The following is a 144,179-nucleotide window of genomic DNA, read 5'->3' as shown; positions in this document are numbered from 1 at the left end:
CTCTATCCTTGGTAGACAACAGATTTCAGAAGCTATTCACAACAACCTGTGTCCTCAAACTTCAAAACATAATAAGCAGCTTAAATGTTGCCAAATAGCAATCAACACATTTCATTTTATAACACGTCTAACTAGCTGCAAGTACGACACAACATAATAATCAGCAAAAGCCCAGTAACTTGATACTAAAGTTACATAAAACAATTATCTATATAATGCAGCACAGTCTCGCCTTCTCCACATGTTTTATTGCAGAACGTAATCTGAGAATTACAACAGCTAATGTCACAAATTGACGACGAGTGTGCTTAAGTGCCTCACGAATGAAGCAGCTGCATCATCATTAATTTATAAACATTCTTTTGAAAAGAAAAACTGACAGATATGGCAACTAAATTACGCTTATCCCTTCTGAAAATATTGATAACGGCCTTGCCGCAGTGGATACACCGGTTCCCGACAGATCACCGAAGTTACGCACTGTCGAGCGTGGCTGGCACTTGAAGGGCTTGTTCCGGACCACCATGCACTGTTGCCATTTTTCGGGGTGCACTCAGCCTCGTGATGCCAATTGAGGATCTACTCGACAGAACAGTAACAGCTGTGATCAAAGAAAGCCATCTTCACGACCGGGAGAGCGGTGTACTGACCACACGCCTCTCGTATCCGCAACCTTAGCTGAGGATGACACGGTGGTCGGATGATCACGATGGGCCACCTGTGGCCTGAAGACGGAGAATTTCTAAGGATATTAACAGTATTTAATCATAATATTGTTTTAGTGAAAATAATTGTACTTCAATGCCATCCCAGTACCTGTTCCTTCCAGAATCTTCTTTTATAATTATGTTTTGTTACACTTTCTTTAATATCATGGTAAATTACTGCATTTGTTCATAAATTTATGGAGAACAACTTTATTTCCCATCAAAGACACAATATAACTGTATGTACCTCGGTGTACTGAAGAAGTTCTATATTCGTGACTAAGCATATAAAAACGCTTCTGCTACACGATTAATAATTATTATAATGCTTCAAAGTATTTTCTTGAGAGATAACTGCAATTACCGAATAAATAATTTTCAATTCAAAATACTGTTTTCCATAGTTGCGCAATACGCACCTCTAGAACTTACGACGAAAATGCACTCGTACTATGTCAACTTGTGCTTCCAGTAATGATAATCCTGAAGCATGGTCTTGCTGTCTTCATTACTCATTCAGAGTGCCTTCCCACTCGGAAAGCCACACCTTCCAAACTTGTTAATACTTGTCATGTGAACAACTTCGTGTGACATGTCGCCGCCTTATCATTTCATAAAAACCAAATTACTTCAAAAGTTATCTGTTTCATAAGTCTCGTTCTTACAACTGTTATCTCATTAACATCAGTATTTACAAAGCTATAAATATTCCAAAATTCATTAATTGAACATAAAAATGTTGACGTATTTTAACATATCAGAAGTCCTCACACTGTTAAATTGATAATGTTTATAACGACTAGAGCTGCCTGGTAATAGCCAGTGATTTGAGTGTACTAGTTGCGCTGTATAAATCAAAGATGACACACGTGTGTACCTACTGTTGGTCGCGAATCTGACAACAGCACACGCATTCATTATAGATTGCCTCGGTCACAAATGGCTTGGGCGTCTATACACTATTTACGCAGTGATGTGCTTTTTAATATGTTGCAACTCCTAATGAAATGCATCTGCTTAGTGACCTAAGCTATTTTCTTACTTAATTGAAGTTTTCTTCGTTCTCATATGTGCAATATGATCTATTCTTTTACAAAATTTAATAGATTGTCCTTTTTCACTTCTACATATCTCGCAAGGCTACACTTCATCTAAACGGTGACATCAGCTGCTACTCCAAATAGCAGGGCATCATGTGGTATATTTATTATTGTTAGTAAATCACACTGAATCTTAAAAGAATAACAAAGCACAATTTATGTCTTTCGAAGTTTTAATTACGTCAACGCATCTCTTGAAATGTAGAGATGTTGTCCTATCTACCAGCCCAGTGCGTTCGTTTCACTGGCTTTAGCGTAGGCTTGGAAGAACTCAAGGAGGAAAATTTTAAATACTACAAGCATAATATCTGTGATAAGACGCTGCGACTAAAAATCTTCGAGTCCTAATCCTGATTAACCTTTGATCTGGGTAAATGTTTATATGTCTTTAGCCCAGTATGATTTCCAAAACAAGATCTGATCATTATTTTAACATATTGAGATACTTCTCTCGGTTGTTCGAGTCTACGAATATCACAGTTGCATTTCCTGTTGGAGTAAACAACAAAAATCACAACGTAATTCCGCTCACGTCACTGCTTAGCATCAGTTTGAGACAAGTCGAATGCAATGCAACATGAATGGTTCCGTCATCATTCATCAAAATATTAAGAATTAGTAAGAGCACGGAGCAGCGATAGCAGCCAGTAAGCTAGGAATCAACAAACATTTCCGTTCTGACAATCCGTGACACTCGAAATACAAACATCAAATCGATTACACTTTTCTGGTTACACATAACGTAATACACACAGAAGGATATGTTTAATGAAGATGGAGAGTTTTGGTACAGCAGATATACTCACAGTAATTTCATTTTCTAAACAAGTCATTCATAAGTTTGGACGGTAGGAGACGGGATACTGCCGAAGTAAAGCTTTGGGGACGGGGCGTGAGTCGTGCTTGGGTAGCTCAGATGGTAGAACACTTGACCGCGAAAGGCAAAGGTCCCGAGTTCGAGTCTCGGTCCGGCACACAGTTTTAATCTGCCAGGAAATTTCAAGTCATTCATACTGTATATCGTGATTTGTGTGAGGCAGTTTGTATTAAAGAAGACTGAATTTTGTAAATGTTGTAATTACAAAAAACGAGAATACAACAAATGATACAGTCTCCCACGAAGTTTCTGTGTCAAGTACAGTCGGCATAACCTCTTATTGATAATGCTCAACACGTCAAGTTTATCTCAATAATGCCCTGAAGTTGGTTTTCTGTCTACCAATGACAACGAATAATCCACTTTATAAGAATTTCTAACGATTTATAGATGTATTTCATGGCTTAAGTTACATTTTGGTCAGAAAACTAAATTTACATTTTTATTCATAGGCATATTATAACGGAATGAAATGTGATTTAAATATTTTCTTTTTGTTACATACACAGCGTGAGCCAAGAGTCACGAAGGGCTAATAACTATAAATAATTTTTTTATTTATAATTTGTTTCCATTTTGGATCATTGAATGATTTTGAGTTTTTACATGCTTCATCTCCCACACATCTTTTCATAATCTGAACAAACTGAAGGAGAAACGAATGCATGAAAAAGTTACTCATAGTGGTAAAATCTTCTCATTTTGGCCTGCCCTATGGTACATAATATGGACCAGTCTATGCAGCTTATGTCGTCAATACCCACATTTCCTTTGTTCTTTGACCTCCTAGTACTGACACGGTATATTTCAGTGGAATTTGAGCTGCTGATACTTGAGTTCGCTCTTTACCAACTTTGTCGATCAAATGATAGGCCTGAGACTATCACTGGCATATGTAATGTTGTTTCATTTTGATGATGAATAACTTATAGCAATACATATTATTTGCTCATGACCTCCATGAACCCCCGGATACGACAAAACAAGTAGACCCGTCAGTGACAAATTCATTAAGTGCCTCGCATATGAGCAATGTATCACTGCAAATATCGGGAGCAATATCGCTTACAATCGGTCACTATCTTCAATCCAGAGACACGCCAAAGATTTTTCAATTTACGAAACTATTTCAACTAATATTTCGAACGCCACTGAATTTATAAAGTGAACATATATTCCGACACCTCAGATATCACACTATGTTTATATCTATGGTGACTAAGGTTCTTTATAAGTAAATGAGTATCTAAATTCACCAAGATTTAATGCACCTTTGCTTGTTTTTCTGGCTGGTTTGATGCGGCCCGTCACGAATTCCTCTCCTCCGACAACCTTTTCATCTCAGAATACCATTTGACACCTATGTCCTCAACTACTTGCTGGATGTAACCAAATATCTGTTTTCCTCTACAGTTTTTGCCTCTATAACTCCCTCTAGTAGCATGGAAGTCATACGCTGATGTTCTAACACATGTCCTATCATCCTGTCCCTTCTCCTTGTCAGTGTTTTCCACATTCTCCTTTTCTCTCTGATTCTGTGCAGAGCCTCCTCATTCCTTATATTGTCAGTTCGCCTAATTTTCAATATTCGTCTGTAGCACATTAGCAGCAAATATTAAATACTTAGATTCTCTTTCCTTCCGGTTGTCCCACAGTCCATGTTTCACTACCACATAATTCTGTGCTCCAAATGTACATTCTAAGAAATTTCTTCCTCCAATTAAGCCCTGTGTGTAATACCAGTAGACTTCTCTTGGCCAGGAAAGCCTTTTTCGCCAGTGCTAGTCTGCTTTTGGTGTCCTCCTTCCTCCGTATGCCATTGGTTATTTTGCAGCCCAGGAGCAGAATTACTTAACTTCATCTACCTTATGACCATCCATCCTGATGTTAAGCTTCTCGCTGTTCTCATTTCTGATACTGCTCATTACTTTCGTCTTTCTTAGATTTGCTCTCAGTCCATTTTCTGTACTCATTAGACTGTCCATTCCATTCAGAAGACCATGTAATTCTTCTTCACTTTCACTCAGGATGGCAAAGTCATCAGCGAATCATATCATTGATATTCTTTCGGCTTTAACTTCAATCCAACTTCTGAAACTTCCTTTTGTTTATATCATTGCTTCTTCTACGTTAAGACTGAACAGTGAGGGTGAAAGGCTACATTTCTGTCGTACACCCCTTCACTCCGTTCTTCGCCTTTCACTCTTATCATTCCCACTGGGCTCTTGTACATATTGTACTAGGGTTGAAACTTAAATAGCGGTAACTATTTATTCACAACCGACACAAAAGAGTTACATGTTTGCACCTCTTACTGTCCTTCAAAGTAATCACCAGCGTTGCGTAGAAGCCGTTGCCAGCGATGTGGAAGGCGTGGTATACCTTTAGCAGAGCCTGTTATGTTGATGGTGCGAAACAAGCGGTCTACTGCCTGTCGAATTTCTGAAACAGTTCTGAAGCGAATGCCACGAAGTGGTTCCTTCATCTTCAGAGTCAAATCAGGGGAGTATGGTAGATGGTACATTACTTCCCAGTCCCATAGACCGAACAGAGCAGCCACAGGTTGCGCTGTATGCGCCCGCGCATTGTCGTGCAAAATGATGGGTGGGTTGCGCCGAAAGCGTCGCCGCTTCTTTCACAAAGCTGGTCACAAGTGATGGTGACTTTGATTTGACTCCGAAGATGAAGGAACCATTTCGTGGCATTCGCTTCAAAGCAGGCAGTAGAACGATCCATTCACTAACGATATACTACGCCTTCCACATCGCTGACAACGGGTTCTACACAACGCTGGTGACTACTCTGAAAAACAGTAACGCGTGCAAACATGTAAGTAACTCTTTTTTATCGGTTATGAATAAATAGTTGCCACTATGTAAGTTCCAACCCTCGTATATTACTCGTCTCTACCTATAGCTTAGTCCTATTTTTCTACGCCACGTCGAACATATTGCACCTTTTACGTTGTCGAACGCATTTTCTAGGTCGACAAATCCTATGAACGTGTCTGGATTTTTCTTCAGTCTTGCTTCCACTATCAACGCCAAAATTGCCTCTCTTGTGCCTTTACTTTTCCTAAAGCCAAACTGATCGTCATAAAACACATCCTCAGCATTCTTTTCCATTTATTTGTATATTATTCTTGTCACCAACTTGGATGCATGATCTGTTAAACCGACTGTTAGAATTCTCGCAGGTCTTCCTTCCGTCGATCAACTGAATTTTTTCTTGTGTTACCAATGGTTTATTCGCAGATACCTTCTTTGTACTTATGTTTTTCTTTTCAATTTCTGTGATTGCCGTTTTTAGAGGCGTCCATTCCTATTCAACTGTGCTGCCTATTGAACTATTCCTTTTTTGCCTTAGAGAGCTTCTAGCGTAAACCTATAATTTTTAGTTACTTCAATGTATATTGATTCTTCCTGACTAATCTCTTAAACTACAGCCTATTCTTCATCACTATTACATTGTGATCTGAGTCAATATCTGCTCCTGGATACGCCTTACAATCCAGTATCTGTTTTCAGAATCTCTGTCTGACCATGATGCAAATCTAATTGAAATCTTCTTGTATCACCTGGCCATTTCCGGGTATGCCAACTTTTATTGTGGTTCTTGAATAGAGTGTTTGCTATTACTACTTGAAATTTATTACAGAACTCAATCAGTCTTTCTCCTGTCTCATTTCTTGTCCCAAGCCAGTATTCTCCTGTAATCTTTGCTTCTGCTCCTTCTCCGTACAGCTGCATTCCAGTCTCCTACAACAATTAGAGTTTCATTTCCGTTTACGTACTGTATAGCTCTTTCAGTATCCTCACATACTTCCTCTCTCTTCATCTTCATCTAGCGACGTTATCATGTGTACCTGAAATATCGTTGTCAATATTGGTTTGCTGTCGATTCTGATAAGAACAACCTTACCATCGAACTGTTCACAGTAATACATTCTCTGCCCTGCCTTCGCGCTCACAACGAATTCTACACCTCTTATACCATTTTATGCTGCTGTTGATATTACCCTACACTCATATTTCATTTCACACGCCCCAACCGTATCTAAATTGAGTCTTTGTATCTCCCTATCTAGATTGTCTATCTTCCCTACCAAGTTCAGACTTCTGACATCCCACCCTCCGACTCGTAGAACATTATCCTTTCGGTTTTCCAATCTTTTCCTCATGGTCACCTCCCCTTTGGCAGTCCCTTTCCGGAGTTCCGAATGGGAGAATATTGCGGAATATTTTGCCAATGGAGAGGTCATCGTGACACTTTTTCAATTACAGACCACATGTCTTGTGGATACACTTTCTGCGTCTTTAATGCAGTCGTTTCGATTGCCTTCTTCGTCCTCACGCTGTTGATCACTGCTGATTCTTCCGCCTCTGGGGGCAATTTCCCACCCCATGAACCATGGACCTTGCCGTTGGTGGGGAGGCTTGCGTGCCTCAGCGATACAGATGGCCGTACCGTAGGTGAAACCACAACGGAGGGGTATCTGTTGAGAGGCCAGACAAACATGTGGTTCCTGAAGGGGCAGCAGCCTTTTCAGTAGTTGCGGGGGCAACAGTCTGGATGATTGACTGATCTGGCCTCATTAACCAAAACGGCCTTGCTGTGCTGGTACTGCGAACGGCTGAAAGCAAGGGGAAACTACAGCCGTAATTTTTCCCGAGGACATGCACCTTTACTGTATGATGAAATGATGATGACGTCCTCTTGGGTAAAATATTCCGGAGGTAAAATAGTCCCCCATTCGGATCTCCGGGCGGGGACTACTCAGGAGGACGTCGTTATCAGGAGAAAGAAAACTGGCGTTCTACGGATCGGAGCGTGGAATGTCAGATCCCTTAATCGGGCAGGTACGTTAGAAAATTTAAAAACTGAAATGGATAGGTTAAAGTTAGATATAGTGGGAATTAGTGAAGTTCGGTGGTAGGAGGAACAAGACTTTTGGTCAGGTGAATACAGGGTTATAAATACAAAATCAAATAGGAGTAATGCAGGAGGAGGTTTAATAATGAATAAAAAATAGGAGTGCGGGTAAGCTACTATAAACAGCATAGTGAACGCATTATTGTGGCACAGATAGATACGAAGCCCACACCTGCTACAGTAGTACAAGTTTATATGCCAACTAGCTCTGCAGATGATGAAGAAATTGATGAAATGTATGATGAGATAAAAGAAATTATTCAGGTAGTGAAGGGAGACGAAAATTTAATAGTCATGGGTGACTGGAATTTGTCAGTAGGAAAAGGGGGAGAAGGAAACATAGTAGGTGATTATGGATTGGGGCTAAGAAATGAAAGAGGAAGCCGTCTGGTAGAATTTTGCACAGAGCATAACTTAATCAAAGCTAACACTTGGTTCAAGAATCATAAAAAAAGGTTGTATACATGGAAGAATCCTGGAGGTACTAAAAGTTATCAGATAGATTATATAATGATATAGTGGTAAGACAGAGATTTAGGAATCAGGTTTTAAATTGTAGGACATTTCCAGGGGCAGATGTGGACTCTGACCACAATATATTGGTTATGACCTGTAGGTTAAAACTGAAGAAACTGCAAAAAGGTGGGAATTTAAGGACATGGGATCTGGATATACTGAAAAGAACCAGAGGTTGTACAGAGTTTCAAGGAGAGCATAAGGGAACAATTGACAGCAATGGGGGAAAGAAACACAGTAGAAGAATAATGGGTAGCTCTGAGGGATGAAGTAGTGAAGGCAGCAGAGGATAAAGTAGGTAAAAAGACGAGGGCTGCTAGAAATCCTTGGGTAACAGAAGAAATATTGAATTTAATTGATGAAAGGAGAAAATATAAAAATGCAGTAAATGAAGCAGGCAAAAAGGAATACAAACGTCTCAACAATGAGATCGACAGGAAGTGCAAAATGGCTAAGCAGGCATGGCTAGAGGACAAATGTAAGGATGTAGAAGCTTATCTCACTAGGGGTAAGATAGATACTGCCTACAGGAAAATTAAAGAGACCTTTGGAGATAAGAGAACCACTTGTATGAACATCAAGAGCTCAGATGGAAACCCAGTTCTAAGCAAAGAAGGGAAGGCAGAAAGGTGGAAGGAGTATATAGAAAGTTTATACAAGGGCGATGTACTTGAGGTCAATATTATGGAAATGGAAGAGGATGTAGATGAAGACGAAATGGGAGGTAAGATACTGTGTGAAGAGTTTGACAGAGCACTGAATGACCTGAGTCGAAACAAGGCGCCCGGAGTAGACAACATTCCATTAGAACTACTGACGGCCTTGGGAGAGTCAGTCCTGACAAAACTCTACCAGCTGGTGAGCAAGATGTATGAGACTGGTGAAACACCCTCAGACTTCAAGAAGAATATAATAATTCCAATCCCAAAGAAAGCAGGTGCTGACAGATGTGATAATTACCGAATTATCAGTTTAATAAGTCACAGCTGCAATATACTAACACGAATTCTTTAGAGACGAATGGAAAACTGGTAGATGCGGACCTCGTGGAGGATCAGTTTGGATTCCGTAGAAATGTTGGAACACGTGAGGCAATACTGACATTACGACTTATCTTAGAAGAAAGATTAAGAAAAGGCAAACCTACGTTTCTAGAATTTGTAGACTTAGAGAAAGGTTTTGATAATGTTGACTGGAATACTCTCTTTCAAATTCTGAAGGTGGCAGGGGTAAAATACAGGGAGCGAAGGGCTATTTACAATTTGTACAGAAACCAGGTGGCAGTTATTAGAGTCGAGGGGCATGAAAGGGAAGCAGTGGTTGGGAAATGAGTGAGACAGGGTTGTAGCCTCTCCCCGATGTTATTCAATCTGTATATTGAGCAAGCAGTAAAGGAAACAAAAGAAAAATTTGGAGGAGGTATTAAAATTCATGGAGAAGAAGTAAAAACTTTGAGGTTCGCGGATGACATTGTAATTCTGTCAGAGACGGCAAAGGACTTGGAAGAGCAGTTGAACGGAATGGACAGTGTCTTGAAAAGAGAATATAAGATGAACATCAACAAAAGCAAAACGAGGATAATGGAATGTATTCAAATTAAATCGGGTGATGCTGACTGAATTAGATTAGGAAATGAGACACTTAAAGTAGTAAAGGAGTTTTGCTATTTAGGGAGTAAAATAACTGATGATGGTCGCAGTAGAGAGGATATAAAATGTAGACTGGCAATGGCAAGGAAAGCGTTTCTGAAGAAGAGAAATTTGTTAACATCGAATATAGATTTATGTATCAGAAAGTCGTTTCTGAAAGTATTTGTTTGGAGCGTAGCCATATATGGAAGTGAAACATGGACGATAACTAGTTTGGACGAGAAGAGAATAGAAGCTTTCGAAATTTGGTGCTACAGAAGAATGCTGAAGATTAGATGGGTAGATCACGTAACTAATGAGGAGGTATTGAATAGGATTGGGGAGAAGAGAAGTCTGTGGCGCAACTTGACTAGAAGAAGGGATCGTTTGGTAGGACATGTTTTGAGATATCAGGGGATCACAAATTTAGCATTGGAGGGCAGCGTGGAGGGCAAAAATCGTAGAGGGAGACCAAGAGATGAATACACTAAGCAGATTCAGAAGGATGTAGGTTGCAATAGTTACTGGGAGTTGAAGGACCTTGCACAGGATACAGTAGCATGGAGAGCTGCATCAAACCAGTCTCAGGACTGAAGAGCACAACAACAACAACATGAACAAGAGGGTGTCCTGAATCTTTGTCCGCACGTCAGCCCCCTTTGCCATGACGGAGAGTCACTTCTTATGCCGGAAGTCTTCGACCGCGAATTCTGATTATTAATCAAAATTTAAGCGATGGGGGGTTTCGAACGCGGGACAGTTTTGATAAGCAAACAGGCTATCACTAGGCCACGGGCGTCTCTAGATCACGGGTCCTCCTTTGATACACCTAAATAAATACAAAATGACGTTAAAAGAAAAGAATTGTCCAGAAGCCTACTGTGTTTCTCTGACGATCAGGTAAAAGGCGAATGTTTTGTTGCTGTCAACCTCAGCATGCTGTTCACGTGATCACAGTGTACGTCGCAAGTAGATGCCAAGTGAGAGTTCTACAGTAATAGTTAAAGGAGCGACAATGGATGACGTGAGTGTGTACAAAATTTTACAAAATTTAGACTTGGTATTGGATATTGGCAGTGCAATAAAAATGTGTTACTTGTAAAATATGGAAACAATTACAGCCATCATTTCGGTTCTAGACTAAGAGTCAAAGATGACTGATCAAGGTTTCAGAATCGATGATAGTTTTGTGTATTTAGATTTGCGCCTGACAAGCACAAGTAGTAGTAATTTACAACTCTTCTTTAATTTTACCATATGTCCACAATACTATACCATGAAAGGAGAGGTACTGTCGGCCAGGGCTCACCCCCATGATGCAGGTAAAACAATGCATGTTATTGGCATGCTCCAGAAAACACCCATTCAAGCATAAAATATGGTTTACAACACACTTTTAACATGAAGACTATGGGATTCAATGTTGAAGAAGAAATACTGCACGTCGCAGATTGTTTGACTAAACTTTCCTTTTATATTCAGATCAGATCTGCAGGCAAAATGTAAAAATTCACATTTACAGGGTCATTAACATTGATAGACACTTCCTACATGCCAAAATAAATAATCAAAGAGATGCTGTTAGTGGAATACACATGAATCGCAGTAAGAATTTCACATCGATAATTAAAAGTCGTAGTGTATGTGGCTCCCCATGCCAGGATAAGCTACAGTTGAAAGTTTCTGATTAAATTGCACATATAATATTAACAGAATCTTCCGTCGGTTCTTGGTAGAACAACATTATAATAAATGAAAAGCACCAGTTTGCTTTTGTTCTACGATATTACTTTTATTGTTAACCGGTTTTCGGCATACAAGATCATCTTCAGACATTTACTGAGTACTATCACCAAAGAAGTTAAATGTTAGCAAATAACATCGGAAGAGAAGTAACACATATAGACTGAAGTAGAATCATAAAGTAAGTAACATCTTTGCAATGAAAAAGTAAAAACTGAACAGTACTTAAATAACAATGGAGAAGACAGGAAAACCTTTAGTACAAAATAGGAATAGCATGCCTACATAACAGTCTATTAATAAACAAAACTAATAAAATAAAATAAAATTAGTACGAGATAAGGCTGCATCAGGAGGTATGAAATATTCTAGACTGAAGTAGAAAAATACAGTAAGCAACATCTTTGCAATGAAAAAGTAAAAACTGAATAGTACCTCCTGATGCAGCCTTGTCTAGCACTAATTTTAATTTTTTTATTAGTTTTGTTTATTAATTTCATTTCAAAGATGTTACTTACTGTATGTTTCTACTTCAGTCTAGATGTGTTACTTCTCTTCCAATGTTGTTTGCTAACATTTAACTTCTTTGGTGATAATACTCAGTAAATGTCTGAATATGGTCTTGTAAGCCGAAAACCAGTTAAGAATAAAAGTAATATTGTAGAACAAAAGCAAACTGGTGCTTTCCATTTATTGCACATATAAGCTTATGAACAGTGCTAAGACTAGCGTCTGAAATATGATGGCATTGAGTAATAACACTGACAGTATTTCTGAACTGCTGATACATGAAAACTAGACCTGTTTTAGCCATGTTATCAGCATTGTAGTTTTACATGGTGTAATGGCATTGAAAGTTAAATGCATTATTCTTTTCATAATTTTTCAAACACCTTTTATTCGAAACCACAGTTAGGTGCATTATAAGCAAGCGTTACGTAAAAACTTGGTTTCTATCAGTTTTGACAGAACACGCACGACCACGCAGAAAGCTGAGTCCAAGAAACGACATTTTTGTAATCACACGTATCAGCTTTGAACATATCGAAGCTAAACTTGGAGACGTTATGGGTCGAGTTACGAGCCCTAATCGATCACACAGTTGAGAGGACTTGGAACCTATCTAATCTCAAGTTGAAGAAAGATGGATTAACGGACAAAGACAGTGTCGACTGCAGTCATGAACAACCTCAGAAGATGTCAATTCTTAAGGTATACCGACGCAAACAAAACTTAACACGGCCAAAATATGTGCCAATCTGGTAGTGGGCAGAAAGACATGGTAGTCACGAGGACGTTAGCAAGCTCTGACGCAAGTGACACGATATCGCAGGCCACCTGCAGACCCCACACTGCCGAGAATATTAATTTACGATCCCTCTCTAAAGGTTTATCTGGCGCTACCGCACATCAAAGCAGTCCCGCCCAATCAGCGGAAGCTACACGAGCACTCATGTCATCAGACGAGAAATGTGATGTGTCATGTGGAAGATATGTGCCCAAACAATTCTAATTATCATTACAACTAATACAAAGTACATGGCGACAAGCAATGCCAAGGTGAAGAAAAACAAGACAAAGCAACTGAAAATCAAGGCGAAATTTCATCTCATGTAAAATAGGCGGTGGAAAACAAACGTCATGAACAAAATGCAATGATGACAAAGATTTAAAAGTAATCGGAAGGTATGAATTCAATTTGCGAGAACGTGGAAAATGAGTGAACAGTCATCACTTAAACATTATTGGTTTCCAAATTACAACTGAGCATACCATTACAGAAATACTCATTAAAGCCAAAGACTGAGTCCAGTACAAAGTCATTCAGGATGTGGTACTACCATCCATCAAACACTCATTAAAGCCAGAGAGTGAATCAAGTACAAACTATTCAGAATATGGTATTACCATGCATCAAAAATGAGCAAAGTACCTCTTTGTCAGAAAAACGTCTTGAGATCACAGACGGTAGTTTAAAGCAGCGGTTTACTGATGTCAACAAATTCTTACAGAATCTGAGCGAAATGGAGGATTAAGTAATTGTCGAAAAGCGGTGTGAATACCGTTTACCACGTGTACATACGGAACTTATAATGTTTGCAGTTAGTTCTGAGTATCAAAAAGCCAGTAACGCGTTAAGAACGTAGAAAAAACCTACAACAATTAGAATCTAAGTTAGAAAATTCAAGTCCCATTCTGTAGTAGGTAGTTTCCAGAAATTTCAGACGTGACGTAGAGTCAAAGTACTGACATTGAAGCCATTCGTGGTGGAAGTAATTTTATCAATACTCCCGCCAGACAGAATACACAGTCCATAATCGATGCAATGATCTAGAACAAGAATGGTACAAGTACTGAAAACATAAACGATTGCTCACGTACAGCGACAATGGAAGAGTTCATCAAGTCATGTGGGTGCCTCAGTTCGCTAGTGTACTTGTATCAAAGCCGGTAGAACTTGGGAATTGTTTAGATTCGTAGACAACTCTGAAAACGATGCCAATGACTCAAAATTGCTATACTGTAGAGGAATTTCAACCGATGTTTCTAGAAAGATTGTGGCCACAACGTCGACGTTCTAAAGAGAAGACTGAGATAGTCAGTGCTCGTAATTACATACACTGAAGCACCAAAGGAACTGCTAGAGCCATGCGTATTCAAATACAGAGATATGTAAACAGACAGAATACGGTGCTGCTATAGTCAACGTCTATATAAGACAACAAGTGTCTGGCATAGTGGTTAGATCGCATACTGCTGCTACGATCGGAGTTATCAAGATTCAAGTGAGTTTGAATGTGGTGTTATACTCGTATAGGTGCAGCACCAGAGATGGGACACAGAATCTCCGAGGTAGTGAAGAAGTGGGGATTTTCCCGTACGACCATTTCACGAGTGTACCGTATCAGGAATCCAGTAAAACATCAAATCTCCGACACCGCTGTGGCCGGAAAAAGATCCTGCAGGAACGGGATCAACGACGACTGAAGAGAATTATTCAACGTGACAGAAGTGCAACCGTGCCGCAAACTGCTACAGATTTTAATGCTGGGACTTCAACAAATGTCAGCGAGAGAGCCACTCAACGAAACATCATCGATATGTGCTTTCGGAGCCGAAGACCCACTCATGTACCCTTGACACGACGAAAAGCTTTACGCCTTACCTGGGGCCGTCAACGCCGATATGGAACTGTTGATGACTGGAAAAAGTGTCTCGTTTCAGATTGTATCGAGAGGATGGACGGGTACGGGTATGGAGCCTACCTCACGAATCCATGGACCCTGCATGTCAGCAGGAAACTGTTCAAGCTGTTGGAGGCTCTGTAATGGTGTGGGGCGTTTGCAAGTTGGAGTGAATGGGATCTCTAATACGAAACCGACAGGTGACAACTACTAAGCATCCTGCCTTATCAGCTGCATCAATTTATGTCCATTACGAGGTCTGCTGGACATGGGCAATTCCAGCAGTACAATGCGACCCTCCACAAGTCCAGAATTTTTACACAATGGCTGCTGGAACACTTTTCTGAGTTTAATCACTTCCACTGGCCATCGAAGAACCAGACATGAATACTATTGAGCGTATCTGGGGTGCCTCGCAACGTGCTGTCCAGACGAGATCTCCACCCCATCGTACTCTTACGGATTTATGGACAGCCCTGCACCTGCAGGATTCAGTTCCCTCCAGCACTTCTTCAGACATTAGTCGAGTCCCTTCCACATCGTGTTGCGACACTTCAGCAAGCTAGCGCGGTCCCTACACGATATTAGGCAGAATTACCAGTTTGTTCGGCTCTTCAGAGCGAAATCATGGCTGAATTTGTTCATCTATTATTACCAAAATACCTGCTTTTGTCCCAAACTCTGCAACTCAATGGTTTAATTCGTGTTATTTAATTCCAAAGTTGCTATAGCACATACTATCACGAAAGAAGGTATGGAATAATTTATTTCCTTCTTCATTGGACACTAAGGGTAATTACAGTTGAAGAGAAATGTTTATCACAGGAAACCTGCTCGGATAGCCGTTCGTGTTGAAACACTGCTTTTTGGAAATTTGAAAATTTGTGGTAACGTCTTATGGAACCAAACTGCTAAGCCTACACACTACTTTATCTAACATATAAACTTACGCTATGAACAACACACATACCCATGCCTGAGGGAGGACTCGAACCTCCAACGGTGACAAGGCGCCCTAAACCGCGCGGCTACACCACGCGGCTGCTTTTTGGGATGGGGAGATGCCATTGCCCAAGATCGAATCCACCCAGGGGCTTAATGACGAGGGTCGGTGTGCCAGCCATCCGGGTTGTTGTTTTTAGGTGTTTTCCCATATCCCACTACGCGAATACTGGGCTCGTAACCTAGTACCACCTCGTTTTCACTATTCGCGAACGTTTAGAAACTTTCACTCACTGACACATGAATAACAGTGCACGCAGACAGTTAGATGCATATATTCCGCTCTGGTGTGCGTGTGGGTGTGTGTGTGTGGCTGGAGGGGGGGGGGGGGGGCGGTTAACTCTATGGGCGCAGGAAGAGCATCTGGCCACTGCTTAAGAGAACCATATGAAATCCATTCATAGCAATGGCGACCATGTTGGAGACAAGTGCATATTAAAAATCAGAAGAATGTTTATCATTACAAGAGGCCACAACGGTGGATACATAATCAAGCTCACAACCGTAATTTGGAAACGCGACCTCCTGCCCCAGCCGCAGATGAAACGCAAGGACCACGTTTCAAAAATCAGTAGAAGCAACGGAACAGGATATCAATCAATCACCTTCGAGCCAGACTTGTAATATAATAAAGGTTTACAGAGACACGTACGTAAGAGTATAACACAGCGTTTTAGTTATTTCATGCTGACTCTGAGCCGTCGGCGCTGATGTCTTGAGTCATTAGCGTGTATATAAAGATGTTAAACATCAAGAAGGTGTTGGACCGAACGAAAGACGTTTACTTAGCATCCATGGGGTCCCAATAATACTTCTAGAAGAGAGGAACATTTGCTTATAAACACACTGGATAGCAAGACGTTGCAAAAGATTTATTGGAAGAGAATCAAACTGAAGAAATCTGTTCTCCGTCGTGATATTTGTGTAACGCTTGGTGATATTTAACTGCTAATCGATTTACCCCCCATTAACCACAGATCTTTCCAAGATGTGGTGGCTTGTGTGCCTCAACGACACAGACAGACGCAGTGTATGTGAAAACACAAGGAGGTGTATCATTGGAGAGACCAGAATAGCCCATGGTTCCTGAGAAGCGGAGCAGCCTTTCCAGTAGTTACTGGATTAACTGTCTGAATAATTGTCCGATTTGGCCCTGTAACATTAGCCAACGTGGCTTTGCTGTACTGGTACTCCAAACAGCTCAAACCAAGGGTAAGCTACAGCCATTATTTTTCCTGAGGACATGCAACCCTACCATACGGTTAAATGATGATGGCATCATTTTAGATAAAATAGTCCGAAACTAAAGTAGTACTCTATCTGGCTCTCTGGGCAGGGACAAATCAGGAGGATGTCATCGTCAGAAGAAATAAAATTGTCATTTTACAGGTTATAGCATGGAATATTAATTTCGAGACTCTGAAAAAGGAAGTGGTTGAGTTGAAATTAGATTTTGTGGAAATTATCGGCTGCGGTGCTAGGAATAACAGAAATTCCGGTCAGGTCTTTAAAGGGTTATCAACGCAGATTTAAATAGGAATAAAGTAGGAGTAGACCTATAAGGAGTGAAAATATGAATTTTAGTAAGCGGCTATGAACAGCATAGTGGATGCATTATCTAACCAAGACAGACATGAAGTCAACATCCACGACAGCAGTACAAGTCTATTTGCCAAATAGCTCTGCAGATGATAAAGATATTAAAAGAATTTGTGATGAGGTAAAGGAAATCATTCAGATAGTTAAGGAAGAGAAAAATTTTGATTGTGATTGGTGATTGGATTTGATAGTAGTAAAATGAAGAGAAGGAAAAACGGTTGGTGGGCGTGGATTGGGGCAAAGATATGAAAGAGCACTCCGAATCGTATTTTGCACAAAGAATAATGTAACCATCCCTAGAACTTATTTTAAGAATCGCGAAAGAAGATTGTAAAAGTTTAAGAGACCTGGGGGCACTAGAAGGTGTGACATTCCTTATATAATAGTAAGAAAGAGATTTCGCAATCAGATTTCAAATTGTAAGACATCTCACTGGTTAGATGTTGACCCTGAACATAGTTTTTTGGTTGTGTACTGCAGGTTAAAACCGAAGAAGTTACAAAAAAGGAGGAAAATTAAGGAGATGGGACAACGATAAATCGAAGGAACCATTGTTGTTTAGTCTGAGAGGGAGCATTAGACAACGTTTCCTTGTATAGGTAGCCAGTCATTGTGTCTGATTTTCTTCTGTTCACCCAGTACTGACTGCTGATCCAATAGCCTGTTGAACAGCTAACCACACTTTGGTGCTCATTTAATTGCAGTCTTATTAAGTGATTAAGTGAGCTTCCACTATCTGCATCGGATGCTGTCATTTCAAAAATGGCTCTGAGCACTATGGGACTTAACTTCTGAGGTCATCAGTCCCCTAGAAATAAGAACTACTTAAACCTAACTAACCTAAGGGCATCACCAACATCCATGCCCGAGGCAGGATTCGAACCTGAGACCGTAGCGGTCACGCGGTTCCAGACTGTAGCGCCTAGAAGCGCTGCTACCATTTAATATATATGTTTCTTTGAGTCTGTCTATGACTCTTATTTATATAGCTTTGTAATCTCCCTCACCTGTCCTTAATTTGTGTTAGTAGCTTGATCATAATGACAGTGATTAAGAGGCAGGCGAAGGTTAATCCAGCCTGCAAGTATCATAGGAAGCTGACCACCGCCTGGACATGAAGCTATGGGGAAAGTGACCCATCCAGCAAGACCAGGCGGCACCAGCGGAGAACTCTGCCACGTAATCGTATAGAGCCCTTCTTTATGCCTCGTGGTGCCAAATGATGTGGCATATAATTCTACTACCTACCATGGCAAAAGAAGAATCGACTACTACGACGACACTCCTTTCTACACAGCGGTAACTCATTTACACAGTAGATTCCGAAAATTGACTAATAATCCTAGCTGATCTCACTTATCATTAGTTGACATTCAAGGCGATAATTATCGAAACGAAGGACTGCTTACAAGGGGCCACTTATGGAACGTGTGTATTACTCACACAGACGAACTGCAACTACGAAATTTAGTTCGCGCAGACTCGCCAATACGCTGTATCGTTTCGTCATTATTGAAGAATCTCTACTTTATGAATAAGTGTCTGCTATCTATGTGCTTATTTAGTAAGGACGTAAATTCTGTAACTACTCCCAACGAAAGAAACGTGACTCGCTACGATTTTTCATTGATCCTCCAACGATTATTCATGCTTAATTAATGGCACTTTTGATATTAGAAGGCGATTTGAAAATGTGCTTCAGAGCGGTATTAGATATGTATGTAGAAGATATAATCTGGCATGGGGGTAAAACTGGTAACCCTCGTATTTCTCTTTACGAATTGGTAACATTGTTTCTTGGGCCGTTAGAGCATGAAGACAAGCTGGCCGCGTTGCCTGTTTAGAGACTAAATTTATTTAGCTAGTTTCGTAACGCCAGTTTAAACTGCGTTTCTTCAGCTACTACATGCAACTTCCCTTGAGAATATGTATGCCTCAACAGGTAGATCTACTGTAAAACGCTAATCAAACTCGTAAAGCACAGATGTTTGATATTTCAGAAGCTAGAGCAAGGCACTCTGAAATAGTGTAGTGGAATTACAAGTGAAGAAGCTCTACACTCAAAAATACAAAAAATAATGTGTGAATAAACCTGAATTTAAAGAATGACTGAATCAGTTCCTAGAAATAATATTAAAGGCTTGTAACGGTGATGTCAAACTGAATTTTGTACTAAGCTGAGCGATATAAAGAAACAAGGTGAAACCAAGATACATAAAATAAGACTCGACATAAAATCGGCACAAATGATCTAGCCAATACAAAAAAGAAAAAAAAAATGGACAGTATTAGACGTAGGAAAGCAGAGGCATCGCTTGCATTGTTCATTGCTCAACATGTTGTTCGTTTTTGACTGTGGAACATCTGAGAGAATTGCGTAAAAATATATTTGTTGACTCTTCGTCCACCACAGACTTACAATTACATCAAACGAAGTGTTCAAACATAGTAAGTGAAGTGTTGGGTACACGTTTCACGGAAGTCCTGAAACCAGATGTCGGTACGAAAATTTTGTCTGATGGTAGACGAATTCACTGACATAAGCGTTTTAAAACATCTAGGAACTGCAGTAAGACATTATAGCGGAGCACAAAAGAATTCTGTCTACGTTTTTGTCGCTTACTCTCGTCGAATAAGCCGATGCTAAAAGTCTGGCCGATGTAGTCATAGTACTTTTAAGAGACCAGAACCTGGAAATTGAGAATTCGACTGGAATACGTACAGACAACGCGTCAGTTATCGCAGGAGTGAAATCTCGTACTGCGTAGTGCGTTGGATATGTCAATCTTTACAACTAGCAGTGAGTCATGCTTGAGAAAACATTGTACCCCGAAACACAGAATATATCTTAAGAGGAACCTGCAAGTGGTTTTTTCTATCTTCAAGTTATCAAGATAAACACAGAAAAATATTTTAAACAAAGAATCGCGGCAAAGCACCAATGGAAGAAGAATATTTTTCCTCTTATTACAAACGCATTTGGCGAGGAGGAATTTGCACCATCAGATACAACAGAAAGAATAATGCCAGATTTCCATAACACAACAGTGTCAGTTACTGCTTCTACTCCACGTCCTGGTACGTCGACTCATGTGCAAATGCAGTCTTCATTCACTGTACCACCGGAGAGTATGAAGGCAGTTCTTCTCTCCGCGAGACCGTCATCAGCCAGGTGAGGAGAATAATGCAAATCGTTTGTTGGCTCTGGGTGTAAACCATAAAAAAAATGTCAGTGGGGTCTGAAGACGTGTCAGGCAAACAGCTCACCTGAAGATGAGAATGAAACGCCGTGTCTTCTTTCCAAGGAGACCTATTCCCCAACAAGGAAATCAGATGATGGGGTAAAGTATTTTCAGTGTGAAAAGTGGGCCCATGAGAATTGTGCAAGGTGGACTGAAGGTGGCTTGCATGAGGATCACAGTGTCGGATGTCTCTGACGGAAAATGTATCATCGGCCGTTTGTGCTTCATACACTGCCTGCTTCTAGCCAGGGTATGGGGTATAGCCGTATATTGCACAGTACTGAGTCACAATGATAGAAAAAGAATCGCAACACCAAAAAATAATTACTGTAAGGTAACCAAATTTAGAGCACACGTTTGTGTAGGTAATATGTTTAAGTGATTAACATTGCAAGGTCACTGGCTAGTAAGCGCGATGTAAGCCACTGCGCATTAAAAACCGGCGAAACAGCGATAATGTTGAATGTAAGCATGCAATCGTGCGTTCAGAGTGTTGTCCACATGCCTGGTGTCAGTTTTTGGGATGGAGTTTGCACGGTGCCAGGCAAATCCAATATCTTCCATGAAAACCCTGACATGATAGCAAATCCGGCAGTATGTCACATAGCTCCGAATAAATCCTGACATTAAATTAACCAAAGTAATACGATTAACAAGTGAACAAATGGAATACCACAGACTAACACAAGAATGCCTAAATGCATGTCATATCTTACCACCGTGAAACAGACGCAGTTCCGAGGGGAGAAACGAGAACAGAAGCCGAGAGCAGAACCGTGTTAAGCTAGAAGGCCCTACGATAAGCGACGGACTCCCACATTGTCGGCCGACCGCCAAGACCACCCCCAGCCCATGTTAAAAGATAGAGCCCTCTGGAAGAACAGTATAGATCTTACGATAACACTAAAAGGGCCACACCAGCTGCAAGTTTTAGCGTGAGACTATACGCGTCTCTGTTACGTTGCAAACGTTAAAAACATTGCCCCACCACGAAAAGTAAACGTTTCTCATTGGATAGACAGAATTTTTTTTAGGCGGAGCGTAAGGATAACATTGAGACCCTGATTGATCAGTTGAAAACACAGCGAGATAGCTTTTCTTAAACCAACTTAGGTAAGTTTTAGTAAAGCGAAGTTAGAAAGAGTTGCTTCCGATACGGCGAGGTGTGTGGAGCTGCTCCGCCCGCCGCCCCCTGATGCTGCCTAACCAATGACAAGGTAATAAACGCACGCGATGCCGCTTGAGAGCACATAAGCCTTCACTCAGAACTGTAGAAGTCTGATCTGTAACACACCCTTTTCACGTAGTACTAGTATCGATCGTCAATTAAACTTCGTGGTTTTCACATCTACTATTAGAAGTTAAAAATCTGAAACGCGATGATTTTTCTGTTATATAATTATTGAGAATCCACATCAGCTACTGTAATTTACGACAAGTTAAATAAGTAATTAAAGATAATTGAGGCTCACTGTAGACCATTTTGGCAGTTATCTCTTTTATGAAACTTAAACCTAGATTATAGATGTGATATGGCATAGGTCATCCTTCGATCCATTATAGAACTTGGAAACCCATTCAGGGAATATTCGTTCACATTTTTGTTGAATGCAGTTGGTTTTTATCAAACTGTATTAAAATATTTCCTTTTATCAATAGTGCAATTTATAAACAATGTTTTGCGAATAGAATAAAAATTCCAATGATGAACTTAACTACTTTCTCAACGTTATTTTACCAGCTAACTACAAATAGGAAAACCTTGAACCCCTGCCACTAAATTTAATTAGTATTAAGATTCTTTCACAGGGAGTGCAGTGGAGCTGACGCTGAAATCATTAAGTACTTGATTATATCATCGCTAGTCTCATTGAACTCTTCTGAACAATACATGTCATGTGTGGTGTGGTGTCTCCTTACCAGCTACAGGTCCTAGGTTCAAACTAGTCAATTCCCTAAAAAAGACGCTCAGAGCGTCGTTGCGCTAAAGTGGTACGGAGAGACGACTTAGAACAAACAGACACCACCCAGAATGTTAGAAGTTCCATGCCTGTTGCACTTTGTTAGTAGAGGGCCACTTAATGTTATTTGTTGCTGACGCTGAAGTTGCCGCCTTAGGGTCCTATATGTGCTCGATTGGTAACAGATCTTGTGATTTGTCGGCACAGAGCATGTTTGGTTACAACAGCGGTGTGTGAGCGAGCGTTATCCTTTTGGAAAACACTCCTTGGAATGCTGCTCATGAATGGCAGCACAACAGGTCGCATCACCAGACTGACTTGCGGTTTGCAGTCAGCTTGCGTGTGATAACCACGATAGTGCTCCTGCTGTCATAAGAACTCGAATCACAGACGATAACTCCTGGCGTAAGTGTAGAGCGTCAAGCACGAAGACTGGTTGCTTGCAGGCACTCAGCTGACCTCCTCCTAACCAACACACGGCCATCACTGGCACCGAGATAGAACCAGTTTTCATCAGAAAACACAACAGACCTCCACCCTGGCCACCAATGAGCTCTCGCTTGACATCAGTGAGTCGGCCGCGGTGGCCGAGCCGTTCTAGGCGCTTCAGTTCGGAAACGGGCGACTGCTACGGTCGCAGGTTCGAAATCTGTTCTTAGGTTAGTTAGGTTTACGTAATTCTACGTTCTAGGGCACTGATGACCTCAGGTGTTAAGCCCCATAGTGCTCAGAGCTATTTGAGCCATTTGACATCACTGAAGTCACAATGGCAGTAGTTTGGGGTCGGTGAAATGCACGATGCAGGGCGCATGGCTCGGAGTTGTCCTTGAAGTAACAGATTTGTAACAGTTCGTTGCTTCACACTGGTGCCAACTGCTGCTCAGGTTGCACAGCCACACAGAGGACAGTATGGCCTTCCTTCTCGGTAGTGTCACGTAGTCATCCGGAGCCCGTTCTTCTTGCGACCGTACATTCTCGTGATCACCGCTGCCAGTTTTCATGTAGAGCGGTTTCATTCCAACATAGTTTTTCCGCTGTGTCGCAGAAGGAACATACAGCTTCACGTATCCGTATTACACGACCTCGTTCTCTGGGTAATGTGATAATGACGCCTTTGTCGCCTTAAAGGCGCTCTTGATTAACTTCAACTCACCACGTCCAATATCAAAGATGCGCCGCTGAAGACCGTTACAGCGAGTTCTTAAAGCAAACCTGATTTGCATCCGCATAATGCCCTACTAGCGCCACTCGTAAGCGACTGGTGCGAAGTGTGAAAAGGCATCATATTTCTGAAGTAGAATCATGCCCACCAACTTTCGTTTATGTCGTACAACTTCGTCTTGGTGTTGTGATTTTTCCGTCAATGTATATTGTAGATAATTTAAATAATCAAAACTAATTCGTCATAGTTAATGTATGTTGTTCATGCGTTGATGATCGTTCACTGTAATAGATTTGAAATGGCAACAATCAAAACTGTCATTGCTATCTAGCTTTCCGCTTAGCTACGCCACTATACGCCAACTTCCCCTGAAAGAAGATTGGTGCTTAAATTTACAACGACAACGAGATCGTTGGAGCAGAAGTTTTGGTCGGAGAAGGAAATCGACTGCATAATTTGCCAAATAAGAGAGATCACAAATAACTCAAGTCTAGATTACTAAACGGGGATTTGAACCCCGTTCTTGCAGAATCCAGTGTCTTCATCTCTGCACCACACCGCATGGTGAACAGTTAGTGCTCTTCTAATTGAACTGTCCGAGATTGTCTCAAGGACCTGCAGACAATCTAAAATTGTAACTACTTGTCACCCTGCCCTCCAACGTCTAGAGGTCCTGAAGAAGTGATCTTACTAAGCTTTCCGGAAACGTGCTCTCCAGATGATGCACGTAGATGACGTTATCGCTTTATCCCAACATCACGTGCCTTACAGACTGATAAGCAGCAGCCCGTGTTTCGACGGTACCAAGAGATCAAAAAAGTATCACGCAGCTGTTTGTCGGAGATTAACACTCTCTATTTTTTAATCTGTGGCTGAATCACAAGAATTTATGAACGTACGACAATGCACAATCATTCAGACTTGATTTGGTATGCTTACGATATGGTTTCGTTCGATGGGCTGTGTAATCTATTTTTGAGAATGAATGTTGTACATTTCAGCGGAGTGTGCCCCGTTTAGAAACTGCCTGACGGTTTAAAAGTATGTGACGGGTCAGGACTTGGGTACGGCTTGAATACCTCAGTTGATACGAGCATCGCCCGCTACAGTCACGGTAACGGGTTCGAATATCGGTCCGGCAGGGATTTTCATCTATTTTTCCCCCTCTACAATTCTGCTCTTCCCCACCTGCACAGACCAGACATACTGTCTTAGGGAATCACAATGAGTGCATCTCTTAAGATTTTTCATTATATTCTTCAGCCTCAGGTCGCTCAAATGGTATATTTAACGATTGCTGTACAATAAGAAGTCATCGTCAAATGATATGTTTAAAGGGAAAGAAAAATAGTAAAGTATTAGGGAAAATAGCTTCAATGTACAGCTTTACGTACTTCAATAAGTTACATAGTAACTTTTGAATAAGGACTAAGCGTTACCTTCCAAACTCAACTATGTCTCGGGTGTGCTACACCACAGTCCAGCAAAATCGACAGAAAAAATAAAATAGAAGCAAGATAAATATTGCCAGCGTTCTGTTATATTTCCGTCATTATTATTACTAGGTCTAAAAAAATTTTGAGACGTAAATGTTAAGCATTTCCTTAGCTATGGTTACAACGCATGAACATCCCATTGACTTAGCAGACAAATGGTCATGAATGAACTTATGAACAAGTCTAATCCGTAACATCCGGCAATACGTGCCATATAAAATAGATGGTCATTATTCAATATTAGTATATTTAACGTGAAATGGTCTAGAATCAAGTCAAATAAACTAATGAACGTGCCTGATTGAGCTTCATAACGAAATTATGGTTATGAGCTACAGAAAGCACCGAAGTAGGTGATAATGCGGTGACAATGGGGTACTCAATTTCTCTTAATGGAGGTGATCCACACATATACTGTAAAAACTGTGTGTGGAACACTGCCATCTTAATTCGGACCTGGTGACCACTGCCATTGAACTTAGGGAATGACAGCGGAATTATGTTAAAAGCTAAAGCGTGACTTGGCGAACATCGCTCAAGTCAACACACTTAAAACTATTGACCGACAGAGGTCAATTATGCTCAAAGCTAAAGTGTGACTTGGCGAACATCGCTCCGGTCAACACACTTAAAGTAATTGACCGACAAAGATCATTACGTACTTAAAGAACTAGTCTAAACTATGGGAGGATGACGGAAAAATGGTTAAATTGTGATGCGATTTGGCGAACAACGCTCCAAAGGATACCTTTAAACGTCATTGAGTAAGGTCAACTCAAACTGATCCGGTTAGTCTGAACCAGGCTGTTGGTTGTTTAAAATTAAAATTAATGATTATGCGGTTGGTGCCAGGACCGCGAAATTCCAAACCTGCGTTGACGTGGACTATGGAAGTAGCACAGCTTTACAGGCGCTGGAGGACGTCGATTAAGGGAGATGGGATACCCAAGCAGGCTCCTACGAAAAGGAGGAAAATGGTAGTACAATGTACACTCCTGGAAATTGAAATAAGAACACCGTGAATTCATTGTCCCAGGAAGGGGAGACTTTATTGACACATTCCTGGGGTCAGATACATCACATGATCACACTGACAGAACCACAGGCACATAGACACAGGCAACAGAGCATGCACAATGTCGGCACTAGTACAGTGTATATCCACCTTTCGCAGCAATGCAGGCTGCTATTCTCCCATGGATACGATCGTAGAGATGCTGGATGTAGTCCTGTGGAATGGCTTGCCATGCCATTTCCACCTGGCGCCTCAGTTGGACCAGCGTTCGTGCTGGACGTGCAGACCGCGTGAGACGACGCTTCATCCAGTCCCAAACATGCTCAATGGGGGACAGATCCGGAGATCTTGCTGGCCAGGGTAGTTGACTTACACCTTCTAGAGCACGTTGGGTGGCACGGGATACATGCGGACGTGCATTGTCCTGTTGGAACAGCAAGTTCCCTTGCCGGTCTAGGAATGGTATAACGATGGGTTCGATGACGGTTTGGATGTACCGTGCACTATTCAGTGTCCCCTCGACGATCACCAGAGGTGTACGGCCAGTGTAGGACATCGCTCCCCACACCATGATGCCGGGTGTTGGCCCTGTGTGCCTCGGTCGTATGCAGTCCTGATTGTGGCGCTCACATGCACGGCGCCAAACACGCATACGACCATCATTGTCACCAAGGCAGAAGCGACTCTCATCGCTGTCGCGACACCACTGAAGGCGGGCTGCACGATGTTGGGGCGTGAGCGGAAGACGGCCTAACGGTGTGCGGGACCGTAGCCCAGCTTCATGGAGACGGTTGCGAATGGTCCTCGCCGATACCCCAGCAGCAACAGTGTCCCTAATTTGCTGGGAAGTGGCGGTGCGGTCCCCTACGGCACTGCGTAGGATCCTACGGTCTTGGCGTGCATCCGTGCGTCGCTGCGGTCCGGTCCCAGGTCGACGGGCACGTGCACCTTCTGCCGACCACTGGCGACAACATCGATGTACTGTGGACACCTCACGCCCCACGTGTTGAGCAATTCGGCGGTACGTCCACCCGGCCTCCCGCATGCCCACTATACGCCCTCGCTTAAAGTCCGTCAACTGCACATACGGTTCACGTCCACGCTGTCGCGGCATGCTACCAGTGTTGAAGACTGCGATGGAGCTCCGTATGCCACGGCAAACTGGCTGACACTGACGGCGGCGGTGCACAAATGCTCCGCAGCTAGCGCCATTCGACGGCCAACACCGCGGTTCCTGGTGTGTCCGTTGTGCCGTGCATGTGATCATTGCTTGTACAGTCCTCTCGCAGTGTCCGGAGCAAGTATGGTGGTTCTGACACACCGGTGTCAATGTGTTCTTTTTTCCATTTCCAGGAGCGTATATCGACGACTGGTGTGTGGAGTGTGCAGGTCGGCGCGATCACAATTAAGTAGCAGTATTCGCCATTTGTAGTTTGTATATTAAACTGTCCCCCAGACATCATTTGCTCTGGGGAAAGGATGTGACCGGAGTACTGTTCAGAGGCACATTGCCACCAAGTTGGCAAAGATCTTGTAATCAGCTTTCCGTAGGGTGAGTGTAAATAGTTCCTCACTATTGAACTGTAGGATGGTTTGTGGACCTGAATGAAGATGCCCTTAATAAATGCTTGCAGGACTGCCTAGTGAGATGTCCTCTGTTCTTCCATCATAGTCACCCTTCGTCATGCCATAACGCCTGAAAGGCTTCGTAAAATTCAATCGGTAAGCCGTCAACGCTGGTCGATCTATTGACTGCATCCGTTTCGATTGTGCCGACGACTTTGTCTCGTGTGATTCCAATTGTTGAAGTATACGCCTCCATAGTGCAAGGTGGAATCGTCTGTGCTGGTTTCAGAATCTTCTTTCCTCTAAGTACTGAAATGCCTGGGCTAGCAGGACAGCGCAGAGTAGGTTGTGTAAGGGGGACAAAAGTCAGTTGCACTCAACATACAAACTTTATTTAAGAAACACACAATATTACAACAAGGATTCAATACACTCAGAACTCTAATTGACCTCGTTTGGTTAACTTTAGGTCTGCTGAAGGCCACACTCAAAATCCAAGACACGAGGCCTAAGCAAGAAATTGAAATACAATGTTCTTCTGGAGATTTCACCCAAGAATACTTTCTAAATCTTCAATCTAAACAGGTTGAAGGCCTTAGCAATTTAATTTTAATCGAACTAGGCTGGAGGCTTCATATTAAGCAATAAGAAGAGTTTCAATCAAAAAGGAGAAGGCCTTAACTTAAAACATGTCATTCAAAATTCGGCTGAAGGCCCCATGCAAAAGCATAACAATCTTATGCCTTCAGGGCAAGACAAGACATTAATCTAAGAAATATTAATACTCAACTGAAGGCCACATATCAACAAAATATGTTAAACGGCTTAAGGCCGAGAAAAAGAGTTTCAATTTAAAAGGCAGAAGGCCTTATCTTAAATCATCTCATGTAAAATTCGTCTGCAGGCTCCATATAAAAGAATAACAATCTCATGCCTTAAGTGCAGGACAAGAACATTAATTTAAGAAATATTTAAACTCGGATGAAGGCCACACATTAACCAAATAACTAAAACCCAGACAGGGAAATTACCATTTAACACACAAGGAAGTTTCCGTTTAGGTGAGACAGGTAGCCTGTCCAACGACTTCTTAATCTAAAGGCAACCCAATAGACAGACAGCCGACCGACCAATCAACAAAATCAGTTCCACCCCACGCAACCACCAAAGCGAACAGAAGATTTCAGTACAACGACACACAGAATATTGGCGCCCACAACGACCAACAACACCTGAGCAGTCGAACTACACGCCACACTGGACAGCAACAACACGACGAGGAAAATACACTGCCTTAAGAAAATGTGGAAGAGAATTTGTTCCTTCAGTAATAATCAGATCCAGATTACTATTAAAGAATGGAGCTGCCCCTTCCCATTTCTGATTTCCAGAAGTGATAGTTATTACGTCAACGACTAGGCCAGGTAACCGGAACGTCAACGGCCACAACGCAGAAAATACCGCTGGTCAACTTCAATAACAGGTAATAAATTAAGTTAAGCTCCACAGGAAGACGCCTGGAATCTTAGCCGACTTGAATACACACACGTTGTTGCTCGCGGGAATGTCCCAAAAGACACAACCAGGACCAAACGAAGAACTGTAAACAGCTGAGGTTCGATAGTAGGTTAATTGAGGAATCAACTTTCATGTCCAAGATCGGTGGGCAACGAACTTCGTAGCACTAGCAAGCGGCACCTCACATTCCAACCGCGCGTGCACACCACCCGTGGCCGGCCAAAGTACGCGTCGCTCTGGAAAGAAAGCAGACGTAGGGCCGACGAGCGAGTCGATCTCCATATTGTTACCAAGGACTGGGCCAGCGGTCGGCGGCGTCGGCACCGTCGGTGCAGGGTCGGCGGCTGGTCGAGGTGGCGAGCCGTCCGTGGCGCTCACCGTAGGGATATGATCTGGTACAATTATGGCCTCTGGACGTCGTTTTGATGTGGCAGAAGACCGAGAAAAACACCATTGTTTGCTACGCAGTTGGCACGTCGGCTGCTGGAAGCTGCGTAATGAGCCGGTGGTGGCCGGCACCCTTCTCTCGCCTTAGAGAGATCGGGTGGGCATTATGATCGCGGGTGGCCTTCTTTGCCGCACCTAGAATACATCCAAAGCTGGCTGTCGTACATGATTATTGGCACGGCGTCCACCAATCTGTGCGTAGGATGAGACGTGGCCTAGGAGATCAGTCGTGATCGGATGGGTGCCATTTAGCTCTCCATAGTATATCTAGATCACGTAACTAATGAGGTGGTATTGAATAGGATTGGGGAGAAGAGAAGTTTGTGGCACAACTTGACTAGAAGAAGGGATCGGTTGGTAGGACATGTTTTGATGCATCAAGGGATCACAAATTTAGCGTTGGAGGGCAGCGTGGAGGGTAAAAATCGTAGAGGGAGACCGAGAGATGAGTACACTAAGCAGATTCAGAAGGATGTAGGTTGCAGTAGTTACTGGGAGATGAAGCAGCTTGCACAGGATAGAGTAGCATGGAGAGCAGCATCAAACCAGTCTCAGGACTGAAGACAACAACAACAACAAACAGTATATCTGTGGACTGTGGCATATGTTCGGAGTGCCATGACAACTTCTTCTGCTAGAAGCATGGTAAGCACGCCTATGCAGACGTGGTCGAGGGTCGCCATCCCGACACTGCTGTCACCTTGACAGTAGTGGAGCCCCTGCTTGGTCTCGCAGGGATGCATTCACACATCACGTCGTTGATGACTTTAAAGTACACAGTGCTGTTCACAATCGACAAGTGTATTCCTATGCTGTCAGTTGCCAGAATCTTGGCTTCATCTCTCAGAAAACGCTCCACCCCTTGCATCTTGTCTAGGCGCGCAGTCCGGAACCGTGCGACTGCTACGGTCGCAGGTTCGAATCCTGCCTCGGGCATGGATGTGTGTGATGTCCTTAGGTTAGTTAGGTTTAAGTAGTTCTAAGTTCTAGGGGACTAATGACCACAGCAGTTGAGTCCCATAGTGCTCAGAGCCATTTGAACCTTGCATCTTGACCAGGCATAGTTTTAGTAAAAGTGAACTAGGTGAGTAGATCTACAGTATCGGTTAGTCATGTATCGTAGGTGTTAAGCCAGCACCTATCTGCCGTCAGAAGTGAACAAGGCGAGGTCTCGAACCAAACAGACACACAACAGCGCAGCCGCACAATTTCCCAGCCAACTATTAGGTTATCTGAGCACACTTCACGTCCAGATAGAAACTTACACGTATCGTCGTACACGTGTCGTGCCTGTCCGAAGGAGCACTGCATCGTATTTATTAACAACACAAGCACTGCAGAATAGTAAACTTAAATATTTAGTGTGTTCCAACCTACCACATATCATCGGAATAATGAAGTGACGGTGTATCGACATATTCGTGTTCCATTGTAAAATGATTATACATCCCCAATTCGTTACACACATTGAGGATTTAAAGGTTAGTTATTTATGGCCACTTCTTGCCATGGAAAGGGCCTTTTCGAACGATCAAGGTGCCTGGACAACATCTAAAATGGTGTCATGAGAACTAAAGAAAAATTGACCGGCACGTTCGATTTTCCTAGTTTCTGGAGAGCCGCCCTGAGTCTCACGACCCTAACCCTCCAGCTGGTGCGTACTGCTTACGCAATCAGCGACGTCTCTGGCTCCTCACGGGCCGACTTCGCCCCTTCGGGCAAGTTGTCGGGGTCTCTTGCACCACTGATTGCACACAAGTGGTACGGTACGACATCCCAATTTCGAGCTCTTAACCGGTGATGCTGAAGCGGCAGCAAAGGTGGTGATAGTGGTAGTGATTGTAACAGTAGTGGGATTTTTCCTGTACTCATGTGTTTTGTAACGGTAGGCGTTGTTGTTATATGTGGTATCGCTAATGTGCTCTTTTTGGATTAAAAAAAAGACGCTGATAATTCCATAAAATCTTTTGAGATTATTGGGCCTAGAATATTTAGGGGGCCCAGCAAAGGAATCCCTGATTTGAAAGTTAAAGTATTTCGAAAATTAAGAAAGACGAGTTCAACAAACATTACGTTTATTGTGAAAGCGGTAAGAATTCTATACAGAAGCTACACGGAAGTTTTGAAAGCTGCCAACAGATGGCGGTGTAATCGCAAGACTCAGAGTCCCTAAATAATGCGAGCAATGCAGGGTGATCAGTTCCGCCGTGAAAAGTGAAAGGGCTTAGCGTGCCAAAGGAAGAGGCTGAATCGATTTGTTCCACTGAACGTGATTTTCTGGTGTCGCTATATAACAGTGAGAACGAAGTCCTACAGCAACACGCTATAGTTTTCAAAAAGGATCCATTTGTCCAAAAGGGTACATGGCGAAAATCACTGGCAAGCTCCTTCCTAAATTCCAACGGACAGGCAGCGTGGGTGGTCATCTGGTGAGGAGCGTTGGCTCCAGGCAAAATGATTAGTTACTCCTGAAAATCGGGCCACAATTTCCGGAATTACTCAGCAAAATATAATGAAATCCGCCCGAAGAATTGCGGCAGAGAATGTTTGAAGAGTTTCAGCGCGCGGAAGATACTGAGACAGAGCCAGCATATGTTTTCATTCATTATACAAAGTCACCGGTCAATACCCGTGACTTGTGTAACAGCGGATCGACTTCACGAACTTGATTCTCGCAATGATTGACAATGAAGTATTTGATGGTACCTCTTTCTGGTTCAGAGACGATGCACACTTCTTCCTCGCAGCGCGTTTAGAGGCGCCATCTCACGAATTGCGAGGCCACTCCTGCCGGAGGTTCGAGTCCTCCCTCGGGCATGGGTGTACGTGTCTCGTTCTTAGTATAAGTTAGTTTGAGTAGTGTGTAAGTCTAGGGACGGATGACCTCAGCAGTTTGATCTCTTAGGAATTCACACACATTTGAACACTTCCACCTCACTGGATTCGCGAAGAAACAAAACTGGTGGTTTTTGGGTTCCGAAAGTTCAGTTGATGTGAACCGAAACCACTGTATTCTTACAAAGTTACGGTTTGTAAATCGGTACGCATCAGAGGCATTTGACCATTTTTTTATTCGAGAAATAATCACTAGTGAACGTTACGTTGCAATTTTGGAACTGTTTGTCACCACAAAACTAGCTTTGGCGGATCGACCAGCCACCGAAAAGTCCACGCAAGTTGGTGCCACACTATAGGTGTTTCACTGTCTTGCTGAACACTTCTGGGAATAGAGTCATTGCGTTGGATTATTGCAAATTTACTGCCGCTTGGATGGATTGGCCTCCATATTCAGCCGATCTGGTTCCTTCTGACTGTTTTTGTGGAACACACTGAAAGACACTGTCCACTGGAACCATTCCACAAGGCTGGTCGAGCTTGAATCAGCAATCTGTGTAGCATCTGAATCCATTACCTTTGAGGCAATACAGCATGTCATGTGAGATTTCATTGTTCGTTTTCGCCACCCCCATACTGCGTTAGTGGACATTTATCAAAGATTATGATATGGTTGCAAAGACTGCTTACAGAGGATAAGTTCAGTTATGCACGCTGACATTGTACAACCTGCACAGCGTACAGTGCCAACTGTTAGCACCTTATGTACAACTGATCAATTGCCAGTTGATGGTTGGAGTGCTGACATGACAATTACATACTGTCCGCGTAAACAGGTTATGTTGGCCACTGATGCAACTTATATATGTATCGTGATAAACCCTTCAGCATCAACGAAGGCCTGAAGAAGGCGCGTTGAAGCGCTGAAACTCGTAGCTACACAACAGATAAGGTCATAAGGACGGCTGTAGGTGTTTCATTTTCTTACAGTAAGGTTAAATATCTGTGAGAAAGCAATGTTATGTTTCTTCAACAGGTGGCAGCAGATAAGGTCATAAGGACGGCTGTAGGTGTTTCATTTTCTTACAGTAAGGTTAAATATCTGTGAGAAAGCAATGTTATGTTTCTTCAACAGGTGGCAGCAGTGGCAAGGAAGTAACTGCAACATGGCGGACGTGCGTTTGAGCTTTGAAGCGCGGAAGCAGATAATGAAGTGGCACTGGAAGTTTGAGAATGTAAATGCGGTTAGACGACAGGGGAGAAGTGAGTATGGTACAGCACCACCTTCAAGGTTAACAATTACACGTCTACGAGACAAATTCGAAATTCATGGAACAGTGTGTGATGTGCATAAAGGTCGATCAGGGCGACCTCGTACAGCTACAGGTGATGATTCCACAACTGCGGTCTTGGGACTGTTTCAGCGTTCGCCTCAAAAACCTTCAACGCAAGCGGCACGTGAGAGTAATATAAGTGCTAGTAGTGTGCTACAATTTCTGAAGAAAGGCCTGGTGTAAATGTGTGGTGTGGTTTGTCTGCAAAGGGACCCATTGGGCCTTGCCGCTTTGAAAGTACTGTTACTGGAGAAACGTACCTAACAATGCTTGCTGACTCAATATTCACTGCCATTCGTGCATTATACGGTAATGATGAGTTTTAATTCCAACAAGATGGCTGCGTCAAAAAATGTATACACACTTTGAAGCGTCATAGAAAATTAATTTCCCGTTTTACAATGTTAAATTTCTGGAATTGGAAAGCTTAAAGTCTAATTGGAAACGTAAATGTATTTCGCAAATGTGATTAATGTTCAAACCGGTGGCCTTTAGCATGAATACATTTCTGAGTACGAGTCACCACTGATTCCGTACATCGTACCAAATTGTCCAATGAGATTTCTGCGTACACCACCTGAATCACATTCCAAAGTGTGTCCAGGTTACGTGGTTTACGTCTGTACACCTCATCTTTTACTGTGCCCCATAAGAAGAAATGTAGCTTACACTAAAATCCAGGTTTCAAGTTTCCCTTGTATTTGTCGGGAAGCTATGAAAATCTGTCTGCTCTTCACCCGAGTATGTCAATCAAATAACACTACAATCGTATTAATTTTCATTCATGGATGACAGTTTTGTACAAAAATTTGAATATTTTCGGTGCATTGTCGCTGAAGTTGCATCAGTGATGTACGCAGCTTAAATTAAAAGAAAGAAGTAGTAGGCTCTTAAAACGCTCCTATTTTACAGTTTCGATTAGATGGCCGATCTGGACGCTCATAATCGCGATCAGTCCTTCCTGCTCTGCAGAATACTTTTGTTTTTAAACCTTAAGCGCACAGAAGAATATTTTAAAAGAATAGATTCTACATCCGTTTCAAAATACACACATGCTTTACTCCAGGCTTATCGGGGAAAGACGTGAATCAGGTGATGCGGAAATAAAACTTTGATAAATGTAGCAATTGAAAACATCTTCCCTAAGTACGTAAATAATGTGTTGTCATTGATATTTATTAGTGATGCAATAGAACATTATCTAATTCCGTAGCGTGACAAGTGACACGTTTGTTGACTTCTAGTTTCTCAGAAGCCTACTCAAAAGATCCACTCAAGTTGAAATGCGTCATGTTGATACCAGATTCTCGTGTATCTTTGATGATTGTTAATTATTCATCCATCACCTGACGGACTTTTTTCTTTGTAATTCCGAGAGCCTACTCATAAGATCCACTCAAGTTAAACTGCGTGGCCGAGCGGTTCGAGGCGCTTCAGTCCGGAACCGCGCTGCTGCTACGGTCGCAGGTTCGAAACCTGTCTCGGGCGTGGATGGGTGATGTTCTTAGGTTAGTTAGGTTTAAGTAGTTCTAAGTCTAGGGGACCGATGACCTCAGATGTTAAGTCCCATAGTGGTTAGATCCATTTGAACCATTTTGAAATGCGTCATTTTGATGCCAGATTGTCGTGACTCTTTGATTATTGTTAATTATTCGTCCATCACCTGATGGACATTTTCTTCCTAATTCCGGACTATGATATCACAGTGGGTGATTCAGAACTGCAGGAATCAAGCTAACCTTCAATTAAGTATATCTGACTATCGGTGAATATTTAGTTTTCATGTAGTACTGGACTGGGGGCTTGGCGGAGTCTTGGGAAGCCAGTCCATGCGGCTAGTAGGCCACTTGCTAGCCAGAGGACGATAAAGTGTTAGCAGGGGGCGGCTTAACTCGAGATTCAGGACTCCTAGCTGTTTCGAATGGCCGGCCGCGACTGTAGGAGGTCACTCCCGAACGCCATTATGTGTCTTTGCCACCATGTCGCAGTAACCTGCCTTTTCGAGGAGACTGCAGAGGCATTAGCAGGCACGTCGCCGAATACCAAAAATTTTGGTTGTTCTGATGACATTATAAATTCATACATGTGGGGGAATTTGAAATTTCGCTATTCAAAAATTTTTTAATTAATATCTGAGCATTGAAAGTAGTGGTAAGATTTTTAATAACAGTTTTGAATAAATCTGTAAAATGGGATAAATATTTAAAGTTTCTAGCGCTTTTTACGTAATCCATGTGCTTTCCTTTTCAGCATTTTATTATTGTTTTGATATTTGTGTGTGTCTGGTACCACTCTTTTTTTTATCATCTTTGACACAGCCTTGCAATTTAGGAAGGGTTTCCTTTAATGTCTATTATGTATGATTAGAGATTTAGTTAGGAGGTGTGCTGAATTAGTCACGCTGTTCTGGACTAAAGCGCCTAGAATCGCTCGGCCACCGCGGCCGGCATCTCTTTAATATAGCTAAGTTTAATTTCGAGAATCACTTCTAAAACTGTGTAAACAAGTGTAAACACTGGATGCTTTAGATAACATACAGTACATTGTACCTTGACAAATAAAACATCATGTTATTGTACTGTTACGGCCACATGTAGTAGGCATTGCTTCACCGCATCGCGGTCTCGGTCACAGACGCCACCGGGGACTGACTCCCGGACTTCACGGCAACCCGGCCACGCCGCGTGGTCCGTCCATGACGGGACCTCGCAGACATTGCGACTGACGGCTTCCCAGCCGCCGGTGCAGCAGGCGTCGGCAGATGACCTCACGGCGACGCGGCTGCCGAGCAGCGACGACTTTATCTCAACCACAGGGCATCTTGACTTCAGCGAAGCACTGGTGGCCTGAGGCTCCGAGTGCGATCGGCGGCGCGCGTTGCACGCATTGTCGGAGAATCTACGCAGCAGCAGCCAGGCAGAGGGAGAAATTGTAAAGAAAGTTCAATAAGTAATTGTAAAACTCCACGCCGTCTCAGTCTTTGGCGCAGCCACTGTGTCTGCTGCTAAGAAGTAGCAAACGGCCGTAACAAGAGGTGCAGAAGTCGTAACAAGTGGCCATCTGTCATAACAGTACTCTAACTGAACTTTAAGCATTTAACAAGCAACAAGATTGTATGTATTTTACAGCACTTTTCAGTGTGTATTCAACAGAGTACTATAACTGTGTACACATTGACAAACTAAAATCCTGAATCTACAGATGGTTAAATAGAGGAGACCTTAATTATTACTATTATTTGATCAGTGTAGATAAATATATACTGATGCTTTTGCTTTAGCATAGCAGTTTACATTGGCTTTAAAATGGTGAGATTTTTTTGCTGTTTACTGTCAAAAACTATTTTTATTAAATTTCACTGCTACTCTTACAACAGTAAAAAACGTAACAATTAATGCAATTTCCGCTTAGTTTTAAATCGCAACATATTTTCACTCCCAAAAGTTAATTTTGATTGTGATTAATTACTCTTACTGTGTAAACTTGAAATTAGCAAGAAAACTTTTTTAACAAATACTGCAATTACAGTTTTTCTTACTTTGTCGGGTAGGTAAATGTTTACATAATGGAACAAAAGATCTTATTTTCACTTAATTGATGCTATAAACAAATTATTATATTGTATGGGTGAAGGCATTTGATTTTTGAAAGCTTTGCACTCAACTGAAAGATATCCAGTTACCAAGTACAGTGAAACTATACTAATTTTTCTTTTCTGAGAAAATAAATAAAGTTATTTACAGGGAAGCACTGAGTTACCAGAATAAATAGATTGTTTTTCAGGAACAAACAAACATTAACTATCTTTGCTTCACTTTTTATTACAAACGAACAAAATTATATTTGAAAAGGGGACTGTTCTATTTGTTACATACATTTTGAAGAAGGTTTGGCCATTATTGCGAATGTAGTTGTTAATCTGACAAATTTACTCAGCATCTGTAGTATCGATGTAATCATATTCGTTGTAAGTCTGTGTTTTGGTATCAAAGATATTAAATCAGAGAGTAGCAGTGTGTAGTGTGTGTTGGACAGTCTCGCTATGTACAAGATTTGAAAGCTGCCCAGCTGTGTAGTGGAGGCAGTATTAAGAAGTATTTTGTACTAATATGTTTTGATGAAAGAAAACAAGATTTAAATAGAATAATGTTAAAAGGTTAAATTTTAAGGTAACTCAGTTTTTGATATGTATTTTGAAATTGTTGGAACATTGTGTATGGTTGAAATTTACTGTAGAAATATTATAATGCCACATATAGTTTTGTCTTATAGTTGAAACAAGTATCAAGGAAAGTAACTATACACTGGAAAATTATTAATAAATATTTTGCTAACTTGTCTAGTTGTGAGAACATTATGAAACTGTGTACTGTTGTTATGGTTTAATGAAGCATACTTGGAGTTTTTGATCTCATTTATAAGTAGTTTAGTTCCTCATTTTTCATTCTTTGCTTTTATGAATGTGCTTGTGTACTCACATTGCACATAGGGAGTTATCTGCTGCAGAAGTATTTTATGAAAATTGCATTGCAAATGTAATAATTTAGTTTTGGACAGTCAGATCAATATTTCTAACAGTAACAGGTTTCAGAACAGACAAGAGTTTCATACGCACAGGTAGGCCAACAAATTAAAATATCATCAAAATTCATGTCCGCTATTAAGCACTGTGATTGTCGGGACGTAGCTGTGAAAATACCACATCAGTTCAGAGGTTTCATATCAGCAAAAAATTTCAGAAGAAGTGGTATCTTGTAAGTTTCCAAGAAACTTATCAGAAAGTCAGATGTGTTAATTTATATATTAAATTGCTCTGTAATTACAGTAACAGTTCTGAGACAGCGATTGTTTGCAAAGTTAAAGATAATGATTAGCAATATTCAGGGTCAACATCTTAATTTCAGTCTTTTTTTTTTTAATTCAGGTGGCTTATGTAAATTTTATTGAAATTCTTGTTTATTAAGTATTGAAGTGTTATATGGTTAGAGATTGATTTTTAGTGATATATGATACTTTGTGTCCTTTGCTGTAATTTAGATATTTCATTCTACAATGACATTATCAGTAACTTGGGCGTACATTTATTCAGTGAATTCTGTCAGTGGTAACTTAAACATTTTTCTGTTTTCATTCACAGTTGGAGGAATTTATTGTAGTAGATATCTATGCAGAGTTTATCTTCTGTTTGTGAGATATTTCCCTTGCGTTTGCTGTGTTACTGTAATTGCATTGAAATGTCAAAAATGTCAAAAGCAAGCAACGTTAGGCCAAATGCTGGAGCTGCAATTTATGTAACTTCTGATAATTATGTAGACTGAAAATGGACAATTTAACTGGGATCTTCTCACAATATTAATTTAATTGAGAGGAATAGGACAATGCGTAACAGGATTGAGCAGGATAATTTTTCGGTATCAAACATGGGACAAGAAAGCGCAGTTTGGGGTTCCACTTTGGAAACGGAGTCTGTAGATGTAATTTGTCACAACAGTCAGGTCCTGTAGTTAAAGATTAGGTGTTCATCCACAACTGTTGACCAAACTGAGCCAGTCGCTACCACCTCCTGTAGCAGTGCCAAAGATGGGAACAATGATTTCTTGCAAATTATTCTGAAGGCATTGTCAAAGCACAAGAAGGGGGAGGATAGAAAATTTGAAGAACGCGACAAAATATTCGAAGTACGAGCCACAAATGTGAGCAATGTGACAGAAGAGAATAGAGAAAGTGTTAGGGAAGAGATTAAGTGCTTCAAGGATGACATGAAATAGATTATGCGAGACGTGCTGGAGGTGTTCAACCCTTTAATACATTAAAGTCGATAGTTGAACACTCTGAAATGGCCAAAATTTCACAGTTGGCAGGGTAGTCAGTTTGAAATCCAGGTACGAAGTCTTAAAGAGCAGTGTGCGTCGTTCAAAGTAAAAGACACAGATACCCAACAAAAGTTAAATACCGTTACCAAATAGATAGACAAGCTTCCTGCAACCGTGACCCAACTGTCTAGCAAAGCGGACAAAATTTCTAATGTTACACAGCCTATTCCCTTTGCCGATTCTGAAAAATATCTTTCGCTTCAACGTTTTAAACAGCAACAAATGACCCTCAAGCAACAGCTCTATGTTTTGGGTAGGTAAGTATTACGAAGTTTTGATTCATTTTTACGAAGTAAGAAAGTGTGGTACCATTCTGTGGTCGAGAAATATTCTGTATCGTAAAGCAGTGTTCGTTGGACGGTTGTGCACTCTTGCCTTCCTCTCGATTTGCTTTCTCCTGTTGATTCTTTTGGAAGTGTAGATATTGGTGTAGGTATCGCAAATTAAGTAAATCGTACAATGAATTACGTGTTGGTTTCTGTCTCGGGTCGTTCGGTCGACAATTGTTTGATGATTTTTCTGACATTTCGCCAGAACGAGTGGCATTGTCAAAGATTCAGCCTCCATTGCTGGTGGTGGATTGGTATCGAGCTCACGGCCGCAGATTATATGTACCTGGTGTGCCAACGTAAAAGGGCTTTTTATTGATCATTATCGCCACCTTTCTCGCCTTGCTACCTGCAACGGTCGTTCGCTGCAGAATGCTAATCTAGGAGCCATCCGCCTTGAGGCTTTCTTCTTTCTTGTTGAAGCTGTTGTCATGATTATGTATTTCTATAGCTTCCCTGAATTAACGGGTAAAATATCTCTTCTCTGCAGAAATAACATGTGTCGGAGAATTTTACTGTGTTGTATATATCACACAGCGCATGCTCCGTCACAGCCGATTTCTCTACCTGCCCCGATCTGCAACGCCGCTTATAGCCGGTGCTGACTGTTGGTTCAGTCCTCTTAACATAGGCTTTTCCACACGTGCATGGCAAGCAGTATATACCCGAAAATTCAAATGGATTGATCTGAGATACTCTCTGAGCTTCTCTGTAGGCTTCTTTGTAGGTTTATAAATAGTCTTTATTCCGTGTTTGCATAATGCACGACCGATTATGCCCGTCACTCTCGAAATGTATTGCGGATGGGCCGTACCCGACATTTATTTCTCTGATGTGTTTGATTCTGTGGCACTTATGTAACTGGTTCAGTGCCCATTGCTCCTCAGAACGTTTTCTGGATGTTGCATCTCGCGACTGAGGTGCTGGGGCTCACATATTCGACCTGCCGGCGTAGCAAGCGTATTAATCATGCCTTTTTTTCTCACTCGTATGGTGATCTGACGGTTTGTGCAGGTATCAGTCCGTGTGTGTCGGTTTTCGATACACGCTGTGTCCCAGGTTTTCACCATCTCTCATAACGAACGCATCTAGGAACTGTAGGTATTAGCTCTTTTCTAAGTCATGCTAAATTTTATGCTTTTTTATTCCAGTCTATGATCACAAATGAATTCTTTAGACGATGACCGGTTTCCGTTTGTAATGACCGTCCTCAGATCTTTTTTACACCATGTCCTAAAGCGATACGGCCATTATGGCACTGCCGCCGATTACAGATGACTAAACTTCACAGGTCGTGCTATAAAAATCAGGGAAAACTTCCACAATTTTGCTTCAGGAACTATCCATTACCACAGAATACCCTCATTATTTCCAATCCGTCATCGTTGGAATAAAGAAAAGCGTGCCTATATTTGGCATATTTGCTCCATAAGTATACCATGTCCGCAAGTAAATATACCATGAAAGTAAATAAACCACGTCTTAAGGTATGCCAGTTGTTCCATAATGTCAACGTCAGTTTCTGTATCATAACTAAATCATTTACTAGATTGCAAATGTTTCGATTGCAGACAGATGATTATACAGTATATCCATTCAGCCATATACACCAAAGTAAGCAAGTGATGCATAGCGATGCAATTCGATTATATACATATTACCAGTGCATCGAGCATAGTGCAGAACTTATGATTACGACTGGCCATCTTTCCATGTATGGATGGGCTTCACAGACTGTTCTCGTATTCATAAGATAAAGTCGAAAATTGACAAATCGATCCCACATTTCCTTGACCAAGCCTCACTCCAACACCAATCCTACCCTTGACACACATCCAAATGTGCAGGATCTCTCCAGATGCGTGAGTGTCCAGGAGGTCAGCAACTCTTGTCAGAGCATAGTAGACATGAGAGTGTTGCAGTGTTGTAACAGATGGTTAAGAAGAATGATATGAAACTTCTTGGCAGATTAAAACTGTGTGCCGGACCGAGACTTGAACTCGGGACCTTTGCCTTTCGCGGGCAAGTGCTCTCCATCTGAGCTACCCAAGCACGACTCACGCCCCGTCCTCACAGCTTTACTTCTGTCAGTACCTCGTCTCCTACTTTCCAAACTTGGTAGAGCACTTGCCAGCGAAAGGCAAAGGTCCCGAGTTCGAGTCTCTGTCCGGCACACAGTTTTAATCTGCCAGGAAGTTTCATATCAGCGCACACTCCGCTGCAGAGTGAAAATCTCATTCAGAATGATATGGTTTACACATGATAGGGTTCCAGACTGATGGAGTTTGAAACATGTTACATAAGCCAACGATGTTATCAATTCTGAAGCATTGTTCCACTGTCTGGAATTAGCACGCGGGTGGTACCGGCATGAGAGAAGTGATCATAGAGCATAAAAACACTCTTATGATTATACAGTTCTGCATCTAAAAATGCTACGTTGTTAAAGCCATATGGCTTCCGAAGTAGTAGTTGTGTGGAATGCAACACCCTTAATAGTCTAATTCACTATATATTTGTCCAACATCAGACATACAACCACACCGCATGTTTCCTACCCTAATCACTACAGTGACAAACTTTAAAATGATAAAACTACTTCCTTCTGCACTATTCTGATGTCCTAAGAAGGCATTGTCAGTGTATATCCGCAACTGAAGCTGCTTATAAAACAACTATAATGAATTCAGGGGCTGCTGTTCTGTCTCTTTGGAAATTAATGGATTTCATACTTCTTTTTAAGTCTGAAACGTATGTCCCCTCTATCACTGGCATGAATATGCCTGATAGCTGACACATTGAGGTACCACCGATGACCTACAGCTCGAAAACGCTCACAAAGAGGTACAACTTCCTATGAGGGAGTAAGCGCCAAGATCAGTAGCCAGAAGAGATGTTGTAACATCATTGATTAAGGGTCGACCTGCGACAGCAATCGCACCACTTGCGTGCGGGCCGCTAGACGCCGCCGCGAGCGCTAAGAGAGCTTTGCGATCGAAGACGCGCGTGTTGCATACGGGGCACGAGGTGCCGCCACGAGCACAACCGTATTATATAAGTGCCGACGGAGTTCGGCCAGTTCTCATTTCTGTTGGCATCTCATTTTTGCCTATTCTCTTATTTGCTTAGTCGCTTAGCTCTTATTCGCTTATGGCTCAAGTTATTGTGCTGTCTTTCAGCCATTCTGATTGTTTTGATTTACTGCCAATTGAGAAGTGCTCATTATGGCATTTCACTTTTGCATATTGCTTATTTTGCTAATAATATGCTTCTTAGATTTTTACAGTTGAACTAATTGACATAGTCTCATGTACTGTTTGTTCATTTCAGTCTGTTCATATTTTGATGTTCTTTAAATACTGCAATAATTGGCGGAAGCATTTCTTCCCTTAAACTTGTGTAAAGTACTCTCGATGTAGGATTTGTTCTGTGACACAGGTGTAAGGTTTTGAATATAAATTATATACGAAACTGTGCTTTAAAAGGAATCTATTTTTTCAGTTTGTACTACATCAAACGACAATTTTGTGGTATGAGGGAGAAATTTTAGGGGCGAACCCATGGAAATAGTCTTAAGTGATCCCCTTTAAAAATAAAAATTTGTGACACTGAAAGACGTGACACTGTAGGCACCGAAAAATTATATATATAAAATTATACGTCACACCGTCCACTAGTATGCTGTTGATTACCACATAATGATTGACACCACTTCGTTGAGATGGAGAGAGTTTTGGCGGAACATTGGGATATACGCTACTTGTCACTGAAGCATGGGATTAAATGTAGAGGTCATCACTTTCAGACAGTTGCTCGGAAGTGTTCGTCAATGCTGCAGACTCGTCCCATTTCCATATGATGTAATGCACCCACATGTTTTGTTTTTCTTTTCATCAATAAGATAACAACACCTCTTTTTATTTCTACTGCCTTGCACGAGTTGTAAACAGCAGCTTCCGATGACGGTCAATACAGGAACAGTAATCATGTACATGACTGCAAGATGAGGAAACAATTATCTCCGAAACGGAACACTGAGACATCCACTAACCTGTTGCTGTGGAAGATGAGATTATCTATATAGGTCATCTCTTTCGGATAACTGTTGAAAATGCTGTACAACGCCACAAACCCTCCAGTTTCCATATGTTGCGATGTCTTCTACATTTCTGTCGACGAGACACACCGGCTCGATTTTTGATTTCAACTAACCTGTATGTTGTGGGAGCTGCACAGTTTAAAACACGCGATGTTCCGCTTCCTGTGAGAGAAAATGGATCGAAACATGCTAATGTTGTTTTAGTGCCTGCCACAGACAAACGAATTTAATATTAACTTTACCGACCACCGTACAAATTGAGACGGTCTGGATAGTACCATATGTAAATTCAGCACAACAGCAGAGCACAGACTGAAGGGTTTCAAAAGTAAACACATGACCCATACTTGACTCACATGCTTGCATTATTTTAGTATGATAGTACTGTATACTGACAGAATTGGGTACTGGCACAACTGAAGCTGTGAGGTCGGGCCGTGAGTCGTGCTTTGGTAGCAGAGTTGGCAGAGCAGTTGCCCATGGAAGGCGAAGGTCCAGAGTTCGAATCTCGGTCCGGTACACAGTTTTAATCTGCCAGGAAGTTTCATATCAACAAACCTCCGCTGCAGAGTGAAAATCTCATTCTTAGTAACTTGTTTCTGTGTTATTGGAAATACAGCACCTGAAAAGTGAAATAGTGTATGAAAATTTTTATGTGAATGTATTGTTGTATTAAAAGGCTTTTAAAACTAAATCAATGAAAGTTGTGATTCGACTTCTCAATCACAAATAAATAAATGTGAGTTGTGGGATTAAAGTATCTCTGGAAATACCACCGCAAGAACTCAAAAGGCAGAACTGACAAGCTCCGACTCCAGTTACCAGAATCGCTTCTTGGTCACAAGAACATTCAGAAAAGTCCATGCTCCTGTGGCCTTAAATAGCGTGAAAATTTTAGAAGGTGTTGCAATTTGTGAACAGAATCAAAGGAAGGTATTAGATAGTTACTATGACAAACTGTCTTTGCCAGAATTACGTAGAAAAAGAAACGGACCTTTAATACATTAACTTTTTAGTAGGCCTTTCATAGCTTCATTAGATTATTTTTGTTGTAATTAGTATACCGACTAATCTTTACTGATGAAAATGTAGATGTCATATTTAAACGTGGTTTCATGTACAAGAATATCCGACTGTGACGAGAGAATTCTATGCTGCGTGTAAGACCCCTGACATTAATAACTATCAATTGTAATACCTATGTGCAGATTATTTTACCTAAACTATATACTGTTTGCACAGTATGTAGATTTACAGATAACCAATGGGTGTCTGCAAAGTGTCAGAGATTTCATCAGCTTGACCCGGCTGTATGAGTGTCTTAGTAGTAAAGACTAAATGTATTAAAGCTTCATGTATGATGCGGTAATTTTTCAGATATCTCATTGTTCATAACCTCCTGTCACCTGAACTACATTAGGTACATGATATTTAACCACACAGTGCTTGTTGCCTGACAGTAATGGTTGAAATCGCTTCAGTGGCTTGGCTTACTTAGGAGACGTGGAACACACACAAACACACACACACACACACACACACACACACACACACACACACACACACACACACACATACACAGACATACATACCTTTTTGTAATATGTTTGGATACCATACAATAAAAAAGTTACTAGAGATATAACAACTTACCAAAAATACACTATGTGGAGACGGGTAAGAAAAGTTTGAAAAGCTACCTTCAAATAACTTGAATGACGAATGTCCCAGTAGGGAAAACTAAAAAATCAGTCTGCAGTTTAAAATAAAACAAATGAATTGTCCTTTTTAGGGCAGGTCCCTATTATTTACTGGATATGATAATATGCTACTAAAATTCGTGGTTCCTTCCGTTCATCGAAAGTAAACACTGGTTAAAAGATAAGTTTCTCTTTTACTTCCACCTGTACCCATATAAGAATGAAGTTTAATTTAAGTTGTTATCAATTAACAGACGAGAAGCTCAGCTTTAAAATCTCTCGTCAAATTTTTGTCTTGCTATCGTCGGTAGCTGATTGGTTATCTCCCTAAGACGCTAACAGATTACATATCTCTCGAGCAAACTGATAAAAACATGGCGTTTGTCTGACTCCTGGTTATTCTTTCTAAACGCTCGTGGGCTCTGTAGAACTGGGAAATCAGCAGTGGCATCTCCAGAGTATCCACTCTGGCTTCCTCCTGAAGTTACTCCGGAGAACCATAAGAATGGTTCAAAGCGCTCTGAGGATCATGGGACTTAACTTCTGAGGTCATCAGTCCCCTAGAACTTAGAACTACTTGAACCTAACTAACCTAAGGACATCACACACATCCGTGTCCGAGGCAGGATTCAAACCTGCGACCGTAGCTGTCGCGCGGTTCCAGAGTGTAGCGCCTAGAACCATAAGAGACCCATGTAAGTAGGAGTGAAGATGTTCAGTTTGGGTCTGCTTTTCCGTGGCCCAATAGCTGTTGTACTTTGGTCTGTACTTAATCTCCGATACGAGTTAAGACGTTCAGTACCTTTCGACTGCGTAGCACATCATTCGATAAACCCATTAAAATATGTTTGACTGATATAAATAATATCTCTTTGTGACCTGATAATCTGAAGTATAATTACAGGTATATATTACCCTGCTTACGTCTGAAATCACTTAGTCCACGATGAGTCTGCAGGCAGCTGTGAGGCTTATTTTCTCGGTAAGTGAGGATGATTAGTTTTCCATTTCAAAAACCTTCCTCTCCGCTGAACCTATACAAACGCTTCACCTGGCGTGAGGGCTTTGCTTAGAATGTTAAGAGGCGTGAATACTGTAACATTCTGCTACACTGATATATTTGTGCCAAAATATACGAACATTTGTTTACTCGTTGTGGTTTCATACGAAGTAGCGATTGAGGCACCGTTCCCAGTTAAATCGCAAGAGGGCAAGTGATCCCCATTAGCAGTCCAGCGCTCAGAAAGAAGACTCACAAAATTGTACACCAAACAAAATACTGCGACTAAAACAGTTATGACCTTCTTTGCGATACTGAACTAAAACATTATACCGCTGTTGATATACAGGGTGTTACAAAAAGGTACGGCCAAACTTTCAGGAAACATTCCCCACACACAAAGAAAGAAAATATGTTATGTGGACATGTGTCCGCAAACGCTTACTTTCCATGTTAGAGCTAATTTCAGTTTCGTCGGTATGTACTGTACTTCCTCGATTTACCGCCAGTTGGTCCAATTGAAGGAAGGTAATGTTGACTTCGGTGCTTGTGTTGACATGCGACTCATTTCTCTACAGTAATAGCATCAAGCATATCAGTGCGTAGCATCAACAGGTTAGTGTTCACCACGAACGTGGTTTTGCAGTCAGTGCAATGTTTACAAATGCAGAGTTGGCAGATGCCCATTTGATGTATGGATTAGCACGGGGCAATAGCCGTGCCGCTGGACGTTTGTATCGGGACAGATTTCCAGAACGGAGGCGTCCCGACAGGAAGACGTTCGAAGCAATTGATCGGCGTCTTAGGGAGCACGGAACGTTCCAGCCTATGACTCGCGACTGAGGAAGACCTAGAACGTTTTTGCGACCAGCTTTGAGGAAGAAGCGGCGAAACTTTCTGCCCAATCCACCCATCATTTTGCACGACAATGCGCGGGCGCATACAGCGCAAGCTGTGGCTGCTCTGTTCGGTCGAGTACTGTACCATCCACCATAGTCCCCGGACTTAGGTCCTTGTGACTGTGATTTGATTCCGAAGATGAAGGAAACACTTCGTGGCATTCGCTTCAAAACTGTTCCAGAGATTCGACAGGTAATAGACCGCTCCATTCGCACCATCAACAAAACAGGCTCTACTACCGGTATACTACGCCTTCCACATCGCTGGCAAACGGCTTCTAAGCAACGCTGGTGACTACTTTGAAGGACAGGAAGAGGTGCAAACATGTAACTCTTGTATCGGTTGTGAATAAATAGTTGCCACTATTTGAGTTCCACCCCTCGCATAGTCTATCTGAAAGCTTCCCGTGTCTTCAGGCCTCTTCCACGTATGCAACCTTCTTTCATGATTCTTAAACGAAGTGTTAGTTATGATTAAGTTAAGGTATGCAAAAAATTCTACCAGGAGGCTTCCTCTTTCATTCCTTACCCACATTCCATATTCACCTACTACTTTTACCTTCGCTTCCTTTTCCTACTGTCGCATTCCAGTCCCCCATGACCATTAAATTTTAAGCTCCCTTAACTACTTGAATAATTTCTTTTATCTAATCATACGTTTCCCCAATCTCATCCTCATCTGCGGAGCTAGTTGGCATACAAACTTGTACTACTGTGGTGGGTGTAGGCTTCGTGTCAAAGTTGGTTACAATAACGATTTCACTATGCTGTTCGTTGCAGTTTATCAGCGCACCTATTTTTTATTCGTATTAAACCTAATCCCGCGATACACTTATTTGACTTTGTTTTTATAACCCAGTATTCACCTGACCCGAAGTGTTGTTCCTCCTGCCACCGGACTTCACTAATTCCCACTATATCTAAATTCATTCCATTACTCAGTTTCCTTTTTTAAATTTTTCCGATTAAGCGATCATACATCCCACGCTCCATTCCGTAGAACGCCAGTTTTGTTTCTCCTGATAACGACGTCCTCCTGAATAGTCCTTACCCGGAGATCCGACTATTTTACCTCCATATAGTTAGGCTGTACGTACACACACCTACAATAACAGCAGTTACACAATAAGCTAATTTTAAAAGCGAACAAGGGAAGAAATACACTGCTGAATGACTCTAAAAGTGCTTTGGAGCAATTATAACATCGAAAGTAGAAAAGTGATAACATGCACCTCTGTCATGTAGTACCATTTTTAACGAAGACAAACAAAGAAAATAAATCCGTTTACCTAATGTGGGTAAGGGACACTCAAGTATACGGCACAATGAAGTTGTGGATAGCCTTGCTAAAGAAAGTATCAAAGAAGGGGACCCGCTATTTACGCAGCTTCCATATTGGGAATTTCATAAAAAGAAAAAGGCTTACTATCAATGGGAACCTCAGTGGCAAATATCTCAGCAGAAGAAGGACTTTTAGTTCGCTTTAGTTCAGCGTACTATATCATAAAAATCTATGTGTACGAGTAATATCATTTATGAGGATCAGGTTGGGACACACATGTTTCCCAGCACATCTATACACAAGAGACAGATTGTCCCTCGACTGACGAACATGTAGAAGACGACAGAGATACTGATCATATCATGTTGGGCTGTGCCAGATACATTCCACATCAAAATTAACTGTTGGAAAATCTCGTAGAACCGAAAAATGGTTCAAATGGCTCTGAGCACTATGGGACTTAACATCTGAGGTCATCAGTCCCCTAGAACTTAGAACTACTTAAACCTAACTAACCTAAGGACGTCACACACATCCATGCCCGAGGCAGGATTCCAACATGCGACCGTAGCTGTCATGTGGTTCCAGACTGAAGCGCCTAGAACCGCACGGCCACACCGGACGGCTAGTAGAAATGAAAGTTCTCGCGCCTCAAATATTAGAAAATTAAGGGGCGAGAACAATCAAAAAATCAACGGTTTAGTAGAACGTTACCTACAAGACGCAGATATAAGTATAAATATCTGAGCTATAAAACCCTGAATTCGTAATTTTATATATGTAGAAAGTAGCTACGTTTTTAAAATTTAATTGCAGTCACTACCATACGTAACTGTAGTGGCTGTATTGTTTGCCGCAAGAAGCCAATAAGTGTGATAAGAAAATAAAAATAACAGAGCCACGTGACTGTGGTCCTATATCACATTGAACTGGGAAAATGCGGGTTTTGGTAGAATACAGTACATATTGGAAGAGCGAAACTCGTGCTACCTAGTGGGTGAAAAGAAGAAGATGCACTTCTGAAAGGAACCATCTTGCCAGACGTGGCTGTCGAAAAGCTGCGACAGAGACCAATCTGTTCCAGAAAGACTTTAATGGACTGTGGCAAATTCACAAAGATGGGGTAGGGCGCCGTCACGCCCCATCGTTAGCAGCACTGGTGTCCCAACCGACTCAGTAGCTAAGTAGCTGAAGGGTCTGCATAACCTTTACGTCGGTAAGGGTTCACAACACGTTTGCAACTCCGGAGATCTTCAGGGACCTCTTAAGACTTTAAATCTTAAGGATACCGGCACCATTCAGAGTTTCGATGCTTTCTTTCTTAGCAGAGTGTCGTCATAAGAATCTTTATAACTTATAGGCCAGAAATTTGACATAGAGACGACCAATCTTTTTAGACACGTCTTGATGTCGACATGCTTTCTTTTTGACGATGGTTGCTACTAAGAGGCGGAGGGGGTATTCAGGGGGAGTCCACTTTATGCTTTTGTGGCCAATGTGTATAAGCAGTGTAATAAGGAACCAGTCCGGTGAAAATCTACCTATTTCGATATGACACGGCCGCCATGGGGCCATATGGAAAAGACAGGCCGAATGCCACATTTTAGTTCGGTACACCATACTGTGGTAGGAGAAGTGAGAGTGGTCCCCTTTCTGGGTGTCCTCGTAAAAGGAAGATCAGGCAGCACGTTGTGCTGAACCATGTACTGAAAGAAGCCGCCGACCGACCTGTACTTATATGTGAACAGTTGTCACCACCCAGTGCAAAACTATGGCGTGCTCAAAGCAATGTTACACAAGTGGACATTGAAAGTCCGAACGAAGAACTTAAACTCTGTGGATGTTGTTTCCGAAGTGTGGCTATAAAGAGTAGTCAAATTCGGAGTTCCCTACGTCTTACCCCACTGTACAACTGGCGGAAATAGAAGAATAATCTCATTAGGACGAGGCAATTGTTTTTATTCCTTTCTCTGGCGTATAATCCGGAAAGTCAGAATGAATTCTCCGGAAAGACCAAGTGAAGATGGTCTTCTCCCAACTAGCTACAACATAGGCAGAGCTTGGTGGCGTCAAGCGCGGCCTCGGATTACGGACATCCGGAGTCTAACAGATATCCTACCAACGTGGCAAGACGTATATAGGTCAGACGGTGGATACTGTCGAAGGTCGTTGGTAAGAACGCCAATGGCACACAAGATCGCAGCAGAGTAATAAGTTGGCAGACGCGGAACATTGCCTGTCCTAATTATGTCGCATGGATTACAACCGTAAATACAATATCAAGATTCCTGCAAGGGATCTGCTGACCAGTCGCGATAGTGCAAAATTACCCTCTTATTGGTCGTAGTTGAATTTCCAGTTTTTAAAAAGTCATACCTTTTATTTAATGTGTGTACTGCTCAACAGTCTTCTGCTTCTTTCTTCTTGATCATTGGTTATCTCTTACTGATGGCTATGGTTAATGACGAGATGGTATATCTTGTTATTTACGGTCCAATAAATGAAAGAATATAATTGATTCGGTTGTTATTATTCCAATCAAGTTAATTATTGTACCCGATGACGCACCCTGACCTTGTGAACCACCACGACAATCCACAGATGGAGGATAAAGATTTGCACTTTGCCCAATGTGTTTGCTGGTAGGTTTATACAATATTCTAATTTAATCTTATTTTCTTTTCAATTAAATGATTTGAATGAAATAGCATCAGTTGCTAGGAATTTACCTTGTCAAGGAATATAGGGACTTAATTCTGTAACAAGATCAATTATTAGGTAATCTGGTGTACAGGGTCCCAAAGACAAACCGCACAGTCTCAATCACTCTTATGCTCAACACTCAATCTCAGTTACTTTTCGTCAAGCACACCTCGCAATTTCAATTACTATAATTGTCCCCAGCTGAGATTTACTTGATGACATATAACGGAATTCAGTGTGCCACACTACTAGGTACTGGCTGAATGTATACGACTGAATAAATCTGATAGAACACACACGATTGATTGACATGCAGAACGCTCTATATCTAGCTATGATAAAATAAACAAACATAAAATGATAAGGCTTAGCAAATGAAATCGGCAAAACACCGATTGTCTGATCGAAAAATAACGTAGCTCATAGTCAACCAGAGAGGGCCGCTCTGGCTCTTATTATCACGAATAAGTGAAAATTTAGCTTAGTGGCCTCGTTACGTAGAGCATGCAAAATATGGCCTAGGTATAGGCCCTCTCCCTTGGAATTCCGTAAACCGAAGTTAAACTGAAATTTAGAATGGACACACGCATAACAGAAAACTACCACACATGGAAAACAAATCAGATTCAAAGACTTCAAAGGCAAAAAAAAAACTGGTATCTTATTGGCCAGTATTCAACCATGACTTGGGTAGACATAAGCCCCACTAAACAATATGGACTAGCGTTCTAAGGGAATTGCCAATACATTTCTACCGCTAAAGGTGGGGGAAACATTGATATTGAACCCTTTGTGGCCCTTGATTGATTTGGGCACGAAGTGCACCCATCATGAACACACAAAGAAAATATCAGAAAAATTTACACAAATTAATTAGCCCGTCCATGAAAATGAAGCACTTTTCTTGCTTTGTGAAATAAGAACATTTAGTTAATGATGGACGACCAGAAAAGGCACTATGATGGTCAGTACCACATGTTAACGGTCAAAACTTTGTATGTTCAGTCATCTATTAAGACAAAATTGCTACAATTACCACGTCTCTCAATGTTTCCCTGTCAATACTGACTTTGATTATATACAATCATATAACAAATTCATTAACCAAATTATCTCACCATACTCCATCATCAACGTCGGCACGTCTGCTCTCTCAGACGTTCTTCTACACACTGCGTAAGATGGACTTCCCAGTGACCAACTATCTCCCCGCTTGAGCCACTGCGACGGCGAGCTCTGGACGCCTTCTAAACCTATGGACGCAATGTGAAACGTCTGATATTCTCTTTGTACAGCCGTATCCACTGACTATTCTATCTAAAAACACCACCCACTACTCACCTTTAGGTAGATCTACAGCTTTAACAGCCAGAAAACATTCACTTATTTGCATGCGAAGGTAAAGATAAGACACAGGAAGTGTGACTAGTAAAATGAAACAGTAAATTTTCATTCCCAGATCCAAATGAGCATGGCGTGATAAAATCATTGTACCTATCCACTTCTTGTACCATTTGAAGCTGCAGTTTTCATTATCATTATTCTTTATGGAATTTGCCTGAAGGGCTTAAATGGAACGTATTGACACTACCGTTTCAGTAGCAGATACATCCTTTGTAAGACCTGGCGTCCTGCACTAGGGAAGATATACCCGACAATAAACAGACTTCAGTGGCGGGCAGAAGAATAGCAGCGGTTCCACCAGAACCTAAATCTGAGCGCGAATCCGGGATTGAGTAATATGTCAGCGGGAGCAGTGTATGTCGTGGACGGCGGCTATAACAACAAATCGGAAAGATGGAGAAGAAATAAAAACGCTGCGTCGGCCCGCACCTTATCATAGCAACGTGAGTACTTGTCGATGTACTGTGTCCGTTGGACACTGACATGTTGTCGCTCACTTGTAATCAATTTTGTCATAACGTATACCAGAAGCAGTTGACGAATTAAACCATATTATCACGTAATACCAGTATGATCAATAATTCGACAAGTCAATGGACACTTGCTAGAGAAAAACATAAGAAAATCAGCGCGTAAATAACTGAGGCGGACGCTTCTAACGAACGTTGCTCACAGCTCAGCAGGCAACAGTGAACTAAAGCGCTAATCTTTCTGACGTAAGAGGAGGAGTCGTCCAGTGCTGAGAACGAGAATTTTGTTCAAGTTGGACAGACTACTCTTGGAGTGACGCTTCGACGCGTGTTGACAGACTGAAGGGGACGACAAGAGACACTCTACTATTCACAATGGTGACAAAGCCTACTATGCTGAAATGCAGGTAAATGTAGCTGGGGTATTCTGTGTGAATATCTATATCATACGTGGGGCGTCACGAGGAAACTGTATGATTTGAGGGCTGATATTATTAGCGATGTTCAATGTGCGCTGTAATTATCATATGGAAGCGAAACTTGGTAGATATTCTAATGCGCCAGTATGGAACCTATCGCTGCTGCAAAAAAAAAATAGTTCCAATTTTTGCCATTAAGTGCAAATATAGCGCTGTGAATGCTAATAAGACGTATAGAAATGTTTCCATATGCAATACATGAGGAACAGGACGTGGGTAGGAAACGTCAAACAAGTGAGAAAGACATAATTCTAATTTTATTATTAACCGCGACTTACACAATTTGTTCAGTATGAGGACTGGAGACGTCGATGTGATGCTGTACAGCGCCAGATTTGAACCTGCTGGCCAAAACTGGAAATAATTTGTTTTCCAGTGTAATTTATTTACGCATTAACGCATTAGAATACCTACCAAATGTCGCTGCCATACGATAATTACAGCTCACGCTGGACCTCCGTGAGTAACTGCACATTAATTATAGTCATCCCGGTATATTCTTTTTTACTTTCTGTGTTATTCAATCATTGTCTTTGTTTACAACGTACAACAGTGGTGCAGAGGAAGTTGAAAGGAACAATTTGATGTGTGACTCTATTGGTCTCTCGAGTCATGAAATTTCTGTATCTCGTATTGGGGCCTATAAAAACTACTTAAGTTACAGCGCAAGCGCTTCGCTCGAGATTTCAGTATTCCCGCACTCTCTTCGCGTAAAGTATTTGCCCTAGAGAAAAAGTGAATAGGGCCTTTCTTTACAGAACATTTAATGTAATTAACAATAACAGCACTCAACAATCAATAACTATTCAAATTATTGTAAGAATTATAACAAACAAAAAGTCAAGAATGACGAGGTGTTCCCAAAAGCCGCATAGCTATATGAAGGTGCCTCATTCGCAACCACCAGTTTCACATCAGTATAGACGCATCTTCAAGTTTTTAATGGTTATATTTCCATGATGTAGGTGGACATTTACGGAGTCTCATCTTTTAGTAAGTTATACAAATTAAAGAGTCAAACCACAACGGTGAGTTGTCATAATAAAATTTAGTACATCAAAAAGATCAGTGTCTAAATGTACAAATCATGACTGCTCAATGAGCCAGGCCAGAAAACACCCCGTAGGATGTATTGTAAGATTGGCAGACACCAGCTGTACAGATACAATGATATAAAATTTAAAATTTCGTATATGTGCGTTCTTCCACCGTATTGCCAACACCCCGTGAATGTTTACATCACATCGGCGTGTTATCAATACGAGGAAATTACGCACATCAAGCGGGATTTTAAGTTTCACTTCACTGGTTTTATACAGCTGGTGTCTACAGGATCCTATATCCCACTGGCTATTATTCGGGCTTGTTCATTCAAGTGTCATGTTATGTATATTTTGACAAGCAACTTTTGTGTGTGCTTAATTTTATTATGACAACTCACCATTGTGGTTTGACTCTTGATGAGTATAGTTTCCCGAAAGCTGGGACTCTGTAACTGTCCACCTACATCATGGAAACCTGAAGCTGAGTCTATACTGACGTGAAACAAGTAGTTGCTAACAAAGCACCTTTATATAGCTACGCGGCTTTTGAAAACACCTGAAATTGTTGACTTTTCATTGTTATAATCTTTTTGACAATGTGAATGCTTATTGAGTGTCGAATGCTATAATTGTTATTCACAATGTCTCTGAGCTGTGGTTGCCCTCAGAAAATTGTTTACACTGTAGTTTAATTTTTTACTGCGGCACATTTTCTCCGGACGATGAAAATTCCAATTATTCAAGAAAAATGCACAAAACTGATATTAAACGTATTATATCTGGGAAACCATTCGGAATATGGCATATGACCATCTAAAATTTGTTTTTCGGATTCACTCATATTATCACCCCCCAAAGTAGATACCTTTTTTCCTGATTCACCATGTACACATAAAATAATAAACTAGCCCTGTCCTCATTCTAATCCCCTCATCCCTCTCTGTCCGCTTTCTTTCCCTCTAATACCTCCGCTTCTTTGTCCCTCTCCTGTTTCTGTTGTACACAGTCCATTGTTCGCAATAACATATTGTGATGAAAGTTGGTAACTCAAATCATGTAAGTAGTTGCTCACAAAATTTTAGTGATAATTCTGTTAAAAATATATTTAACTTTTCTTGTTCGTTTATACTATGCACACTTGTAGCACTGACAACTTCGCCGCCACTGATCTATTTTTTTTTTTTTTTTTTTTTTTTGTCATCAGTCTTCTGACTGGTTTGATGCGGCCCGCCACGAATTCCTCTCCTGTGCTGAGCTCTTCATCTCAAAGTAGCACTTGCAATTATTTGCTGGATGTATTCCAGTCTCAGCCATCCTCTAGTTTTTGCCCTCTACAGCTCCCTCTAGTACCATGTAAGTCATTCCCTCATGTCTTAACAGATGTCCTATCATCCTGTCCCTTCTCCTTATCAGTGTTTTCCACATATTGCTTTCCTCTCCGATTCTGCGTAGAACCACCTCATTCTTATCAGTCCACCTAATTTTCAACATTCGTCTATAGCAACACATCTCAAATGCTTCGATTCTCTTCTGTTCCGGTTTTCCCACAGTCCTTGTTTCACTACTATACAATGCTGTACTCCAGACGCACATTCGCAAAAATTTCTTCCTCACATTAAGGCTGATATTTGAAATTAGTATACTTCTGTTGGCCAGGAAAGCCCTTTTTGCCAGTGCTAGTGTCTGCTTTTGATGTCCTCCTTGCTCCACCCGTCGTTGCTTATTTTGCCGACTAGGTAGCAGAATTCCTTAACCTCGTCTACTTCGTGACCATCAATCCTGACATTAAGTTTCTCGCTGTTCTCATTCCTACTACTTCTCATTAGCTTCGTCTTCCTTCGATTTACTCTCAACCCATATTGTGTACTCATTAGGATGTTCCTTCCATTCAGCAGATCATGTAATTGTTCTTCACTTTTACTCAGGATAGAAATGTTATCAGCGAATCGTATCATTGCCACGCGGGATTAGACGGGCGGTCTAGGCCCCTGCAGTCATGGACTGTGCGGCTGGTCCCGGAGGTGGTTGGAGTCCTCCCTCGGGCATGGGTGTGTGTGTTTGTTCTTAGGATAATTTAGGTTAAGAAGTGTGTAAGCTTAGGAACTGATGACCTTAGCAGTTAAGTCCCATAAGATTTCACACACACTTGAGCATTTGAGTCGTATCATTGATATCATTTCACCGTGAATTTTAATTACACTCCTGTACCTTTCATTTATTTCCACCATTGCTTCCTCGATGTACAGATTGAACAGCAGGCTACATCCTTGTCGTACACCGTTTTTAATACGAGCACTTCGTTTTTGGTCTTCCACTCTTATAATTCCGTCTTGGTTGTTGTACATATTGTATATGACCGGTCTCTCTCTATAGCTTATCCCTACTTTTTCCAGAATTTCGAACATCTTGCGCCATGTTACATTGTCGAACGCTTTTTCCAGGTCAACAGATCCCATGAACGTGTCTTGATTTTTCTTTAGTCTTGCTTCCATTATTAAACGCAAATTCAGAATTGCCTCTCTCGCGCCTGTACCTTTCCTAAATCCAAACTGATCGTCATCTAGAGCATCCTCAGTTTTCTTTTCTACCCTTCTGTATGTTATTCTTGTAAGCAACTCGGATGCATGAGCTGTTAAGCTGATTGTGCGATAATTCTCGCACTTGTCAGCTCTTGTCGTCTTCGGAATTGTGTAGATGATGCTTTTCCGAAAGTCAGAGGGTTGTCGCCAGGCTCATACATTCTACACACCAATGTGAATAGTCGTTTTGTTGCCATTTCCCCAATTATTTTAGAAATTGTAATGGAATATTATCCATCCCTTCTGCCTTACTTGATCTCAAGTCCTCCAAAGCTCTTTCAATTTTGATTCTAATACTGGATCCCCTATCTCTTCTAAATCGACTTTTGTTTCCTCTTCTATCACATCAGACAAATCTTCCCCGTTATAGAGGCTGTCAATGTATTCTTTCCACCTATTCGCTCTTTCCTCTACATTTAGCAGTGGAATTCCCGTTGCACTGTTAATGTTATCGCCCTTGCTTTTAATGTCACCGAAGGTTGTTTTGACCTTCCTGTAAGCTGAGTCTGTCCTTCCGAGGATCATTTCTTTTTTGATTTCTTCACATTTTTCCTGCAGCCATTTCGACTTAGCTTCCCTGCACTTCCTGTTTATTTCATTCCCCAGCGACTTGTATTTCCGTATTCCTCAATTTCCCGGAACATTTTTTTTTACTTCTTTTTTTGATCGATCAATTGAAGTATTTCTTCTGTTACCCATGGTTTCTCGCAGTTACCGTCTTTCTACCCTCTTTCCCAAATTCTGTTCTAGCCCTTTTTAGAGACGGTCATTCCTCTTCAACTGTACTGCCTACTGAGCTACTCCTCATTGCTATGTCTATAGCCTTAGAGAACTTCAACCGTATCCCGTCATTCCTTAGTTCTTTCGTATCACACTTCTCTGCGTATTGATTATTCCTGGCTAATGTCTTAAACTGCAGCCTACTCGTCATCACTACTATATTGTACCGAGCGAGGTGGCGCAGTGGTTAGACATTGGACTCGCATTCGGGAGGGCGACGATTCAATCCCGCGTCCGGCCATCCTGATTTAGGTTTTCTGTGATTTGCCTAAATCGCTCCAGGCAAATGCCGCGATGGTTCCTTTGAAAGGGCACGGCCGACTTCCTACTCCGTCCTTCCCTAATCCGATGAGACCGATGACCTCGCCGTCTGGTCTCCTTCCCCAAGCAACCTCTCCCCCCCCCCCCCCCCCCCCTCAACTACTATATTGTGATCTGAGTCTATATCTGCTCCTGGGTACGCCTTAAAACCCATTATCTAATTTCGGAATCTCTGTCTGACCGTGATGTAATCCTATTGACGTTTTTCCGTATCACCCGGCCTTTCCCAAGTATAACTCCTCCTCTTGTGATTCTTGAACAGAGTATTAGTTGTTACTAGCTGAAACTTGTTACAGAACTCAGTTAGTCTTTCTCCTCTCTCATTCCTTGTCCCAAGCCCATATTCTCCGGTAACCTTTTCTTCTACTTCTTCCCCTACAACTCCATTCCAGTCCCCCGTGACTATTAGATTTTCATCCCCTTCACATACTGTATTACCCTATCAATATCCTCATACACTTTCTCTATCTCTTCATCTTTAGCTTGATAGCGACCACTAAACCTTACATGTGAGTACATTTTTGAGATTAGACTGAGTTTAACCTTGCATAAGCTTTACTGCCTCTCTGTAACTGTCCTGACTCTGTTGAAATGACTCCTGAGAGCCCCACTGTGTTTCCAGGTGGCGTGCATCGCCTCTGCAGCCTCCGCTTGCATCAGCTGCGATCCACGAATCATCTGCTCGGAACACGACCAGATCGTCTGCAGCAATGATTGCTCCAAGGTACGGCACTCAGCCTGCACTATTTACGGTGAAACGCTGTTACTCATTTGTATCTAACTGTATATGGACTCTGCAAACCGCTTCGAAATGAATAGTAGAGGAAACTTTCCATTTCACCACGTATTAAAGTTTGTTCCCGTTTCATTCTCGTAGGACTGTACCAACGCCTCTGCGTGCTCTGCACTTAGTGTAGCCCTATTTTCGCAATCCCTACGGGAGCGATACGTAGGGGGTTATGGTGTAATAGTACATACCTAGAATGCTCTCTGAAACATTGAAAGTAGGCTTTAGTGGTGCAGTTTGCGCGTCCCTTAAAGCGTCATCAGGTTCAAATTTTCAAGTGACCCTCTCCCGTGACTCAGACCAACCAGTGACATTCGCATTGCATTTCTTTGTATACGTTCAACATTCCCTGTTGGCCCTTTTTGATATGAATCCCACAGAGGTGGCAGCAATTTAATGTGATTAGCACTATGTTCTATATGTAATATCCTTTGTCACAATTCAGCATCATTTTTTTTTTTTCGCATTAGTATTTTGGACGCATGTCCTTTGTACACTCTGATCCTGTAACGAAACATAAGGCATTCCATTACGTACACTATGGTGACAACAGTAATTGCATACCTTCTAATATCGCGTCGGGCCTCCTTTTGCGCGGTCTGGTGCAGAAACACGGTGTGACATCGACTCAACAGTCGCTGGAAACAACTGCTTAATTATTTAGCCATGCTGTCTCCTTCGCCGCCCATAACTGCAGAAGTGTTGCTGGTGCGGGATTTAGTGCACGAACTGACCTCTCGGTTGTTTCTCATAATGTTTGATGAGGTTGCGTCGGGAGACACGGGTGGCATTATCATTCGCTCGAACTGTCCAGAATGTTCTTCAGACCAGTCGCGAACAATTGTGTCCCGGTGGCACGGCGAACTGCCGTGTACAAAAATTCCGTCGTTGTTTCGGAACGTGAAGTCCACGGATAGCTCCAGGTCTCCAGGTGGCCTAGCATAACCATTTACAGTCCATGGCCGGTTCAGCTGGACTAGAGGATACAGTCCCTTCCATGTCAACACAGTCCACATCATTATGGCGTTGCCACCAGCTTCCACAGGGTCTTATTGACAACTTGGATCCATGGCTTCGTGGGGTCTGTGCCACACTCGAAGCCTACCATGAACTCTTAGCAACCGAAATTAGGACTCTTCTGATCCGTCCACGGTTTTCCAGCCGTCCAGGTTTCAAAGAATTTTGTCGCGAGCTTAGAAGATACGCTGCAGGCGATGTCGTGCGTTTAGAAAAGGCACTCGCGTCGGCCGTCATCTGCCATAACCCATTAACGCCAAATTTCGCCGCACGTTTACTGTAGTCTGACATTGATTCCTGCGGCCATTTCACGCAGTGTTGCTTGTCTGTTAGCAGTGACAACTCTACGCAAACGCTGCTGCTCTTTGCCGTTAAGTGAAGACCGTCGGCCGCTGTGCTGTCCTTGGTGAGGTGTCATGTAACGTGTAATGCCGGAGCCCGCCCGGTTGGCCGTGCGGTCTAGGGCGGGAAGGAGCGCCTTGGTCCCCAGCAAGAATCCGTCCGGCGGACTTGTGTCGAGGTCCGGTGAGCCGGCCAGTCTGTGGAGGGTTTGTAGGCGGTTTTCCATCTGCCTCGGCGAATACGGGCTGGTTCCCCTTATTCCGCCTCAGTTACACTATGTCGGCGATTGCTGCGCAAACAAGTTCTCCACGTAAGCGTACACCACCGTTATTCTACCACGCAAACATAGGGGTTACACTCGTCTGGTGTGAGACGTTCCCTGAGGCGGGGACGGAGCCTCTCCGTCGTTTCTAGGTCCCCAGCTAACATAACATAAGGTGTAATGCCTGAAATTTGATATTCTCGGCACACTCTTGACATTGTGAATATTCAATTCCTTAACGATTTCCGAAGTAGAATATCTCATGTTTCTACCTCCAACTACCATTCCGGGTTCAAATTTTGCTAATTCCTTTTCACACGAATCAAGTGAGTACAAATGACAGCTGTCCCACGACTCTTGTCACCTCAGCGTATTGTATTTCGATGAGTGATTAAAGTCCACCTTTCTGATCTCTGCCTGGATCTAAGCAGACGGGTGGTATCGGCAAATTTATCATTTTTAGGATTGACGCTAGCTGGCGTCCATTTAAGTCGAATTAAGCCTATTTAAGGAAATGTCCCTCAAGACAATGTTAATACTAATTTCTCTGTTGCACAGGTGATGAAATGTGGAGGCGATGATCAGGAGGGCTATTTTCCAGTAGTCATAACGAAATGCGCTGTGGATGACAATATGAAATGTAGCGCAACGAAACAGGCTTGCGTGCCGGCTGAAGAGTCGAGATGTGTTCCCCGCAGCGAAGATGAGCGCTTGTTCATATGTCGCGGCGAGGGGAACTTCCCCGACCCGTACAACTGCCAGAAGTACCACATGTGTCCCGGAGAGGGCGAGATTTCTCAACCTGCGTCTTGCAGGGGAAACTCTGCTTACAATTCTCTCAAAAACGATTGCAGGTGAGACACCAGTTTTCTGCTACATTTATTTCCTGTCTAACTTTCTTTCATTGCCAACACTACTCTACTAATTCATACGTAACGTTATCACTAGAAATCATCTTTTTTACTGCTTTTCATACTATGATCCGTGATAAAAGCCATTGGATTCAACGATTCGTATACAATTATCATTCTAGTGTAGATAGGTTGAAGTGATGCAGTTTCGTCTGACACCTTAATAATGGTTGTTATCAGATATGTGGTCAAATATTCTCTGCGGACGATTAAATTTTGGAGCACTCTTTTTTGCCTCACAGTAGACCCTGTCGGTGTTCTTGTACAACTGACCACAGAACACAGTATTTTAGTATGGAAATTATTATTTAGAAACTTCCCTCTCTTGTTTCATCACAAACATCACACGCTAAAAACACGTTATGCTTAGACCTCTCACTCTGTGAATTTCAAGTATTTACAGAACTGTAGGTTATGAACATAAACTTAATTCTACATCACCCACACCCTCTCCCGCCCCTACTTGATCTTTTGGAGAACATCACAATACGACCAAATAGGTGTTAACTTTCTTTGATGAGACTTCTGGAGGTGTGGGTAACACTTTCACAGGTGTAGGCGGAATCAGTCTGTCAAGTGAGATATTAATTGGCACGCCCTTAATATTTACAGTGAAATATTGTTTGTCGTTCCAGGACTTCATAGGGTTCTTCGTAGTGCACTAACTCTGCTTTCACTTTATCCTTACTCACAAATACGTGAGTCACATTACATCTACATCTACATCGATACTTTGCGAATCACATGTAAGTATCTGGCAGAGGGTTCAGAGAATCACCTTCACAATAACTCTCTGTTATTCCTCTCTTGAACAGCGTGCAGAAGAAACGAACGCCTATATATTTCCGAGCGGGCTCTGATTCCCCTTATATTATTATCATGATGGTTCCTCCCTTTGTAGGTCGGCGCGAACGAAATATTTTCGATTTCAGGAGAGAATGTTGGTGATTGTAGTTTCGTGAGAAAATCCAGCCGCAACGAGAAACGCCTTTGTTTTAGTAATGGTTATCCCGTATCCTGCAACACATCCGTGACACTCTGTCCCTTATTTCTCGATATTACAAAACGTTTAGCCCTTCTTTGAATTTTCTTCATGTACTCCGGTAATTCTAACTCACATCGCGCAGCAGTGCTCCAAAACAGAACGGACAAGCGTAGTGTAGGCAGTCTCTTTAGTAGATCTGTTACGTTTTCGAAGTGGCAATAAAGCGGAGTCTTTGGTTTGCTTCCCTACAATGTTTTCTACATGTAATTTCCAATTTAATTTGTTCGTAATTGTAATACCTAGGTATTTAATCGTATTTACTGTCTTAAGATTAGACTGACTTATCGTGTAACCGACGTTTAACAGATTCCTTTTAGCACTCGTGAGGATGACCAGACACATTTCATAATTTCGACACAATTGCTATTTTTTGCATCACATAGATATCTTATCTAAATCGTTTTACAATTGGTTTCGAGCTTCTGGTGGCTTTGCCAGACGATAAATAACAGCACACTCTACAACTCCGAATGTCTCCTAAAACAGAAGGACTGTACCACTGCCTTAGAGAACGCCAGAAATCATTTCCATTTTACTCGATGACTTTCCGTTAATTACTAGGAACTGCGACCTCTCTGACTGGAATTCACGAATCCAGTCGCATAACTGAGACGATATTCCATAAAAACGACATTTGATTGCAAGACGCTTGTGATGTACGGCCTCAAACGTCTTCTGGAAGTCTAGAAATACGAAATCAATTTGAAATCCCTTATCTACAGCACTGAACACTTCGATTTTCAGACCTTTAGTAACAAATATTGTTTTCCTGTTGCTTGTGGGAACATACTGAAGTTTACCCATAAGTTGGTGTAACTGAGAAGTGACCACTGATAAATTTACTAGTAGTTCAAAATCTTAAACATAGCAGCGAATCAGCAACTGCATCAATTTCAAAATCTTGAAAAAATCAGACAATCAGTTGCAAAACAAAGGTTTATTAGCCCTTGGCCTACGTTTCGATATTTCTAAGAATATGTTCTTCAAAAGAAGTGGGCCCTAAAAGTGTATACAATCGGTTACAAAAATTATTTTTATAAACATAGCAAAATATTAATAATAGAAAACAATATGTAAAGTAAGCGCATTCACTTGTTATAGCACACGGTGCTAAATTACATTAGCTGAAGCCGAGAGCCTCTTCTCACACATAAAATAATACAAAAACCGGATACATCACATGCCATTGCTCAAGTCGGCAGTTAGGTTACATCCAGCGTACCTCATGACAAATGCCTAAATGTATTCACACCCTGTTAAAGGCTGTTGTCTACATAAAATTATAATAGGAGTCAAAGGATAAAATATCTGCATAATTTAAGTATACACAAGTCAACTGTTCCAGTGTACAGGCTCAAGCGACCAGGAAAAATTGGCTTGCAGAGGGCACTGAATACATGCTCGTAAGAACTACGCCTTGCTTGTGTTAAATAGTAGCATATAACATTAAAATAAGAACGAAATTTCCTCTACAAGACTATTAAAAATGCAATAAATTTACTGGTATACATTACGTATAAAATTTCCCAACACATTTGCTGACAGAGTAATGCTGTACATAAATTCAGCGTCCAGAAGCTAGAGTTCTATTTACATAAGACCACCATTACAAATACATGGGAAAAGAACAGCAAATATGTGATAAAAGAGCGTCACTAAAAACGAAAAGTTCCGCTTAACACTACAGAAGCTTAAGCGATAAGGAAAATTCGAAACCGGCCGAAGTGGCCGAGCGGTTCTAGGCGGTACAGTCTGGAACCGCGCAACCACTACGGTTGCAGGTTCGAATCCTGCCTTGGGCGTGGATGTGTGTAATGTCCTTAGGTTAGTTAGGTTTAAGTAATTCTAAGATCTAGGGAACTGATGACCTCAGAAATTAAGTCCCATAGTGCTCAGAGCCATTTGAACCAGTTTTTTAATTTTTTTTTAATTCAAAAGCTGTGGGCGCTATGTAGATGCACGTAAGACTGCGTCTGCTGGTGTTAAGTAACAGAATTTTAAACTAGAGCAATATGTTAATCACTTATAGAAGGCCAAAAATAAATGCAATAGTTTTAGAGGAGGTACGTTGAATATGAAATTATCTCTAAAACATTTATGTAGGAAAGTGGTACTACACGTAAATTTAGTGTGCAGGAAATAACAAATCTATTACAAAAAATAAATTCTCTTACAAAAACGGTGGAGGAAAACATAAAAGGATAAAGCTAAATCACAACAACAAAATGAGAACCTTCTGCTTATCTGAACCAATACCATTTTGGAATATCAACTGTAGGAGCATGTGTTCATAAGGCCAAGAAAAATTAAACTCAGAGAAATGTAATGTCAGTAGCTCAACAGTATAGGAAAAACACTTTTAGGAAGGCGTCGAATTCTTTGATATTTGCGGAGAGCGGTAAACACAGATTATGTGACGGTGAGCAGCGGTTTAACTCCATCAAGGAAGTGTTTACTTGCGAGTTGCAATTGATTGTTCACAATGTTCTTAGCAAGATGTTTATAAATTTCTTGTTCTTCTAATAAATCCAATTTGCAGTCTTTTACTTCCTTACCTAAAACTACGGTTTCTTGTAATTCCCTCGAAGAGTCGTCAGAAATAAATGAATGTTCAGCAAATGGAAAGTTATGCACATTCCCTCCTTTCTTATCCAACAGATGGTCCGTATATCTGGCTTTAATAGCTTTAACAGTCTGCAATATATAACAGCTAAGCAACCTTTACATACGATTTTATAGACGCCTGACTTTCGGAAAGGATACTAAATTTTTGTTCAATTGTTCGTACATAAGATTACTTTACAACCGTGTTTTCCAGGCAGAAGACTGCCAATCTTGTTGGAAGAATTACCTAAAAATGGAATCGGAATGAACTTGCTATTTACCTCTTCGTTACTGTTCAGTTTGTTGTCATCTAGTGTTGAAAATTTTTATATTTGTCCTTTTATTGCTAAGTATTTGGTCGACTACGTTTTGTCTACAATCATTATTGCTATCAACAGTCTTAATCAGATCAATTTCTTTCTGAAAATCGGATGGGGGAAGTTGCGCTGTTCACGATTTATTGCTTAACGAAAATACGGAGCTTTATGAGACTGTGGGTGGGAAGAATGTGGTGGAATAATATTATCACAATAGGTTGTCTTACGATGAATAGCAAAAGTAACACTGCCGTTCTGTATGCATAATTTCAGATTAAGGAAATTTAGGTCGCCGTTCTCCTTTTGAATTTCTTTTGTAAATTTAACTTTCTCGTTGGGTTCCGTTGAATGTGTTAAATAATAATTCTAGGTCAGTTTCATTGAATTCAAAAATTAAGTCATTCACTCATAAAACCGTATTTTACTCACTCATTCTCACTTAGTTTTGAAGAAGCCACCTTCAACGAAGTTAATGAAAATGTCAGCCAGATAAGGGACTGCCCATGCTTGCGCACTACTTTCAACAACCTCATCAGCTCTGTAATTTGCATCTCAGTTAACTTTTTATGCAGTAACAGATTCTTTGCAAATGATTTCAAGTGCCACGTCGATTGGAACGTTCGTATACAGGCTTGTAATATCAAAGGACAACAACCCAGTATGAGGAGGGCATTTGAGCATTTTCATTTTACGAATCAGATCTTGCCTATTTGTAACGGAAAAAATACTGTCTAAAGTAAAATATTCCTTGAGTTTACCTTGTAAACGCCTAGCTAACTTGTGGTGAGCAATCCCTATACTGTTTACGGTCGAGCAGATCGGATGGTGGTTATTGTGAATCTTGAACTGGCTTCTTAAAACGGGAGGTTTTGGATACATGTTCACTAATCATTTTTCCCCGGAATTTTCCTACAGGTTTACAATATTATTTAAACGTTCCCAATTTCTTTTTTCAGGTTAGCAGTGGGATCTATACTAATTTTAGGATTCCATTTTCCTCAAAAAACTGTAAGGTTTTGTCTACATATTCATTTTTGTAGGGAACGACAATTGTATTGCCTTTTCGACTTTAGTTATTAAAGCTTTATTATTTTTCAATTTACGATTAATATTATTGATCACTTTCGTTTCTTTAGTGCAACTGCTACTCATAGCTGTCATTTCTTTTTCTATAATGTTTCATTCATGAGCTATCCTAATTTGTTGAACCTTATCTACTTTAGCACGGTCTATACCAACTTGAAGGTCAACCACAAAATCAACTGTTACTGTAGAGTTACAAAGACTAGGGGCTACTTTATACACTGAATCTTTTTGTAAATTTAGCCCTTCTTCCTCCGAAATGTTAATTTGAGTTTTCTTCAATACTCTTTAAAAATTGCTGCTGTGCTCTGTTATTTAATGTAACTTTATTACTATTAATTGGTATACTGTTCTTTAGTTTTGACAATTTATTTTTGTGTCTAAATTCAATTTCATATTCACGATTAGACAACCAATCGTTGATACCGTTCCCGATAACACCATTCAGATTTGGTTAAAACGAGATATAAATCGTAAGTTTCTATATTCAACATATCGTTTTCAATGGCCAAACCTGTTTTTAAAATTTTGAAACTAATGTCCATATACTTGGTGACAACCTTTGCTATCTGACCAGGCACTTACTTCAAAATCTTAAACATGGATGTGAATCAGCAACTTTACAAACCTGAAAAGGTTGAAAAAATCAACCAACCAGTTGCAAAGTAAAGGTATATTAGTTCATGACCTGAGCTTAGACATTTCTAAAAATATCTTGTTCACAGGGAGTGGACCCTAAAAATCCAATATAACTGGTTACAAAAATTGTTTTACGAACATAGGAAGGTATTAACAACAAAAAGATATTTGTGAGGTAAGCGTACTCACATGTTACATTACAGTATTTTCATTTCACTAATCATACCTTGCCTATTTTCAACGGAAAAAATACTATCGAAAGAAAAAAATTCCTTGAGCTTGCCTTGTAAATGCCTATCTAACTTGCGAGCACTCCCTGTACTATTTACAATCGGACGGGTCGGATGTTGGTTCTTGAGAAGCATGAAAGGGGGAAATGTGCATAATTCCTCATTTGTGAACATTTCAGACCATTCTCCGAGGGAATTACAAGAAACCGTAATTTTGCGTAAGGAAATAAAAGGCTGGAATTTGGATTTATTAGAAGAACATGAAAGTTATAAACATTTTGCTAAGAGAGACGGTAAGATTTTGAACGGGCAGTTGCAACTCGCTAGTAAGCATTTCCTTGTTGGATACAAACCGCTGCTCACCGTCACATAATCCGTGTTTAACGATCTCCGCTAACATCAGTGAAAGTGCCGCCCTCCTTGAAGTGTTTCTGCTCTACTGTTGAGCTACTGACATTACATATCACTGGGTTTCATTTTTCGTGGCCTTATGGACATATGCTCCTACAGCTAATATTCGAAAAATTGTATTGGTTAAATTAAATAGAAAGTTCTCATTTTTATGTTGTAATGTAACTTTATCCATTTCAGTCTTTCCTCCACACTTTTTGTAATAGAAGTAATTTCTTGTAGTAGAATTGTTATTTCCTGCACACTAAACCTAAGTGCAGTGTCACACCGAGGCATAAATAATTTACAGATAATTTTATATTTAATGTACCTCTAAAATTATGACATTTATTGTTGGTCTTCTATAAGAGATTCGAATGTAAAATTGGAATTTAAAATTATGTTACTTACACCAGCAGACGCAGTGCTTACCCGCATATATATAGCGCCCACAGTTTTCGAATTTTCCTTATCGCTTAAGCTTCCATAGTATTAAGCGGAATTATTTCTTTCCAGTTTATTTGCTCTTCTTTCCCCATGCATTTGTTATAGTGGTCTTTTGCAGACAGAACTCTAGCATCCGCACGCTGAATTTACGTACAGCATTACTCTGTTAACAAATGTAATTGGAACTTGTATAGTAATATACACCAGTAAATTTATTGCATTTTTAGCAGCCTTGTAGAGTAAATTTCTTTCTTACTTTAATGTGAAATGCTATTATTTAATACAAGCAAGGTGTAGTTCTTGCGCGCATGTATTTAGCGCCTTCTGCAGCGCAATTTTTCCTGGTCGCTTGAGCCTGTAAATTCGATCAGTCTTTGTCTATGGCGTAGTGTATACTTAAGCAAATATTTTATCCTTTGACCCCTGTTATAATTTGATGTTGACCAAAGTCTTTACCAGTGGGCGGATCATTTAGGCATTTATTCTGACGTAAGCTGAATGTAAATTGACTGCCGTCGTAAGACATGACATGCACTGTTTCTGGTTTTTATATCAATTTTATGTATGACAAGAGCCTCTCGGCTTCAGCTACTGTTATCTACCACCATGTGATGTAACAAATGATTACGTTTACCTCACAAATATTTTTCTATTATTAAAATTTACTTACGTTAGTAAAAATAATTTCCAGGGCTCACTCTTTCTGAAGAAAATATTTTTATAAATATCGAAAGCTGGGCCAAGGGCTAATAAACTCTTGTTTTGATGCGCCGTGTAGCATCTCAGCAGCTGTTAAGTTAGTTTCTTCGCTTGAAGAGCAACCCAATTCCAGCGTATTGTAGGAATAATGTCAATCCATTTATTTTTACCATGTGCCCTGATGGCTCCTTTCAGTATTGAGTAGAATCTCTCTATTTGATGGTGGATGATATGCCGTTGTTTGAGTTAATTTATGGTGACAGATCTTAACAGATGTACAGAATAGATTTGACTGGAACAGTGCTCGTTGGTCTGTCACTATTTGGTTTGGTGCTCCAATTCTAGTGATCCAGGAGGTTATAAAACGCTCGTGCCACAGTTTCTGCTCCAACATCACGTAGTGTAATGACTTCCGTCTAGTTATTGAACCTATCGATGCATGTTAACCTCTTCATGTGTTCACCTGAAACAGGCAATGGACCAATGAGATCTGTGTGTACCACCTTAAATCGTTCATCTGTTCTTGTAAACTGGCCAATAGCGGATTCAATATCTCTAGTCACTTTGTTCTTTTGGCGTTCTATGCATGATGTTTGCCCAGTTTGAATGTCTTATTTGATGTTTGACCAAATAGATCTGCGTTCGACTAATTTCTCAGAAGGCTTAATACTAGCGTGTGTCATATTCTGATAATGCTGAGAATCGGAGTATGTAAATTTCTGAGGAGTGTAAGGATAATTGTAACTTGTTGATACATCGCACCATAAAAATCTTCCATTAGGAGTTTCATGCGGTTTAAACTTCAGTGAGGTATGAGGTATAGAGCGAAATTCCTCGAACTCTTCACCACTTGAGAATCTGCTATCTTCTAATAATCAGTTGGAACCACTTCTTCCAATATGAATACGCTGTCAGCCACACTATTTTCTTTTCGATAAATGTGTCTCATATCTGTCGTAAATTGATATGAACTGTAGATGACGCAGTTACATAGAGGCTGCCTTATCGTTTTGTTGTTTAACCTCCTTCAAGGAGGTACTCAGAATACTTTATTTCCATGTACGTGCTGAGAAGTTCCCTGTCATCTGTTGAAAATCTCTTCAGGGGCGGCGAGAACTTCTTGGAACAGAAACCAGTTGCTTTCCATACGCTTTTTCCTGCCTGTTGTAGCACTGCACCGGCTGCAGAATTTTTTGCGTCTTCAAGTAATGCAAGATCATTGTTTGCATTCGGGAATATTAAAGGAGCTATGTTTGCAACATCCACTTTGCACTTCTCAAACTGCTTTATTGCATCTTCTGTCCGCTGTATGCTTCTTTTGTCGTTTTTCTTGGTATTCCTCATGTAATCATTTAGAACAGCTTCACGTTCTACTTCGGTCAAATTACACTATGCATCGGAAACAGTATTTTAGATTCGCAAATATTATTTGGAAACATCCCTTTCGGCAAAAGAAAAATATCGTATACTTAAAACAAAAACAAATTGATTAGTCTGCTCCCTCCAACCCCAGCTCACCGATCACAAAAAAATACCAAATTGATACGTAGACACCATATTTCGCGCATTTCAAAGCGTTATTTGTTTTCTCTTTGGGAACTGTAGGTTCTGAACATGAACATAACCGTACAGGCCCCCTAACGTGTAATGAGATTATGTTTCGTGAAAAGAATATCAGAACAGTTTGCTTTGCAAGGTAAAGTATGAAAGCCGTTCATTAGAAAACGTCTTTCAAATCATTTACCTTAATCGCTGACGATATGTAAAGACACATTATTGTTTGGGTATCATGGCAGAGTTTGAGTAGCGTCCCAGAGTAGACGAGCCGGCAGAGCACACTCGGGTGCATTGGGGCTAGATGGACCACAAAGACGCAGCATGTACATTTCGATGGCCGTCTGATGCTTAATTTCTATTGCAAACCTACAGAAGTACATGGTTAGATTTTGGTTTGCAAGCATGGATTAGCGTAATATTTCTTTCGCAGAGTTTTCAGCTTTGTAGATGTACCGTATTTGTGATCAAATATAAATCACCTGTTCAAAGCGATAGGCGTAGTTCTATGTTCAAGGATCAATACCAGTATTTTATTTGTTCCGTGGATGTCACCCAAGACAAGCTGCCCTGGTACTTATTGATTGTTACTGCAAGAACTTAAATGATTAGTGGAACCGCTCTCCACGTGGTCCGCAAGAGGAAAAATGTAGTCTTGCGTACTGCCCTTTGTAACTTCTTTATTGAATGACAAAAAGAAAATACTTTTAATTAATTTCAGTTGTTTGATTTCATAATCATTTATGAAAATTAACGTTTTGCTGGAAAGTTCCCTTGTATTTATGTTTTCTTGCTTAGACTGGTAAATGATTTGGACACAATAAACTAGACACGTTCTGCCGTCAGTAAAATTGTTTTTCAGATAAGCCTTCATCAGCAGAAATATTTTTAAATTTTTTACATGCACTTTACAGCAAGCGTAATGTAGGTCTGTGTTGCTGAGAGACCTTCGAGAAATCCTACTGATCCTGGATGTTCGGAGTGATTACTGTACTTGTTTATTGTTCATTGAGAGTAGGCGTTAGACCATACAGAATGGGGTGATACATTCTCATTTGACAATACCTCTCTACAAAAAAGGTACTTGTTGTAGATCTTATCAGGAAAAGAGTGTTTGTTGATTCTAATGTTATAATCATTTGAATACTCGTTGCGATACTAAGTTCTTTCTTGCTTCTGACTCTAGCAATGAAACATCTACATCTACATGATTACCCTGCAATTCACATTTAAGTGCTTGGCAGAGGGCCCATCGAACCACAATCATACTCTCTCTCTACCATTCCACTCCCGAACAGCGTGAGGGAAAAACGAACACCTAAACCTTTCTGTTCGAGCTCTGATATTTTATTTTGATGATAATTCCTACCTACGTAGGTGAGGCTTAACAAAATATTTTCGCATTCGGTAGATAAAGTTGGTGACTGAAATTTCGTAAATAAATCGCCACGACGAAGAACGTCTTTGCTTTAATGACTTCCATCCCAACTCGCGTACCATATCTGACACACTCTCTCTCCTATTAAGTGATAATACAAAACGAGCTTCCCTTTTTTTTTACACCCTTTCGATGTCCTCCGTCAATCCCACCTGGTAAAGATCCCACACCGCGCAGCAATATTCTAACAGAGGTTGAACGCTGTAGTGTAAGCTGTCTCTTTAGTGGACTTGTTGCATCCTCTAAGTGTCCTGCCAATGAAACGCAACCTTCGGCTCGCCTTCCCCACAATATTATCTATGTGATCTATCCAACTGAAGTTCGTGATTTTAACACCCAGGTACTTAGTTGAATTTACAGCCTTGAGAATTGTACTATTTATCGAGTAATCGAATTCCAACGGATTTCTTTTGGAGCTCATGTGGATCACCTCACACTTTTCGTTATTTAGCGTCAACTGCCACCTGCCACGCCATACAGCACTCTTTTCTAAATCGCTTTGCAACTGATACTGGTCTTCGGATGACCTTACTAGACGGTAAATTCTTGTTAAACCTTATATTTGGTCTTTCACCATTTTGTATTTCCCGCCACTCTCATTTTTAAGCGTTTTCATTCCCTTTCACCTGCTTCATTTGCTACATTTTTATATTTTCTCGTTTCATCATTTAAATTCAATATCTCTTGCGTCATCCTATGATTTCTATAAGGTCTTAAATAAATATGGTGTTAATTATGGGAAGAAACTGATTAAAGGTATGTCGCAAACATACATCAAGTTATGTGGCAAAAATCGGACTCAGGAAATATGATACGTTCTATGTACCTTCACATTTCAGGCAAGTGTAGTGGACATGCAGGCCGGAGTGGCCGGGCGGTTCTAGGCGCTACAGTCTGGCACCGCGCGACTGTAACGATCGGAGGTTCGAATCCTGCCTCGGGCGTGGATGTGTGTGATGTTCTTAGGTTAGTTAGGTTTAAGTAGTTCTAAGTTGTAGGGGACTGATGACTACAGAAGTTAAGTTCCATAGTGCTCAGAGCCATTTGAACCATTTTGTAGTGGACATACACGAATCCATAGTTGCTCCAAAAATGTCACGGTTTATACATACTATAATCTCGTAACTGACCAGTCATTTCATAAATAAGATAAAAAAATAGTGTGACCCTCTCATGTATCCGTTAATTTAAGAAATTATATTGATCAGTTACGAATATGTACTTGCCGCAGCCATCTACACCCACATTAGGATGGCAAACGCTACGGTGCTGTGCACCCATAATCTAAACAACAGCACTCATTCCTGTTAACAGTACTGCTGTTACATTTTAGCATACAGAGACAGAGAAAAAACTCGCAACACCAAGAAGGAGTTTAGCGCCATAAGCAAAAGTTGTTAGGCATCTTTCTATGTCTGAAATATATGTATTCAAGTTTCGCGTCAGTCGCACGAGAGTGGCGACATTATCGCCACTGTGGACTTGCACATCAAGTTTGCTTCAAATACACGCTGCAATGACGGTGAGCGTTAGCTTCCTTTGAGATTGGACGTGGTGAGGTGATGTTAGTCAAGAATTCTTTTAATGTGCCGAGGACTCCAGTAATAAAAACTCGCTGAGTTTGAACCAGGTCGTGTAATGAGGCTATGAGAAGCGGATGTTCCATCAGTGGTATTGGTGAAAGACTTGACAGAAATGTGGCCACCGTACATGATTGCTGGCGGCGGCGGTCACTAGAATGTACGGTTGTAAGAAGACCGGGATCTGGACGGCCAAAGAGAGAGAAGACATGGTCGGCGTATGGCTCTGGATCATCATATTGCATCTGCGGCGGCAATTGGAGCATTAGTCGGCACCACAGAGACACAACAAACTGTTTACAAAAGTAAATCAGTTGCTTCAAGGACAGCTCCCAGCCGGACGCCCTGTAGCGTGCATTCCATTGACCCCAAACCACCGCAATTAACGTTTTCAGTAATGTTAATCGAAAGTTCACTGGAGGTCAGGGTGGAAGTCTGTTGTGTTTTCTGATGAAAGCTGGTTCTGCCTCGATACCAGTGACGGCCGCGTGTTGGTTATCTGGAGGCAAGTTGTCTGTGTGCCTGACAACTGGACCTACACCTGGAGCAATGGTGTCTGGAGCAATTTCGTATGACAGACAGCAGGAGCACTCTCGTGGATATCCCATCCAACCTCACTGCTAATTTGTACGTCAGTATGGTGGTTAGACATGTTATGCTTCCTTTCATGAACAACATACCAGGTGGTGTTTTTCAACAGGATAACGCTGTCTCATTTACCGCAGTTGTAACCCAACATGCTCGACCACCAGATCGGTCTCTAATCTAGCACATATATTCTGTCATCGGAAGATAACTCCAACGTCATCCACAAACAACATTAACTGCCCTTGTATTGACTGACCAAGTGCAACAGACATGGAACTCTAGCCTACAAACTTTTATCAGACATCTGTACAACATAATTCATGCCCGTTAGTATATCTGTATTCAATATTTTGGTGGTTCTCCAGTTATTATTACACCAGCATTCCAAATTTGCAGCGGCTTATCTTCTATTACAGTAACCTGCAATCTTTCTATGTTAATCACTGCAGAATGGTACCTGGAGAAATACATTGCCGAAATTTCATTACTCTACGATAATTTTTATTTTGTTATTTCTTCTTTGTGTTACAGATTTTTCCTTCAGTGTATATGAACTTGCACCTTTAAAAAGAATTTATAGATCTGTTCATTCTGTCCAAGGCAAAAGGCCGCCTAATTTCAAAAATAAATCGAAAGTGTTAATATAAAATTTTTCTCTTTTCATTTAATCAGCCTCAAAATATCGGATCGCTTCTGTACTGAAGGACCCATCAAAGCTTGTGGTCAATCAGGCCAAATGGGCATCGTCGAAGAGAATCCAGCCATGTACTACGCGTGCAAGATGCACGGAGGCGAACTCGTCCCCGAAGTGTATGGATGCCCCGAGGACACCACCTTCGACCTCAGTCTTAAAAGGTGGGTTTTCTTTTGTCATACTCTAATGGCGATTTCATCAGATCCAGTTGTGTATGGGGAAGAGATGCTGACCATCATGACGAGCTACAGACTAGTTATTTAAACTGTAAATTTTCACTGTTCCCTTGCCCTCCCACGATAATGACTCACCTTTGCAAGTCAACCTTTACAACGGAAGGCCGTAAACTGCGATCAGCCACACTATTTTTGAATGGACACTTTATTTTTTCTTATCTAATTTGAGTCCTATATCCAATGCCAACCGCCAACGAGGATTTCTTGTAAAAATTTCAAGAATTTCATATATTCGCCCTGATGTTGTCAAGCCATCATAAATAAAATAACCTATAAGGTTACTTACTACTGTAACTGTATAACCCCGGGTTTCATTTCATAAAATTGCCATTGGCATTAAATTAATATTCTTTTGCGATCTGGACAACTGTGAGCATTAAAGCTGGTCAATAGTTCTCCTCTCTCTCCAACTATGACTCAATCCTCGCAGTCTAGTTTTAGTTTTTAGATTATTTGATCTTCTAGCATTCGTCTTAAACATTTTCTCATCATCGTAACTCTGGAAACGTGAATCATTTCGCACAAATGCCAGTCACTAAACAACGTAAAAAAGATGTTTGTTTCATTACCTTACAATTATTTTGGTAGACATCCCCTTTAATCTGTCAACGGTTGAGCACAAATTCTGCAATCACGCAATCTGTGAAATTATCTTCATCGAATTCCAGAGCTTGTGCATAAATTCGTAATCATTGTTGGTCGAACATTCCAACCGAGTACCTTGAAGGTAATTGGTTTCTTACGATATGAACCAACTGTAGTTAGTGAAAACGAGCACCGATTCTGTGAATGACATACACTTTGCGTGAAATCGATTTCTTTTGAAGAGCAAATGAAGACTTTCCTAAGTTTACAATCCATTTTTATTCCGCATGGTCCTAGGGCACTGGCTCTTGACGCCTCGAATGGAAAAAAAATTCAGTCTCCATCAATATACCATCTAGATTTCATTGTTCTGCTACTTTATTTTTGACGGATGAGCTATGTTCCGTGCGCAATTGCTCCACGGATACTTAAAATGAGATTGCCTGTAGCTAATACACCCTTCTCCACAGTGATGTGAAGTGCAGACTGCACATGGCTGCCACGATATGTTTAAGAGTTTCCTTTCGGATTTGTCATGCCGTATTGCTATCTGAAAGACTTCGTAGGTATTCATATTCGTTATTGCAAGTAGCAACATGATGTAGTAATTCAGGTGGATTATACACGAAGCTACTTTTAAAGCTCATCTTTTCATTCCAACTATTTGTAGTGTGTTAACCACTATTAGGAATTAAATAGGTAGTAACAATGATTGTCCAGTACAATTTATTATAATCATTACAAAAAAGATCTAGTGAAATTTGCAAAACACATAACGCCAAAATCCTTTCACATCTAGATACTTTCACATCTCTTCTGTGTCATTATTTTTCCCTGACTAAAAATTCTCATTTTCCAGATGTGTTGAGACTGGAGAGGACTAAGTTATCTTCGAGGACGCCTAAGTACCGCGGTGCCAACTACATCTACAGTAAAATTCTATTTTTAAGCGAGTTCGGCTTATTTGATTCTGGTTAAATTCAGCATTCAATTCGATTCTGTTCTCTGCTCTTAAATTTTTCTGAATTCGTGATATATGTTTTGCATTAATTATTCATGTATAGTAGTTGTTCACTTAATAATTTGTTGAAGAAATGAGTTTCTAAAATTATATAATCTAGGAAGAGATAACAGAGTAAAAAGTATTTTAGTTGTGCAATTTTAAAACTATTTACTCTCCGCCTGTGTTTCTGATTTTGTACGAGGTCTGCTTGGAAGAGAACACCGCCACATCCTTGGTAGCACCACTCGGCGTTTCCCTCGCCCAGATTTCCATTTCTCCATCTAAAAGCAACTCACCTCTCTGACTAACACAGTAAAGTAATATTTAGAACTATCTCTCAACAGAAAACGAGTAAAGAACCTACATCTCCTGAATACACAACACAAAGCTTGAAACCGACTGAAACTGCGAAAAGTACTGACAGGCCGCACCTGTTGTCAGCATTCTTATACGATTATCCTCTCCTGTAAATCTCTCGTCCACCCCATCCAAACTTACACCACCGGTGCCTGGATTTATGCCTCACCTAAATTCTATAAGTCACTTAAAATCCTGGAAAGACATGCACTCTACCTCATCTTCTATATATGCCTACGTTCCCCAACTGGCATCCTACCAACCCATTCACCTCACACATCTTCTTGTCTTTCTAGAGCACCCTTGGATCCTATACATTAATCGCAAAACCACTTACCAGCACCCAATTTTCCACGCACTAATAACCAATCCAGGTACCCTGCTGCTCCATTACATCCATATTTCCATCACCTCCAAGCCTTACTCATCCTCTTTCATTGAAATTTCAATCAACTCCCGCTCCCCAACTATGAACTCCGTCCCGAGATATATCCCTCTTTTCAACCCTAATCACAAGGATCCACCTCACACCACCTTCCCTTTTCTCCTTCCCCCTTCTTCCACCTTGCTGCCTCCTAGTGGCTTCTACAGGATCCCATAGTCATATTCATCATTCCACCTTCATCGCCAATTTTTCCCATGTGTCACACAGCATTATCAATACAAGAAAATTCAAATGGCTCTGAGCACTATGGGACTGAAGAGCTGAGGTCATCAGTCCCCTAGAACTTAGAACTACTTAAACCTAACTAACCTAAGGACATCACACACATTTATGCCCGAGGCAGGATTCGAACCTGCGACCGTAGCGGTCGCGCGGTTCCAGACTTAAGCACCTAGACTTGCTCGGCCACTCCGGCCGGCTTGTCATTACAGCATGGCATCATTAACACTCATCAGTGACTGTATTTTAACTATAAAATAAAAGCGTCAAACTAGTCGTAAAACTCATCAGTGTTTTCCATCGATGCGTGTTTTACAAAATACTCGTTTATTGTCACTTATTTTTATGTAAACATTGTCTATATCGTCCACCAATGTACAGGTTTACAAAATCGTGTGTTATTGTCATCTTTTGTATATTTTATCCATCTTTAAATACAGTTTTTGTAAGCTTTAGCTGAAGAGCGGTTTTTGTCCGCTGCCAGCTGTTCAAGTTGTCGGAAATGAAATATTAATAAAAAAAGAAGAAAAAGATCAGTGGCTATAGTTATGGACGTACAATTGCGCAAGGGAATGTGGGGTTTACCAATGAGCGGACTGAAGTGCTTTGGCGAAGCTGAGTTTGTGGTAGGTATGAGCTAGTGTAATGCTGAAGTATACTTTAAAACTTGTAGTCAACAGCTGCGTCTTCAAGTGTTATCAAGACGTCGTGTACTGGGTTATATGGAGAGACGGCGCTTGGCCTGATGGAAGTTCCTCGTTGGCACGGGTTCAGTTGGCCTTTGTTCCCGTATTAGACGGCGACATTTATGTGGCTCGCAAAATTAGAATGTTTAGCGCCTTAGTAGCTGTTACATTGAGAAGGCGTTGTCCGCTGATGGAAAGTTTAATTATGTGGTTGAACAGAACTGAGCTTTGCTTCGGCATAATGTGGGTGAGCAGGTGCAAGTCTGTAAAACTTTGAAATGATTGTGCTATTAGCCTATCACAGCAACGGTTCACTATCAGTTTGTTAATGGACGGCTACTGGTAAAGCGTATTGCGTTTTTGAACTAAAGTAACTACGGAGTAATTTTGCAGCGCCATTAACTGATGCTGTGAATGTTTTATTTATAGATGGGTTTTCCATTTATGGAAATATTTTATTAATTATAGAAATAGCTATTGTGTTGTACAACCCCGAGCTCGAAGTGGGTTGTGGGCTTGTGTAATCATTTTGTTTGTGTTCATGTATGTTCGTTTCTTGTTTTCCGCACCAGACTGTAATCAGAATGTTCATGATACGGCAGGCAGTCAGTGTTGGCATAATGTGGGGCTTGGAGGCGTGTTGTCACCCATTTGTGACAGCCTTTGTAATTAAAAGTGTTTTTCGGTTGCAGACATTATTTGATGTAAAAGATTGTAATAAAAAGTTGTGAATTTAAAACTGTACGATCTGACTGTGTTCCTATGCACTCCCGTGTTTGAATATAATTTTATCCTTTCTCTTGTGTATTTAGTTTGAACGAAATCAATCCTAAACACACTGACCAGCTGATGATGCTAGTCAGAGACACGAGCGGTGCATGTAGTAGCAGTGACCGTGTGTGGAATGAGGAAGGCGCGCGAGCTATCTCAGTCTGACGACGGCAGATTCCCAGAGGCTCGGAACGAGCCTTTCGGAGTCTGCACAACTTTTTGGGTGTTCAAGGAGTCCTGTGGTGAGTGTTTTCAACGCATGGCGAAACCAATGTGAAACCACGTCCTGACGTCATGGAATTGGGTTGGTTGGTTGTTTTGAGGAAGGAGACCAGACAGCGAGGTCATCGGTCTCATCGGATTAGGGAAGGAAGTCGGCCGTGCCCTTTGAAAGGAACCATCCCGGCATTTGCCAGGAGCGATTTAGGGAAATCACGTAAAACCTAAATCAGGATGGCCGGACGCGGGACTGAACCGTCGTCCTCCCGAATGCGAGTCCAGTGTCGAACTACTGCGCCACCTCGCTCGGTCACGGGATTGGGGGAGGGGGGGGGGTCACCCCTCATTATAGATGTCGGACGTCGTGGGCTGGGTAGATTGGGTAAACAGGACAGACGATGAACTGTGGTGGAACTAACATCAGACTTTAATGCTGGTCTGAGTACAAGTGTGACTGAACACACGGTACACCTAACACTCTTAGAAGTGGGACCCTTGGATGTGCCACGATATCCGCAATTACTACTGAAATGGGCACGAGACCATCGGCACTGGACGTTGGCGCTGTGGCAGAGCGTTGCATGGTATGATGAATCCCGATATGCTCTTCATCACACCGACATGTGTGCCCGAATCCAGGGGAACAGCTCCTTGACTTCTACACTGTGCCCTGAAACAAGCTGGCTGTGGGCATCCATGGGGACAGTGCAGCTCGTGCAAGGCACCATGCAGGCCCAGGAGAATAGTCCACTGGTTGCAGACCACGTACACCCCTTCAGGACAATCATATTTCCTGACGGCAGTGACATTTTTCAACATGAGAGTACACTATGTCACAAGGCCAGAAGTGTGACGGAGTGTTTCGAGGAACACAGTGGTGAATATTAGCTGATGTGGTGGCTCCCAGCTCGCCAGATCTGAACCAGATCGATCACACCTGGGATGTGATTGGACGTGGCATCAAAACTGATCGCCCCCGCCCCGTAATTCACGGGGATTAAATGGCTAGTGTGTGCACATGTGGTGCCAACTTCGACTAGCGACCTACCAAGGCCTCATTGCTTCCGTACCACAACGCATCGCCGCTGTTATCCGTGCCAAAGGTGGACATACTGGCTGTTAGGTGGTCATAACGTTTAGCCTGATGAGCGTACATATTAGGCAATGTCCTGACTTATTCATTAATATCCCAGCCAAAATCACTTAGGAGGTGGTGGTGGTAAGTACCTGTGGGACCAAACTGCTGAGGTCATCGGTCCCAAGGCTTACACACTACTTAATCTAACTTAAATTAACACACACACATCCGCGAGGGAAGACTCGAACCTCCGATGGGAGGGAGCCGCGAGAAGCGTGGAAAGGCGCCTCAGACAACGCGGCTACCACGCGAGGTGAAATCATTTAGGACAGAAACCTGAAATTTGGAGATGATGTTGATATACTGTAGGCATCGTTTAAAAAGGGCTTTTTCGAATTCCCCCCTAAGGGGATGAAATGCAGGATGAAGTTTTTTGAAAATATGTCACTATTAATACAATTTTGAAGCTAGATTTACGGAAATTGGTATTTGGTTTCTCGGGCAGAAATACAGAAGTACATGTTTCGGCATTTTTAGAAATTTAATCCATATGGGGGGTGCAATGTGAAACAGTGGTGTTTTCCTTTTTTGTTTTTTAATAAATCGTTATTAAAAAACAACTAAAGAATTTTTATAGATATATCTATGAAAATTGTTATTCTACGTCTCAGTTACAAACAAAAACAATTGTTTTTTTTTTTTTTTTTTTTTTTTTTTTTTTTTTTTTTTTTTTTTTTTTTTTTTGAGGCGTTGAGCCCCCTCCACATGAATCAAGGACCTTACCGCTGGTGGGGAGGCTTGCGTGCCTCAGCGATACAGATAGCCGTACCGTAGGTGCAACCACAGACAAACGTGTGGTTCCTGAAGAGGGGCAGGAGCCTTTTCAGTAGTTGCAGGGGCAACAGTCTGGATGATCGACTGATCTGGCCTTGTAACACAAACCAAAACGGCCTTGCTGTGCTCGTACTGCGAATGGCTGAAAGCAAGGGGAATCTACAGCCGTAATTTTTCCCGAGGACATGCAGCTTTACTATATGGTTAAATGATGACTGCGTCCTCTTGGGTAAAATATTCTTGAGGTAAAATAGTCTCCCATTCGGGTCTCCGGGCGAGGACTACTCAAGAGGACGTCGTTATCAGGAGAAAGAAAACTGGCGTTCTACGGATCGGAGCATGGAATGTCAGATCCCTTAATCGGGCAGGTAGGTTAGAAAATTTAAAAAGGGAAATGGATAGGCTACAGTTAGATATAGTGGGAATTAGTGAAATTCGGTGACAGGAGGAACAAGACTTTTTGTCAGGTGAATGCACTGCTATAAATACAAAATCAAATAGGGGTAATGCAGGAGTAGGTTTAATAATGAATAAAAAATAAGAGTGCGGGTAAGATACTACAAACAGCATAGTGAACGCATTATTGTGGCCACGGTAGACCTGACGTCCACGCTTACTATAGTAGTACACGTTTATATGCCAACTAGCTCTGCAGATGACGAAGAAATTGATGAAATGTATGATGAGATAAAAGTAATTATTCAGATAGTGAAGGGAGACGAGGATTTAATAGTAATGGTTGGCTGTAATTCGATAGTAGGAAAAGGGAGAGAAGGAAACGTTGTAGGTGAACATTGATTGGGGATAAGAAATGAAAGAGGAAGCCACCTGGGAGAATTTTGCACAGAGCATAGCTTAATCATAGGTAACACTTGGTTTAAGAATCATGAAAGAAGGTTGTATACATGGAAGAACCCTGGAGATACTAAAAGGTATCAGATAGATATGTAATGGTAAAACAGAGATTTAGGAACCAGATTTGAAATTGTAAGACATTTCCAGGGGCAGATGTGGACTCCTACCACAATTTATTGGCAATGAACTGTAGATTACAACTGAAGAAACCGCAAAAAGGTGAGAATTTAAAAAATATGGGACCTGGATAAACTGACTAAACCAGATGTTGTACAGAGTTTCAGGGAGAGCATAAGGGAACAATTGACAGCAATGGGGGAAAGAAATACAGTAGAAGAAGAATGGTTAGCTCTGAGGGAAGAAGTAGTGAAGGCAGCAGAGGATGAAGTAGGTAAAAAGACGAGGGCTAGTAGAAATCCTTGGGTAACAGAAGAAATATTGAACTTAATTGATGATAGGGGAAAATACAAAAAATCGGTAAATGAAGCACCCAAAAAGGAATATAAACGTCTCAAAAACGAATTCGACAGGAAGCGCAAAATGGCTAAACAGGGATGCTTAGAGGACTAATGTAAGGATATAGAGGCTTATCTCACTAGAGGTAAGATAGATACTGCCTACAGGAAAATTAAAGAGACCTTTGGAGAAAAGAGAAGCACTTGTATGAATATCAAGAGCTCAGATGGAAACCCAGTTCTAAGCAAAGAAGGGAAAGCAGAAATGTGCATGGAGTGTATAGGGGTTCTATCCAAGGGTTATGTACTTGAGGAAAATATTATGGAAATGGAAGAGGATGTAGATGAAGACGAAATGGTAGTTATGATACTGCGTGAAGAGTTTGACAGAGTACTGGAAGACCTGAGTCGAAACAAGGTCCCAGAAGTAGACAACATTCCATTAGAACTACTGACAGCCTTGGGAGAGCCAGTGCTGACAGAACACTACCATCTGGTGAGCAAGATGTATGACACAGCCTAATACCCTCAGACTTCAAGAAGAACATAATAATTCCTATCCCAAAGAAAGCAGGTGTTGACAGATGTGAAAATCACCAAACAACGACGGCTGCAAAATACTAACGCGAATTCTGTACACACGAATGGAAAAACTGGTAGAAACCGACTCTCGTGGAAAATCAGTTTGGATTCCCCAGAAATATTGGAACACGTGAGGCAATACTGACCCTACGATTTATCTTAGAAGATAGATTAAGGAAAGGCAAACCTACGTTTCTAGCATTTGTAGACTTAGAGAAAGCTTTTGACAATGTTGACTGGAATACTCTGTTTCAAATTCTGAAGGTGGCAGGGGTAAAATACAGGGAACGAAAGGCTGATTAAAATTTGTACAGAAACCCGATGGCAGTTATAAGAGTAAGGAACATGAAAGGGAAGCACTGGTTGGAAAAGGAGTGAGACAGGTTTGTAGCCTATCACCGATGTTATTCAATCTGTATATTGAGTAAGCAATAAAGGAAACAAAAGAAAAATTCGGAATAAGAATTAAAATCCATGGAGAAGAAATAAAAACTTTGAGGTTCGCCGATAACATTGTAATTCTGTTAGTGGCAGCAAAGGACTTAGAAGAGCACTTGAACGAAATGGACAGTTTCTTGAAGGGAGGATTAAGATGATCAACAAAAGCAAAACAAGGCTAATGGAATGAAGTGGAATTAAATCGGGTGATGCTGAGGGTCTTAGATTAGGAAATGAGACACTTAAAGTAGTAAAGGAGTTTTGCTATTTGGAGAGCAAAATAAGTGATGATGGTCGAAGTAGAGAGGATTTAAAATGGAGACTCAATGGCAAGGAAAGCGTTTCTGAAGCAGAGAAATTTGTTAACATTGAATATAGATTTAAGTGTCAGGAAGTCGTTTCTGAAAGTATTTGTAAGGAATGTAGCCCTGTATGGAAGTGAAATATGGACGATAAATAGTTTGGACAAGAAGAGAATAGAAGCTTTCGAAATGTGGGGCTACGGAAGAATGTCGAAGATTAGATGGGTAGATCACATAACTAAAGACATGGTATTGAATAGAATTGGGGAGAAGAGGAGTTTGTGGCACAGCTGGACTAGAAGAATGGATCTGTTGGTAGGACATATTCTGAGGCATCAAAGGATCACCAATTTAGTATTGGAGGGCAGCGTGGACGGTAAAAATCGTGGAGGGAGATCAAGAGATGAATACACTAAGCATATTCAGAAGGATGTACCTTGCAGTAGTTACTGGGAGATGAAGAAGCTTGCACAGGATAGAGTAGCATGGAAAGTTGCATCAAACCAGTCTCAGGACTGAAGATCACAACAACAACAACAACACAAGTTCAGTCGGGGCACGGCAGCAGTGAGGTCCAGACCGCCATGACTCGCCCAACCGTTGCCGACACACGTGATTTGAGTGGGGATGACTTTGGTTGGTCGTCGGTCGATCGTCTTGCCGGACGACGTGTATTTGGCCGGCCATCGTTTATGGGTTGGCTGTGTGTCTTTTGGAGTACGTTGTCAGCTGTTTGGATATTCCCTCAATAACGTGATTTTCAAGTGGAGTTTCATTGTGTTTGGTTATTTGAATTGAAGTGCACCAGCGGAATCTTCTGCCTTATGGCCTTTAACGTTCCGGTTACCTGCCCTGGCCGTAGACGTAAATTCAGGCTGTGTAGTTACCTCATCGTGCGGTTGCTGTCCAGCACGACGTGTAGTTTGACAGCTCCATGTATGTTTGCTTGTGGGCGCCAATATCTTCTACGTTGATCTGTTGAACTCCCTGTTTTGCCCCGGTTGGGTGAAGTGGAAGTTATCTTTTCGGTGGGTCCATTGACTGTCGGTCGGATGGGTTGTCGTTGTATCGTGAATGGTTGACTCGACTGCCTGTCTCACCTAAGTGAGCATTAGTGTTTGAATTTCAGGCCGACCCTCGAAAATCTGAGCACCATTGGCTGTACTGCCCTATTTTTTATTTGTTTTTGTTTGTACTTGTATGGCTTCTAGCCTACTTTTTTAATTAGTTGTTTTGCTCTTAAGACCTTCAGCTTAGTTCAGAGAACTGTGTCACATAAGGCCTTTGGCACTGTAAAAATTGTAATGTTGCTGAATTTTAAGTCTTGGCCCATCAGTCAATTTTTGAGTGTGAGTTGTCTGCATCTTGAGGCCTTCAGCCTAAATTAAAGAACTGTTTCAAATAAGGCCTTTGATATTAAAAAAATAATGTTATGGAGTTTTAAGTGTCAGGCCTTCAGCCGATTTGAATTTAACTTGTTTACTTCATCCTTACTAAAGAACTGTTTTAAGATAAAGCTTGTCTTTTAAATTTCTGATTATGCTTACGTTTTAAATTATTGGCCTTCAGCCGTTTTTAAATTAAGGTGGCTTCGAAGTGGTAATTGAGTCCCAAAGATTAAATCTGTGTGTCTAAAAAAATTTTTTGGGGAGCTCTTGTAATGTTTGATCAAATATTAAAATTGTATGTCAGTGTAACTGACAGCCCCTTACTTTGGCCCCTATCCACAATTTAAGTTACCTGTCCTGTCCTGCGGACAAGTGGGGCTTTGCATTTCTGCTGCAGGAAGTCGTGCATTGACTAACCTCTGGATTATGTCCCATAAACGTTGGATGAGATTTATGTCGGGCTGTCTGGGTGGACAAGTTATTCTCTCGTATCGTCCAGAATGTTCTTCAAAGCAGTCACGGACAGTTGCTGCCCAGTGACACGGCGCATTGTCATCCATAAAAATTGCGTCGTTGTTTGAGAACGTGAAATACATGAATGGTGTGCAAATAGCCGAACATAACCAGTTCTAGTTAATGGACGTTCAGTTGGACAAGAGGACTCAGTCCATTCCATGTAAACACAGCCCACACTGTTGACCTGTTGTCAATTTGGTTCCATGGCTGCGTGGGATCTGCAGCACGCACGAACCCTACAATCAGCTTTTACCAATTCGGGACTCGTCTGACCACGCCACGGCTATTCAGTCGTCTGGGGTCCAACCTATAGGGTCACGACACCAGAAGATGCGCTGCAGGCGATGTCGTGCTCTTAACAAAGGTACTCACGTCGGCTGTCTGCTGGAACAGCCCACTGACGCCAAATTTTGCCGCACTGTCGTAACGGATGCTTTCTTTGTACGTCCAACATTGAGTTCTGCTGTTGTTTCAAGTTGTTTTACTTGTCTGTTAGCAGTGACAATTCTTGGCAAACACCGCTGCTTTCGTCGGTAAGCGTAGGTCGACGGACACTGGGTTTGTCTGATGGTTCAAACGGCTGTGGGCACTATGGGACTTAATATTTAGCTCATCAGTCCCCTAGAACTTAGAACAATTTAAACCTATCTAACCTATGGACATCACAGTCATCCATGCCCGAGGCAGGATTCGAACCTGCGACCGTAGCGGTCGCGCGGTTCCAGATTGGCGCGCCTACAACCGCTCGGCCACAGCGGCCGGCACAGGATTTGTCTGTCGCGTTCATTGTGGTGAGAGGTAATGCCTGACATTTGGTGTACTCGGAACACAGTTGACACTGTGGATCTCGGGGTACTGAATTCCCAAACGATTTCCGAAAGAGAATGTTCCATGCGTCTAGCTCCAACTATTATTCCTCATTGTTAATTGCAGTCGTGTGGCGATAATCACGTCGGAAACCTTTTCTCATGTGTCACCTGAGTACAAACGATAGTTCCGCCAATGCACTGCCCTTCTATGCCTTGAGTACGCATTACTGACGCCATCTAAATTTGTGCTTATCGCTATCCCATTACTTCTGTCACCTCAGTGCAATGGGTGTGAACAGCGTCGGATATTCAGTGATAACTGTGGAGAAGGAGATGGATTGTACTCGTCGAACAGAGATCAGCGGTTGGTAGAGTTTGAAGTGGGCTTCAATTGGCCGGCCTGTCCAATAGTGCAAGCTCCAGACTTGTAGTGTATTTGGAAGCGACAGTGGTCCAGTGTTGGACAACATGGCAACTTGAGGGCAGACGTACTCGTCGATAGGTTGTGGTCTTCCACGTCTGACCACAAAAAAGGAGAATCCCTTTATAGTTTACAAACACTACGTATCTTCTTCATATCTGAATTATTTTGGTAGATATCTCCTTAAATCTGTCGACGGAAATTCCACAATCACGCTATGTAACGTCCCCTTACAAAAATTGTCAATGACTGTGCTTAAACTGGCACACAATATTTTTAGCACAACGCAATCTGACCTTTAATAATCCCTACAAAAGAATGGCCCTGACTAACAATAACCTATGCCTTTCATGAATCACTTACCCCACAAAAATCCTCGTTACTCATACTACTGCAATACAGTGAGCGCCAATACTGCTAGCTAAATAAAAGATTCTCACTACTGAAGGCAGTAAATACTGATAGGCATAGTTAGCAAATGAAAGATTTTAATCAAGAACAAACAATGTATTTACCTTAATTGTGTTCAAAAGTCATAATATTTATCAGTTCAAGACATCCAGTCTTACAAATTTACCGTGTCTGATGGACATACATCCAGATCATCCGCTCTCAAAACTCCGCTATCTCTCTCCCCACATCCACCACCGCTGGCGGCTCACCTCCAACTGCACAACGCTACGCTCTGTTAACAGCCAACTGCCCAACACTACAATACCCAACAACAATGCAAACCAGCCACAGACTGCACACAGCACAGTCAGTGATTTTCATACAGAGCGCTACGTGTCGTTACCAATAAAAAAACCTATACATCTGTGAAATGATCTTCATCGAATTCCAGAGCTTGTGCAGAAATTCTTAGTCCTTGTTGGTCCAACATTCCAACGGGGTACCTTGAAGGTAATTCGTTTCTTACGATGTGAACAAATTGTCGTTAGTGTAAACGAGCACTGATTCCATATTCTGGGAATTACATACACTTCGCGTGTAATCGGTTTCTTTTGGAGAGCAATTGAAGGCTCTCCTAAGTTTACAATCTCTTTTATTTCCTGTAGCTCACATATCCTTCTCCACAGTGATGTGAAGTGCAAACTGTACTTGGCTGCCACGATGTATTTAAGTGTTTCCTGTCTGAATTTTCATGCTGTAATATTATCTGTAAGACTTCGTTGGTATTCATATGGGTTATTGCAAGTAGCAACACGATGTAGTATTTCAGGTGGATTATACACGAAGCTACTTTTAAAGCTAATATTTTCATTCCAACTATTTGTAGTGTGTTAACCACTATTAGGAATTAAATAGACAGTAACAATGATTGTCCAGTACAATTTATTATAATCATTACAAAAAAGATCTAGTGAAATTTGCAAAACACATAACACCAAAATCCTTTCACATCTAGATACTTTCACATCTCTTCTGTGTCATTATTTTTCCATGACTAAAAATTCTCATTTTCCAGATGTGTTGAGACTGGAGAGGACTAAGTTATCTTCGAGGAGGCCTAAGCACCGTGATGCCGACTACATCTGCAGTAAAATTCTATTTTTAAGCAGGTTCAGCTTCTTTGATTGTAGCTAAATTCAGCATGCAATTCGATTCTATTCTCTGCTCTTAAATTTTGCTGAATTTGTGATATATGTTTTGCTTTAATTCTTCATGTAAAGTAGTTGTACACTTAATAATTTGGTGAAGAAACGAGTTGCTAAAATTATATAATCTAAGAAGAGATAACAGAGTAAAAAATATTTTACTAGTGCAATTTTTAAAGTATTTACTCTCCGCCTGTATTTCTGACTTTTTACGAGGTCTGCTAGGAAGAGAATATCGACACCTCCTTGGTAGCACCACTCGGCGATTCCCTCACCCAGATTTGCACCTCTGCATCTACAAGCAACCCACCTCTCTGACAAACACAGTAAAGTAATATTTAGGACTATCTCTTAACAAAAACTAGTATAGAGAACAAGTAACCGACTGCCTGAAGCATCTTGTGTCATCCCGTACCATTAGTCGGAGGCTAACAGCAGCCGGACTATGGAATTGCCGTTGCAAGCATAGGCTCCCGTTGACGAAACTACCTCTGGAGTAGTGCCGTGACCGACAAGCATGGAACGCTGATGCGTGGTATCGCCTTGCTGTCATTGGTGAACCGCTTTTCTGTGCGACTCCGGGTGAGAGTCTGCGAGAATAGTGATAACCTGGGAACCTGGTGAGATGTTCCATTCTTCCAACGATTTGGAGAGATATAGCGGTGTTACTGCTCATGTCAAGGTGTTAGGAGACATGTGTGGCCACGTATGGCTCCTGATGTTGGAATAACATTTATTGATCAACTGCAATACATTGTTTGATGGTGGTTGGTGGCTTCTGGGCAAGGTATGTTTCCGCTCTTAACATTATCGGCGGCGACTGGGGTGGCCGGTGGATGCTCACATGTGTATCCACTGCTGCAACTTTAGCTGCACTGGAATCCGACGCCCAAGCATCAGCTGCGTCGTAACGTGATGGCTGGAACCACGAACTGCAGGCCTCTACTGTGATCACGGGTGCGGGAGTGCCGGTGGCGGCAGGGGACAGGTCAGTTGTGGGGGCAGCGTCCCAGGACAATGGCGACGGCGCTGATACCACAATACACCCCAGTCGATGACTCCCATGCCAGATGGTTGGCTGCTCTTGGAGTCCGAGGATAGTGATGGTGAGGACTGCAGTGGCACTCTGGCGCTTCCTAGGCGTCGACCTGCATCACAGCAGAGACTATTACAACGACTGTGATGGCAGTGCATGCAGCGAACTGGTGGCGGCGCCAGTGACACAGGCTCTGTGTCACTCCAGTGCCTCACCACGGTCGATGATGACGAGCTGGCTGCCGGCCTTAAATACTGCTTTCTGCCACTGATGTCAGTGGTTTTTCTCCCCAGTAGATGGGTGGAGTATTCTGCTGTTGCTCGGCTGGCGTAACTATCCCAACTACTGCCGTCGATGTTGACACCCTGGGTGTGTAGCGAGCTGTTTCTCGTCACGTTCTCCGCTGGTCGGTGACCAATGTTGTCCTTCATGTTGCTTAACTCGGCGCTCTGTCGACCCATTTGCGTCACAGTACCCTAGCACTGAGCTTTGCAACACATACACAACTTCTGGTTCCCAATACTCCTTCACGTTTAAAATAACTTCATTATGCAGAACTCCTACATTAACTGACAATCGCTCTAATCTTTCGACCCTCTACAGCGTGAGCCGTATTGCGATTTTAGACACTTGCTGTGTTGCACTATGAATATCAATGAGTCATTAGGCGCCATCTTTCCTTCGATTTCCCAAAAGAAAGAAATAAAGTACACAAACCTAACCATTCTCTCTTGCAGTTGGACAGAGACTGACCGTTTCCCGCCATTTCCAGGGTAGAGTGAGAGTCGAGTGTGGGTCATATCATTACTGCGGTGGGATTCGTGGTGGGAAAGGCCAACAACGCCCTATGGTGGATGTTGTGCAGACTAGCTCAGTCAGACCCTGCGCATCGAGGCGATCACACACATCTCCGAGTTAGGTTACAGGAGGTAACTCTGCTATGAATAAATAAATAAAATAGCCTGCCTTCTTCTTCAGTTCAGATTTACCGATTCTCACCAAAAATACATAAAGTGGACTAAACCAACCTCCATCTCATGCAGCTGGACGGAGACTGACCGTTTCCCCCCACTTCCAGGGGTAACCCCATAGAATAGGGGGGGGGGGGGAAAGTTAGGTTAGTGGAGGTAGACCAACTGGCCTTTTCCCGTCAAAATTTCCCTCTATATCCAGGGGTTGGAGGGGAATTGATCTCATACATGGGTTTGAATAAATTATTTGTCCCAGAAACGGGTTTGTTCCACTTAGTATGTAATCAGTAGCAGCAGTTTCTTCCACGTAAATTTGTATTGCGTTTCTGAACTTTAATGACAGTTTCAAATAAAAATATCTTCAGTTTTCCATTATATATTGCTCTCTTTAAAAGTTCAGATTGGAGTGTAATCATCATGTTTACTCTATATCAGTACTGCCAAGCACACTGTGAGATATAGTAAAACTCAACCATAGTACAAGCAATGTAACGCGAAAGCAGATTTAAGTATCTGTATACGATTAAGACCCATTACAGGACCAGTTGTGTAGACCTATGTACATGCAAAGCTAAAACAATGGAAACCGCTTTATATCACAATGAATGGCATAATTAAAAATATGTCGTTAATATCAAGCAAACAAATATCCACTAGTATTGTCCATTATCGTACAAGAAATATATTAACAAACAGAATATAGTGATATGAGCTACATACACAAGTACAACTGTTCTATGTCGCAACCAGCACTAAAAATTAAAATGCATGTCCATATACAGTATAGAAGCTAAAATGAAACAACAAAACGCCTAAGCATATATTGAGGACAAAACCAATCATAAGCATGTAGATGCTTGTACGAAGACAATATTGACAAAAGAGGAACAATAACTGGAAAACGAATAATTCATCAAACTTGTCACTGTTTTCTGTAATGATATATAGGTTGATCATGTAGGCATGACCAAAATTACTAAAGCGTCAAGACTATTGGAACATAATAATGTATGATCTCTACAATTTGAAAATCCACATTAATATGCACTAATGAAAAAATATATGAGTATACCGAATATACAGGTCACAAAATGAGATGGATTCTCATCAGAGAAAGCAACAAGAAATGAAACGGAGACGCGGGCATTGGGGTGTTGGTTAAATATTACGTTACGTGACGTATAAAGTGCTAACAAGGCACCTAACGTCATAAGGCTCATCAAAATATATCAAGAACGAAGGGCATATCAATATTGGTTTGACATATTAAGTACTTAAGACATTAACCGTGTAAAACGGCCATAAAGCGGAATCTCATCACAAACTTACGGGAATAGCGGACTAACTATTCCAAGAATAATCTAATAAAGTAGACTATACGGAGCTGATATGTAACACTTCAAGATACCTGAATAAGGCCTGTAGACCATAGACTTACTAGCCGAAGACGACAGCGGCATTACAACAGGCCGAATCTATGTTGCACACAACACGCAAGAGGAAAATTAGAAAGAAACTCGTGCTATCTGCTTGTTCGTATATCAGGATTAGTAGACACAAACCGACACCAGTGATTCTCACGCACTGACTATGACAAAAAGCAAATGCGCTGAAGCAGAACACCTAACTGCAGCGGGTGTGAATATAGGGAGTACTAGCCTACATCAAAACTGGAGAAAAAAGGGGAAGGGGATCCACTACAGAAATACAGTATGTGCTAATAATATGTGGAGGGTATAAGAGTAGGTCATCTAGTAGAAGGGTACTGTAACATAGCTATCGTGATCTATCATGGAAAATTTTATCAACTGAGAGATCAAAGCATCTCATGACTTCCGTGGACACAAATAAAAAGAATGACACCCAGAATCGTAATTAGCGAAAAGGGGAGGACGGGAGGTAGGCAGAGATAGGGGGAGGGTAGGAGGGAGGAACTGTTACGTAAGTAAAACCTGAAGGTAATGTAAAATAACGATGCCTACAAAACTATCACCTAAGCCACTAATATCTCACATCATACACACTTGGTGGGTCAACATAACAGGAAACTGTAATGTACGTATAAGTAAGCACAACAGTTTATAACTACAGTGGATGGGAATACAGGAAAGTATAGAAGAATAAAAACGTTTATTCAAGAAGGGGAGAGGAAATGGTGGGGATGGGGATCCACTACATAAATGCAGCACATGGGCACTAATATCCAAAAGCGGGTTGGGGGGGGGGGGGAGGGGGAAATGCATTACGTAAATAAAACCTAAATATAATGTAAACTAATTACGAAAACAATCTAGGAATGTTTATTAATGTAAAATATTATCATTTGCACCTTGGTTCGGAGTCAACGTTAAATTGTGCAACCCCCTTCAACTGGCTGGCTAAGTCGGTTTAAATGTCGCAAGAGGCACCTTCAATCAGACCATGCCTAGTGAATCACTGTGGTACTCACACCAACCTTCTGATCGATGGCAGCTTTACACTGTTTTGCAAGTTTTTCCAAGTAAGACTCAATGCGTTACTCGGCCCCTGTATTTCACGAAACTGTGCAGCTTTACTCGTAATTGACGTCTGGCATTTACATTAATCAAATTTTCCGATAAAGATCTTGATATATGTGGAATCATCGCCTGCCCGTTATCAGAAGTTATTCCGATAAACTAGAGGACACGGATGTATATATACTGTGGCCTCAGGGGACTACGACCATTCGATCAAAATGGGTCTACCGCTAGCTGCGAGGATTATCTTTGTGGTAAGCGAGAATTGGTTTCTTAATACAAACTGTACTTGTAGTGAAGAACTGCGAGCATTTTGTGTGATAGTGACTGTCTCAGGATTTTCGAAACTGGAAGTAATAAACTTGTACATTATTTGTAGTACACCGATGATTCGGATGTCACATGGCATTCTCCACCTGGCCTTTCTGATGTGGGCCATTGACATAACAAACCGCTCAAACTGCTTTACATTTTTACAAACATAGATGAATGTACAATTCATGTACCCAATTTATGTAATAATATCCAATTATACAATTCATATATCCGATTTTCAATCACATGCGAAATAACCTTTTCTCAAGAAACAAAATAAATATCTGTGAAGCAGATGTTATTTATCTACCAAGGACGGTACTGCTGTTTATACTCTTGTCTTCGTAATGAACGAAGTTACAAGAAAATCAATCACGCTGGTTGTACCCCCCTGCTTGGTAACGTAACGAAAAAAGCCAGTAGGCTTTGCAGGAGCGTGGTGATGTCCACAAAGCTCGCCATAAGTACACTGACAGTATGAGACGCAATGGAGAGTAATGGAATTTCGGGAATATGTCTGTCTAGATAACATATTTAAGGATTAACACTGCAAGATCACGAGTTAACGTAGGCGCGAGATAAGCCATTGCAAATGTGGAATGTTGGTACAGTAATACCCAGCGTAACTGCCAGAATGTTGAACGCAAACACGCAAACGTGCATGCATTGTGTTGTGCAGGTGCCGGATGTCAGTTTGTGGGATGTCGTTCCAACCTGTTGCACTTCGTCGGCAAATACAGGGACGGTTGATGCTGGTTGTGGATGACACTGTAGTTGTCGTCCCATGATGTACCACATGTGCTCGACTGGAGACAGATCTGGTGATCGAGCGGGTCAAGGGACATGTCGACAGCCTGCAGAGCATGTTGAACTACAACAGCGTACGTGAGCGAGAGATATCCTGTTGGAAAACACCCCCTGAATGCTGTTTATGAATGGCAGCACAAGAGGTCGGATCATCAGATTGGCGTACTAATTCGTAGTCAGGGTGGAGGCAATAACCACAAGATTGCTTCTACTGACCATACAAAATCGCACGCCAGATCATGATTCCAAGTGTAGGTCCAGTGGGTTCAGCATGTAAACCTGGTGGTTGCAGGTCCCCAACTCGCCTCCTTGTAACCAACATTCGGCCATCGCTGGCACCGAGGCCGAAGCAGCTTTCATCAGGAAACACAACAGCCCTCCATCCCGCTCTCCAATGAGCTAACTCTTGACACCATTCAAATCGCAAAGGACGGTGGTTTGGGATCGATGGAGTGCACGATACAGGGCGTTTGGCTCAGATGTGTCCTTGAAGTTAGCGATCTCTAACAGTTCGTTGTGTCACTGTGGTACCAACTGCTGCTCATATTGCTGCTGCAGATGGAGTATGATGCGCCAGAGCCATACGTCGAACACGATGGTCTTACCTCTCAGTAGTGTCACTTGGCTGTCCAGTGCCCGGTTTTCTTACGATCTACATTCTCGTGACCACTGGTGCCAGCAGTCATGTACAGTGGTTACATTCGTGACAATTATTTACGCAGTATCGTGGAACAACACCCACCTTCTCGAGGTCTTATTACGCGACCTCGTTCAAACTCAGTATGGTGATGCTAATGGCGTCTTAGTCGTCTTAAAGTCATTCTTGACTAACATCAGCTCATCACTACAGATCTCTAAAGTAACTAACGCTCCTAACCCTTATAGCGTGTGCCGGAAGCAAATCTGATTTGCATCTCCATAGTGGTGCTACTAGAGCCAGTCTCGTGGAACTGGTACGATATTGAAAGAGATAGCATCTTTCAGGTGTAGAACGCATACAATTCCTTAGCCGGCCGCTGTGGCCGAGCGGTGCTAGGCACTTCAGTCCGGATCCGCGCTGCTGCTACGGTCGCAGGTTCGAATCTTGCCTCAGGCATGGATATGTGTGATGTCCTTAGGTTAGTTAGGTTTAAGTAGTTCTAAGACTAGGGGACTAATGACCTCAGATGTTAAGTCCCATATTGCTTAGAGCCATTTGCACCTTTTTTGCACAACTCCTTCTTCGTGTTACAATTTTTTCCCCGTGAGTGTAGACTGGCTATAACTGACACTAACAAGATTCTCATATCGACACTGCTGGTTAAAATACTCTTCGCCATACAAAAACTACAATGACGTACGGTTATGATTAAATAAATACACAAAAGTACTATCAAATAATTGCGATAGCAGAGATTTGATCGGAACATACATGAAATGTGAGATCACATCAAAGTCCCTTCTCCAAGACGAAGGCATTTAATTCAGCTGATTCAAATGAAACTGATTGTATGTCGTTATTGACCGGGAGACCCCATCCGAGATTACAGAATGATATTTTCTCCCTGGTTTGCAGGAGAGCTTCTGTAAAGTTTGGAAGGTAGGAGACGAAGCACTGGCAGAAGTAAAGCTGTGAGGGCGGGGCGTGAGTCGTGCGTGGGTAGCTAGGTTGGTTGAGTACTTGCCCGCGAAAGGCAAAGGTCCCGATTTCGAGTCTCGGTCGGGCACACAGTTTCAATCTGACAGGAAGGTTTCCAGCCGAGATTGTTCACCCACCAGGTGAATGTGTTTCTGTTTGAGGAGATTTCGGCGACGTTTGCACCTTTGCGTCGAAGATGAGGTGAGAACATTAAGACAACACAAACATCCAGTCCACAAGTAAAGAAAATCTTCTACCGGACTGGGAACTGAACCTGGGAGCCCTCAATCTAGAAGCAGTAAAGCTAACCACTAAATTACGAGTTCAGCTGGTGAAGCTGGTCATGCTTGATACGGTGCGCACGCGACCAGCGTGTGGAGTAAAGGGGGCGTACAATGGTGCTCGCGGTTGACTTATCGATATGTCCATCTTACGAATTTTTGGAAGGCGTAAAATGTAATTGGTCGAAGTGCCTGAGGGAGGAGATTTCGAATGATACTCTATTCCACTGAAGACTGCCGGAGAAACTTTGAAGTCTTCCTCATTATTGTGGATGTTGCGTCACGTGAAAATTTTTGGTACGCCACCTCTTCGAAATCTTTGCATTACAGTCGGATCGTTCCATTATAGCGACTGCACTGCCCTTGTCAGTTGACAGGACTTCAATATGATGGTTGCGGAGCACGCAAAGTTCATTATGCTCACCTTGCGTCATGTTGGTGGCTGGCGGCAGATGATGGTTGAAATGATCGGTATAGCAAAACTCTAACTATTGCCAGTATTGCTGGCCCCTGTTTTGATCACATGGTAAAAGCTTCCTACACGTCGCTCAATAGCCTCAAGATGGCGTAATAAAACGCTGGAAATGGTTACCAAGTAAGGTAAAATTGGAAACTTTAAACGCTGGAAATGGTTACCAAGTAAGGTAAAATTGGAAACTAGATAGCTGAAAGGTGTTTAATTTGACATGCCAAAACAGAAACGCTCTGTTCTGAGGACCTTGGTGCATCGAGCGGAAGCTGTTTCAGATCTCGGAAACGTGCCGTAAGAAATGAGCCACTTTTCAAAGGAAACAGCTACTTCAACCAACAATTTTCACAAGCTATTTCATCGAAGACTCTTAAACAAATGGTCCCCCGAGGAGGATGAATAGAAATTTATGTTAATGTCGTTCTGTGATTCAAGAACAGGAAAGATTAGTTGGCTCCTAAACAGGCAAAAAAGTAACTGAAAGTTTCCATGTCCTATTGTTGTTCACTCGCATTGGCAAGCATAAAGTTATTTTGTATTGCGTACTATTTAAAACTGCAGTCTGGATTTTAGCGTGAAATATCCTCGACATACCGATTGTGGCTATTGCTCAATCAGCATATGATGTGAGGAATAGTGAAATACATAAACTACCACCATGGGCAAAATTTACGTGAAAGTAGTACGTTGGTACATACGTTCAATGCGATTTCTTTTGTGTGTGTGTGTGTGTGTGTGTGTGTGTGTGTGTGTGTGTGTACGTGCGTTATCACTCAGGTCACTATTAAAGTATTTATCAATCGTAGTCTTTTTATTTGAGTTTCTAATGACTACTCATCAAATGTTGTACATTTGACAATTATGAGAAGCATTGTTCAAAACGCATCCAAAATGCTAAAAGTTATAACACGTGCAGTAATGAAGCCAATGAAGGCGGCTCGAAACATTCGTGTATGGGATGAGGGACATCGAAGAAGTCATATCAGAAAGTAGTTCTCACGTCAGTTGGGCTGTTTTTGACGTGAATCATTTGCTGTATTCACGATGACCAACGAACTTTGCTGAATGACGGTTTTACAGTTTACCACTATAATTAAAATCAGTGCCCCTCACAATTGGCAGATATGACGAACAGCAACAATTTGACGTTTGTGCCACACTTTCATACAATGCGCAATGTTGGGGGGGAAAGAAAGGAGGCAGAATATGCTGAATCGTCCCGTCGACAACGATGTTATTACAAGTGAAGGAGAAGCTCTGGTTGGAATTCATTGGGCAATCGATTTAAGGAAACCGCGGAAAACATAAACCAGGAAGACTATATGGGGAATTGAACTACATAAAAAAATTAATCAATGAGGGTAAACAAGGAACGTCTCAAGCAAAGACCAGAGAGTTAACTCTCAAAAGCCTGAGAGTCAAATTTACGCTTAGGCTAATTTAAATTTCTAAGCTTGCCCGAAATATTACGTTTTAGCGGAATAATTTACTTGGTTTTTCTTTTGTAACCGAGAGAACTTTTGAATATCTCATGTGCGTCAATATTGTTCGTACTAACAAATCGACTTTCGCAAATTTAATAACAACCAGTTTCTGAATAATTACTGCAATCCGTAGGTATCTCCGTGAGATGGACGGAACGATGGCCAAGCAAACTTCACTCGAACTTGTTATTTCCGTGTACACAATAAAAGGCTCATCCGCTTTTGCACTGAAAAACCTGTTCATAAATACAAAGAGTATTATTAGCACGAAATAAAAAAAATATTACACAATATGTGAAACTTATTTTATGGCTGTTATTTTTCAAACTCACTTACTTTAAAGAATACTTCTTAACAGTAAAACACCAACAGCAATAAATGTTTAGAAAAGATAAAACACGAGTATTAATTTACGTAGACAATATTGTCATTCCACACGTTCCTCAAAAACTGTAACTTTCCAAGTCTAGGATTTTATGTTTTACGTACATCAGCCATTTTTTTCTTATTTGTCGTTACAAATAACGTGTTTCATAGGCAGAACAGATGTTAAAGACAAGACAAAATAATTTCACTTAAATAAGAAAAGAAATTATTCTGACAGTGAAGGGTGACGAAAATTTAATAATCATGGATGACTGCAATTCGATAGTAGGAAAAGGGAGAGAACGAAACGTAGAAAGTGAATATGGACTGGGGCTATGAAATGAAAGAGGAAGCCGCCTGGTAGAATATTGCACAGAGCACAGCTTAATCATAGCTAACACTTGGTTCAAGTATCATAAAAGAAGGTTGTACACATGGAAGAAGCCTGGAGATAATGACAGGTTTCAGATAGATTATATAATGGTGAGACAGAGATTTAGGAACCAGGTTTTAAATTGTAAGACATTTCCAGGGGCAGATGTGGACTCTGACCACAATCTATTGGTTATGACCTGTAGATTAAAACTGAAGAAATTGCAAAAAGGTGGGAATTTAAGGAGATGGGACCTGGATAAACTAAAGGAACCAGAGGTTGTACAGACTTTCAGGGAGAACATAAGGGAACAATTGACAGGAATGGGGGAAAGAAATACAGTGGAAGAAGAATGGGTAGCTTTGAGGGATGAAGTAGTGAAGCCAGCAGAGGATCAAGTAGGTAAAAAGAAGAGGGCTAGTAGAAACCCTTGGGTAACAGAAGAAATATTGAATTTAATTGATGAAAGGAGAAACTATAAAAACGCAGTAAATGAAGCAGGGAAAAAGGAATACAGACGTCTCAAAAATGAGATCGACAGGAAGTGCAAAAAGTTTAAGCAGGGATGGCTAGAGGACAAATGTAAGGATGTAGAGGCTTATCTCCCTAGGGGTAAAATAGATACTGCCTACAGGAAAATTAGAGAGACTTTTGGAGATAGAGAGCCACTTGTATGAACATCAAGAGCTCAGATGGAAACACAGTTCTGAGTAAAGAAGGAAAAGCAGAAAGGTGGAAGGAGTATATAGAGGGTCTATACAAGGGCGATGTACTTGAGGACAATATTATGGAAATGGAAGAGGATGTATATGAAGATGAAATGGGAGATACGATACTGCGTGAAGAGTTTGACAGAGCACTGAAAGACCTGAGTCGAAACAAGGCCCCGGGAGTAGACAACATTCCATTAGAACTACTGACGGCCTTGGGAGAGCCAGTCCTGACAAAACTCTACCAGCTGGTGAGCAAGATGTACGAGACAGGTGAGATACCCTCAGACTTGAAGAAGAATATAATAATTCCAATCCCAAAGAAAGCAGGTGTTGACATATGTGAAAATTATCGAACTATCAGTTTAATAAGTCACAGCTGCAAAATACTAACTCGAATTCTATACAGACGAATGGAAAAACTAGTAGAAGCCGACCTCGGGGAAGATCAGTTTGGATTCCGTAGAAATATTGGAACACGTGAGGTAATACTGACCTTACGAAGTATCTTAGAAGCTAGATTAAGGAAAGACAAACCTACGGTTCTAGCATTTGTAGACTTAGAGAAAGCTTTTGACAATGTTGACTGGAATACTCTCTTTCAAGTTCTAAAGGTGGCAGGGGTAAAATTTGTACACGAACCAGATGGCAGTTATAAGTCGAGGGACGTGGAAGGGAAGCAGTGGTTGGGAAGGGAGTAAGACAGGGTTGTAGTCTGTCCCCGATGTTATTCAATCTGTATATTGAGCAAGCAGTGAAGGAAACAAAAGAAAAATTCGGAGTAGGTATTAAAATCCATGGAGAAGAAATAAGAACTTTGAGGTTTGCCGATGACATCGTAATTCTATCAGAGACAGCAAAGGACTTGGAAGAGCAGTTGTACGGAATGGACAGTGTCTTGAAAGGAGGATATAAGATGAACATCAACAAAAGCAAAACGAGGATAATGGAATGTAGTCGAATTAAGTCGGGTGATGCTGAGGGAATTAGATTAGGAAATGAGACACTTAAAGTAGTAAAGGAGTTTTGCTATTTGGGGAGCAAAATAACTGACGATGGTCGAAGTAGAGAGGATATAAAATGTAGACTGGCAAAAGAAATTTGTTAACATCGAGTATAGATTTAAGTGTCAGGAAGCCATTTCTGAAAGTATTTGTATGGAGTGTAGCCATGTATGGAAGTGAAACATGGACGATAAAGAGTTTGGACAAGAAGAAAGTAGAAGCTTTCGAAATGCTACAGAAGAATGCTGAAGATTAGATAGGTAGATCACATAACTAATGAGGAAGTATTGAATAGGATTGGGGAGAAGAGAAGTTTGTGGCACAACTTGACCAGAAGAAGGGATCGGTTGGTAGGACATGTTCTGAGGTATCAAGGGATCACCAATTTAGTATTGTAGGGCAGCGTGGAGGGTAAAAATCGTAGAGGGAGACCAAGAGATGAATACACTAAGCAGATTCAGAAGGATGTAGGTTGCGGTAGGTACTGGGAGATGAAGAAGCTTGCACAGGATAGAGTAGCATGGAGAGCTGCATCAAACCAGTCTCAGGACTGAAGACCACAACAACAACAACAACAACAACAAGAAAATACACAAAAAATACAGTAGTGTCCACAAAATACACGATGTGATCAAAAGTATCCGGACACCTCCAAAAACATACGTACGTTATATTAGGTGCGTTGTGCTGCCAACTACTGCCAGGTACTCCATACCAGCGACCTCAGTAGTCATTAGACATCGTGAGAGAGCAGAATTTGGCGCTTCGCGGAACTCATGGACTTCGAACGTGGTCAGGTGACTGGTTGTCACTTGTGTCATACGTCTGAACGCGAGATTTCCACACTCCTACACATCCCTAGGTCCACTGTTTCCGATGTGATAATGAAATGGAATCGTGAAGGGACACGTACAGCACAAAAGCGTCTGCTGACTGACTGAGACCACCGACAGTTGAAGAGGGTAGTAGCGTGTAACAGTCAGACACCTATCCGGACCATCACACAGAAATTCGAAACTGCATCAGAATCCACTTCAAGTAATACGACAGTTAGGCGGGAGGTGAGAAAACGGATTTCATGGTCGAGCGGTTCCTCATAAGCCACGTATCACACAGCTAAGTGCCAAACGACTCCTCGCTTGATGTTAGGAACATAAACATTTGACCATCGAACAGTGGAAAAGAGTTGTGTGGAGCAACGAATCACGGTACACAATGTGGCGATCCGATGGCAGGGTGTGGCTATGGCGAATGCCCGGTGAACGTAATCTGCCAGCGTGTGTAGTGTAATCAGTAAAATTCGGAGGCGATGGTGTTATGGTGTGGTCGTGTTTTTCATGGAGGGGGCTGCCCCTCTTGTTGTTTTACGTGGCACTGTCACAGCACAGTCCTACATTGATGTTTTAAGCACCTTCTTGCTTCCAACTGTTGAAGAGTAATACGGGGTCGGCGATTGCATCTTTCAACACGATCGAGCAGCTGTTCACAATGCACGGCCTGTGGCGGAGTGGTTACTCTAGAATAACATCCGTGTAATGGACTGGCGTACACATAGTCCTGACCTGAATCCTATAGAACACCTTTGGCATGTTTTGGGACGCCGACATTGAACTTATGCCTGCGAGAGTGGAAGCTGTCATCAATGCCAAAGGTAGGCCAACACCTTATTGAGTTCCAGCATTACCGATGGAGGGCGCCAAGAACTTGTATGTTATTTTCAGCCAGGTGTCCCGATACTTGTGATTACATAGTGTATGTTCTGCATCTGAAGGCACAATAAGGCGCTTTGTGTTACGAACGCCTTTCCAGGGATGTGTAAATAACAACTGAGTTGTCTTACACTCGTATTACAAGGAAAAAGTACCAAGAAGAAGGCATTAGGTGTTGCTATTACACTACAACTCTCTCGATAGCATTATTAACTCTGAATCATTAGATTACTACAGGTGTGAAATCGAACAAATGCCTGAGCACAGACTGTTTTTAGCTAACGTGAAGGAAGGTATTACCTTTACCTGTTTTGTTCAATAAACTAATAAAAATGGCTATAAAATATGCACTACACTGATACTAATATCTTACAACTTCTCATGATAACTTTATGAGGAAAGTAAAGTTTCCTGAACTTGAAGTATGTGTAAAATGAGCATGTGCAAATCCTCACTAATTATTAACATATTACGCACATTTGGCCTCGAAATGGTCTGTGCAAGTACTAGTACAAACTTACCACATACGTATGTAAATGTGGCAGCCGGAGTAGATACAATAAATGAACCCATATAACAAATTAATGGGCGCTATAGTTTCATACTGAAAATTATGTAGTTACAAAACAATACAAATTATGTCGACAAAAGCAGATATTTTGAGACATTTTGCAGAGTTTTTGTTACGCCTACCTGTAAGTGACACACCGTAAGTTCAAAAGATTCGAGACCGAATTAATAAAAATAGCGAAAATTAAGATGGTAGTTTGATTGCTCCAGTTGTTCCACATAGCTTATTCTCACTTCCGTACAATGCACAGAAAGGTGATACAACCGTGTCAAACTGTGATAAAAGTTATTATTTGGTATACTCTTCAGCGGGGGTAATATTGGCCTCAATGTTGGTTATGTCATCAAAGCCTTATTGTGCATTTCTGCAGTATTTCGTATTGTGGTAGGTTCGTATTGATCATACAAAGTCTCATCACCGGTGATGACTTTTTTCTAGAAAATAATTGTCCGCGTTCGGCTTTTCAATCAAGTCGTGGTAAGCGTCCACGGGTCATTGTATTCGTTTGGGAGTGAAGGTGCGTGGGATAAGCTTGGCACACACTTTTCGTTTCTTCTGAACATTCTGGAGAGCGCTTGAACACCTGATCGAGAGATAAGGTCCCATTGCGTTTTGCGACAGAACAACGGTGAAACACTGACCTCCCGTCCTCTACGTGAAACTACCTGCTCACAACTGACCAATCAAAGCAGTTTGTTCGTTACTGTTGTTAGTTCAAGCTGTCATGATAGTGAGCTGACGTCGCTTATAAGGCGGGAATAAAATCAACTTTGGAACGTTTTGGGTTACGTATATCCTGAGATCTCATGTGATGTGCTTCTTTGCACACAATCACGTCCAGTGGTAGACTTACACACGTCTGCAGTATTGCAGATGACTTTGCTAGACACGCTCCAGTTTCATAAATAGAAGCCGTCATTTCTTTTTCTGTAATCGTTCAAACCGAAGTCGGCAGCTAAACATTACTCCACATCATTTGTATGACACCATTGATTCCAATAGTAGATCGTTAGACAGTTATCTTCTACTTTTTTAGGTTTCAGGAAGCGCGTAATATGACGCGTCTATTTAAGGAGTTGAATACCACTTATTAAATCAGTCTGATATTGAAAAAAAAATAGAATATGTATTTTCATCGATTAACACTTTCCCACATGTAGCAGGGAATCCATAGAAATCCGCTATACTGTATACATTTAATGTGGAAAGAAATGGTTCCTCTCACATTGGTCCAGGTCGTATCTGAACGTACGTGAGAGACTCAAGGTGAACGTTCGTGCAAGATAACGTGCTTCATGTTGTCTGCCACTAAGCGCAGTCGTAAAACTTGTTGGATACCCTAAAGTACGTTATTTCTCTGAGGAAAGGTGAATGTTGCAGGATTTTGATAATTTTTGAAGTTCTAGAGAAGTAGAATGCAGCTGGTTAGCACTTTAAATGGTTTCTGGCATTTTAAGTGTGAAGTCAGATTGGATTCTGTGAGTTCAATATTATGATGACGTCAAAATAGAGGGTATAATTGATAAAAGTGCAGATATTTTTATACGTGGTATCTAAACATATTCAGACATTAGTGAATTGGTTGTTTTTTGTGTGCAGAAAACAGTTCTTCCACAAACCGGTAACACACTTTACGACCTGATGTTTTCTGCCCTGACGTTCAGTTTTATGTGAAAATATACTTGCTGTAGGGATGTTATAATTTTTCAGAATGCAAGATTAAGTTTGCTGGCTCTTGATTTATAAAAAAATAAATATTATACAACTTACATTAAAAATTGCAAATGAATGGAACCTTAAATATCGCTTTAAACAACGGGGTCTTAGAGACACCACCTCGTAGTGTACATCACAGAAAAGTTATATAGAGCTAAGGCGTAATTTTGTTCAGGACCCCGTCCTGGCTCACTAACAGAAATACCTACGCTTATACCCGTTACATCCTGCAGACATTCCGTAGTAATGCTTTCAGGACAGGCGGGACATAATTTTTACACTACTGTCCATTAAAATTGCTACACCACGAAGATGTGCTAGAGACGCGAAATTTAACCGAGGAAGAAGATGCTGTGATATGCAAATGATTAGCTTTTCAGAGCATTCACACAAGGTTGCCGCCGGTGGCGACACCTGCAACGTGCTGACATGAGGAAAGTTTCCAACCGATTTGTCATACACAAACAGCAGTTGACCGTCGTTGCCTGGTGAAACTTTCTTGTGATGCCTCGTGTAAGGAGGAGAAATGCGTACCATTACGTTTCCGACTTTGATAAAGGTAGGATTGTAGCCTATCGCAATTGTGGTTTATCGTATCGCGACTTTGCTGCTCACGTTAGTCGAGATCCAATGACTGTTTCTAGAATATGGAATCGGTGGGTTCAACAGGGTAATACGGAACGCCGTGCTGGATCCAAACGGCCTCGTATCACTAGCAGTCGAGATGACAGGCATCTTATCCGCATGGCTGTAACGGATCGTGCACCCACGTCTCGAACCCTGAAACAACAGATGGGGACGTTTGCAAGATAACAAACATCTGCACGAACAGTTCGACGACTTTTGCAGCAGCATGGACTATCAGATCGGAGACCATGGCTGCGGGTTACCTTTGACGCTGCATCACAGACAAGAGCGCATGCGATGGTGTATTCAACGACGAATCTGGGTGCACGAATGGCAGAACGTCATTTTTTCGGATAAATCCAGTTTTTGTATACAGCATCATGATGGTCGTATCAGTGTCTACCGACATCGCGGTGAACGCACATTGGAAGTGTGTATTCGTCCTCGCCATACTGGCGTATCATCCGGCATGATGGTATGGGGTCCATTGGTTACACGTCTCCGTCACCTGTTGTTCGTATTGATGGCACTCGGAACAGTGGACGTTACATTTCAGATGTGTTACGACCCGTGGTTCTACCCTTCATTCGATCCCTGCGAAACCCTACATTTCAGCAGGATAATGCACGACCGCATGTTGCAGGTGCTGTACGGGCCTTCCTGGATACAGAAAATGTTGGACTGCTGCCCTGGACAGCACATTCTCCAGATTTCTCACCAATTGAAAACGTCTGGTCAATGGTGGCCGAGCAACTGGCTCGTCACAATACGCCAGTCACTACTTTTGAAGAACTGTGGTATCGTGTTGAAGCTGCATGGGTAGCTGTACCTGTACACACCATCCAAGCTCTGTTTGACTCAATGCCCAGGCGTATCAAGGCTGTTATTACGTCAAGATGTGGTTGTTCTGGGTACTGATTTCTCAGGATCTTTGCACCCAAATTGCGTGAAAATGTAATCACATGTCAGTTCTAGTATAATATATTTGTCTAATGAATACCCGTTTATCATCTGCATTTCTTGTTGGTGTAGCAATTTTAATTGCCGGTAGAGTATTTCCTGGCACTACATGGTAACTAAGGAACAGGTAGATTAGTGAATCGCAGCAAGGAGGTTTATTAAAGAATCCTCTGTCTGACAGGTGATTGTCTTTCTGGGCGATGGACGAGGTGGGCACCGCCCTTCCGTGGCGGCAGCATCCTGCGTGTCGGCAGATGGGTCAGACTGCCGTCAGCCTGGCGAGGACATCAGCTTTGCGTGCCGCAGCATCGGGACCTTCCCAGACCCGTACAACTGCCAAAAGTTCTACGTCTGTTACGCGGTGAACGGAAAGGCTGAAGCTGGTTCGTGCACAGGCAGTTCGGCCTATAATCCTCTCACGTCAGACTGCAGGTAAGATACCAAAGCTGTTGCTTGTGGTTTGCATCTTGCTGTCCGTTTCCATAAACAAATTTAACTAAATCAACTCGTGAATCACTGAATCTGTCTGAGTGAAACCACTTTGATGGGATTCGGCTAAATAACTATGTAAACAGACATAAAAAAGTTTTTGCCATAAAGTTCCATCCACTACGGATTTGGTACTGTACTAATCAGAGGTAGGTAAACAACAGATAGCGGTATTGCAAACACTTATGGGAGAAATAAGTGAGGTATGTGGAAAAAAAATAAAGACGTCAGGATTGTATCTGTGGGATTACTTGATTATTTATTTAGCGTATGGCTCATAACATCACAGTAAAAAAATCACAGAAATGACACGATTTTTAAAAAATCACACATGTATAAACAGAACAATAAATAACAGTTTGTATATAAGGACACCACCAATTGTAAATTTACACTCACGGAAGAGCAATCACAAACAAACATCAAGCTTAGATACTATACAGTAGATTGCCTCTTGGGTCGCCATTAGGAAATCCTGTGGGTCACCCTCGTATGTCCTTAGTGGGCATTCCTGCACGATGTGTTTGACCGCCTGTCTCTCAGCGCCACAGTCGCAAGCGGCCGAAGGAAGTTTACTCCATCTGTGTAAGGAGTAGGCGCATCTCCCACAGTTGGTTCTGGTGCGATTAAGAGTTGACCAAACTTTGCGAGGGCAACTAACTTCTGTGGGATAATAAGCAGATTGTTGATACGTAGTATAGCACGGACTGGAATGGTCAAACATATTAAACTAAGCCTCACGAGGATTAATTATGATTAATTCAGTTACAAATTATTGTCCACAGTCACATAAACCAACTTCTGCATTTACTGTACCTGATAAAAAGGCCATAAGAAAAAGAGGAAAACGAGTGAATGTTTCCATCTGCTAGCAGCAGAGATTCAATATCTACATATATCACAAATATATTACATATTTTTATTTCCCGGTGTAATTTCTTCCAGACTTCTGGACACAGACAAGGAAGGAGGGAAGTTAAGATGGCCGGAAGCAGGAATTTGAAATGACTTGTACATATCACGTGCTGTTTAATATAACGTTTTATTTCTAAAAAGGAAATAAACGTAACTTTTTCTGAAGTGGCTTCCTGTATATCTTACTTGCAAGTACTTTAGCCACTCGCAGAATGCAAGCTAGGTAATATCTTCCTATCAGTACCGATCCTCTCGAAGACTGAGACCGAACTGGTCTAACAGCGATTGGCAGCTGGTTAAATCATCGTTGACAGGGGGCGCTGAACTCTGTCTTCCTGGAGATGTGGCGCTAACCGCTTTCTCCATTAGCACACAGGTCACCGCCTTCTTGATAACACATCTCGAAAGCTTAGATTCCCTTCTTGTTCCGTTATTGCATCTTCGATGTATAAGTTCAACGGTAGGGGAGCGAAATTAACTCTGCTATCTTGGTTCTCTCACGAGTCTCTATCAGTTCTCGGACACATGTTATATACGGTATTACCCGTCTTTCCCTATAGTTCATATCTATTTTCTTTTATAATTTCAAACATCATGCACAAATATACGTTTTCGTAAGTATTTTATCTTTCGACAAATACTAGGAATCTGTCTTGATTTTTCGTAAGCCTAGGGTCTACTAACAAACGCAGCATTAAAACTGTCTCTCTGCCGCCATGGACTATGATGTCATGATACATTTACGAAGAATTAGAACTGAGGGTGAAGGAGTGTGTTTACGCCAATAGAGACCCACCATTATCACCACCATATTTTCACTATTACTACCACAACTATCATCACTATCAACACCATCATCAACATCGCCATCACCCTCAATTTCACATTCGCTGCTGGATAAAGCCCTAATCATTTTCCATGATTATCCAGGATGTTTTAGAGTCATCTGTCCACTCCAACTATGTCCTTCTGTCAGATTTTTATCTCCTCGTATGTTGCAGAGAATTACGTTTCTTCTATCTGCACCCATTCATCTAGCTACGTACCCCACCTGCCTTCCAACGAATTTCACTAACACCATTCACTCCAACCAATTCTTTTAACCATTTACTCGTTTCCTCGTCTCTCCAAAAAATTGGTGCCATGTTTCCGAATGGACTGTCGTACTTCAAATCCAGAAACACACAATGGGAAACAAATTATTTGGATAACATGTCAACTGGATGTATGACTGAGTTTTTAAATTGTCTAATTCTCTTTTATACTTACTCTGCGGAGCCAAAATATTACTTCACCTTCTTATTAGTGTGTTGTTCTAACTATGGGGCGCAGTACAGTGATTCTGTGTGGCATGGAATCAACGACTCACGTAATTTCCATACATTACGGGCCGGCGGCTTTCGGGCGCGTTTCTGGTGTCCACTAGCGTCAAAGACGTCTGCCAATGGGTTCAGTCTAGCTCATTTGATGGTCAAGGTCAGTACCTCGCACCTCAAACCACTGTAGAACGATTCAGCTTGTAACCGTTATCCTGCCATAATGCTGGAAGACGTCATCACCACCACGGAAAGCATCTAGCATGAAGGGGATGTAAATGGTCCGTAATGATTTCCACGTAGCCCACAGCTGCCACGGGAACTTTCATTACATGTGAAGTTGTTGGTTCATTGGTGGCGCGATTGACATTTGAATGATTTATCATCAGATACGAACGGGCAGCGTGCTCCTTGTCGAAAAAGAATTGCCAACCAGTGTGTGCGCGAGCGCGTAAAGGTTCTACGGTTTGCTTTGTAATAAAATTTATATCTAGAATATTAGTTCGTTTTCACTACAATGCAGGGTGTCCGTAAATGTTTACCCTGATAACAAAACAGTGTAACTCTTTATTGGATACATAAAATGAGACATGCTTCATACCGCGTATGCCTCTATTCATTACACTTCGAATCTTACATAAACATTTAATACAGCTAACATATTTTAACATTTAACTTACTTCAGCATGTGTGCGCCTGGTAACCGGCAAAATATCAAGTCCGTATTCAATCTCTTGCCACACATTGTACAATATGTCAAGTGTTATTATGCCAATAGCATCTCTGATGCGTCGTTGCAATGTTACAATATCAGGAACTGCTGGTTCTTACACAATACTTTTCATGTATCCCTAATGTCAGGTGGTCTCGGGGGCTATGGAATTGGGCCATCTCTTACAATCCACCTTTTGGGGAAGGTTTCATTAAGAAAATCACGGACTTGTAGATCGCAATGAGGTGGAGCACCATCTTGCTGAATGATTGCATATCCTGTATGGAAGAATAGCATAAGTCATCAACATGTCTAGGTAAACATACCAACTTACATTGCTTTCAGGGAAGAAAAATGGGCCAGCCACTGGATCACACATTAACCCACACCATATATTAACTTTTGGGCAACGGCCTCGCCGAAGTAGATACACCGGTTCCCTTCAGATCACCGAAGCTAAGCGCTGTCGGGCGTGGCCAGCACTTCGATGGGTAACCATCCGGGTCGTCATGCGCTGTTGCCATTTTTCGGGGAGCACTCTGCCTCGTGATGCCAGTTGAGGAGCTACTCGACCGAATAGTAGCGGCTCCCGCCAAAGAAAATCATCATAACGACTGGGAGAGCGGCAGTCGGATGGTCCCGGTGGGCCACTGTTGGCCTGACGACGGAGTGCACATATTAACTTTTGGAATGTCTCGAATGTATTCTTGAACGACAAAAAGATTTTCTGATCCCCAGATCCAGACGCAAACACGAAATGTAGGCTCTTCGGGAAAAACGCACATGCTTCAAGAAATCATTGCCCTCATCCAAACGGTTCAGCATGTCCACTGAAAATAGTTCATGTTTAAGGCCATCATCTGGTTGTAATGCCTGAACAATTTGGACTTTATACTCACACAATTTAAGGCGTTTCTGAACCGCTTTATGCACTATACTCTTTGGCACTTGAAATTAGGGTGAACAATTATGGACAGATTTACAGAATATATCGTTGCCCCATTCCAGCGTGGTCTTGTTCTTGCTACTGTTGCTGTCTTCCCTAACCATTCTCCTCACCGAAATCATTATGCAAATTGAAATTGCCGATGAATTTCAACGCCCACCACGATGAATTTAACGAAGTATAAAATAATTGCTATCAGTCTTTCTGATGTTAGAAATAATAGTCTTATATTTACTGTGTATCCATCCAGATAGGACTGGGAGACATGGAACTTACAACAAGTAGTCAAACGTACAACTGGCAGAAGGTCGGTTTATAACTAGCAGCAAAGAACGAGAATAGCGCCCAGGGCGAGTCAATAATAACGTTTTCTTAGTACTGGGATTCGAGCTCAGGTCTCTCACGGAAAAGAAATTCATCCATGTAGCACAACTGTCTTTGTATTGACGCGAATGAGAACTAAACGTGGAACTTCACTGAACTGCTGATGTTACCTCCCTTTACTCGATTGTCGCTGAGATGAAAATTTTACTGCAGGTGACTCTCATCGTGGTATATTCTTGTTTATGCTCTATTTTACGACTCTTTTGTGTGAGTTGTACGGATGACTATGTGATAAGCTTCGTGTTGGTCTGCCTTATACGTTTTGCTGGACAACTTGATGGCTTGTCTCCATGCATGTCAATCGTCACTTTAGAATGGCCTTATGGCGGAAATTGTCCAGTACTGAAAATTACGCTATAATTACAGTAGATGGGAGACGCATAATAACTGATTCGATAGAAAAAGAAAGGTAAAATTTTCACAAAGCACGTGAATCAAAGTCAGAGTGGTAATTCATAATTTTTGCTCTGTTGTATACTTTACAACATGACTTGAAACCGTTCTGTTGTGCATGATCAAAATCGAAGCTCCATTTGTTCTTTTACTTGATTAAAATCAAAGTTCATGCAGTGCAGATGGCGATAACGTTAGTGAATATGTACTGGATTCAGGAGAGCAAGCTGATGGGTCTATACTGTAGCGTTTATGTCTCGTATGATTCCTTCTTGTGATGTAGAAAATCATGAAGCATTGCTCTAGGTTTAGAGAGTAGTTCTATTCTACCGACTTTCTGTAAATAGTTTTGCAAGCTCCTTTGATAAAATATTTTCTCTGGTTTTGGTATATCCACTGAAACATTATGAGCTCTAGGTACATATCGTTTCGTCATACTTCGAATTTCTTTACACTCCTCATCTGGCCTTACTCCTGGTCTGTTATTATTTTCTTTATTCTCTGTCTGTCTCTCTGGTTTATGTCTTGAACTTTTGAGATATGTTATACATCCTGCTAGTGAAAATTTATGCTATATGAACCATATTCTTTCTTTTTGTCAGAAAAAATTATCCTATTGTTTTCATTATTACTACTATTATTATTATGTTTATTATACCACTATTAGTACCTTCAGTTGCAGTAGTACACGTAATGCCAGTATCAACTCAGTACGTCCATACTCAGTATAATGTTAGTAACACAGCTGCTGCAGACTCTCAGATCGTTTTAAAACTAGCTGTCATACTAGCATTGTTATTTTCTTAGGTAACTATAATGTAAAACAGTATCTGTGAAACCGTGGTCCAGTGTAATAGAGGGCCTGATTACCATAATCAGATCAGGATAAATAAGTAAATAAAATAAAATGCAATCCGGAGCTGGTCTTCGTCAGTAATACTGGATCTACAGACCGCCTTGCAAACAGGAGTGCTTGCTGTACTACAACATTAAAAATACAGACTTATTAAAACATGGCAATGAAAAAGGTTCTATAATAAAAATTTATCAAGAAGCAACAAAAAATAGATTTCAGCCAAATATTTCAAAGCTATGTATATAAATATGTACATTTTCTAAAAGAAAATTATAGTAAATATAACATGAAAAAAGAAAAAAATCTTAGGACGTGCCAGAGTGAAAGCCAAGATGATCCTCAGTACAACCTCAAACAAATCCGATGGAATGACACAATTTCAGAGAATTTATAGGTCTCATATAAATTTTACTTTATGTATATCGACTGAAGCCGGAAGTGAAAATTTGTACCTAGCATGGGAATCAAATCCAGGTCTCCTTATGACTAGGCAGGTGCGCTACCCGCTAAGCGACCTTGGGAAAGTAGTTCGCACAACTGCAAAGATTGCCCTGGCATGCCTCCCTCCTTGACCCAATCTCTCACTCTCGCCCCAGTCTACTTTAAAATACTCCTCACACACGAATAGAATTTCTGCGCTCTCCATGGTCTGGAACAGCAGCTTCATCCTAGGGTGCTCCCAAATTTAACTTAAAGTGTGTTGTAGAGTAGGATGGGGGGCGAAGGGCCGAGTAGGGTTTGCAGTGGAGGTTGTGTGAGAGTGGATTTATTTTAGAAAAACATTTATTTATGAGAAACATTTCTCCAAAGTGATGTGAACAGAATGCTGCGAGATAATACGAATACAATGGTATAACACCCAGAGCTACTGTAAACAACGAGGATCAGATAATAACAGAACAGAATGAGATATTTTCACTCTGCAGCGGAGTGTGCACTGATATGAAACTTCGTGGCAGATTAAAACTGTGCACTGGGCCGAGACTCGAACTCAGGACCTTTGTCGTTTGCGGGCAAATGTTCTACCACCTAAAATACCCAAGCACGACTCAAGACCCGTCCTCACAGCTTCATTCTGGAAACATCCCCCAGGCTGTAGCTAAAACATCTCTCGGCAAATTCTTTCTTCCAGGAAGAGTTCTTCCAGCGCTAGTTCTGAAAGGTTTGCGGAAGAGCTTCTGTGAAGATAGGAGACGAGGTACTGGTGGAACTAAAGCTTTGAGGACGGGTCGTGAGTCATGCTTCGGGTAGCTTAGTTGATAGAGTACTTGCCCACGGAAGGCAAAAGCCTCAAGTTCGTGTCTCGGCCTGGCACAGTGTTTTAATCTGCCAGGAGGCTTAACAACAGAATAAACAAAAGGAAATCTTCAAGAAATATCACAAACGCAATTCTGATTGTTTCGGCCTCTGTGACACAGAGCGGGCACTAAAGGAAAACAACAAAACAGAAAACAGAATCTACACACATTCTTCCTGTAGAACATTGCAGTCAGGTGGCTAACTCAGTGTAATACAATAAATGTATGGAGCACAATACGTCGATTATCAAGGACATCCATCAGATACTTCTACAAGAAACAGATCTATCAAGGTACCTACCCTACAAAAAGCAACAACAAATATTTTAGCAACTTGCAGATATGTACAATATTGCGTACGTCCTCAGCGTGATTAAAAACACGATTCATAGACAGATATCTTTTGTACAACAGTAACACACGCCCACAGCATATAATGGAACACTACAAGCACACTACTCTGCCCTCACTGCCACACCGTTCAGTATTGTACTCTAGACTTATTAATGACTTCACCTTACATTTCTCTGAATCTGATCACTTAACAAATGCCTGAGAAACACTGCAGGGCACTAGAGTACACCTCCACTTCCCTGTCTAAGGAGGAGTACCAAACACACTCTTCACCTTGAGTGGCTGGTAATGGCGTCTTCTGTGGCCACTGGAAAGAGACAGCAACCGCCCCCCCCCCCCCCCCCCTCCCCCACAGGTAGGCAATGTCCAAAGCAGTTAACCCACGGCCGGTGCCCACCGTTAGCTCCACAGTCTGTCCACCACCACGGCGCACCAGCTACTAATTGACCCATCTTGGCTTCTGGCCAGCGCAAACTGTGGCTGCGCTCTTTGCTCCATGCCTTCAGCCTATCCCGAAATGCACTGGCTTCAAAGACTGAGCACAGTGCAACTCCTCTTATTGGAACGTCCCCTTAGAAAAAATTATTAATTACTGTGTGATAAACCTCTTACATTATTTGATTTTCAAACAGCTGAGCAGAACTGAACAGACTCAGACATTTCGCTCTTTACCTATTCTGATCAACACTAAACTGACACACAATATTTTTAGCGCAACGCAATCTAACTTTCAAAAATCCCTACAAAAGAATGCCCCAGACTAACATTAACCTATACGTTTCACAAATCACTTACCTCGCAAAAATCTTCGTTACTCGAACTACTGCAATACAACGAGCGCCACTACTGCCAGCTAAATAAAAGATTCAAACTACTGAAGGCACTAACTACTGATAGACATAGTTAGCAAATGAAAGATTTTACTACAGAACAAACAATGTATTTACCTTAATAGTGTTCAAAAGTCATAATATATATAGCAGTTCATGACATCCAGTCTTACAAATTTCAAAACTCCGTCATTTCTCTCCCCACATCCACCACTGCTGGCGGCTCACGTCCCACTGCGCAACGCTACGAGCTGTTAACAGCCAACTGCCCAACACTACAATGGCCAACAACAATGCAAACCAGCCACAGACTGCACACAGCACAGACAGTGATTTTCATACAGAGCGCTACGTGGCGCTACCAATATAAAAACCTAAACAGCCTACTTACATTATGAAGAGCACCCAGGAAATGTAGCCAAAAGCTCGAACCTGACGGCAGGAGCTTCAAAAGTACCGCTTCGCACAGCGCAGTACTCTAAATTATCAGTGAAAGAAAAAATACTGGTAAGTATTCAACGTGAGAAGCTATTAGCTGCATAGGTAATTTATACAAGGGGCGTTCAACAAGTAATGAAACATTTTTTTTCTGAAATCAGGTTGGTTTTATCCAGTATTACAATGCACAATATTATTCCCCACTCTTGTGCCTACAAAATCTTTTTTTCAACGTAATCTCCATTAAAGGCGACGCCTTATCTTCACCTTACTAGGAGGGCCTGTATTCCCGCATAGTCGCAATCCAGTGGTCGACGTCGGAGCCAACGTCATGCTGCATCAATAACCTCCCCATCATCGACGTACTCCTTCTGACGTAGTGCATTCTTCATAAGGTCAAAGAGAGGGGAGTCAGAACGTGCGAGATCCGGGTCGCATGTTGAATGAGGACGAACAGTCCAGTGAAGTTCTGTGAGCTCCTCTCGGTGCGCAGACTTGTTTGAGGCCTTGCGTTGTCGTAGCGAAGAAGTTCGTTTGCGTTTTTGTGTGAACGAACACGCAGAAGTCGTTTCTTCTTCTATTTCCTGAGAGTGTGCGCGGCCGACCGTCACGCGGCAATACGGACATGTTTGCACGACTTTGTTGCAATGATGACGGACGCCTCGTCCAACTACTCACCGTGCTTTTGTTCACAACCAATTCTCCGTAGACATTCTGCAAGAGCCTACGAATGCCTGCAATGCTCTGGTTTTTGCGCCAAAAGAAACTCAATGACAGCTCTTTACTTGGAACACATCTCTGTTACCGACGCCATTTTGAAGGCTACGTAGAGTTTCACAGCCGGCCTCTGTGGCCGAACGGTTCTAGGCACTCCAGTCTGGAAACGTGGGACCGCTAGGGTCGCAGGTTCGAATCCTGCCTCGGGCATGAATGTGTCTGATGTCCTTAGGTTAGTTAGGTTTAAGTAGATCTAAGTTCTAGGGGACTGATGACATCAGATGTTAAGTCCCATAGTGCTCAGAGCCATTTGAACCATTAGAGTGCCACAACCTATCGGAACTTTATGAAACGATAGCAACTGAAGGGGAAATATTCCACGATGTCCTATAGGCTCTCCTTATCTTTGCAGCCGAAGTTAACCAAGAGAAGAAATACGTTGTATTATTTATTGAACGCCGCTCGTAGAAAAGATGATGAGGAAAACAAATATAATTAAACAGCCATAGCTCAATGAGAGTTCTCTCAAAACAGGCACCAGCAGTCTCCACTTCCATGGGTTGAATGAAATCTTGAAATATGTAATGGTCAGAGCAGATACAACAGTTAAGTATGTGGGGTACTTATACCTACATGAAAAGTGGAGGTATGCAGAAAATTTTTACTGGCCTTGTGCCTTCAAGGCGGAGACCTACATTACAGTATCCTACTTTGGAGCTGTTTTCCATCGTTATGCCTCTCATTATCTACATCTACATCTATATTTATACTCCGCAAGCCACCCAACGGTGTGTGGCGGAGGGCACTTTACGTGCCACTGTCATTACCTCCCTTTCCTGTTCCAGTCGCGTATGGTTCGCGGGAGGAACGACTGCCGGAAAGCCTCCGTGCGCGCTCGAATCTCTCTAATTTTACATTCGTGACCTCCTCGGGTGGTTTAAGTAGGGGGAAGCAATATATTCGATACCTTATCCAGAAACGCACCCTCTCGAAACCGGGACAGCAAGCTACACCGCGATGCAGAGCTCGTCTCTTGCAGAGTCTGCCACTTGAGTTTGCTAAACATCTCCGGAATGCTATCACGCTTACCAAATAAGCCTGTGACGAAACGCGTTGGTATCTTCTTTGGATCTTCTCTATCTCCTCTGTCAACCCGACCTGGTACGGATCCCACACTGATGAGCAATACTCAGGTATAGGTCGAACGAGTGTTCTGTAAGCCACTTCCTTTGTTGATGGACTACATTTTCTAAGGACTCTCCCAATGAATCTCAACCTGGCACCCGCCTTACCAACAATTAATTTTATATTATCATTCCACTTCAAATCATTCCGTACGCATTCTCCCAGATATTTTACAGAAGTAACTGCTACCAGTGTTTGTTCCGCTATCATATAATCATACAATAAAAGATCCTTCTTTCTATCCTCAATGCAGTAAAATTTTGCAGTGGAATATGGTTTCATACTCGCGATCATCACCTTCCAAGTTCTATTAAGGATTATGTCAATATACAGTCTCTCACTTAGGCAAACTTAAAACAAGAGCTGAAGTGTCTGTAACTGTTTGGTATGTGCTGCGTATTCACTGAAGAAGAGGCTTTGAGGGGTTATTAACTGCATGCTGAGACAATCAATCCACAGTTGGCACGTTGCTCATAAACTAGAACCAGATCTAAGCTGACTGCCAGGTGCTGAGGAATTAGACAGTGCTCTAGACGTTCCCGATCTTACATCTCACCCAGTCTTCTAGTAGCTTCTTTCCTAGTTTCTCAAAGAACAAATGCGCTCATCAGTGTCTTTGCAGAATTTTGATTACAAACCACGCCTTGCGTTATAAATAGCTTTTCTGTAGCCTAAAAGGTCTTTGCAATGAACAACTAAAGCCATGTTATGAGCATAAATGAAGCTTCTAATATGTGGCGGTCTTGACTGGTCATCCGTAAACAAGCACAATACGATCGACGAAAGGACGCTGACGAAGGACGTTATTACTTGCCATCTTCATTCACTGTGCTTAGTTTAGTATGGTAATCAGCAGATGAATAGATGCTGAGAATTATTTGTAACAAAAGAGAGAAGAAATGACTGCTAGTCTGTAACGTGTTACGTTGGTTTCTAAGCTAAAATGTCTGTTTTTTAACGTTTTTCTCTTTGTTCATAAACTAAGCAGTGAGGTATCCACACACTAATTTTTATTTCACATCGTCAGCTTGACGACGTCACACCGCGTGTGTACAGAAGGACCCATCCCTACCTGCAGGCAGGTGGGGCAGATGGGCGTAGTACAGGAAAACGCAGCCGTCTACTACTTATGTCTGCGGAAGGGAGGCAAGATCGTTCCAGACATGTTCCGATGTCCGGGCAGTATGAAGTTTGACCTCACTGTTTCTACGTAAGTATTGTATAATAGTAAGTTAGAACAATACTGTACTCTTAGTTCTTTGGCATTCATAGTCTATTTTTCAAAACTATATTTTAAATACACTGCTGAGCCTAAAGATAACTGCTCGCTTAATGTCGTGTTCATCCTCCTTTAGAAACCAGTGCAGCAAGCGTGGCACGTATTCCACAAGTCCATGATAGACTTCCACAGTAATGTAACACCAGATGTGTGCCCACATTTCATACAGTTCCCATGAATTGCAGGATGGTGGGTGCAGAGCTGGCACCATATAGCGGCCAATATGTGTTTATGTGTTACACTGCGTTCAGATCAGCCAATTGTGATGGGGAAAACTTCAACGCAAGTCAACTGCCATGTTCCTCAAAAGACTGTATCACGTTCCTTGTTTGACATGATCAACCTGTTGGTAGAAGCCACCACCGTCGAGGAAGACATCAAGGAAGTAGGAACGTAGATGAACTGCAACAATATTCACTTAGTCTATAGCTGTCAAGATCCCTTTGATTACCTGCAGCACAACACTGCCCCATCTTGCCACAATACATGTTCCGGGCAGACGTTCGCCAAGATGACGCCGTATCTAAACACGTCCATTAGTCTGGTATAACAAGAAATATTATCCATGCGACTAGGTGTCATTTTCCATTGATCCACAGTCCAGTCTAGTATCCCGCGCCTACTGCAAACGTCATTTGTTCAACATAGGAACACTTGTTATCGTAAGCTGCAGAGACTCATATTCTGAAATTGCGACGAATGGCGTGTTCCTAAACACCTGCGCCCGCCCATCATTGTACTCTGGCGTTAGATCTGCCACAGATCCCCACTCTACAGAACGGGCCAGTCTCCGCCCCACTTACATTCCTTCCTTACCCTGTCACGTGTCCAAAATGCCATCAGGCAACATTCAGTCTCACTAAGTGCAGTGGTCATAATGTATAGGATCGTCAGCATATATAGATAAACAACTATTACTCGTTCAGCAACTGTGTTCAGTAACAGGTCACAGTCTTTCTAAAGAGCATGGAAAACGTTTACGCACATCTTGCCAATGATTGTCACATGTTTCATTCTAATACGAATCTTGACTTTAGAATTTGTCTCATATCTGCTGTGCACTGGAGCATTTACTGGGTGTTGTACGGACTTTGTAGCCAACACTGTAACCACTCTGTGTTAAGATTTTGCACCAACTGAGCAGGCTGGCTAGGTAACAGGTTTCCTTCAGTCGACAGCTGCTCAACATTCACGTTTGTTGTTACCCAGAAGATATACACTCATAAAACTTCAACTCAGTTAATTAGTAAATATAATAATCCTTAATAATCAGAAGTCCCAGTAGAAGTAACATTACTGTAAAACAGAACGATACTTTTACAAGGTGTTTCAAAAATGACCTGTATATTTGAAACGGCAATACAAACTAAACGAGCAGCGATAGAAATACACCGTTTGTTGCAATATGCTTGGGACAACAGTACATTTTCAGGCAGACAAACTTTCGAAATTACAGTAGTTACAATTGTCAACAACAGATGGCGCTGCGGTCTGGGAAACTATATAGTACGATATTTTCCACATATCCACCATGCTTAGCAATAATATGGCGTAGTCTCTGAATGAAATTACCCGAAACCTTTGACAACGTGTCTGGCGGAATGGCTTCACATGCAGATGAGATGTACTGCTTCAGCTGTTCAATTGTTTCTGGATTCTGGCGGTACACCTGGTCTTTCAAGTGTCCCCACAGAAAGAAGTCACAGGGGTTCATGTCTGGCGAATAGGGAGGCCAATCCACGCCGCCTCCTGTATGTTTCGGACAGCCCAAAGCAATCACACGATCATCGAAATATTCATTCAGGAATTTAAAGACGTCGGCCGTGCGATGTGGCCGGGCACCATCTTGCATAAACCACGAGGTGTTCGCAGTGTCGTCTAAGGCAGTTTGTACCGCCACAAATTCACGAAGAATGTCCAGATAGCGTGATGCAGTAATCGTTTCGGATCTGAAAAATGGGCCAATGATTCCTTTGGAAGAAACGGCGGCCCAGACCAGTACTTTTTGAGGATGCAGGGACGATGGGACTGCAACATGGGGCTTTTCGGTTCCCCATATGCGCCAGTTCTGTTTATTGACGAAGCCGTCCAGGTAAAAATAAGCTTCGTCAGTAAACCAAATGCTGCCCACATGCATATTGCCGTCATCAATCCTGTGCACTATTTCGTTAGCGAATGTCTCTCGTGCAGCAATGATAGCGGCGCTGAGGGGTTGCCGCGTTTGAATTTTGTATGGATAGAGGTGTAAACTCTGGCGCATGAGACGATACGTGGACGTTGGCGTCATTTGGACCGCAGCTGCAACATGGCGAACGGAAACCCGAGGCTGCTGTTGGATCACCTGCTGCACTAGCTGCTCGTTGCCCTCTGTGGTTGCTGTACGTGGTCGCCCTACCTTTCCAGCACGTTCATCCGTCACGTTCCCAGTCCGTTGAAATTTTTCAAACAGATCCTTTATTGTATCGCTTTTCGGTCCTTTGGTTACATTAAACCTCCGTTGAAAACTTCGTCTTGTTGCAACAACACTGTGTTCTAGGCGGTGGAATTCCAACGTCAGAAATATCCTCTGTTCTAAGGAATAAACCATGTTGTCCACAGCACACTTGCACGTTGTGAACAGCACACGCTTACAGCAGAAAGACGACGTACAGAATGGCGCACCCACAGACTGCGTTGTCTTCTATATCTTTCACATCACTTGCAGTGCCATCTGTTGTTGAAAATTATAACTACTGTAATTTCGAAAGTTTGTCCGCCTGAAAATGTACTGTTGTCCCAAGCATATTGCAACAAACGGTGTATTTCTATCGCTGCTCGTTTAGTTTTTATTGCCGTTTCAAATATACCGGTCATTTTTGAAACACTCTTTATGTCGTGTCGTTGTCTCTGTAGGCTTGTACTAAGAGAAGCAAAGAACGAGTGTTGTTTGGTGGCCAGTATCCTCTTTCTGTAATACTAACTGCATGCATTTATTAACAGGATTCTTTATTCATAAGAATAAAAACTCTGTTTAATTCAAGTTGTGGTGCAAGCTCTCTGTAATATACCACGTTAGCCTCACTGCTGGTAAAGTACACTACTGGCCATTAAAATTACTACTCCAAGAAGAAATGAAGATGACAAACGGGTATTCATTGGACATACATATTATACTAGGTCTGCAATTTGGGTGCATAGATCCTGAGAAATCAGTAACCAGAACAACCACCTCTGGCTGTAATAACGGCCTTGATACGCCTGGGCATTGAGTCAAACAGAGCTTGGATGGCGTGTACAGGTACAGCTGCCTATGCAGCTTCAACACAATACCACAGTTCATCAAGAGTAGTGACTGGCGCATTGTGACAAGCCAGTTGCTCGGCCACCATTGACCAGACGTTTACAATTGGTGAGAGATCTGGAGAATGTGTTGGCCAGGGCAGCAGTCGAACATTTTCTGTATCCAGAAAGGCCCGTACAGGACGTGCAACATTCGGTCGTGCATTATCCTGCTGAAATTTACGGCTTCGCAGGGTCGAATGAAAGGTAGAGACACGGGTGGTAGCACATCTGAAATGTAACGTCCACTGTTCAAGATGCCGACAATGCGAACAAGAGGTGACAGAGACGTGTAACCAATGACACCCCATACCATCACGCCGGGTGATACGGCAGTATAGCGATGACGAATACATGCTTCCAATGTGCGTTCACCGCGATGTCGCCAAACACGGATGCGACCATCAGGATTCTGTAAACAGAACCTGGATTCGTCCGAAAAAATGGCTTTTTGCCATTCGTGCACTCAGGTTCATCGTTGAGTACACCATCGCAGGCGCTCTTGTCTGTGATGCAGCGTCAAGGGTAACCGTAGCCATGGTCTCCGAGCTGGTAGTCCATGCTGCTGCAAACGTCGTCGACCTGTTCGTGCAGATGGTTGTTGTCTTGCAAACGTCCCCATTTGTTGACTCAGGGGTCGAGACGTGGCTGCACGATCCGTTACAGCCATGCGGATAAGATGCCTATCATCTCGACTGCTTGTGATACGAGGCCGTTGGGATCCAGCACGGCGTTCCGTATTACCCTCCTGAACCCACCGATTCCATATTCTGCTAACAGTCATTGGATTTCGACCAACGCGAGCAGATACGATACGATAACCCGCAATCCGATTTTCATCAAAGTCGGGAACGTGATGGTACGCATTTCTCCTCCTTACACGAGCTATCACAAAAATGTTTCATCAAGCAACGCCAGTCGACTGCTGTTTGTGTATGAGAAATCGGTTGGAAAGTTTCCTCATGGCAGCACGTTGTAGGACCGAGCGAGGTGGCGTAGGATTTGACACTGGACTCGCATTCTGGAGGACGACGGTTCAACTCCGCGTCCGGCCATTCTGATTTAGTTTTCCCATGATTTCCCTAAATCGCTCCAGGCAAATGCCGGGATGGTTCCTTTCAAAGGGCACGGCCGACTTCCTTCACCGTCCTTCCCTAATGCGATGAGACCGATGACCTCGCTGTCTGGTCTCCTTCCACAAAACAACCAACCAGCACGTTGTAGGTGTCACCACCGGCGCCAATCTTGTGTGAACGCTCTGAAAAGCTAATCATTTGCATATTGCAGCATCTTCTTCCTGTCGGTATAATTTTGCGTCTGTAGCACGTCATCTTCGTGGCGTAACAAATTTAATGGCCAGTAGTTTAAAAAGTTCATTATGTACACTATTCTGGTTGCTAGTTCTGGCAGCGAAGGAAAGTGACTGGGGTGCGACTGATGTCTCGATGACTCACTCAAGACTCGAACTCAATCGGTGCGACAGACTGGCCGTCCAGTGCGGCGGCGGTCTAAGTAGTGGCAGCCTTGAGGGTGTTAGTGGAGCGCTTCCTGCGAGTCCGTCATTGGCTTCTATCGATCTCCACGCAACGTCTATTCAGCATGGTATGCTAGTGCCAGTATACCCTCTTGAAATGGAACACACTTGTTGTGTAGTGAGGCTGTGCACGACAACGGGGAGGGAGGTAGGATGCTGGATGTAGAGATAGGCCAGGAGCTGTAACTGTGGAGGATGGCGTACTCCCGACTGTGCCCCACCACCTGGCTTCGCAGGTTCGAATCCTGCCTCGGGCATGGATGTGTGTGATGTCCTTAGGTTACTTAGATTTAAGTAGTTCTACGTTCTAGGGGACTGATGACCACAGCAGTTGAGTCCCATAGTGCTCAGAGCCATTTGACACTACTGGCCATTAAAATTGGTACACCAAGAAGAAATGCAGATGATAAACGGGTATTCATTGGACAAACATATTATACTAGATCTGACATTTGATTACATTTTCACGCAATTTGGGTGCATAGATCCTGAGAAATCAGTACCCAGAACATCCACCTCTGGCCGGAATTACTGGCCTTGGTACGCCTGGGCATTGAGTCAAACAGAGCTTGGATGGCGTGTACAGGTACAGCTGCCCATGCAGCTTCAACACGATACCACAGTTCATCAAGAGTAGTGACTGACGTATTGTGACGAGCCAGTTGCTCGCCCACCATTGACCAGACGTTTTCAATTAGTGAGAAATCTGGAGAATGTGCTGTCCAGGGCAGCAGTCCAACATTTTCTGTATCCAGGAAGGCCCGTACAGCACCTGCAACATGCGGTCGTGCATTATCCTCCTGAAAGGTAGGGATTAGCAGGGATCGAATGAAGGGTAGAGCCACGGTTCGCAACACATCTGAAATGTAACGTCCACTGCTCAAAGTGCCATCAATGCGAACAAGAGGTGACCGAGGCGTGTGACCAGTGGCACCGCATACCATCACGTCGGGCGATACGCCAGTATGGCGGTGACGAATACATGCTTCCAATGTGCGTTCACCGCGATGTCGCCAAACACGGATGCGACCATCATGATGCAGTAAACAGAACCCACATTCATCCGAAAAAATGACGTTTTGCCATTCGTGCACCCAGGTTCGTTGTTGAGTACACTGTCTGTGATGTAGCGTCAAGGGTATCCGCAGCCATGGTCTCCAAGATGATAGTCCATGCTGCTGCAAATGTCGTCGAACTGTTCGTGTAGATGGTTGTTGTCTTGCAAACGTCCCCATCTGTTGATTCAGGAATCGAGACGTGGCTGCACGATCCGTTACAGCCATGCGAATAAGATGCCTGTTATCTCGACTGCTAGTGATACGAGGCCGTTGGGATGCAGCAAGCCGTTCCGTATTACCGTCCTGAACCCACCGATTCAGTCATTGGAGCTCGACCAACCCGAGCAGCAATGTCGCGATACGATAAACCACAATCTCGATAGGCTACAATCCGACCTTTATCAAAGTCGGAAACGTGATGGTTCGCATTTCTCATCCTTACATGAAGTATCACAACAACGTTTCACCAGGCAATGTCGATCAACTGCTGTTTGTGTATGATAAATCGGTTGGAAACATTCCTCATGTCAGCACGTTGTAGGTGTCGCCACCGGCGCCAACTTTGTGTGAATGCTCTAATCATTTGCATATTACAGCATCTTGTTCCTTTTGGTTAAATTTCGCATTTGTAGCACCTCATCTTCGTGGTGTAGCAATTTTAATGGCCAGTAGTGTATTAACTTTTCCCATTCCTTCCAAAAATAGTTCAGAAAAGTCTTTAAGTAAGCTAGCAACACTGTCTTTTAGATTGGTTCAAATGGCTCTGAGCACTATGGGACTTAACATCTATGGTCATCAGTCCCCTATAACTTAGAACTACTGAAACCTAACTAACCTAAGGACAGCACTGTCTTTTAGAACACAAGCCGATATGGAAAGTATATTGTCTTGAAAGCTAAGGCCAATCAAATCAAAGGCATCAAAACCGAAAATGTTCTCAATGTCTCTTGATTTCACACAGTAAAGTTCACCGTCCTAGTATGATTTTTGTAAGTGGCAGGCAAAATAAACTCTCCATGCACTGGAATTTCATGGACGTTGTAAGCAATAAGGTGCTTGCTAGATTTAGAATGGAGCCTGACTGTTCTTACGTGTCACTATTAAGCATAGTTACTGCCACTCATGTGTCGAACTGCAAGTTCACACGACGGCCAGCAATTCGTAACGTCTGCAAAACACAACTTTCACTATATATGCATGAGCCTGCTTTTTTTGCGTGCAGAACTGCCGTTTTTGTGCTGTTGCAAACAAACTGCTTGAGCACAGCTTTTTTCCCACACTTGTAACACATTGATTACGTGATGGGCAAACCTGTCTTTTATGGGAAACAAAACATATAGCGTAAGACTTCACTAAATTTACAGGCCTTTCTACCTGTCTACGTGGTTGCCCGCGCGGCTGTGTACGTGCTCGCTATTGTGGCTGCTTGGTGCGGTCGCGAGCAAGGGTCGACTCGACCCGACAAATCGGGGCCTGGTCAAACTTATCGTCCCGTTATGGCACCCGAATAAAATTGCTGTAATACTTGCAACACTTGAGGAAGTTATGGATTAGAGTACTTAAGGTCTGTTCCCGCGCCGACAATCTGCTACACTGGATGCTATTGCATCCCTAATCATCAAGTCACTGTGAAGTTGCCACAACTACATTTAAATTTACACATCATAGTCATGCCCGTTAATTCTGTGTACCACTGACGGTACGTCTGTTCCGGCTTTTTCTGCAAGCGAATGAACTGATACCTGGCTGCAGCTACTTGGACTTGCTGGTCATAGTGCTCAGTTGTTTATTAGTTGGTAATAGTTAAGCTGGTCGGGAAACGCAGTTGGGAAAGGTTTTTCTATTAACCTGAACACGCGGGATGCCGCTATCGAAAGAAGGTATTGTAGCTCCACTGTACCTTGAACAAGATGAACTTCACAATGTGCTTGAAACTGTGACAGGTATTCGAGCCAGTCCTCTTCTGTGTCGCCTCATTACCAGCCCCTTGGTATGCTGCTCGGCGGCACGTGTTGGACTTGTCGGTCGGTTGGCTTCTGTTGTGCGACCGACGTTGCTTGTGCGTCCAGAAATTGTTCTGCCGTCGTCAGCAAAGCACAAATTTGTTGGTGCTGAAACTGAAAATGTTGTGTTAGATCCATCACATCGGCCGTCTGCGTCTGAGGCGTGATGGTAAGGGGAGGGAGGGGGGGAGGGGGCGGGGTGGTCATGGATTACAGCAATATGTTATAGCAAAATAATAAGCAAAGCCTCTGAAAAGAAAAATTTGATTAGTTAATGCAAGAATACAACAACGAGCACCGCTGAAATCTTAAACACAAGAGAAGCAATCAAAATCTTCTTCTGAATTATGCTCGTCGCAATATTTTATGTCGTCTCGTTGTCTATGTAGGCTTGTACCAATAGAAGTAAGGAGAGGATGTTGTTTGGTAGCTGGCATCCTCCTTCTATAACAAATAAAAGCACCCATTTATTAACTGGCTTCCTTATTCTAAGAATAACAAATCTACTTAGCTCAAGATAGTCGTTCCAGTACAAGCTCTCCATAATAGACCACGTTACCCTCACTGCTGGTGAAGTACAAAGTGCGCTATGTATAATACTCTGGTCACTAGGTTCTGCCTGCGAATGTAAGTGACTGGGCTACGACTGATGTCTCGTGATTCACTTGATGAAACACTCGTACTCACTTGATGAGACAGACTCGCCTTCCGGTCCGCTGTGGCGATCTAAATAGTGGTGGCCAAGAGGGCGTTGGTGGCGCGCTTCCTGCGAGTCTGTCGTTGGGCTCTATTGACCTTCTCACAACCTCTATGCCCCATGGTGTGCTGGCGTCAGTTTATGCCAGTACAGATACAATCAAATGGGAACTATCAACCTACATTTATGTTTTAAAAGAGAATAATTACATTCAACTCCTTGTACTTCAAACAATGTAAGACAGTACAAGATTAAAATAAATCTCGATAGGTCCTGGACTGTAATGTAAAGCTATTAAGGGAAGTTCTAAAATATCCACCAGAAGGTTTTTTCGTTAACAAATGCCAATAGGCAACAGCATAAGTTCAGCTTTAACCACTTTTTTGGTAGTACATATCAGGAGATAAGAAAATCGCATAACTTACAATCTAAGAAAAATATGCTGTCAGGAACAAGCAACTACTAATCATTGGCAACTGGTTACAATAACATCAAGCAAGAACGAAACAAAAAATACACTGAAAAACTTAAGACTGGAAGAATCGAGTACCACAATATAAGGACACCCACCTTAGTTAAACATTACAGAACCATAGCCAGAATACTATGGTTTGCATCATCCCATCAGCTCCTCAAGAGAGGACAAACCTACCACATGCAGCTTGAAATTACAAAACAATCCTCTGACAGCACGGAAAATCAGTGCACACAGTATTATCAGGCTTTTATAACAAAGAAAGAAGTTAAACTAATCAACTCGAATAATTTACCTTGAATAAGTTCTCCTAACTAGCAAATGCAACGTGCATAATAGACAAAACACAGAAATCCAATACGGTCTTTGGCAAATGCAACAAATTACAACACTTGTGGAACTAAGCAGTGGACAACATCCCCAAGGAGTTGGTGAAGCGTCCTAAGTTCAACAGGTAGCCTTTATTAACACCAAGCATGCTCTGTCGGTCTGAGCAGTGTGTGGTGCCAGAGGGGTGCACTGTGGTCAGAACTTCAGCGATGTTATTGACTAAGGGTGAAAGACACCAACCGAGCTCGACTTGCCTTCTGGCTCAAAAAAATAAAATAAAAAAATAAAATAAATGTTCAAATGTGTGTGAAATCTTATGGGACTTAACTGCTTAAGTCATCAGTCGCTAAGCTTACACACTACTTAAGCTAAATTATCCTAAGGACAAACAGACACACCCATGCCCGAGGGAGGACTCTAACCTCCGCCGGGACCAGCCGCACAGTCCATGACTGCAGCGCCTGAGACCGCTCGGCTAATCCCTCGCGGCTGCCTTCTAACAGCCACATTGATCTGCATCAGCTGTACCTTCTGAGACTCAGATGTGATAATCAAAACGTTCGAGCTACGTAATTAAGTGATGAAGAGCTTGGCCCTAACAAATTATTTCGAAGTATTGCTTCTTTCAAAATCATAAAAAAAACTCGGTAAAAAAGTCTTCATTGTGTACTGAAATGAAATATTGGCCCATTATTATTCGTGTTTATTACCAAGCTTCATAACAAACACACATTACGAATTTTTAGTCATATCAAAAGGAATAACATGCATATAAAATGAAAGAACTATCCTTTTTGGGCAAATACCAATTTAAGCTAATGGTTGATCCACCTGAGGAAGACCATGGTGAACAAGAAGAAGATAGTAAACATCTGTTTTTACATCATCGATAAAAGAAATATCGCGGAGCCCACACAGTGATTACTCCAACTATGCCACAAGGCACACGCATGCATGTCCGAAGGAACCTACCGAGCGAGGTGGCGCAGTGGTTAGCACACTGGACTCGCATTCGGTAGGACGACGGATCAATCCCGTCTCCGGCCATCCTGATTTAGGTTTTCCGTGATTTCCCTAAATCGCTTCAGGTAAATGCCGGGACGGTTCCTTTGAAAGGGAACCGCCGATTTCCTTCCCCATCCTTCCGTCACCTGAACTTGCGCTCCGTCTCTAATGACCTAGTTGTCGACGGGACGTTAAACACAAAATCTCCTCCTCCTCCTCCTCCGAAGGAACTTCGCATCTTAATTCGGAATAATACAAGTACTGCAATATCGCCTCCATTTTATTCTGTCAGCGGAATCTTCTCGTACGTCAAGCGACGCCATGGTGCAGTATGATAGCCTTTGACGTGCTGATGTGCGGTCTGTGCAATTTAATAAAGAAGTTTTACTGTTTCCGGCTCTGAAATAATCCATTTTGTATCCAATGGTGCCCCAAAAGGGTGTCAAAGCTGTTTCAGAAACAGCCAAACAAAGATCGGTGTAACAGCATTGTGGAATTTATGTTGCTGACTAATAATATTAATATCAGTTCGTTCACAGGTTCGACTTTCTGCTGGTTGGGAATGAAAAGATAATGGGATACGTAGAGCAGAGATGGCGACTGCGATAATTTTCGAATCTATCTTTCGTCTATAGTATTCGTTAACTCGCCACTAAGCTGCTCAGAAGTCCTATATATTAAAACCAGTTGTTCTCTAGCGTGAAATGTACTAAAATTCTTCCATAAATCATCACTTTCTGTTTGAAATACTGTAAGTGCTTTCTGCCTTCTCAACTGGCAAAAATATATCACATAATACAAATAATGTTCCTCATCTTCGTACATTACTTTCGATTAATCAAAAAAAGTTTTCAATCACCCTAATATGTCGTACAGATGTTTTGCATTGTCTCTGTGCCGGTACCGATCGGGAGGTCAGACGTGACGTTAGTTGTGAACATACACACAGATACAAATACTATTACCCGCCGATAGGACACTGCACTCTAATGGATTTCAGCTTTTCATTTAAAAATAAAGCATTCGTAGGGACACGCCAGAGAAGTCTATGGAACAGTAGAGTGAACATTCATCATGTCACGAAGGGCACTCATGAACAACGATTGGCTCTGCATCATAATGTTACGTGCAGAAAGCTTGTCAAACTGGGAAAGTGCTCGATATCTGCGCCGAAGACATAGTGATGTGGTGCGTATATGGAATCGGTCCCAACGGACAGGTAGTGTTGAAGACTTATCCCGCACGGACTCTCCACTTTCGAGAGGAGCAGTCATTGGTTGACATCTACGATTTTTAAGTCAGATGATTCATGGGCTCAGCGCACCAGAACTAAATTCAGCGTTCGAAGAGGCCACAGGACGTCATGTATCATCCCAAACTACCAGGAAAAGAAAGCATTATGCGAATCTCCACTCCCGATGACCGTGACAAGCACTTCGCCGTTCACCACACCATGGACTCCATTACAGATGGATTCATGCAGAATGAACGCACCAGAATTGGTGCCGGGTGTTGTTTACGGATGAAACGGATTTATTTGTACACTGATAATGGCAGACAACGTGTTTGGAGAGAACCTGATTATATCGAACGTCTCCAGTACTGCGTCCCAGATATGTGAAAACCTGGTGGTAGTGATGGTGTTATACTGTCGCATTACATGGGGCCACCATACTTCTTTCGTCGTTGAGGCCCAACTCACGGCAAAGGCTCGAGATTCTGCAACAAATAGTGGGACTGTATCGCCAATATTTTGCTGATAGGTTCATCTTGATGTACGATAATTCGAGTTCTCATAGTACATTTCTCGTGAACTCGATCCTCCGCCGTGATAGGGTCCGCAGAATGGAGTGTCTGTCTTCTCCGTGGACGTGAACCCAGTCGAACATTTGTGGGATCGATGAAAGCGAACTGTTTTCGGAAGCCGACAACGATCACGTAGGCCTACTGTGCACGACATGTTTCAGAATCGTCATGGAAGGGTGGGACAATCTGGACTGCATCTCATCGATAGTATGCCACGACAGATTCCGGCCACCATCCGAATAAGAGGACGTTTAATCACGTTTCGAAGCTACTCAGGAGTGTAGCGAAAAACTACCCACTCGAGGCGCTTTTGCCGTCCCGCAAATGTTTTAACTTTCATAATTTGTTGATCTGTGCACATTGCAAACCAATATACAGGGTGTTATAAAAAGGTACGGCCAAACTTTCAGGAAACATTCCTCACACACAAAGAAAGAAAATATGTTATGTGGACATGTGTCCGCAAACGCTTACTTTCCATGTTAGAGCTCATTTTATTGCTTCTCTTCAAATCACATTAATCATGAAATGGAAACACACAGCAACAGAACGTACCAGCGTGACTTCAAACACTTTGTTACAGGAAATGTTCAAAATATCCTCCGTTAGCGAGGATACATGCATCCATCCTAAGTCGCTTGGAATGCCTGATGCACTGATGCAGCCCTGGAGTATGGCGTATTGTATCACAGCCGTCCACAATACGAGAACTAAGAGTCTCTACATTTGGTGCCGGAGTTGCGTAGACAAGAGCTTCCAAATGCCTCCATAAATGAAAGTCAAGAGGGTTGAGGTCAGGAGAGCGTGGAGGCCATGGAATTGGTCCGCCTCTACCAATCCATCGGTCACCGAATCTGTTGTTGAGAAGCGTACGAACACTTCGACTGAAATGTGCAGGAGCTCCATCGTGCACGAACCACATTTTGTGTCGTACTTGTAAAGGCACATGTTCTAGCAGCACAGGTAGAGTATCCCGTATGAAATCATGATAACGTGCTCCATTGAACGTAGGTGGAAGAACATGGGGCCCAATCAAGGCATCATCAACAATGCCTGCCCACACGTTCACAGAAAATATGTGTTGATGACGTGATTGCACAATTAAGTGCGGATTCTCGTCAGCCCACACATGTTTATTGTAAAAATTTACAGTTTGATCACGTTGGAATGAAGCCTCATCCGTAAAGAGAACATTTGCACTGAAATGAGGATTGACACATTGTTGGATGAACCATTCACAGAAGTGTACCCGTGGAGGCCAATCAGGTGCTGATAGTGCGTGCACACGCTGTACATGGTACGGAAACAACTGGTTCTCCCGTAGCACTCTCCATACAGTGACGTGGTCAACGTTACCTTGTACAGCAGCAACTTCTCTGATGCTGACATTAGGGTTATCGTCAACTGCACGAAGTATTGCCTCGTCCATTGCAGGTGTCCTCGTCGTTCTAGGTCTTCCCCAGTCGCGAGTCATAGGCTGGAATTGTCCGCGCTCCTTAAGACGCCGATCAATTGCTTCGAACGTCTTTCTCTCGGGACACCTTCGTTCTGGAAATCTGTCTCGATACAAACGTATCGTGCCACGGCTATTGCCCCGTGCTAATCCATAAATCAAATGGGCATCTCCCAACTCCGCATTTGTAAACATTCCACTGACTGCAAAACCACGTTCGTGATGAACACTAACCTGTTGATGCTACGTACTGCACCGAAGTCAACATTACCTTCCTTCAATTGGGCCAACTGCCGGTGAATCGAGGAAGTGCAGTACATACTGACGAAAACTAAAATGAGCTCTAACATGGGAATTAACCGTTTCCGGACACATGTCCACATAAGATCTTTTCTTTATTTGTTTGTGAGGAATGTTTCCTGAAAGTTTGGCCGTACCTTTTTGTAACACCCTGTATAAGTATGCCTCCACCAGTTTTTTTCTCTACCATGAATTTCGAAATAAAAGAGTGATCTATAGCTTTTACTGATACACAGGGTGTAAATTTTAAGTTGACACACCAGAATATCTCGAAAAATAAGCTTCGTACGAAAAAAATCTTTAGAATCCAAAGTTGGTTATTTTTGAGTGGGACATCTGTTGGTGCTAAAATTAGCCCGCCACCCCAGCTCCCTGGGCGTGGGGCGAGAGGCAACTTCAAAATTTCAAATTGGAACCCCCATTTTTTATTGCAGAATCAGATTTTACATAAAAAACTGCGTACATTTTTTCTTAAACTTTTGTTTTGGTTCTCGGTAGTTGTCGTTGTAATTAAAGAAAATCCATGTTCTCATTTTTGCGTGGAAAATGGTTACGGATATTTAAAAAACACTTATTTACTTCGTAAATTTTGATTCGCTAATACTCTCCCTCCCTCCCCATAGGGTGAAGTTTAGCCACGTGGCGCTAACGAGAGCATCGTGTTTGGCGTACAGCTCAGTCGCATCGTACTGCATCTGCAACAGCAATTTGAGCAGCAGCTGGCACCACAGTGACACAACGAACTGTTACAAATCGGTTACTTAAAGGATAGTTCCCAGCATGATTACTCTGCAATTCACATTTAAGTACTTGGCAGAGTGTTCATCGAACCACTATCATACTATCTCTCTACCATTCCACTCCCGAACAGAGCGCGGGAAAAACGAACACCTAAACCTTTCTGTTCGAGCTCTGATTTCTCTTATTTTATTTTGATGATCATTACTACCTATGGAGGTTGGGCTCAACAATATCTTTTCGCATTCGGAAGAGAAAGTTGGTGACTGAATTTTCGTAAATAGATCTCGCCGCGACGAAAAACGTCTTTGCTTTAATGACTTCCATCCCAACACGCATACCATATCTGCCACACTCTCTCCCCTATTACGTGATAATACAAAACGAGGTGCCCTTTTTTACACCCTTTCGATGTCCTCCGTCAACCCCACCTGGTAAGGATCCCACACCGCACAGCAATATTCTAACAGAGGACGAGCGAGTGTAGTGTAAGCTGTCTCTTTAGTGGACTTGTTGCATCTTCTAAGTGTCCTGCCAATAAAACGCAACCTTTGGCTCACCTTCCTCACAATATTATCTATGTGGTCTTTCCAGCTGAAGTTGTTCGTAATTTTAACACCCAGGTACTTAGTTGAATTGACAGCCTTGAGAATTGTACTATTTATGGAGTAATCGAATTCCAAAGGGTTTCTTTTGGAGCTCATGTGGATCATCTCACACTTATTATTATTGAGAGTAAACTGCCACCTGCCACATCATACAGCAATCTTTTCTAAATCGCTTTGCAACTGATAGTGGTCTTCTGATGACCTCAATAGACGGTAAATTAAAGCATCATCAGCGAACAACCTAAGAGAACTGCTCAGATTGGAACCCAGGTCATTTATATAGATCAGGAACAGCAGAGGTTCCAGGACGCTTCCCTGGGGAACACCTGATATCACTTCAGTTTTATTCGATGTTTTGCCGTCTATTACTACGAACTGCGACTTTCCCGACAGGAAATCACGAATCCAGTCGCACAACTGAGACGATACCCCATAGGCTCGCAGCTTGATTAGAAGTCGCTTGTGAGGAACGGTGTCAAAAGCTTTCCGGATATCTAGAAATACGGAATCAACTTGAGATCCCCTGTCGATAGCGGCCATTACTTCGTGCGAATAAAGAGCCAGCTGCGTTGCACAAGAACGATTTTTTCTGAAACCATGCTGATTACGTATCAATAGATCGTTCCCTTAGAGGTGATTCATAATGTTTGAATACAGTATATGCTCCAAAACCCTACTGCAAACCGACGTCAATGATATAGGTCTGTAGTTCGATGGATTGCGCCTACTACCCTTGGTGCGACCTGCGCAGTTTTCCAATCAAGCCGATAATCGTAATAAAAGAGAAGTCTCAAATGGTAAGATCAAATGTGACTTCTAAAAAGAATACAGGTTCTGTCAAAAAGCATAAAAAATTATCTTCCGAAGTGACACTGTTATAATATGTAAACCATGCCTTTATACAACATGATGAAGCGAACTGCCTGCATGCCTCACACCAATGAAGTCGCAAATGGCGTTGGTTCGGGGTCAGAGGAATGTAATTGCAGAGTGTCTGGCTCGAAGCTGTCCTTGAAGTAACCGATTTGTAACAGTTCTTTGTGTCCTTGTGGTGCCAACTGCTGCACAAATTGTTGCCGCAGAGACATACTCGGGATACGATGATCCTCCTTCTCAGTTGGGCCACGTAGCCGTTCAGCTCCGACCTTTTTGCGGCCATACATCAGCGTGACCACCACTGCCAGCATTGGCAACATTGCTGTCGGGTCTTTCTGTAATATCGCAGAAGGAACATCCAGCTTTCGTAACCCTAACACACGAACTCTTTAAAACCAAGTGACGTGTCTTCGTCGCCTTAAAGGCATTCCTTCAACTCAGCAAGCCCAGTCTCAAAGGTAACCGAGGCTCACGACCGTTGCAGCGTGTTTTTAAAGCAAACAATACTTGCATGCTTACAATGGAGCCACTAGCGCCATTCTTAGGCGACTAGCGCTAAATTTGTTAGACATCGTCTCTCAAATGCAAAACAAAAATATGTCTGTCAATTCTATTGTATACCGCACAATTCATTCTTGGTATTGCGATTTCTTTTTTTTATATTTTTTTTATTTTTTATTTTTTGTATGTTTGTGTGAGTGAGAGTATATTACTGGATAGGTTCTTTTTAACAAAGTTAACCCTGAAGGGTAAAGCCCCAGCTTCGAATTCCAGTCAGAAACAGTACTAAGGGTGAATTCTCAGCTGTAGAGTCAAAATAATATTGTATTGATGAGTTAGTATTAACCATACTAGCTGGAAAACACTGAACCTAGTCTATTGCTTTGTAGTGTGTTCTTAGAACACTGTTCCATTAAGTATACTAATATCACTCAAATTCCAGGTAAGTATGTGATAGATAGTACATAGTATCATTCGGGATGCCCTAAATCCAATTATTCCTTAATTTGAAGGACGTTAAGAACCTATCACAAAGTGAAAACAAGAAAAAAAACATATTGACTATGCACTGAAACATTACTTTTACGCCTAAATTAACACATCATCAAAATAAAAGTTATTTAAGCATTCAACTAAAAACGAAATAACTTTGCTAATCACAAAGTAGTATATATAAAATATTTGTCGTTTGGCCATGGTGAAGACCTAGTGGTGCAGAATCATAGTTCAAGTGTTAACACACTCTACACAACACTCTTGTACAGAGTATTTAAAAGTTAAACATGCGAACCTGAGACATAAAGAATTTTGTTTAAATTCTCTTTCTTACTGGCAGCTGTATAATGAAGGAGCAGCCATCCACAACCTGGGGTCCAACGACAGAACAGCCATCAACGACCTGGGGCCCAACAACAGTACGGCCATCCACGACATGGGACCCAACAACAGGCCAGCAATCCACAACTTCGGCCCCGACTACAGGACAGCCTTCCACAACCTGGGCCTCAACTACAGGCCGACCATCCACAACTTGGGGCCCAACAACAGTCTGGCCATCCACAACCTGGGGCCCAACTACAGGCCAGCCATCCACAACTTGGGGCCCAACAACTAGTCAGCCAGCCACAACCTGGGGCCCAACTACAGGCCGGCCATCTACAACTTGGGTCCCAACTACAGGCCAGACTTCCACAACCTGGGGTCCAACTACTGGCCGACCATCAACAACTTGGGGCCCAACAACAGTCTGGCCATCCACCACCTGGGGCCCTACAACAGGACGACCATCCACAACCTGGGGTCCAACAACAGGCCAGTCATCAACAACCTGGGGTCCAACTACAAACCAGCCATCCTCAACTTGGCGCCCAACATCTGGTCAGCCATCCTCAACCTGGGGCCCAACAACAGGCCAGCCATCCTCAACCTGGGGCCCAACTACAGGACAACCATCTACAACTTGGAGCCCTACAACAGGACCACCATCCACAACCTGGGGCCCAACAACTGGCCAACCATCCACAACCTGGGGCCCAACTACAGGCCAGCCATCCACAACTTGGGGCCCAACAACTAGTCAGCCAGCCACAACCTGGGGCCCAACTACAGGCCGGCCATCTACAACTTGGGTCCCAACTACAGGCCAGACTTCCACAACCTGGGGTCCAACTACAGGCCGACCATCCACAACTTGGGGCCCAACAACAGTCTGGCCATCCACCACCTGGGGCCCTACAACAGGACGACCATCCACAACCTGGGGTCCAACTACAGGCCGACCATCAACAACAGTCTGGCCATCCACCACCAGGGGCCCTACAACAGGACGACCATCCACAACCTGGGGTCCAACAACAGGCCAGTCATCCACAACCTGGGGCCCAACTACAAACCAGCCATCCTCAACTTGGCGCCCAACATCTGGTAGGCCATCCTCAACCTGGGGCCCAACAACAGGCCAGCCATCCTCAACCTGGGGCCCAACTACAGGACAACCATCTACAACTTGGGGCCCTACAACAGGACCACCATCCACAACCTGGGGCCCAACAACTGGCCAACCATCCACAACCTGGGGCCCAACTACAGGCCAGCCATCCACAACTTGGGGCCCAACAACTAGTCAGCTAGCCACAACCTGGGGTCCAACTACAGGCTGGCCATCTACAACTTGGGTCCCAACTACAGGCCAAACTTCAATAACCTGGGGTCCAACTACAGGCCGACCATCAACAACTTGGGGCCCAACAACAGTCTGGCCATCCACAACCTGGGGCCCTACAACAGGACGACCAACCACAACCTGGGGTCCAACAACAGGCCAGCAATCCACAACCTGGGGCCCAACTACAAACCAGCCATCCTCAACTTGGCACCCGACATCTGCTCAGCCATCCTCAACCTGGGGCCCAACAACAGGCCAGCCATCCTCAACCTGGGACCCAACTACAGGACAACCATCTACAACCTGGGGCCCTACAACAGGACGACCATCCACAACCTGGGGTCCAACAACTGGCCAACCATCCACAACCTGGGGCCCAAATGGAGACCAGCCATCCACAACTTGGGGCCCAACAACTAGTCAGCCATCCACAACCTGGGGCCCAACTACAGGCCGGCCATCTACAAGTTGGGTCCCAACTACAGGCCAGACTTCCACAACCTGGGGCCCAACTACAGGACAACCATCTACAACTTGGGGCCCTACAACAGGACGACCATCCACAACCTGGGGTCCAACAACAGCCCAACCATCCACAACCTGGGGCCCATCTACAAGTCAGCCATCCTCAACTTGGCGCCCAACATCTGGTCAGCCATCCTCAACCTGGGGCCCAACAACAGGCCAGACTTCCACAACCTGGGGTCCAACTACAGGCCGACCATCCACAACTTCGGGCCCAACAACAGTCTGGCCATCCACCACCTGGGGCCCTACAACAGGACGACCATCCACAACCTGGGGTCCAACAACTGTCCAACCATCAACAACCTGGGGCCCAACTACAGGCCAGCCTTCCACAACCTGGGGTCCAACTACAGGCCGACCATCCACAACTTGGGGCCCAACAACTGGTCAGCCATCCTCAACCTGGGGCCCAACTACAGAACAACCATCTACAACCTGGGGCCCTACAACAGGACGACCATCCACAACCTGGGGCCCAACTACAGGCCAGCCATCCACAACTTGGGGCCCAACAACTAGTCAGCCAGCCACAACCTGGGGTCCAACTACAGGCCGACCATCCACAACTTGGGGCCCAACAACTAGTCAGCCATCCACAACCTGGGGCCCAACTACAGGCTGGCCATCTACATCTTGGGTCCCAACTACAGGCCAGACTTCCACAACCTGGGGCCCGACTACAGGACAACCATCTACAACCTGGGGCCCTACAACAGGACGACCATCCACAACCTGGGGTCCAACAACAGGCCAGCCATCCACTACCTGGGGCCCAACTACAAGCCAGCCATCCTCAACTTGGGGCCCAACATCTGGTCACCCATCCTCAACGTGGGGCCCTACAACAGGCCAGCCAACCACAATTTGGGGCCCAACTACAGGTCAACCATCCACAACTTTGAGTCCAACAACAGTCCGCCCATCTACCACCTGGGGCCCTACAACAGGACAACCATCGATAACCTGGGGCTCAACAACAGGTCAGCCATCCACTACCTGGGGCCCAACTACAGGACAACCATCCACAACCTGGGGCCCCACTACAGGCCAGTCATCCACAACTTGAGGCCCAACTACAGGCCAGCCATCCAAAACCTGGGAACCTACCACAAGCTGACCATCCACAACTTGGGGTCCAGTGGCAGCCAAGGCTGCCTGAAGCTGCGGTTTGATGATGAAGCCACTGGCTGTACAATTCGAAATCTTATTTTCAATCAGAATGATTTGTCACTTTAGGATTCATAAAATGTTTCAGCTATTCAGGCATTAAATAGGTGTTTCTCGTTGAATGTTGTTGTAGTGTCTTTGCTAATAACGACATTGTTGTGCAATTTATCGCCTACTATATGAAAATATTGTAGGTATAAGATTCTGGTTTTGACATATGTAATGCATGAATTATATCGTATTTGTTCATAATGGCCTTATTTCATTACAGCCTTATTTATTGATTGACTGTGTTTTTATGTTTAAAATAATTTTTTTTAATTCTTAGATTGGATTCATCATTGCAGCATGTGTATGAGACTTAGAAGGCAAATGTGCACTACAGAGTGTATACACTATAGTCTTCTACGCAGAAGTGCATAAATAATTAAAAATCGTGGACCGCATCGCATAAAATAAAACGTTAATTACTCGTCATTCTTAGACATGTGGCAGTCACTCATTTGAGTTTTTCTGTTAATGGTTCTTGTGAAATTTTCGTGTTAACGTTGATCTAAAGTAGACTGATCAAAAGAAATTGGGTACCACTATACAATGTAGAACTGACCACTAGATATTACGAGTGTAGGACCTGCCAGGGTAAAAGGAGGCAGGGTACTTTGTTGTCAGCAGAGACGCTGCAACAGCAGAATGGAGCGATCAGGAGAGCTCACTTACTTCGATCATGGACTATTGTTTGTCACCTGAGAAAAAATCCATCATGGACGATAAAACCCTTCTAAAGCAACTTGGGTGTGTGACTGAAGTGGAAACTCAAAGAACCAACCGCAGCAATGGACTGGGCAGACACCATCGAGGATTGCAGAGGGTGGCTGAAAAAATTTGATGGAATCAGCGGAAGAAGTCACTCTCGATTTCCAAAGGGCTACCAGCAGTTCAGCTAGCACAGCGACTGTCATTATGGGGTAGAAATAATAGCGTACAGCAGTCGAGAAGCTCTTCATAAGCCATTCGTTCATGTGGTCAATGCTAATCAATGCTGGCAGTTGTGTGAATAGCGAAACGACCAGGCAGTGGCTGACTGGAAAAAGAATTACTTAGAGTGGCATCATACTATACGCTTTGGTGAGTTGATGGAATGTTTCGATTCAATCCAATTCCTGAAGAACTTTACGTGCCGTCATGCGCAGTGCCAACATTTAGGTACTGATGAGGTGGTGGTGTTGCGGTGTGGATGTTTTTCTTGATTGTAATGTGGTCCCCGTATTGCGGTTAACCCCTTCGCTTATCACGTGCCGTACGCAACACACGGAGCTGGTGACATAACTGCATACGGAACCCATGTTGTGCCAAAGACATATTCACCGATACTATTCTCGGCTTCCGCAAGTTGTCATTACCTGCCGCAACGTTTCACAAATATTAGAGGGAGTAAACATATTTTTGTAATGGTAGAACTGAAGAGGATAAGAGAACGTTAAACGCGAGAGGATATGAACATTTTGCAGCATTGTGTATTGCAAAGGAACTGTTAGGAGACGGTGTATGTATTAGCTTAGTAATGTAGCCTGTAAAAGCTGCTTCTGTGAGGATGAGGTAGAACGTCAGCTTCGTTCTAGATGCCTGTACGCAACATCACTATGTTCTCATGTTTTCTCTCTTGAGGAAGAATGAGCAGTCATTTCTCCGTAGACATTGAGTCATCTCATTGCGAGTGTCCCCAGCAAAGTTCAAGCCGTTATTAAGGCGAATGGTGGAAAGCCCTGAGTTAATTGTGACCAATAGTAACTTAGATACTCTTGTATCTCGAAACGTTATGTTTTCTCGAATGAAGACGACTTGGTGCTGAAAGCTGTCAGGGGATGTGTTCCTTTCACAATGCCAAAATACCCAACAGGATTGAAATCTCAGCACCGTGACGTATTCACAAAACTACACAAAAATAACTTAAAAAGGAACACACATGGCGTCAGATGTAACGCCACCATAAATAATATTCTATGCATTGCACTAAGTCTACGTCGTTACTCATTCTGCTACTCCACTAGGAGGAAGCTCTGGTAGTAAATTTCGCATATCAATGGTCAAAACATCAGTAACAAAGGAAGTTTGATTCATTCTTGGAGCAGAGCTTAGAGGGCCCACAGCCGAGCGATCCAGAAGGCGAAATGGCCTCGCGCCCATCACAATTCGCCAAATGTTGGGAAATAAATGGATCAGCGTGTCCTGCCTAGTCCCGTTAGACTTTCAAAAATTAAAAAAAAAAATGAGGTTAGATCATCTTGTGTGTGAGTCAAACCACGACAGTTCATAGGAATTTCCCCACGCACGGATCCTTCTCGGTCGATGCGGGGCCCCTGACCTAATAGATCGCTCGTCTGGTGGGTACTACAAGGATGCATTTACGTTTATGGTAATGGTTGCATCTGCCTAACAGAAGAAAAATCTTTTAATAGGGGTGGCAATTAATATTACAGGTGGTATTTCAATTTTTTCAGCGTGTCGACCCATTTGACGTTCATCAGGCAAGCATAGTGAGTAACCATTCCTGCTCATACAACTCAAGAACTAATAAACGAGCACAAGCGAAGCCAACTAGTGTTAGAAGCAAATTGCTACACGAAAGGAACAACCGATGTCAGCTGTGAAAAAATCAAAACTATCAATTTTCTGAAAACACATCGTAGAGAAACCAAGATAGCTGCCAGCGTATGTGGTCCTTAACTGCTAAAGAATAAGAAATCACACTTTTCTTAGCAGAGATAAAAATTCTTACTTCTCCTCTAGGATAATTACTGAGAGCCAATCACGGCATGGCTACATTTTACACATCCGTTTGCTCCGTTAGCAAATAGGACTCAATAGGTAAAACAAACATTTCATTTCGAACACATTTCCACGAATTGCTACCAGTTACTTATGACTTGTATCAGAATAAATTTGGTAATATTAAACTGATGTAAATCCTACTGCAACCTTTCCACGTGTTCATACATACATGCAGTCCTCTAGACACCACACAGTCACATGACAATTGTCAAGAACTGTCTGATGGAAAGTCTTAAGCGAAATAGTCGTCGGAATATCGCTTTCTCATATGTACATCTGGTTCACTCGTATGAACGGATGGCAATCAATACTGTGCAGAGTGGTGGCTTTGAAAGGATGAGAAAGAGGAGCCAAGACTGGAAGTACCAGACCAAGAAACAAATAACTCCCTTTTTTGTAGCCATTACTGCATCAAAACAAAAACTGCACATATTTCTAGCGGTCGACTTGGCAATAAGTACAAGGAATTAATCACGTGTCAAAGCGACATTTAGAGCATTTACAAGAACGAGTGTTAATGCAGTTAGTTTACAATCAGGTGGCAGCCTCTGTCACCAAGACTGCGCATGGGCTCCGCCTGTAAAACTTAACATACATAGTAGCGAAAACATTTCAAACGTCATTCTTCCTAAACATGGAAGTTTATAAGATACAAACTACAATAAAGTTATTTTAAACAGGCAGCTGCTAATTACGAACACAGCATGTAAAACCTCCAAAATTTTAAAGCTCTGAATAAGTTTTAACAAAAGTCTGAAAACATTTAAAAAGAGCTACTAACACTTAAAAACTACAGAACAGACAATAATCAATGCTGATCCCAGAACACAAAATAATACATAACCTACGGTGGACATACATACATACAATGAGGTGACAAAATCCATGGGATAACGAAGTGCACATATACAGAGGGCTATAGTATCACGTACACAAGGTATGAAACGGCAGTGAATTGAGGGAGCTGTCATTTATACACAGGTAATTCATGTAATTCAGTCAGAGACAGCAAAGAACTTGCGATGGCAAGGAAAGCGTTTCTGAAGAAGAGAAATTTGTTAACATTGAATATAGATTTAAGTGTCAGGAAGTTGTTTCTGAAAGTATTTGTATGGAATGTAGCTATTTATGGAAGTAAAACATGGACGATAAATAGTTTGAACAAGAAGAGAATAGAAGCTTTCGAAAGTGGTGCTACAGAAGAATGTTGAAGATTAGATGGGTAGATCACATAACTAATGAGGTGATATTGAATAGAATTGAGGAGAAGAGGAGTTTGTGGCACAGCTGGACTAGAAGAAGGGATCGGTTGGTAGGACATGTTCTGAGGCATCAAGGGATCACCAGTTTAGTATTGGAGGGCAGCGTGGATGATAAAAATCGTAGAGGGAGACCAAGAGATGAATACACTAAGCAGATTCAGAGGGATGTAGGCTGCAGTACGTACTGGGAGGTGAAGAAGCTTGCACAGGATAGAGTAGCGTGGAGAGCTGCATCAAATCAGTCTCAGGACTGAAGACCACAACAACAACAACAATTAATGCAAAAAGGCTTCCAACGTGATCAAGGCCGCACGATGGGATTTAACAGATACTGAACGCGGAATGATAGTTGGATCTTTCCATATCCAAAATCGTTAGGGAATTCGATAATTCGCGGTCCACAGTGACAAGAGTGCCCCGAGTACACCACATTTTAGTCATTACTTCTGACCACGAAGAACGCAGTGGCCGACAGCCTTCATTTAACGACCGAGAATAGCGGCGTTTGCGTAGAGTTGTTAGTGTTAACAGACGAGCAACACTGCGTGACGTAACAGAGAAATCAATGTAGGGCGTACGACGAACGTACTTGTTGGGACAGTGTGGCGAAATATGACGTTAATGGGTAATGGCAACAGGCGATACAAATA

The 144,179-nt window shown here is 42.2% G+C and overlaps 2 protein-coding genes across 3 annotated transcripts; both read left to right on the top strand.

Moving 5' to 3' along the window:
- The first annotated feature begins 46,794 nt into the window (after positions 1-46,794).
- On the top strand, positions 46,795-89,630 carry LOC126267209 (uncharacterized). Of its 2 annotated transcripts, none has more exons than XM_049972180.1 (5): positions 46,795-46,848; positions 59,449-59,550; positions 61,793-62,088; positions 75,432-75,614; positions 89,121-89,630. In XM_049972180.1, the coding sequence occupies exons 1-5, from the start codon at positions 46,813-46,815 to the stop codon at positions 89,143-89,145; spliced, it is 642 nt and encodes a 213-aa protein (XP_049828137.1). In that variant the 5' UTR covers positions 46,795-46,812; the 3' UTR covers positions 89,146-89,630. The 2 variants fall into 2 exon arrangements, with proteins under 2 accessions (XP_049828137.1, XP_049828138.1); XM_049972181.1 differs by lacking the exon at positions 89,121-89,630 and adding an exon at positions 77,134-77,433.
- Positions 89,631-93,966: 4,336 nt separating this feature from the next.
- LOC126267688 (mucin-5AC-like) lies at positions 93,967-139,764 on the top strand. Its single transcript, XM_049972991.1, has 5 exons — positions 93,967-94,009; positions 106,947-107,197; positions 118,626-118,808; positions 136,415-137,457; positions 137,923-139,764. Exons 1-5 carry the CDS (start codon positions 93,974-93,976, stop codon positions 139,335-139,337), a joined length of 2,928 nt encoding a protein of 975 aa, XP_049828948.1. The 5' UTR covers positions 93,967-93,973; the 3' UTR covers positions 139,338-139,764.
- Positions 139,765-144,179: the final 4,415 nt, after the last annotated feature.

This window comes from Schistocerca gregaria, chromosome 4 (assembly GCF_023897955.1).
Source record: "Schistocerca gregaria isolate iqSchGreg1 chromosome 4, iqSchGreg1.2, whole genome shotgun sequence".
NCBI lineage: Eukaryota > Metazoa > Arthropoda > Insecta > Orthoptera > Acrididae > Schistocerca > Schistocerca gregaria.
Note: the sequence above shows the minus strand (reverse complement) of the source record. Positions and strands in the feature narration are given on the sequence as shown.

Bases quoted from the DNA above. Each gene is read 5' to 3' on its own strand.
- LOC126267209 (XM_049972180.1), top strand. From the start codon at position 46,813: ATGAGTCTGCAGGCAGCTGTGAGGCTTATTTTCTCG. The intron at 59,551-61,792 runs GTACGGCACTCA...TCTGTTGCACAG, and splicing joins GCAGCAATGATTGCTCCAAG to GTGATGAAATGTGGAGGCGA. The intron at 75,615-89,120 runs GTGGGTTTTCTT...CTCATTTTCCAG, and splicing joins TTCGACCTCAGTCTTAAAAG to ATGTGTTGAGACTGGAGAGG.
- LOC126267688 (XM_049972991.1), top strand. From the start codon at position 93,974: ATGGGTCTACCGCTAGCTGCGAGGATTATCTTTGTG. The intron at 94,010-106,946 runs GTAAGCGAGAAT...TCTGTCTGACAG, and splicing joins CTGCGAGGATTATCTTTGTG to GTGATTGTCTTTCTGGGCGA. The intron at 137,458-137,922 runs GCCCAACTACAA...CAACCTGGGGCC, and splicing joins CCAGTCATCCACAACCTGGG to CAACTACAAACCAGCCATCC.